The sequence below is a fragment of the Kogia breviceps genome, chromosome 6 (assembly GCF_026419965.1).
Source record: "Kogia breviceps isolate mKogBre1 chromosome 6, mKogBre1 haplotype 1, whole genome shotgun sequence".
Lineage (NCBI taxonomy): Eukaryota > Metazoa > Chordata > Mammalia > Artiodactyla > Physeteridae > Kogia > Kogia breviceps.
This window is the reverse complement of record NC_081315.1, coordinates 71,867,812-72,011,990: the sequence shown is the minus strand read 5'-3', so window position 1 is coordinate 72,011,990 and position 144,179 is coordinate 71,867,812. Positions and strand designations below refer to the sequence as shown.

The window sequence follows — 144,179 nt, the reverse complement described above, 5'->3', positions numbered from 1 at the left end:
TGGATTTTGTCTTTATGGTGGGAAGGTCCACATCTGGTCGTGTGTTTTGGGGTGTCTGTGGCCTTATTATGATTTTAGGTAGCCTCTGTGCTAATGCATGCAGCTGTGTTCCTGTCTTGCTAGTTGTTTGACATAGGGTGTCCTGCACTGTAGCTTGCTGGTTGTTGAGTGGAGCTGGGAGATCTCTTGTGGACCAGTGTCCTGAACTTGGCTCTCCCACCTCAGTGGCACAGCCCTGATGCCTGGCTGGAGGACCAAGAGCCTTTCCTCCACACGGCTCAGAATAAAAGGGAGAAAAAAGAAAGAAAGAAGATAAAATAAAATAAAATAAAGTCATTAAAGTAAAAATTAATTATTAAGAAAAAAAATTTTTAAGTAATAATTAAAAAAAAGAACCCTAGGACAAATGGTAAAAGCAAAGCTATACAGACAAAATCACAGAGACAGAAGCATACACATACACACTCACAAAAGGAGAAAAAGGTAAAAAAATATATATATATATATCATTGCTCCCAAAGTCCATCTCCTCAATTTGGGACAATTCATTGTCTATTCAGGTATTCCACAGACTCAGGGTACATTAAGTTCATTGTGGAGATTTAATCCACTGCTCCTGAGGCTGCTGGGTGAAATTTCCCTTTCTCTTCTTAGTTTGCACAGCTCTCGGGGTTCAGCTTTGGATTTGGACCCGCCTCTGCTTATAGGTCAACTGAGGGTGTCTGTTCTTTGATCAGACAGGTTGGGGTTAAAGAAGCAGCTGCTTCGGGGGCTCTGGCTCACTCAGGCCTGGGGGAGGGAAGGGTACAGATGCGGGGTGAGCCTGCCGCAGCAGAGGCCAGTGTGATGTTGCACCAGCCTGAGGCGTGCCGTGCGTTTTCCTGGGGAAGTTGTCCCTGGATCCCGGGACCCTGGCAGTGGCAGGCTGCACAGGCTCCCGGGAGGGGAGGTGTGGAGAGTGACCTGTGCTTATACGCAGGTTTCTTGGTGGCTGAAGTAGCAGCCTTAGCATCTCATGCCCGCCTCTGGGTCCGCGCTGATAGCTGCGGCTCGCGCCCGTCTCTGGAGCTCCTTTAAGTGGCGCCCTTAATCCCCTCTCCTCGTACACCAGGAAACAGAGGCAAGAAAAAGTCTCTTGCCTCTTCAGCAGCTGCAGACGTTTTCTCCGACTCCCTCCTGGCTAGCTGTGGCGCACTAGCCCCTTCAGGCTGTGTTCACGCTGCCAACCCCAGTCCTCTCCCTGCAATCCAACCGAAGCCCGAGCCTCAGCTCCCAGCCCCCGCCCACACCAGCGGGTGAGCAGACAAGCCTCTTGGGTTGGTGAGTGCTGATCGGCACCGATCCTCTATGTGGGAATCTCTCCACTTTGCCCTCCGCACCCCTGTTGCTGTGCTCTCCTCCGTGGCTCCAAAGCTTCCCCCCTCTGCCACCTGCAGTTTCCGCCCATGAAGGGGCTTCTAGTGTGTGGGAACCTTTCCTCCTTCACAGCTCCCTCCCAGTGGTGCAGGTCCTGTCCCCATTCTTTTCTCTCTGTTTTTCCCCAGGTACGTGGGGAGCTTCTTGTCTTTTGGGAGGTCTGAGGTCTTCTGCCAGCTTTCAGTAGGTGTTCTGTAGGTGTTGTTCCACATGTAGATGTATTTCTGATGTATCTGTGGGGAGGAAGGTGATCTCTGCATCTTACTCTTCTGCCACCTTGAAGCTCCTCTCAACTTTTTAAAAATACAAACTGTGATCCATAACTTAATGTATTTCAGTATGCATAAAAAATAATTTAGATTTTAAATATCATTTTAACCATTTTATTTTGTAGCTAATGTTTATTGTATCCTATATCTATTTATTTAAATACATTTGTAAAAAAATTCTGCCTTACATTCTTATAAAATTCTTTCAAAACTCTCCAAATGACAAACTGACCAAGTACCAATTATTATTTGGTGAGTAATTTTTGGCTAAAAATATATCTGCTTCATTTTCCAAATTTTAATTATTACTGGGAATATAACTCTGAGTTGAAAATAAATTTCATTCAGAAATTTATGGAAATTATTATGTTTCTAGTGTCCAATATTGAAAAGGAGAAATTTAATGCACATTTTATTATTCCTTTAAAGTTACTATTTTCTTTTCCTCTTGAAGCTTTTAAATTTTATTTTATCTTTGTTCTCATTTTAAGGAAAACACATTAGACAGACTTCTAAATATCTCCTTTAGACTGATCCTCTAGGTACTGGAAGATTTCTCTGATTTTCCCTTTCAGACAATGAATTTTACTTTTAACCAAATTCAAACTTACTTAGCTTATATTTTAAAATTACAAGTGTGTTTTGGTGTTTAATATTTTCTCCTCTTTCACACAGGCTTTTTTTCCAGAATTAATTTTTCCCAAAAACTGCTCTTAGCATTTCTAGTACTCAGAATTTTCTTTTTCTTTTTATTTTTTTAATTAATTTTTATTGAAGTATAGTTGCTTTACAATGTTGTGTTAATTTCTGCTGTACAGCAAAGTGAATCAGTTATACGTATACATATATCCCCTCTTTTTAAGATTTCCTTCCGATTTAGGTCACCACAGAGCACAGAGTAGAGTTCCCTGTGCTATACAGTAGGTTCTCAATTGTTATCTATTTTATACATAGTAGTGTATATATATGTCAATCCCAATCTCCCAGTTCATCCCATTCTCCCTTCCCGCCTTGGTATCCGTAAGTTTGTTCTCTACATCTGTGTCTCTATTTCTTCTTTGCAAATAAGTTCATCTGTACCAATCTTCTAGGTTCCACAAATTTTTGTTTTTCTCTTCCTGACTTACTTCACTCTGTATGACAGTCTCGGAATTTTCTTTGACTCATTCTGTTTCTTTTGGGTTCAGTTATTTTGGTCACTCACTTTGGTCCTTTTCCTTAAGTCTATTACTTATCCCCCCCCAATTATAGAAAATTCATTGTATTACCGAATGAAAATGCAGATTTATTTATATAGGTACCTACTTTAGCATTCCCCCACACATACTATTATAAACCTATTTAGACAGTTGTGCTATTGTAATAAATTTAACTTCAGGGGAAGGTGCATTATTAATTACATATTAACTCTGAGAATTGACTAAGGAGTCCCTCTTGATTATTTATTTCTTGACACTAATTTTGGAATATCATGGAATTACAATAACCTTTCAGTGACTTGCTCTTATATGTATTTTACATTGTGATGGTCTTTCTTCAATCTTCTTTCTTCATCATTGTAATTCTAGTCTATCTCCTAGAAGTTTTCAAAATACACGGCTTATTTATGGTGCAGTTTTGGTTTCCAGGGATATTAATGGTTTACCTTTAACAAAAATAGCATTTATGCCAAATCATGATGGATAGGTTTGGAGGAGAGAAATAGGTTTTCTTGATCCTCTGTCATGATCCAATTTTAAAAATAACCAATCTCAATCTGTAAAGTAATTCACAATCTTAGCACATGAAAGTAGTATTTGTGGTTTTTGGATTTAGTAGATTGGCCCACTTGAACTCCTCTAGCATGCTGAAACTGTTTCCCAGATTTCTTAGGAGCTAGGATCTTAGAGTTAATGAATTAGTATAAGATTTGAATTTGGAAATGAGTTAAGTAGAGTGAGAAGTGTTCAAATTATTATTATTTTCTCCTGCTGAGGGATTAGTGTTATGACCCTGAATCCAACATTCTGGAGGGGGAATTCCTAGTTCCTGATTATAACTGCAAGCCAATGTGCTCTTGTAGCTAAAAATTGCAGAAGCAGCTTTCTGATCCTTCAATTTCCTGATGTGACAGTTTCAGGGAGTCATTTCCAAGGGGCTTAGCCATGAGTCTGTTCCTAAATTCTTTTCTGTTTAACATCTTTAATATTAGAACAGAGACTGGCATAAGTTAAACACTCAAGAAATTTAGGGTATTATTATTAATGGAATTTTTGCTTTTTGCTTACTATATACATAGCCTGCATAAAAGCAAGGGCTTGTGTTTGGCTTGATCTTCTACACAAACGTTCTCTTGCAAAATACATAAGCATGAAAAGAATATATGAATCCTAGACAAAATAATTATTTTTATCTACAAGTGTAAATTATAAAACCTATGTTGGGTTTAAATTGTAGGTTTGAAGCATACAACAGAGATTTTATTCTATTTCCTTGGCCGTGAATAACTTTAGAAGAATTTTTATCTTGCATTTTCATAAAAGTTAGACAATATTTTAAAATATATTAATCAAGAAATACTATTAGTGTAAAGGGCACTGATGGAGACAAGTGAAATATGCATAATCACATCAAGGCAAGATTACAAAGTAATTATCAAATTACTTGATATTTACAAAGTAAACCACAACCTATATACCATTTTAAATTATGATAAACCTGTTATAGCAATTTAAAAATAAGTTTTCATTTATATTTCAAACATGTAATTAATAGAAAATATTTACTATATAATTTTGTACCCATTAAATTCATGAGTATGGCAATAATTTAGATTAAGGAAATTATTTTTACAAAGCAGCTGAGGAGCAAAATATGGAATTCAAAATGAATCACACTTGAGGAAGAATCCTTAATACTGAATCATCTTTCTTGTTTTATATACTTCATTAGCAATTACAGCTAGATTAGATATTAAAAGGAAGATATATTAAAAGGAGTCATACAGAATTGTAAGAACAGGCACAAATGATCATTTTAATTGTTTATATAGGAAAGCCTTGACTCAATCATAGCAAGGCAGGCATGGCAAGAGCAGGGTATGGTGATAGCATGTTATCTTAACTATAAAATACTATTTTATTATTTTTATATATTATATTTTTATATTTTCATTTTATTTATTTATATTTATATATTTCTATTTATTTATTTGTACTTCTATTTTATTATGTTATATATTTTATTTATATATTATGTATACTTATATATTTTATTATTTACACATACACACATTTTATATATATAGTGTTTTTTATACCTACTCATTGCTTGAAGATCACAAAGTAGAATGCTGGTTTTCAAACTCTACTCTTTCCAACTCTTACTGAGGAGACTGATTAAGGATTGCTGTTGTTGGATGGTATGGGATAAGAGCAAACAGCAGTGGAAGGAGCAAGCAGGCCTCTATAACCTGTGCCCCTGATTTCTCCACTTCAGGTCTTTTTTTGTATATTGGGATTTGTGGTAAGTTTTTCATCTGAGAACAGGACTTTAAATAAAATCAAAACCAAACCAAAACCAAACCAAATGTTTAAAAACAAGTCATCTAGTTCAAGGTTTGCATTGTTAGATGAAGGAACTCAATCCTTTAAACATCCTTTGATTAATGCCAAAGTCACCATTTAAGACCACTTCCTAATCCACCTTCCAGCCCTCTTTAGTCAATGACACATTGCTTCTCTTATCCTAGTCCTTATTCATTCTGCTTAATTCAGTTTATTTCAATAAACATATTATGCCCCTCCTGTATTCCATGAATATATTAGACACTGGAGACATGAAGATGGATAATTCATGATTTCCTTCCCTCCAAAATCTCAGTTTACTTAGGAGACCAACAGTACATACAGATTTCAGTACAGGAGTAAATGTTACTACGAGGTGTATTGTACCCAAATAAAATTAAGGCTTATTAATGCAGGATTGTTTGAGAAAGAGCTTTTATTCCTGATTTTGTTCATTCTGGGTACCAAAATCTTAATTCTAATATTCAGAAAATATTCACGTTTCATATATCAGTATGAAACAATATTAAAGTGTTTTCATTTAACTCAGAAATTTTTGAGGTTGACAAAAAGACTTATTGAGCATAAGTAAATCTACACTCATTTATGAAAACTATGTAGAATTTCCTAAACTATACTTATACACAATGAATTCCAAAGGAGAGTGGCTTTTATTATTAATTTCTAGTTTCTCTTCATTAAGTAACAGGTAATAATATTAAACCTTTTTATAAAAGAGAAGCTGTGATCCAATTTGTGTTTTTTTCCTGGCATTCACCATGTTGTTCTTTTCCACATCTTCTGGTCAATTCTGGGATGTTTATATTTCACTTCAGTGAAATATAAACTGAAGTATTTTTTCTCCGCGTTACTAAAGTTTTTTCTCCACCTCCCCTTCCCACCCCAACTGCAATGACCCACCTCCATCTCCAGTCTGAATAATGGTGTCTCTGGAGTCTCCATTGAATCCATGTGTTCCCAAAGTATCAATGGTCTTCTGCCTGGTAACTAGAGACAGGTTGTATTTTAAATTTCTTTGGCTACAAGACTTCCTCTGTTCAACTTAAAACAAAGCCTCCATTTTCACTGATGAAACATACAGTGAATCATCATCAAGAATAGCTCAGGACCTAACTATTTACTTATTTACTTGTCAATATCACATGGTCATTCATGAGATGAAGCTCAATTGTGAAGCTTAAATTATCAGACTTTGCTGCAGACTTCACTGTAAACAATGTCTTACCAGGAAATGATATCATAAGTTGACAGAACTCTTCTCTGCTTTGTGTTATACATAATGCTAACTTTAAATATATTTGGGATGCTAATAAACATCTATTTTATTACCAGAGAGTAACTTTAAACTTCAGAGATCATGGGTCCTATTGCTTATATGAATGATTTTTACTTTCTAGTATTTCTCTGTAGTCACCTTTACTGCTTGTACTTCTATATCTGATAAATTATGTTCACTTCTATAACATCATGATTATTTAATCTTGTCTTTGAATAAGCTTATGATCTCTTTAATGAGAGGCTATAACAAAGACACTTGAGCTGAGGCTTCTGAGACTGATTTCTTCATTAATAGATTTCTGATACCCTGAGTTTAATTTATAATCATAAATTACTGTCAGTAAACCCATGCATCTCCTAAATTAAGATGAAAAGAAAAACTCTGAGAAGATATCTTTAAATTTAGGTGGAAGAAGTCACTTTAGTTATTTTGGATATTCAAGTCCCAAGTTTCTTTTATGATTAAAGAAATCAATGCTTTTTTACCATTGGTATCCAATTTGCAATTTCCTTCTTTGATGTTTTGCTAGCACCATGTTAGCTAAATGAAGCAATTACACTCTTAGCTTTAAGTAGCTACTTAAATTCTTTTGAAGTATAGTGGAAAGCAGCAGGGTTTTGGAGTTAGGAAGATCTGGGATTTAAATACCAGCTCTGCCATTTAGTAGCTGTGTAACCCTGGGCAAGTTATTTAACTTCTCTGAGTTTTCATTACTCTATCTATAAAAAAAGTATAATAATATAAAGTGGAAGATTTCTTCCAGGGATTAAATGAAATACTAAATATATGCAAAAACACAGCACAGATCCTACTAAAAAGTAATTATTCATTTAATGACAGCTATTACCAATTTTATATGCTGATGTATTTCTCAATTTTAACAGCTTACTTTGCATATGCAAATATTTTAGGATAATATACTTAATTTGAACTGATTTTTATTTAGAATATTATAGAAGCTTTCACCTAATACCACCTGAAGTCATAAAGCACAGCTTGGCTGCCATGAGGAGAAAGAGAATAAATGCAGAGAAAGTCCTATTCCCAAGTCTGATAACACCAGGTTAGTCTCTGACTGAGGCTGGACTAGGGCAATAGCGAACCACTATCTCCACATCCCACTTAGTTCAAGCAGCAAGTAACAAGCAGCAATAGCCTGGCATTAGGAAGGGCGAGGTCATGTAGAAAGAGCCTATCTGTGGTTGTACGTGTGCAGAAATGACTAAAGTTGAAAGAGGAGGAGGGCCACTAAAAAAAGTCTGTTTCTCTACTCCCTACTTTCTATACAAGGAAACAACAGCCCATTACTAGAAGAATTTGAAGAATATGTATCAGTATGAGTCAGTTCCTTTAGAGAAATAAAACCAATAGGAAATATACATACAGACGTGTAGAAAAAGATTTATTATAAGGGATTGTCTCATGTTATTAGGGAGGCTGATAAGTCCCATTATCAGCCATCTCTAACTGGAGACCCAGGAAAGCTGGTGTAGTTCCTGTCCAAACCCAGATGACTGAGAACCAGGAGGCCAGAGATATGAGTTCCAGTCTGAGTCCAAAAACCCAGGAACCAGAAGGCCTGCCGTCCTAGCACAGGAGAAGATGGATATCACCGTTCAAGAAGAGCAAGTAGATTTGCCGTTCTTCTGACTCTTTCTTCTAATCAGGCCCTCAACAGATTGAATGATGCATTGGTGAGGGCAATCTTCATTACTAAATCTACCAATTCAAATGCTAATCTCTTCTGGAAATACCCTCACATACAAACAAGCTATTTTTACCAGCTATCTTGGTATCCCTTAGTCTAGTCAAGATGACACAGAAAATTAACCATCATAGTATCCCTGAAGATAATAATAGCAATAACAAAACCCAAAAAGAGGTCAACTACAAACTAAATTAGCTCATCCCCCTACACTAACAGCATAACAAAAGAGGCATGACCATTTATGAGCATAAACACTATTTACTTCAGTCTTTATTACTTTACATACAATTCCTGATACTCAAGAAAATTATGAGACATTGAAAAATGTAAGACAAAAAATTAAAATTATTGTCAAGTGATAAAGCAATCAACAAAATCAGACTCAGAGATGGCCCTGGTCTTAGATTATGAGATAGGGACATTTACATAACTAAAATTAATATGTTAGAGGATCTACTGGAAAAGGTGGACACATACATGTGTGAGGAAAGTTTAGTAAAAAGATAGATAACATAAGAAGGTAAAATAAGAATACTAGAATTCTAAAAATGCTACCAGATATAAAGAATTCCTTTAATGGATTTATTAGTAGATGGACATAAAAGAGAGAAAGAAGAAAAAAGAGAGAATCCAAGAGCAGAGAAAAAACATGGAACAGTCAAGTATATGTATAATTGGGGTCCCAGAAGGAGAAGAGAACATTTGGGTGCAGAAGAAATATTTTAAGAGATAATGATCAAAATGCCCATAGAATCTTAATCAGTATATACACAAAGAGAAACAAACAGATAAAAAAACTACCCACTTAGATACATCATAGTCAAAATGTGTGGAGGGAAGAAAGATTTTAAAATTTTTGAATGTAATCAGGGAAGAAAAGAAAACATTACACACCAAGAAAAAATTAAAATAATCTTATTGATCAGAAATTATGCAAGCCAGAATACAAGAGTTTTACATCTTCAAAGCACTGGGCAAAAAATAAAAACACTCAAAGTGGAATTGTACATCCAAGGAATATATCTTACAGAAAACTAAGAGGAAATAAAGAACATTTTTTACTGACAGCATGCCATGTTAAGAAATTTTTCAGACCATGTTAAGTAATATAATACCAGATAGAAACTTCAATCTTGGCAAAGAAAAAATAATGTGGGAAATAATACACACAAAAAAGATACAAATAGAAATTACATGCTTTCTTATTTTTAATACTTTAAAACATATTTGATTCTCTAAAGCAAAAATGTGAAAATATAATGTGGATCTTACAGCATATATAAAAGTAAAATTAAGAGAACAATAGTAGAGTGGATGGGAGTGCATAATTGGAATTATACTGTTAATTTTCTTAAACTCTTTGTGAATTGTTATAATGTTATTTGAATGTAAATTGTGATAAGTTACAGAAGAATATTGTAAGCCCTATGGCTACTACTAAGAAAAAGAAATATGAGTAACATACATGCAAATTGGATTAAAGCCTTGAACATAAGACCTAAAATCATAAAACTCCTACAATAAAATATAAGCAGTAAGCATCTTGATATAGGTCTTGGCAATGATTTTTATAATCTGACACCAAAAGCAAGAGCAACAAAAGCAAAAATAAACAAGTAGAACTACTTCAAACTAAAAACTTCTGTATAGCAAAGAGAACCATCAACAAAATGAAAAGGAAACCCAATGAATGGGAGAAAATATTGGCAAATCATGTGATAAGAAGCTAATATCCCAAATGATAAAGAACACATACAACTCAATAACAAAACCAACAATCAGATTAAAAAATGGGCAGAAGATCTGAATAGACATTTTTCCAAAGAAGACATACAGATGTCCAACAGTTACATGAAAAGATGCTCTACATCATTAATCTTCAAGTAAATACAAATCAAAACCTCAATGAGATACCACCCCACACTGTTAGAATGGTTGTTATAGAAAAACAACAACAAATAACAAGCGCTGGTGAGGATGTGAAAAAAGGGAACTCGAGTACATTGTTGATGGAAATGTGAATTGGTGCAGTCACTCTGGAAAACAGTATGGAAGTTCCTAAAAATGTTAAAAATGTTACTAGCATATGATCCAGCAAATTCACTTATACGAATAAACAAAAATACTAACTGAAAAAGACATATACAACTACATGTTCATTGCAGCATTGTTTACAATAGCCAAGATATGAAAATGATTCAAGTGTTCATCAATGGATGAATGGATAAAGAAATTGTGATATGAATTGTGAGTATATTACTCAGGCACAAAAAAGAATAAAATCCTACCATTTGTGACAACATGGATGGACCTAGACAGTATTATGCTAAGTGAAATAAGCCAGAGAAAGACAAATACTGTATGATCTCTCTTTTATGTGGAATCTAAAAAAAAGAAAAGAAAACAAAAAGCAAAACCAAGCTCATAGATACAAGGAATGTACTAGTGGTTGCTAGAGGTGAGGAATGGCATTGTGGGAGAAATGGGTGAAAAAAAAATGACCTGTGTCTCCTGGTATAATGCTTGGAGAAGGACACCAAATTTTTTCATTTGTGTTCTTGCCAAAATCATGTAACCTAAATCTAGTCAGAAGGAAATGTCAGAAAACTCAAGACAGAGAAACATTCTACAAAATAACTTGTCTACTCTCTTAAAAAATATCAAGGGTGAAATAGACAAAGATAGATTCACTATAAACAACATTATTGGAATAAATGTCAAAGTATGAATAATGTCTATAAATTATGTAGTAGTATTGTAAAAATCTTAAATTCCTAATTTGGATCATTGTTCCTAGGAAATACACAGAAAAGTATTTACAGTTGAGAGATATCATGTCTAAAACTTACCCTCAAATGGTTCAATAATAATGATAATGATTAGTAACAATATTATGAAGAAGAATATGTATATATGGAAAAAATAATCAAAGGTGTGGGAAAATTTTTACAGTTGGGACTATGACAGAAGGGTGTCCCTATATTTCTCTTAATTACTATTTTCTGTAAGTCTGAAATTATTTCAAACTAAATATTTACTAAATAAACTTCAAAAAGAGATATAAGTAGTAGTGAAAATAAATGGAATCATGAAAATAATTAATACAAAAAGACATGAAAAAGGATGAAAAAAGAACAAAGAATAGATGGAACAAACAGAAAATAAGGATTAATATAATAGATTAAGACTAATCATATCCCAGATCAAGTTAAACTGAAATGGTCTAAACACCCCAGATAAAATGAAGGGCTTATCAGATTGGATAAAAACAAGACTGAGCTATGTATGACCTATAAAGAAACTACTTTATTTATAAAGGTATATACATATGTTAAAAGTATAAACAGAAGAAAAGAAGAAATAAAAAAATAAAGAACAGAAATCATTTAAATTAAAAACAGAAAGATACTAAAAAACACCAATGAAGCAAAAAAGGTGGTTCTTTGAGCAGATCAATACAATTAATAATCCTCAGCCTGACTGATCACAAAATTGATTAAAAAAAAACAACACAAATTACCAAAATCAGGAATGAAAGAAGTAACATCTCTAGATCCTACAGATGTCATAGCAAGTATTGGTAATTTTTTTCTTTATATAATAAATACTTCAGAATTTCCATGCCACAATACAGCCTCTGTAGCATATTCTTGTTGTTTGACTCTTTTTGTGACAATTTAAAAATGTAAAAAACATTTTCACTTCGTGGAGTATATAAAAACAGGGCCAGATTTGGCTTTCAGGCTATAGTTTGACAAACCCCAGTTAAAAGGACATTAAGGCAAAATTATGAACAATTTTAAGTCACTAAATTAGTAATTTACATAAAATGTACGATTTCCTCAAAATATAGAAACTTCCAATGTTCACTCAGGAAGAAATAGATAACAGGGCTGATTACATGTCTATTAAAGGAATTGAATTTCTAGTTAAAAACCTCTAGTTAATTGAGTTTCTAGTTAAAAACCTACCAACAAAGAGAACTCCATGCCCAGATAACTTCACTGGCAAATACTAACAAACATTAAAGGAAGAAAGTACCAGTTATACACAAATTCTTCCAGGAAATAGAATAAAGTTGAAAATTTCCAACTCATTTTATGAGGGAGAAGAAAAATCCTACTAAATATCCCTCAAGAATATTGTATTAGTTTCTTCTAGTTGCTATAACAAATTACTACAAATCTGGTGGATTAAGACAAAAGAAATTTATTTTCTCATATTTCTGGAGGCCAAAAGCCTGAAATCAGTATAAGTGGGTGTAAATCATGAGTTGGCAAAGCTGCACTCTCTCCAGAGGCTTTTAGGCACACTTCATTCCTTGTCTTTTCCAAAAATAATTTGACATTTATGATAAAAACTGTCAGCAAAGGAGGAATAAAAGGGAACATTCTCAACCTTGTTAAGGGCATTTACCAAAAAAAAAGCAGCTAATATCATATATATATATATTCATATGTGTACAGTAATATTGACAAATGCATTCCTGCTAAGATGGAGAGTAAGGCAGTGATGTCCTCTCTAACCATTATTACTCAATATCATAATAAAAGTCTTAACCAGTAAAATAAGGCCAAAAAAACCCCCCAAAACACTAAAAGTATAGAGATGAGAAAGAAATAACTAAAATTTATTTTATTTATACTTTGATATAATTGTCTACATAGAAAAATCCCAAAGAATTTACAAATTTTCTCTAGTACCAATGAATGTATTTAGTAGGGTTGCAGGATACAAGGCCTACTAAAATCATTTTTTATATATACCAGTGATAAACAAATCTTTTAATTTAAATTTTAAGAGACTATTTAAAACAGTATGAAAAATGACATCTATAGGAATAATTTTAATAAAATATAGTCAATTTAAAAAACAAAAACTAAATAAATGGGGAAATAAAAATTATACTTGCAGTAAACAACTGAAAATCAAAATTTAAAAAATTTTATTTATAATAGGATCAAAAAATGTGAAGCACTTAGGGGAAAATCTAACAAAGTCTGTATAAGATGAATATGATGAAAACTAACACATCAATGAGAGAAATCAAAGAAAATTTAACTAAATGAAAAGTTTATTTGGAAGACTCAATATTATTAAAATATCAATTATTCCCAAATTGATTTGTGCATCCAAAGCAATTTCAGACACAATCCCAGCAGGTTTTATTGCTTTTTGTTTTGTTATAGATTAATAAGTTTATTTGAAAATATTTATGGTCATGTAAAGAACCTAAAGTGGTCAAAACAATTTTGAAAACAAAGAATAAATTATGAGAACTCCCAATTTCTGATTTCAAGACTTACAACAAATCTATACTAATCAAGATAGTATAATATTGGTGTAAGGATTATTGGACCAGAATAGAGTCCAAAAATAGGCTTATAAGGATTAATCTAGAAAATTTATAAGAAACTCATGCAGCTTAATAACAAAAAAACAACTCATTCCAAAAATGGGCAGAAGACCTAAATAGACATTTCTCCAAAGAAGATATACAGATTGCCAAAAAACACATGAAAGAATGCTCAACATCATTAATCATTAGAGAAATGCAAATCAAAACTACAATTAGATATCATCTCACACCAGTCAGCATGGCCATCATCAAAAAATCTAGAAACAATAAATGCTGGAGAGGGTGTGGAGAAAAGGGAACACTCTTACATGGCTGGTGGGAATGTAAATTGATACAGCCACTATGGAGAACAGTATGGAGGTTCCTTAAAAAACTACAAATAGAACTGTCATATGACCCTGCAATCCCACTACTAGGCATATACCCTGAGAAAACCATAATTCAAAAAGAGTCATTTACCAAAATGTTCATTGCAGCTCTATTTACAATAGCCAGGACATGGAAGCAACCTAAGTGTCTATCAACAAATGAATGGATAAAGAAGATATGGCACATATATACAATGGAATATTACTTAGCCATAAAAAGAAATGAAACTGAGTTATTTGTAGTGAGGTGGATGGCCCTGGAGTCTGTCATACAGAGTGAAGTAAGTCAGAAGGAGAAAAACAAATACCGTATGCTAACACATATATATGAAATCTAAGAAAAAAAAAAAAAAACATGTCATGAAGAGACTAGGGGTAGGATGGGAATAAAACACAGACCTACTAGAGCATGGACTTGAGGATATGGGGAGGGGGAAGGGTAAGCTGTGACAAAATGAGAGAGTGGCATGGACATATATACACTACCATATGTAAATTAGATAGCTGGTGGGAAGCAACAGCATAGCACAGGGAGATAAGCTCGGTGCTTTGTGATCACCTAGAGGGGTGGGATAGGGAGGGTGGGAGAGAGAGAGAGACGCAAGAGGGAAGAGATATGGGAACATATGTATATGTATAACTGATTCACTTTGTTGTAAAGCAGAAACTAACACAGCATTGTAAAGCAGTTATACTCCAATAAAGATGTTTAAAAAAATAGGCTTACATATATAACAGTAATTAATTTTCGACAAAAGTTGACAAGGTAATACAATGGAGAAAGAATAGTCTTAAATGGTGATGCACCATTTGGATATCTACATGAACAAAAGGAGACTTTGAAGCATACTTTGCACAATACATAAAAATCAACATTAATTGGATCATAGAATTAAACACAAAACATACAACTACAAAACTTTAGAAGAAGTCATAAGAGAAAATCTTTCCAAGCTTGGATTAGGAAAAATGCTTTTAGATCATCCCAAGCACAAACCATGAAAGAAACCAAATTGATACCTGTACTTCATCAAAATTAAAAACCTTTGGTCTTTAAAAGACACTGAAGAAAATAAAAAGACAAACTACAGACTTGGAGAAAGTATTTGCAACTAATATATCCATTAAAAACAATTCAATAATAATAATAGTAACAAAAATAAACCATTAAAAATGGGAAAGAAAAGTTTTGAACAAATTCTTCACCATGAAAGAGATATGGATGGCAAACAAGCACATCCAAGAGGTTCAATATCTTTATTTATTTGGGAAATGCAAATAAAGACCAAAATGAGATTTCATTACACACATATTAGCATGGCTAAAAATAGGCAATGCCTAGTGTTGACATGAATGCAGAGCAACTGTCATACACTGCCTCCAGGAAAGCAAGTGGTGCAGCCTCTTTGGAGAACAGTTTAGAAGTTCATATATAATATATAAGATGCATCTATGAATATAATATAATACATAATATAGTATATTTTAATATAATATGCAACCCAGTAATCCCCACCCCAGGCATCTAACCAAGAGAATGAAGACATATGTCCACAAAAGACTGTATACAAAGGTTTATAGCAGCAACTGGAAGCAAGAAAAAGATATGTCAACTGGTGAATGGATAAATAAATCTTGGTTCATCCATACAATTAAATATTGTTCCCCAATAAAAGGAACATAATATTGATAACATCTAATAGAGCAGAATTTAAATTTATTATGCTAAATGAAAAACACAAGAACACAAAATTGCATACTTTATGATTCTGTTTATATCATGTTCTGGAAAAGGCAAAGGATAGAGATAGATATCGAGACAGTGATTGCCAGGACTGAGTATGAGATGGATTCACTACAAAGAAGTATGCTGAAAATTTTCAGATAGTAGAAATATTCTATATCTTCATAGTGACAAGTGTCAAAACCTATGGAATAGTATTCCTAAGGTAAATTTTACCAATTGTAAATTATATCTCAATAATCATGAGATATAAGCAATGTTCTTTTTTTTTTTTTTTTTTTTTTTTTTTTTTTCAGTACGCTGGCCTCTCGCTGTTGTGGTCCCTCCCGTTCCGGACGCGCAGGCTCAGCGGCCATGGCTCACGGGCCCAGCCGCTCCGCGGCACGTGGGATCTTGGCGGACTGAGGCACTAACCTGTGTCCCCTGCATCGGCAGGCGTACTCTCAACCACTGCGCCACCAGGGAAGCCCAGCAACGTTCTTTACACTCATTTCTGTTAGGTTTTATCTGCGTCAAGATTTCCCAAAGCTGATTTCTATCATCCAGCATATAAGTAAGCTTTCTCTTCTAGCTTCCTATTTTTCAGTCTTGCAAAAAATGCCTTTTAATTCTCTTTCAATGTGACATTGATCAACTAAAGCTATTCTCTCCTTGTTTGGTTGACTAACCAACTTTAAATCCACACAGACTACAGTTACTAAACAGACTGAAACAACATAGACCCCAAGGACTTCAAAGATATGACCCTCCACCATGTCTGTTGGCAGCAAGTTCCTGCAATGTAGTCAACTGAGAGGGTTGATGAAGTTATCTCAAAGCAACAATATCTGTCTTGAATTCCAAGATGAAAAAATTAAACCCCTGAGGCTATTCCACATGTATATTAATGTGGAAAAATGATATTATTTGGCGCTTTTTTTCTGATCACACGTCTTCCTTTTTATTCTAAGGGTATATAGATTCTTGATAATTGCACTTTGCTTAAAATTTAAATGATGTTGGTTGTGAGCCTGGAGGAAAGATCAGCATGAATGCAAATCAACAGCAATATGAGTAATTTAGGGCAATAGTTCTTAACCTTTGGGGGAGAGAAGAAAGAATCCCTTATAGATAGTCAAATATTTGCTGAATCAATGAGAATGAGATGAAGCTTCTTAGAAAAAAACATGTATATTATTCATGTAAAATGGAGTCCAAAGACTATGAATCCCATTCACCTTTTCATTAAGAGGTCATCAAACCCTAAGAGAAGGATCACCATTATGTTGTCTTGTAAATATTTGTTAAGTTCTTGGAAGTATTTTAGCATTCCTTGGAATGTGATACATTTAGCAAAGCTGCAAAGCTGGTCACATATATTCAGTAAGCAAATATGTATTGACTGCATTTTGCCATTGTATATGGTATCAGTGGTTTCAATGGAAGTCTATATATCATTTGTTTAAGCATCTCCTGAATACAAATTTCAGGATTTTACCTACTGAAACTCTGAATCAGGTTGTACAGGGTGGTAGAATTTCTATTTTTAAAGGCCACTAGGCCTTTCTGTTCAATAGCCTGGTTTGGAAATATGGTTCAAAAATGACTGTCCTGGGCTACTTTTCAATGTTTATAGAGACATGAAATTATCTAACATGTCCTTTAAGTTAAACTTCTTCTCAATGAAAACAAATTGCTGATGATAAATTTATTCCTAAAGACCATAGCAGTTAATTCCATGCCTTCATAAGCATTTCAAACATTTGTTCTGGGCAGAATAATTTATGGATGTTTTTAGCAATAATGAAGGAACCATTATGAAGTGAACTACTGACTTTGAAGAAATAATAGTGTAATTCTAAAATAAAATCCAGTTTTCAGAGAATAGCACACTGATGTTCATAATTCTTCTGATGGGAAAATATGACAGAAATTAATATTGTAAAGACTTTTAAGAATCAGCTCTACTAATCAAATACTTAATATTGGGGAAATATAATTTTATGCATATGTGTTGTGTAAATTTGTAGATGCTTTCTCCTCTCCATCTATTCCACTTGTAAAATATTTTAATATGAATTTGACATTGTTTTTATATTCCTCATTTCTCTGCCTCATAATTTGTTTCAGAGATTGTCCATACTCCTGTTCTACCCTGGATATCCGGACAAATATATTCCTCTCTTTTACCCATGAGATATGACATAATTTACCTGATTAACTTTTTAAGTCTTGTTTTGATCATCAAAAATTAACTTGCACCAGATCCTTGCACCATCTCAATTTCTGCTGAGAAATCTTTCCCCATATGAACCCTGACATCCCGTCCTGTGTATCCAAATTTGTGACAAGCCTTCAATTCTTGATTATGTTTCCATGACTTAAATGCTGGTCTTATTTCTATAGCTAGTTATCTAAATAAATAGACAGACTGACTGACAGATAATTCACAAATTCACTCTTTTTCATCCAACAATTACAGTGCACCTACTATAGCTAGGTATTATTAGGGACACAAAGACAAAAGAGAGAGTCCCAGCTACAGAGAGTGTGCCATATGCTGTTATGACAAACACCATAATATAAAATACTTACTGCTATAAATGGAACACATATACAGTGTAGAAATACAGAAAAATAGATGTCAATATCTGATGATGATTGTGTATATGTAGAATCTGTCCACAAAGATTTAATGTAAAAATACATTTTACATTGTGAATCAACACATTAGGCAATATTTATTCCCCCAAATTTAGACACTAATATTCTTGGAGACTTTGTAATTTGGACTTCTCTCAGACCACCCTTTTGTTCAAAATTAGTCAGACTTCTATAGAGTTTCATGGGTGGTGGTTGGTGATAAATGGTTATAGGTCAGCAGGGGTAGCAGTTGTGGAAGAAAGCTGGCTGTGAAGGGATAGAGAGCAAGGAAAAACTAGAAACTGGGGTGTTTCTCACAACCTCCAATATTGACAACTCAGGTAATTTGCAGAAGAAAATGGCATCCATGGAAGGGTCCAATTCAATCCACCTGCTACCAGGTGGCTAATTAATGCCCTTGTGCAATGGTATCATATTCGGAGCTAAGTGTTAGTATCTGTTACTGACTGGTTGGAAATTTGCCAAGTCAGACCATACTTGGTGAATCTATATTACTGACTCTATGTATAACATTCATCACTTTGTGTAAAAGGACAGTCTATAAGGACATGGGTGGCTGGAGAAAGAGGGTTAACTGATAGTCACACAGCACATCATCTTGTTCACTTGAATACAAAGGTCTTGTTCTGGTGAGGCTATCTTTGGTGAGAATCATAGATGGAATGAAAAATATGTTGACATTCTGTGTTTCTTCAGCGAGGTCTATTCAAATATGTCTTCTCCATTCTCTGGCCACCAATTTTCCAAGTGTGTCTCTTCCAAGTCTCTGACTTTTAGACACGAACTATAAATCAATGAAGATTCTACTTCTGACAATCTCTCATTTTTTAAAAAAAGAATTCAACAAAACAGTTATACTACTCAAAGTTCTGCCTACTGGGAGTTTTCTTCACTTTATTCTGGAGGTCCTAGGGTAAGCTGAAGTTGTCTACTTTTGTCTACAGAATCATTTGTAAATAAGGCCTAATGGTTTTTTTTTTTCATCTTGTTAACTACTCATAGGAAATTCCTAATGAGACTCTAGGTGAAGATTGAGAGAGATGGGCAAAGGAGCTAGAGTAAGGGCCATAGGCATTTTAGCTATTTGCTGTGTGTCTCAGTCTATGCCTCACTCAAGCCTGATCACTTATGTGTTGCTATCATTTGACTATGGACTTCTGCCCATGCCAACAATACCAGTTCATTAAGGGTAACTCAGGTTGTATGGTAACTTGGTGGCTCACGTGAAGTGTTCAGTCTCTACTAGAGACCTGTAGCAAGCCAGAATCTATTTCTTAAAAGGAGAATAATAACCTGAAGAGGATGGCACAGCTTTGTTCTAAAATTTTAGAAGTCATCTTTGTGATTCATTAACAGGAGTCTGTTCATGAGTGCCATACAGCATCCCTATATGCTACAATCATTTCAAACATAATTGGATTAGTATTCTCTTTTGGCCCAAGTGGTAGAGGCTCTTATGCAGTAGTCTAAACCTGTTGTAGAGTTTTTTTTTCTTTTTCTGAGTCCTAATAAAAATAATAAAAGCCCTAATAAAAAACAGACTTTAATGTTACTCAGTAAATGGGTTGGAGTAATAAACCTAAATAAGGGATATGTTATTTCTACAATCCAAAGAGACATTATGTTTCTTCTTTAATGATAGGAAGGACCTGATGCATCAAATTTTCCTCCACCTTCACAGGAATATCTCCACATCCAGGTCACTGAACCCCTAGTAATTTCATCAACGTGTAAATAAGGCCCTGAATTTTTGTGGAATTCTTTTCCCACATTTTGGTATGTGTGTGTCTTACCAAGGTGTCTAGAGTAGTTTCTTCTTCCTGTCCACCATATCCAATCAGATTGGTGTCATCAACTTAATAGAAAAGCATGATGTCTTATAAAATAAAGACAGTCAAGGTCCATTTAGACTAGACTATGTCACTGGCTGGATGTTTGATTTAGCCCTGAGGTAAGTCAGCAACAGTGTATTTTGACCCTCTCCTCTGAAAGTAAACTTCTAATGAGTTTCACCACTGAAATATTTGCTACACATCAGGTATCAAGAGACTCTGGGAACTCCAGTAATAAAAACAAATCTGGGATAACAGCTGCAATTGGAATCATTACCTAATTAAATTTTTGATAATCTACTCTTATTCTCTTATACCCATCTGCATTGTGTATAAGCCAAATAGACAAACTAAATGTATCTTTAGTAAGAAGTACCACTCTTTCATCTTTTACATCCTTGATGTGGCAGAGATGCAGCATTACATTTTGTTTATTATATTGGTAGGTAAAGAGAGTCCTGGGGCTTTTCTTGGGTTTTTTACCACAGGTCAAAGAATTAATTTGGTATCTACAAGTTGCTGAGTATGTCCCTCACAACTATGCATTGTATACCTGGGACAAAAATCACATGATGGGTTCAGGTGCAGGTAGGCCTACCTTGGAATTACCCCAAACCATAAATCATCTCATCTCTATAGATATCTACTATGGCTACACTGGACCACAGTGGCATTTTGGATCTCCAGGAATTGCTTAAGTTAAAACCAGGGCCTTATAATCTCAAGGAATCTGGTTATTCACCTTCTACAGTCACTATGATAAATGGTGGCAGGACTTCTGGGAGGAAGGATAGGACAAATTTACAGAATAAATTTTTGTCTGTGTAGCTACTATCTTCCTTAAGCAAAACCCATCTCCCCTTCATTAAGAGGCTCTAGACTCAAGACTAGAAACTGGTTTGAGGGGCTTGAACTCTTTTGTGATAATTCAAATTACATCTTTCTTCACCAGACCTAATGCTTTTCTGACTATACACATCAGTAAGGTTCTATAGGCTGATCATTTACTTCAGTTCCAAGGACACCATTATCATTTAACAAACACCAAAGATCTCTGCAGCTCAGACTATGCTGATTACTGTGTTGCCTCTGGTGTACATTTCTGTACCCATGCCCATCTTTACTCTGGTGATTAAGTGCCTCCACTTGACCCCTGATATTCTAGGATTTTATCATGCCCATTGAATACAGAGAATCCCTGAGATACCATTATCTCCATTGGATTTGGGAATCCAGTTTGATGGCAGCATTTCCCACTATCATCTCTGGCCTACAGACAATAGCCACTCAAGAGCTCTTCAAGGCTGCTGGAGCTTCCCTGATGAATACATTAAGGGCGTGTGCTTGGACAAATTTAGGGGCATAGATTGGAGTTGGTGAGCAGGACAAATCCATGCTAACATCTATTTATTCTTAAAACTTTGGATACCTACTTTTCAGTATCATGGATGTTTTAACTTCATAACTTGCTACTTTTGGGTAAAGGATCAGTCAGCCATTAAAGCAACCTGCTAGAAATACTCTTGATTAAACATATTGAATCCAGAATCTTCGCTTAATGGAATGTACCCATTTCAACACATTTTGACCCATCCAGCATTATAATCCTTAAGGCTCCCTAGATTTCTGTCAATAAGAACAATTCTTTTGGTGTTCATGGCACCTCCTTGTGGTGTAAAAGGAGACTTGAGGACTATAAATACTTTTCTGATACATACATGTTGTCACTGCATACTTTGTTGGACCAAAAGCTACTGTAAGACAAATTAGGGAGGAAATATGCAAGTAGAAGGACGTTCTCTCTCTGTGGAGCTTAAATGGCCACGGGAAACTATATTATTCTTTAGCTGCTAGTGAAAACCATATAAATAGACATATTGCAGGCTATTAACTAGATAAATAGGGAGTTAGTTACTAGATGGGACCCATTCAAAGATGCCCTTGGGACTGGGGCATTTCAATGCCAGTCCTGCTAGTGAAACTTTTTAAAAATAAAATATATTAGGCCATATACAAGGTGAATGAGTAATTGATATAAAGCTCCATCAAGATCTTTAAGATTTTCATTAAATGTCAGGCTTTGATATACCTCCAAGCGCTGTACCTTTTCCTGTAAGTGTCTTATATTCTGAACAGGACTGTATTCCTTTGAATCATGGCTGCTAAAGGGTCATTCTTCAAAAACTCTTTCCCACCTTTGACATTTTTATGGGATGGCCCTTTAAAGTAAAATATGGAAGGTTTTCATGACAGTGATGCCCTGGTATGTAGTCACTAAAATAACAGTGTTGGTTAACCTGAAGTGGGAAAAGGTGTCCTGGGCAGAAATATAAATTATCTTCTTTAAAGCAGAGATAGATCATGACTCATCTGTCATCATAAAGACAATATCACATAGCGGCTCAAACATGGGCTCTGAACACTGACTCCCTAGATTCAAATCCCAGCTCTGCCACTTACTTGCTGTGTGACCTGGGAAAGTTATTAAATCTACTAGATCAATTTCCTCATCTATAAAATAAAGGAATTATAATAGTAACTGTCTCACAGAATTGTTTTAGGCTTTTAATAAGTTAAGATATCCAACAATTAAGATATCCAATGTTTAAAAAACTATGAGGACTATAAAATGGTTAGTTCTTGATATTTTGTGTGTCCTTGTCATACCTTGTTTAATTACTATGATTTTGTACTGATCATCAAAAAGTAATAACAGTGATATCAACAACTATTATTTCTATGTTGTTTAATAATTTACAAAGAGTTATAATAAGGTTATTGTGTTTGATTTTCATACCTATTTTGATAGGGGTTGTCATCTCCATTTTGTAACTGAGAAATCTGAGGTTCAGAGAGATGTGGTTTGCCAAAGGTCAGAAAAATAATTAGTGTAGACAGGATTTAAATTTATGTTAGCTGACTCTACATTCGTTACTTTTCCAAATATAATTTAATCATATACTTCATGATGTTTACAAGAGTTTACCCACCTGATTCTAAATCTTTTCCATACATTGAGGGCTATTATGTTCTAGGCATTTTTGTTTTATCTAATACTATTACATCAACTCTGAAAACTGTATATGCAATATATATATTGTATATATAGCTTGGGAAATAGACAAGATTACCCAATGTGAAAGTGTGGTGCAAAAAGAAAATAAGTTGAAATCATATTTGAGGAACTTAACAATGTTAGGGTCTGGTAGAACAAGCATGCAAAGAAGTCGAAAAAGAGTTAGCAAAAGGTTCATAAGAAAATCCAGAAAAGCATGGTATCATGATATTAAGTGTTTTGATAAAGAGGGTCAACTGGATCCAACACAGATCAAAGATCATACAAGGTGATTATGGGAAACATCTACTGGATTTAGCAAACTGGAGCCATCAGTGTCATGGCACAGAGGCCAGACTCCTAAGTTTGGTAAGTGAATGGATGGTGATGAAATAGAGAAGAATGGCTATTAGTGGGAGTAAGGAATAGGCATAAAAGACAGAGTGGGTAATAAGGTTAATGTAGTATATGTGTAAAGTTTAATGTTATACATGAACATATTTGTATGTTAGAGAGGAAACCAGCTAGAAAAGAAAGCATGAAAGATACAAGAAAGAACACCGATAACCAGTGGCAAAAGGTCAGATTCAGAAAGTACTATACAGAAACCAAAAAATGGGATGGACTTAGAAAGGGTGTGTGTCTTCAGTTTTGTGAAATCTCTTTGAGCTGGCTCTCTCTTCTGTTTGATTTAAATAATAATCTTATTGCATAAATTAAAGTGCTTGGGTTTGTTAATTTTTACCATGGCAATATGTAAATAGGAAAAATAGTTAATTCCCATGGTGTGATAAGAAGGGATAAGTCAAGCAACAAGGTCTAGATTTTATCTAATTAGAGATGGGCACTTGGGATCTATGCTGTTGAAAGAGATCCCTTAATGGCTCCAGAAGTATATAAAAGGAATAAAGCTATGCATTTGTTTGTTTATTTATTTAATTATACACTGAATACTTATTCATTCTACAGATATTTATCGAGTACCTATTACTTGCTAGCCATTGCTTTGGACAAAAGGGGTGAGTGGATGAAAACAAATGAAATCCTTGACTTCACAGAGCTAAATTATAGGGAGAGAAAGGTACTGACCAAATGTACACATAATATTAAATACAGATAAGCTATAGTAACATTAAATATATACATAACAATACCAGGTTTGATAAGTACTATACATTTTTAATATATAAAATTTTAAAACACAGAACTGATCATTTGGGTAGCAATACAGATACTTTTAAAAAATGTGTTATATTCTATGATATTCTATGATATGAAATGGTTGCTTTAAGTGGAGAGAGTATTACATGCACCTATAATATAGAACCATTAAGAATAATGCCTGGTGACACATAGTCAGAACTCAATAAATATTAACTATTATTTTAGGACAGACTGTACCACAGACTAGCATGCAGTGAACAAGCAATAAAGGCTGCTGGGGGAAAAAATGACACCTAAACTTAATCAGAAAGAATGAAGAGAGACGAGGCAGATGAAGAAGAGGGAAGGGCCTTCTAAACTGAAGGGATAGCATATGACAGGACAAAACAAACAACACACAAAAGTATGATATTGAGTGATAAGTTTAGGAACCTACAATTGTGATTTTTGACTGAAGTACAGAGTTTGTGGCCATCAGAAGAAAAGTGTACCAGGAGAACTATAAAATGACTCCAAATGTCCTCTTGCTCTGGAGAAGCCACGTTTCAGGACAATGTTGAGGGTGGGGTGAGAACATCAGTGTCTCCTTATCTCCATTCTCCCTGTTAGACTGTACATTCTAGAAATTACTACTCTGTGCCAGATTCTGTAACCAAGCACTGGAGTAAATGAATTAGATTTGAAACCTACTCTCAACAAGTGAACAACAATGACAAATAACATTTTTTGAGTAATCTCTATTATCCATGTACTGTTTAAAGCAATACCCATGTCTTCATCCATTTGATCCTTAAAACAACTCAGTAAACTAAAAATTCTTATAACCTTTCTATAGATGAAGAAAGCAAGGCAAAAAGTGGTAAGTCTTGTTCACCATTGTATTCTCAGTGCCTGGTACAGTGTCTGACATCATAATTTATTCATAAATATTTGAATGAATACATTAATAATGGACAAGTGAATCATATGGAAATCTAGCTTTGCTAGGCCAGGGTTGCACATTCATAATCAGGTCACTGTCTCACTTGTCATTTTTTGGGACAATTATAGGACAATGGTTTTCAAATGTTTTGATGCATGAGAATCTCCAGAGGTTCTTGCTAAAGATTCTAATTCATGTCTTTGCATTTTCAATAGATACTCCAAGCATTTTATTCTAAGGTGATACTTGGATACATTTTGAAAAAAAACTGCTGTGAAATATGAGTTGATAATCATTACAACTAGGTATGAAATTAATGAATAATGGTTATGGCTCAGCCTGTCAAAGGAAGGAGAAGGGGTATGGTGACTTCAATGACAATATGAAGAAATCATCAGCTGCAATGGAGTCATTCTACTGATGCTTTTCATCCGTATTGCAGAGCTTCTCATTTTGGGCACTATTGAGAGTTCAGACTCAATAATTCTTTGTTGTCGGATGGTTTTCTTTTGCATTTTAGAATGTGTAGCAGCAACTCTGGACTCTACTTACTAGATGCCAGTAGCTCATCCATTCTCCAAGTTGTGACAACTGAAAATATCTCCAGACATTGAAAAATGTCTCATGAGGTCAAATTGCCTAGAATTGGAAACCACTGTCATAGTGGAAGACAGAGAGCTGTCTCTAGACACTTTCCTACAGAAACTTCTGGCCTTCTAATCTAAACTTGTATACAGTATAAGACACCTGATATATTTCTCCATAAGTGTTCCTCTGTAAGACGCTGTAGTTTGTTTGATGAGCACAGTGTACCTTCTTGGCTTTTTTTCAGAGCTCACACTATGTGTCATCCCCCCTCCTACCATACACACACACACACACACACACACACACACACACACACACACACAACTGATTTAGTAAATCAAATGAGACAGACTGTCAGCATCAAGACATGACTGATATACAAAATCATCATTCCTTCTTCAGGTTCCAGAGGGCTCAGATCCCTTTATCATAGTTTACAGGGAATTATAGTTAACTATGACAGCAGAATAGGATCAGTCCCAGAAGACAAATATTATAAGAAGGAAAAATAAATCGAAAGCAGAGACATAGATATAAAAAGTCAGATAAAATTTCTTGAAAGAAAGAATTTAAATAAGTTTGAAAAATTTCAGCCCCAAATTTGCAAAGACATATATTTCAGAAAATACAGAAACTTTCCCAGTTTGGAAATTACTCCAGTCCTTTATTTTTACAAGAATAAACAGACAATGTGTAACTGCCTAAGGATATATCCTTCACCTTTTCTCTTCATCAATTTCTCTTAACAGTTCTCAGCATCTTTCAGTTATGTATAAGAACAATAAGAGTAAAACCTTGTTAAGAATTTTTGATGGGAAAACTATAAACTACTGTTGTATAAAAATATGCAATATCATATTGCCACTGATTATATGCAGAAAACTTACCTAATCTTAGCAAAATGCAAAGAGTACCTAGATGAGTATTTGTTATTCACTACATATGTCTAATGAATTCATTCCTAGTTCACTGGCTAATCAGAATGGTGATTTAGTGTGTGCACCCAATGAAACAGTTAAATAGCTATGCAAAGCATATTCTTAATTGGCCAGAAAAAAAACCTTACCCAGATTCATATTGAAATCAACTTTAAATTTATTCACTTCAAAATCTATTATAATGAAATTTTATTGTTATACAAATTATTTGGTATGGGCTACCTTGACTAACATACTTTGTGGAAGAGAATAATGCTTCCTAATTAACGGGTAGTACAAGAAAAACAAGGAAGTCAATACCTATTTTCAGAGAAGACTAAAAAGATGGAGAATCAAAGAGAGGGGAGAAAAGCCCAGAAGTGCACCATCTGTTATTCTGGGCAAGAAAATACCTATAACCTTGTTACCTCCATCCAGTTCATTTAAGTGATTTCAGACGACAGGGTAGCAACAACTACTCATACACAAACACTGTTACTTCTACCTTGAACTATTTGCTGGGAGACAAATACTCTAAGGTTATTCGGTGGTAAATTGCAGTTCACCCCTGAATCTGGTCAATTCCAGGTGGTTGTGAGGTAATTAATGACAGCCAAAGACCCCAACCCCAGGGCTTTGGTGGGAAGCAGCGATTTAGGAGGGCATAGAGGCGGAAGATGGCTGGGCAGAGCAAGCCTGTTTCCACCACCACCACCACTGTCTTAGCCTATACAGTTTGTTCAAGCTGCCAGAGGCTTTCTAGTTGCCATGGCAACTGTTGGGCTCTGCTGCAAACTCAAAGCAGAGCATCTGAAGTTAGGTACCAAACACTGGAGCTCAACTAACTCAAAGGGGAGAACAAGGATTACACATGTAATCGATCTCCAGCTCCTATGACTAAAATGACCTTTTTAAAATCGGATTTTTGTTTATGTTTTTGTAAAAGAAGATTATTCTTGTCTGGTATTGTTCATTAGTATCATCTCCTGGTACCCGGAGAGAGGAGACTGCAAATCCTCTCTTATAAGGCAGCGGAAGGGGGGTGGGTAGGAAACGTGATGGCCAGGAATGCACCCAGCCCGCTCATTCATCCATTCAGTTATATATTTCAGCATCTTCTGAGAACATATTTGTGCTGGGCATCGTGCCATGTGCTGGGTCTGCAAAGAGAAATGAGACGCTAGCTCCCCCCACCACACAAAAAAAAATTAACAACAATAATTAACAAAAATTAGCAGAACCTTCGCGAGCCTGGGGAAAACCAATTTGGCACGGCAAACTCCCCACAGATCCCTCTTGGAAGACAGATTCAGAATCCAAACACGGGCGAGGAAACAGATCCCCTAAATAGAGTCAGGCAGGACGGGAGGCTAGAGGGAAGCCGTCTTTCCCTAGGGAGGGAAATCTGTCAGGGCCACTCAACTGTTTCTCTGAGGCTGCCAGGGAGAAGAGGTTTGTTTTTCTTTCAGAAAGACGGAGCCCTTTTCCCTACTGGGCTCGATTTCTAGTAGGGGAAGCCCCGCCTTTTGGGGCAGTTGATTGGCCCAACTTCTTTTCAGATAATTTATGCCAGCATCCTCTCGGTCTGATTGGCTCCCTTGCTCAATTCCGCTGGGAGTCGCATCCTACCTGGTTGGGAGGTGTACTGCCTTCCCACACTCTCCCTTCTGTACTCACCAGGCTGCAGCTAAGGTGGGAGAAAAAGTCCTGGCTTGGAGAACTGAGCGGAAAAAGCTATCCCAATGGGTTCTTGGAAAACTCTTCTCTTCTCCCCTTTTCTTCTGTGGAGTCAAAGGAAAGGGTTGAGGTTGATGTTCCTGTTACTGACCCTGCATCTGGGAAACTGGTGAGTAAATTCAAGGACTCAAAACTATTCTTTGGTATCTACCCACTACCCCCTCATTTCTCTTTTTTAAAAAATATCATTCCAGGTTAAATAATTTGCATTTCCCTGGGCACATGTGCAACATTTTACCATCAGTTTATTTTTTGATTAGATCTACTTTTTCTGATAGAATGAAATTAGCCTATGTGTGAAGCACGGAGATTAGTTCAGTTGTTTTTGACTTGAAGCACAGTAGAAACTAGTAAAGATTCAGTTACTGGAAGTGGGAAGGGGAGTAGAAATGTTTTCTCTACTACATTTAGTGAATGAACGCCACTGATGAACTTTCTGGATGATTCTGCATTTTAAAGACAAAGTTATTTTAGAAGCTTTTACAGAGCATGGCATGTATGATGCTTTTTTATACACTAATATTGCCTTTTCCCTTACCTTTTTGCTATTCTAAAAAAAAAAAATCAAAGTTTTACATCAAGAAAGATCATAAATATGACTAAAAATCCATCAGGGTTGAAACTATGTTACATTTAAGTTAGAAATAACCATGTATATTTTACTGAGCCAGCTTTGAATCATTTTTTTTAACTTGGCTGTGTACAAGTAAATAACTATTGTAAAGTGATGTGAATGTCGTGTGTGTGTGTGTGTGTGTGTGTCTGACAGAGAGGGAGAGAGAGAGGGAGTGCTCAGAACTCAAGAGTAAAATGCAATCACTATAGAGATGGAAAAATGCCTTTTTAAGTACTTGCATCACTGCTAAAATTTATTATTATGACGATTATTTTTAGCATATAGCTAGAGTGGATTTTTCCATTACTAACAGATAGAACAACTGTATTTTCTCTCCAAAAATAGAGAATAAAGTATGCTAAGTAATATTAGACTTGCCAGAATATGTTTGACACTCAATGTTTTTTAAATATTACAGTTTTAGTTTATTTACCCTTTTCCCTTAGAAACATAAATGTTCTGCATGAGCACAAATATACTAGTTGATTAATTATTTCTTATATTTAAGTGCATCATAATGGTTTATTTCTTTTAACATATTATAAAATTATGGAAGATATTTTGGTAGGCCATGTATTAGTGCTCTCATGCATCTTCATATCGCAATGAATCTGTTTTCTCATAAGTAAAAACAGACTAACCCAGTGATTTTCTGAAATAACAACCTGTAAGCTGATTTATCACTGTAAGTGCAAGTTTCTCTTGCAACCTAATAGACAAGCTGCTTACTAAAGGGCATACTGTCTACTTAAAGAGATGTTTGGTTTTAAATAATACATTTTCTTCTTGAGGATATTTACATTATGAGAATCATTATGGGTTTCAGACTCTCTTCAAGCTGCTCAGAATTAACAAGTTGTGTGGTATAGTGGACAGAGATGGGCTCTGGACGTCTGGAGACATGATTCTATGTGTCAATGGTCCTTAACCGCTCTGAACACAGTTTCTTCATCTAGGAAACGAAGGGTAGTAGTAGATCATTTATGATTTCTTCACGTTTTCATATTCAGTATTTCTAAGATTTGAATGGAAACATAAAATAACTCAATAGCTGTGTCACTGGCTTTTTGTAGCAGTTTTCAAGAGGAAAACTCTAATTGGGAATGCTGTGTACTTTTTTTTTTTGGTCATATGTATGAGTGAGAGAGAGAGAGAGATGTGTTATGCAGCTAAAATAAATAAATCATTTTATCTTAGTACTATAGAGAATATGGATTATTCTGGCCAGCGAAAATATACATATTAAAAAATAAAGCTGTATGTTGCTGTTGTAATTAACTCTTAGGGCCTCAGTTATGGGAGTGTATGTCTTCATTTTTCAAAGTAGCTACAGTTGTGATAAGTTTTTCATCCTTTTAATATTTAGTTGAAGATAGTTGATGTCAACATGTATAAGTCATTTACATTCATAATTTCTTCTTCCTTTCTTCTTTTTTTGAGGGACCTTTCTAAAACTAATCACAGATGGTTCTATTTGTAAGAATTTTGATGTCTGATGCCAGTTTCTAAATTAAATTTTCAAAGTCACCTATTTTGGGATTTACCGAATTGGAAGCTATTATTTTTTTGTATCTAATCAAAGATAGTAGCTTGTTTACTCATTAGTTTTCTTCAAGAGCATAAAGGAGAGGCACTTTATTGATTTTTACATTGCTGAACTATGAAAAACAATCCTGTTGTTGTAACTAAAAGCTGTAGTCATGGTTCCTATGTTTCATTCTCTGTGAGGCTCTATGGCATCTTGGCAAGTTGGTTAAAATCTCTCAAGCTTGATTTGACTTATTTGTAATGTTGAAAAAAAATATAATTATAATCAGACTTTTGAAAAGAATTGAAAAAGTGCTTTGAGATTTTACATAGTCTAAAATGTAATTTACGGTAAGCTTTGACTAAGAAGTTATACTTTGAGAGAGCTAAAGGAAGATAACTCATTTTTATTTCTAAAAACAATCTCATGAGTCAATAATCATACATTTTAGCAGTCAGTTTCCCAAATGACAATATTCAAGTATAATTATATTATAAAATATATTATTTTAAAATAATTTCAGTAATATATTTTGTGGAGATGGTAATGCATGGTTTTTCTTTAGGCATTCAGGGCTTTGGCTTCATTTTCTAATAAAATATAGATGCAAATGAGTACAAAATGACTAATGATGCTCTATGATAATTAAATATTCAAAGAAGAACTGAGAGACAAAATGATTTTGAAGTTAAAATGCAAATGCTATAATTGATAAATCCCCTGTGTATAGGGTCTTTTTGGTATACTCGTCCTCCTTTTTATCCCATTATATACTATGAGTCACATTTTTGGCTTATCAACAGAAGGAAATGTTTTATTTTTTCATCTCAAAAATGAAAGAGACAAATCTAGTATTTTATATTTATATATTTATATAAAGGTGATTAAAATTTGTCTAAGAAAATAATAATGAAGGTGGGGTCCCAAAGAAGAGGAGACAGGTGGGGTGAAAAACTGAAAAAAAGGGTTCTTGAGATATTGTCAAAATATGATGAAATGACTGCCACAGGCCTCAGGAGAATAATTCACATATATGCATGCTACCAACTGAGAATCCTGGACTCGATCATTAGATGTAAATTCTAGTTTCAGCTCCAGCACTTTCCACGAGGCTGATTTCAGGCAAATCTTTGAGGCAGAGAGTCCTCGTTTGTGAAAAGTAGAACTGACATCTACCTTTCCAGCTTGTTTCAAGACCAAGAGAGAAAATTTTTGCAAAGTACATGGCAGTTAAAGTTTTAACTGAAAAGTCATAACAACAGATATTCTTGGAATCACATTAATTCTAGAATTTTTTATTCTAGTTAAATTTAAGTGCAGTAAACTCCTTGAATTGTTTGTGCATTATTAAATATATTTTGGATTATGGGAGAGATCATTCAACAAATATTTATTGAATGCCTGCTATGTGCTCTACACAGTGCAACTTGCTGGGTTTACAGTGGTGAATAAACTAGACATGAGAACTAACCATATGGATAGTACTTGTGTCTAGTGTTCTACATGAGTACTACCATTATACACACTGCCAAGGCTGAGGTTTATGGTATTAACCAAAGGAAAACATCTTGTAGTCAAAATAAGGAAATATACCTTCACAGCTCCAAAGATAAACAGGAGTCTAACTTTAAGGTTAGAGGGTACTGATAGAAAAGATCACAATCAGGGAAAGAGAATTAGAACACCATGAGATTACTCATCTACAATACTAGAAAACCATGGAGGAAATGTCTCCAACATTCTAAAGATAAATGTTCAACCTGGAAGGTTATACTTAGCCGAACTACCAATCAAAAATGAAGGGAAAATAAAGCCCACTGTTATTCTCTCCATTTCACAGATGGAAAAACCAGGGCACAGCAATTTTTATGAACTCACTAAAGATCATCTTGCTGATAATGCTGAATCCAAGACTCAGATCCCATGTGCTCTATGCCCAGAGCCTGCATTTTTAATCACCTTTCCTCTAAGATTACAAATGCCCTATAAATCAAAGCAATTAACATAACTGTGGATAAGGGGGTTGGAAAGTAAGGAAGAGAGGGATGAAAGGAAGAAAGGAAAGGAAAGGAAAAAAAGGAAAGGAAAGGAAAGGAAAGGGGAAGGAAGAGAGGAGAGAAGAGGAGAGACAGTAAAATTAACAGAAGCTCAGTAAGTTACAGTCCGCTGTGTATTTATCACATAATCTAGAATATTATGTGTAGTGCTGGATTAATTATTTTAGGGAAAACTTAAATGAATTGGAGTTCTAGATGTAGAAAAAACACCACTGAATAGAGAGGTAAAAGCAAGAATTTTGAATTCAGGTAAATATTGTTGAGGAATCATATTCTTAAGGATGCTAGAGAAAATCATTGTTTAATTTATTATGTATAGATGTTACAGACAAACCATAAACAAGTAGTGAAAGCTATGTGAAGCCAGATTTTCATCAGTACAAAAGCACTCTAACAAAATAATGGATGTCTTGTCATTAAACTTCAAGCAGAAGCTTGTTAGAGTTGTACTCTGTGAGAGCCAGATGAAATTTATGTTTTTTTCTACTTTTAAATATTTCAGAATCTAATTCTATCTGTACTAAAATGGTTTAACCAACTGAAGCCCCATGTTTCAGGAAATAGTCTTAGCTATTAATTCATTCAATAAACAGTTATTAAGCATTAGCATTCATTCAACAAATATTTACTCAGTGCCTACCATGTATTAAGCAGAGGTCTGGGAACTGGAGACACAGTGGAAAGCAAGACATAATCTTTGTGTTTGTATAGTGTATACAGGACATATATGTGATAGTATACGTGCTGGACAAAGAAGGCAGAGCCCTTGACCCCAGTGAACTTAAACTCTAGTAGTTAATGTTGAGACAGTCTATCGATACAAACAAGTAAAGACAATAAAATGCTATAACAGCTACTTGCAATTCTAGATGAGCTATAGTGGGGACACTAAGAAGACTGGCATCGATTGAAACTCTGGGAAAAGACTGAATGCTCTTAGCTGTCATAGGCATAAGTTCAGGTCAATGTTAGTGAAAAATATACATAGGAAGATAACACTACTATTCCGTGGCCAGAGGTATGGTCTCACGGTTTGGTGGGCCTTTTGAAAACTATATTCCTAGGATATCCTTTACTATGGTCATCTAACATATGACATTAAGATAGCAACGTTCTATTAAAACCTATATAACTTAGTTTAGTAGTAAATTTTTGAACTGTAGGCATTCTTTCCTTACAAATACAATTCATTTAGAGATTTAACATTTCTCCCTATTTTTAGACCAATATATTGAGTGACACATATTTTGAGTAACACAGTGGTAGAGACTGTGCAAAATATTAGGGATATAGAAAGGAAGTTAACATATACCCTGTACTCCAACCTGTAGGTAGATGAGCATATCAGAACATCTATGATTAGAATATAGTGGGTTTAATATGAAAATTTTAATATTGTGATCAGGGTGTGATTTGGTTCTCCACATAGCTGTAGGGTTGCTAGAATCAAGGGTTCTGGAAAACAAGTTAATCTTTGGGTAGATTGCTAGGACCATGACTTGTAGTTGCAGAATTTGTGATCTGTTTCAATATAGGCAGGTCATTTACCTCTCAGTCGGCCTAGATGTGTACCACTATTAGAATAATTTTCCAACACATGCAGTATAGTGTTTTGAGCAGGGATTAATTTTCTACTAAACAGCCACATTGACTAGAAAGACATAACCTTATTGGCTGGGTTAAATTTAAGTTTTAATCAGACATCTGTGTTCTATAATTTGTTACTCTGTGCAGGTGTCTTATGAGTGTATATTTGTTTCTGTCATTTCTTTAGTAACAATTCTTTCTGAAAAACCTGCAAATTATCATAACTGGAGTTGACTAGAAACTAGAGTGTTTTGTTGTTTCTGTTCTATTCATTTGTATTCTCTCCCTTTTGAGGTGAAAGTTCTGAGAGGATACTTATGTCAATGAAACTATTTTACCTCTCATTTTATGGTCCCAAGACTTAGGGAGAAGGTATATCTTTTTGCATTCAAAAGAACAGACTCCCATTTCTTTCTTCTATTTAATTTTAAGATCTTTTCATATCGTTTATAATTTAATAAACCTCAATATTATGCCTTAATTTTGCAAAAATTTTAGCAGCCTGATAGAATTTATCTGATGCATAAGTGCATCAAAGGCTTAGAGAATGTGAATGTCATGAAATGTTATATGTTTCTAAGTCTAATTTATGTTCTGTTATGTTCTATGAATATAAAGTAGAACAATGGAAAATTTGGTGTTCATTTTAATACACTTTCAATCCAGCGGTAATTTTTAATGGACTGTGAAGAAAATTATGGTTTCTTTCCCTTCCTCCAAAAAATATTCACATGGAACCAGTCTCAAAAGAACATTTATAATCTCTGTGTATTCATCATCCCCCTAAAGACTATTCTTTGGAAGCACGGTTCCCAATTTTCTAAATTCTGTTTTAACAAAATAGCGTTGGCCTGCCAAACAAATCAAATAAAAAAATCCAAAAACTGGCAAAATATATTGTTTTATTATTAGTACTAGTTGTTATCTTAAGGATCAATCACTAAACTATAAGCAAAGATGTTACAAAAATAATCTGCTATATTTTATATTTTTCTGTTTTTGTTTTCTTTCTAAAAATATGTCACTACACTAATTTTTAAAAATCGATTCTGATATCAATCTGTCCTTTTCTCATTAACTAATATAACCCTACACTCCTATATCTTATCTAACCAGATCAAACTATGTCCTACTAGGTTTAGGAATTGGCCATACCCCTTTTGAAACTAACAGTGAAGCTCTCTGTGCCCAAAGTAATCTCTATTGCCATTAATTTCCTAACATTAGTGTAATTTTAAAGATGCTATGTATTCTAACTTACCAAGGAAACTACATAAAAATCACAGTGGATGAAGATGTCACATTTTAATTTTTCCCTGAGACTAATATTCCACATCTCAAATTATAGAATCATTAAAATATAATCCAATTTCTGTTCTATTCTGTGGATGTAAAATATTTTAAATTTTAAGTTTTTTACTACAAATAGTTTAGACCTTATTTTTCTTTACTTGTTTTCTTAAATAAACAATTTAAGTAATCTCTAAGTGATATACATATATGTTGTTGAAATATATTGGAAAAACAAAACTTTTTTCCCTAATGTCATAATCGTTTTGATCATATAATGTAAATAATAATGGAATAATACTTAGTCCATTCTACTCTTCAAAATTACTTAGCAATTTGGAGCCTATACTTCCAGATTTTTCCATAAGTTTAAACAAATATGTGTATACACATTTGTGTGTACATTTTTTATACAAATGAAATCTAACATTTGTTTTTGTCAGAGCTAATATCAAAGATAATTTTCTAGATTTGTACACATACTTAGTTGTACCTCCTTTTTAATGATGATATGGTATTCTATGTTAAGGAAGTATTGGGGCTTCCCTGGTGGCGCAGTGGTTGAGACTCCGCCTGCCAATGCAGGGAACGTGGGTTCGTGCCCCAGTCCAGGAAGATCCCACATGCCGCGGAGTGGCTAGGCCTGTAAGCCATGGCCGCTGAGCCTGTGCGTCCAGTGCCTGTTGCTCCGCAGAGGGAGAGGTCACAACAGTGAGAGGCCTGTGTAACGCAAGAAAAAAAAAAAAAAAAGGAAGTATCATAATTTATTAAATTATTCCAATACAGATTCTCTGTCTTTTTTTTGTTTATTATGAATATTGTTACTGTGTATATATATATATACATTTGTACATGCTTTTAATTTCAATATTTCATCAATGTTGCCAAATTACTCAATTTATTCTATTAATGGTTATAAAAATGCCATTTATATATATTATCAATAGTACTGAATGTAATGAATCTTTTAATATTTTGCCATTGTGATGGCTAAAATTTGTCGCAGTTTATTCTCCCTTGCTACCAGTAAATGTTAGCAAGGTTTGTTATTTTTATTAGTCTTTTTTTCCCTCTGAAATTTCTGTATACCAGTTATGTTGTAAATATCTTTGTTTCAATCTATCCTTTGTCTCCAGCCTTTGTCTAAACTTTCTTATGTCCTCCATGAGTTATTTTTCCTTTTTTTTTGTCATTTTTTTTTTCCTTTCCTGGTTTGGTTACGTGTTGCATAGAAAGAACTCCTCATCTTAAAAGTTAAAAAATGTTTTCAATATTTTCTTTAATAGTTTTATACTTTATTATATTTTGATCTTTACTATATCTGCAATTTATTGTCTAGTAATCTAATTTATTTTTTCTAAATGGCTTGATAAACCTTTCAATCCAATTTACTGAATAATTCATCCTTTCATTTCTAAACTGACTAGTCACTTTTATTGTATACTGAATTTCTAGACACGGGATCTGAATTTGAAGGTTTGATTTTGTTTTCACTGATTTCTTTATGTGTTATCACAATATGGTTTTGATTACAGTAACTTTATTTTGTTTTCTTTTGATTCTGGCAGGGCAAATTTCATCTAACAATCTATTTTTCCATAATTTCTTATAATTCTTATACTGATTCTTCTACTTAATTACAGTATAATGATTTTAATCTGTTACATAGGAACTGTGGATTTTAATTAAAACTTTATTAAATTTATAAACTAATTTGAGAATTATGTATTAATAATATTGTTTTATAGCTAAAATGTGTATTTGCCTTTATTTTGTTCTATTCTTACATTCTTCAGTTGGTGTTTTAGTTTCTTCACATACGACAGATCTTCCCTGCTATATTTTTTGTAATTGTTTTATAGATTGTATTGTCATTGTGAAAGAAATCAGTTTTTTTTTAAGTTTATGATGGATGAGTACTAGGATCAGAAACCTACTGCTACTATGTTTTAAAATTTATATTAGGTTAACTACAATCAATTCTATGATTAAGGCCAATAATTACAGTTTTTAGTTGTTTATTTTCTTTATTCACTGTAATTTTACCTATAAACAGCAAGATGATTTCTAATATTCGTTCCATTTATTCATTTCCTTAGTGAATTTGTTTTTATACCTACTATATGTCAGGCTAAGTGCCAATGGTATCACATTGAAAACCTGAACCCTGGCTTTCAAGGAGCTTACAGAGGGTCATAAATAAATAAATAGCTAATTAAGATGCAGTGTGATCAATTTTATGGTAAAGTTAAGCACTGGACAGACTGGAACATACTTATTTAATATTCTAGGCATGCTTCCCTTCCCCCTCCTCAAATTTTCAAAGCATTCCTCTCTGTGCCTCGAGTGATGGGTCCTAAATTCTTTTGTGTTAAGAGGATAATCACAGAATTGAGTGAACTATCACTTTACCTCTCTAAAACTCTGAAAGTTCAAATCTGTAACTCTATTATCTATCATCTTTTACTTATTTCGCTACCTTACCAACTTTTATGAGCAATAAAAATGATTCAGCATTACTACCCTAAAAAGAGCTTTGTACAAAAGAATTAAGCAGGTAGAATATAAGGCAAAAAGAAAATAAGAATTAAAGTTTTTAAATTTTAACTTTTATTTGCTTTGACTTTCAGATCTAAATTCAGTGCCTATACATACTCTTTAAAAGTTAGCTCCTGTAGGCTTTGACATTAAAATATAGTCTACTCAGAAACATTAGAAGAGGTATGTTGTTTCTTCCCTGGAACTTGTCACTTGACCTATAGAAATGTATCTGATATTCATAAACAAACGCTAATTTGTCATGAGCAACAGATCACAGATGAGGCCTTGTTTAGAGCTTCATCTGCACTTCTTTTTAAATAACCCATTTTATTTATCCATTCCACTACTGATGTATATTTGGATGTTTTTTCTGAGTTGATGGTACATCCACTAATGCTTCTCTGAACATTGTGGAACAAGCGTTTTAGTGAACACACTATGCATCTGTGTTGAGTATGTACCTGGGAGTGTCATTATTGGGTCACAGAGTGTGTGCACATCCATCTTTAGGAGATAACACCAAGGAGTTTTCTAAGTAGTTTTAACAGTTTGCCCTCACAGCCCTGTACAAGAGTTCTAGTTGCTCCACAACCTCATCAACACTTGATGTTGTCAAGGTTTTTTATTTTAACCATTGTGGTTTATGCATAGTGGTATCTCGAGTTTTTAATTTACATTTTCCTCATGAGTGATGATGTGGAGTGTCTGTTCATGTACTCATTCCCATTTGGTTATCTTTGTGAAATGCCTAATCAAATCTCTGCCCATTTTTTTTTTTTTCTGATGGATCATCCATCTTTTTCTAAATAATTTATGGGAGTTTGTTACAATCTTAGAGATGAGTCTTTTTTTTAAGTTTTGCTATATGATTTAATATTATTTATTGCCTTGTCCTAAACAGCTTGAAATTCAATTTTGTAATCATAGCATCAGCAATATGTATCGTATTTTTTTACGTCTTTATTGGAGTATAATTGCTTTACAATGTTGTGTTAGTTTCTGCTGTATAACAAAGTGAATCAGCCATACATATACATATATCCCCATATCCCCTCCCTCTTGCTTCTCCCTTTCATGATCCCTATCCCACTCCTCTATGTGGTCACAAAGCACTGAGCTCATCTCCCTGTGCTATATAGCTGCTTCCACTAGCTATCAGTTTTACATTTGGTAGTGTATATATGTCTATGCCACTCTCTCACTTTGTCCCAGCTTACCCTTCCCCCTCCCAGTGTCCTCAAGTCCATTCTCTACATCTGCATCTTTATTCCTGTCCTGCCCCTAGGTTCTTCAGAACCTTTCTTTTTTTTTTTTAGATTCCATATACATATGTTAGCATATGGTATTTGTTTTTCTCTTTCTGACTTACTTCACTCTGTATGACAGACTCTAGGTCCATCCACCTCACTACAAATAACTCAATTTTGTTTCTTTTTATGGCTGAGTAATATTCCATTATATATATATATATATATATATGCCACATCTTCTTTACCCATTCATCTGTTGATGGACACCTAGGTTGCTTCCATGTCCTGGTTATTGTAAACAGTGCTGTAATGAACATTGTGGTACATGACTATTTGAATTATGGTTTTCTCAGGGTATATGCCCAATAGTGGGATTGCTGGTTCATATGGTTGTTCTATTTTTAGTTTTTTAAGGAATCTCCGTACTTTTTTCCATAGTAGCTGTATCAATTTACATTCCCACCAACAGTGCAAGAGGGTTCCCTTTTCTCCACACCCTCTCCAGCATTTATTGTTTCTAGATTTTTTGATGATGGCCATTCTTATTGATCAGTGTGAGGTGATACCTCATTGTAGTTTTGATTTGCAGTTCTCTAATGATTAGTGATGTTGAGCATCATTTCATGTGTTTGTTGGCAATCTGTATATCTTCTTTGGAGAAATGTCTATTTAGGTCTTCTGCCCATTTTTGTATTGGGTTGTTTGTTTTCTTGATATTGAGCTGCATGGGCTGCTTGTATATTTTGGAGATTAGTCCTTTGTCAGTTGGTTCATTTGCAAATATTTTCTCCCATTCTGAGGGTTGTATTTTCATCTTGTTTATGGTTTCCTTTGCTGTCATCTGCACTGTCTTAATAGATTAATGGAAGAGTCTTCCTTAGGTGTCAGAACAAGGGCATTTGCATTGCAGTAAACTTTATATGAACTATATCCAGGTGACTTTACAATTTATCATCCAAATTAGGCCATTTTGTGAGTGAAAGAGGTTACTATTAACATTGTAATTATTCTAGGACGACAGGTATAAATCAATATTGTCCTGGGAAAATCTTGATGAATATTTACCCTATGTATGAAAAATAGTTTATATTGATTGATTGACTTGTTATAGACATATATATATATATATTTTTTCTAGCTGTAAAGATGAATTCTCCTCATGATTATATGGCTTAGCATGCCTTGTCTTCACTTAACCTATCTCTTAGTTATCATTAGTTTAAAACTTTTGCTTGTTATATTCAGAAGAGTAATACAATCATTAAGGTACTCTTTTACATACAATAATTTACTATGTAATCAGATGGATTTGTCAAGGTATTAAAATAAGTTAGTAAAACCAAAAAAATAAAAAAAACAACACTGATACAGGTGACTCAGAAATTTTCTTTAGTAACAAATTGCAAGTGTCAATTAAAGAATATGAGAAGCAAAAGCCTCAGAGAAACAGATGCCAAGTTGGGATTGGACATGTAAGAGATTTTTGAGAGAAATGCCTGTGCAGGGTAAACGAGAGGAAGTGGAAGTAAACAGAGACAGCCTTCAGATAATAATGGAGGTCTGATCCCTGTGCAAGTATAAGGCAAAGAGGGTGTTTGGGTTAAAAAATCTCAGACTAAAGAACCCTACTAAACAGGCTTTGACCAGACCAGCAGGATTCATCCAACACAAGTTGCCCTTTAGAGGAGGCCCTAGTCTTGCAGGAATGGGTCTGTACTACCATTGCCACAATGTTCATTTATTGCCTGAAAGCAGCCTGTGGAAGTTTGGATCTGGTACAAATGCAGTGCTGGTCCAGAGGGCTGGTGCCTGGGCTGTCTGTCAACCACGTTCCTACCCCAGGAGAATCGACTGGCAACTTATTAAGGCTGCCAATTTCATTTTCTTGGCAGAGTGTAAAGCTCTACGTGTCTCTATAAAAACCTCTACTTAATTACTTATTTTTTATGATTAGAAATTTATTTCAGGACATTATGTGGTGTATAGGAAGAAGCAGTTCATTCTTAGGTAGGCATTAATGTCAAATTAACTCTTTTTCATGTAGTTATATTACAAAATTATGCAGAAAAATTGTAGTATACTATTAATATACAGAAAAAAATTAAATTTTCTATAGCTCCACTAGCATAGACTACTTAGTGTATTCATTATACTGCTTTCTGGTTAAATCTTTAGCCATTTTATACCTAGGTTTTGATCAAGGCAAATTATTACATGTTACTTTACATATAACATTAAATTATGAAAATAATTTAATATTTTTACAAACTTTTCATAATCACCAATTGAATGGATGCATCAATCACACCATAAGGATATATAATACTTTACTTAAACTTGCTCTTTTGTTTAAAGTTTGTGCTACTATAGATAACACTGTGATATGATGTATATGATGTATATGTATATATGTATATGTATATGATGTATATGTATATGATGGTTTTGTGTATCATTTGAATAGTTTTCTCCTTCATTAGAAAATAAGATCATATAGATCAGAATACAATTTTACTTATCTTTTTGTTTTCAGCAATTAGCATATTTGTAATACATGGTATTTCCTCTATAAATGAATTAAAGCATTGGACTGAAGATTGAGCACACACTTTAGAAAGTCTTTTTCATCAGAGGGAGTGTGTGTGTGATTCCTTGAAATTCTTATTCTAACTTCTCAGAACTCAAAGGCAGAGACTAAGCATTCTACCCATGCACAACCCAAATGCACTTGCTAACTACTTACCCTAAATGTTGTTGTGTTTTTATAAGTTGGATACCTCAAAATCTAACTACACTGGGTTGTTTAACAAAGATAAAGTAAGATACCATGGAAACTTCAAAGAGAAAAGGAGTCTTCAAGCTAAATCAATCTTGTTTCAAATCCTGGCTCTATTATTTAATAGTGTGGTTCCCGCAAATTCTATAAATCTATTGTTTTCTAATTTGTAAAACAGGAATAGTAATGTTTATTTCATGGGATTACTCTGGATTAAATGACATACATTAATATGGAAGAAACCTAGCACTCAGTTCATGAAACATGGTAGGAACTTACTCAACAGCTGATAAGAACAATAAAAACATCAATCATCAAAATAAACATTTACTAAGATTATATACTAAGGAGTATATTTATTTCCAATAATGATAAAATTATACTCATTCAAATTATTTAAAAGAAGTGCTTGCAAATGTCTACAAATTCCCATAATATTACCTAAGAAAATAATACTCGTTTCCTCCAAATGAATGTTCACTCAACATAGGTAAATGTTACAAAACTTCCAATCTATGAATGATAGTGAAACATCAGATATGCTATATGAACTATCTTTAAAATTATAAGTGTTTTTAATCACCAAAATAATACCAATATGAAATTAAGGTAGTTAATGAATATTCTGAAGGTAATTCAGAAAGTGTGGAGGAAAAATGAAGAAAATTAACTATAATGAAATTTCCTTTCTGTTATTGCCCAAAATGAGGAAAGTTAGTTTGTGATGTCATTGAGGTCAATTTTTATATTATCTCTGAGATAGCTGGGAAAAGGGGGATCTAAGTCAGTATAAGCATGTGCTTCCTGGATTACCAAGATGTTACCACCCTAAAACATAGGAAAAACATATTTTTTCTGGGAACTTACATTTGACTACAGTTGTATTTCAAAGGAAAATCAAGTTCTTATACATGCAGTGGTCTGCATCTATCCATCAGATGTTTTATTTTATAAAACTGGGATTTAAAGTTAGATGGATGCCCTAAATTTTGGTTGTTGACAATATCTTAGCAGTTCTAATTAGATAAAATTTTCCTGGAAAACACATGAGCAGGATTCTTAATATTTCAGTACTTTTAATGCTTTAGTTTATAAATGAATGTATGTATGTACATATGTATATATTTTATTGAGAGAAAATAAGAAATTATTTAAAGGAAATCATACAACTGTATTTCAGTAGTATATATTTTTGAAGTTAAATACAGCAAAACAATTAATATAAATAATCACTTCATTAAAAATCTGTTAAATAAATGTACTCCAGGAGTTCACATAGGGATAAAATTTGTATACTGTGGTAATAAATAACAAATCTCAGTGGCTTACAATACTAAATGTTTATTTCTCGCTCAGGCTACATGTCCATTGTAGGTCAACTGTGACTATATTCATGTTGCCTTTACCCTGAAAGTGAAGTCATGGAGTAGTAGCCTCTGTCAGAGTATGGCTTGTCTTCTGGCAGAAGGACAGAGAGATATGGTGAACCATGCACTGACAATAAATCTTCTGCTTGGTAGTGATGTATGTTACATGTATTCCATTAACCAAAGCAAATTGCAGGGCCAAACCTGAGTTTAATGGGACAGGGATGCATTGCAGAAAGGAGTATTTCAGGTCACATGACCAAGTTAGAAGTCAGTGGAGTGAAAAGAATAATTATCTGACAGGAAGAAGAGGAAAAATATTGAGAAGAATAGTGTAATTCATTATTTGTTAACTCTACGTTAATAACTATCAATACAATTATTGTAAAGATAAAATGAGGTACAAATACTTAAAGGTTAAGTTTTAATTTACAATGTTAATTTATACTCTTTAAAAGGATAAAGAGAGTGGATGTTAACTAAACTTATGGTGGCAATCATTTTACTATATATACATAGATCACATCATTATGTTGTACAGCTTAAACATGTACAATGTTATATGTCAATTATATCTCAATAAAACTGAAAAATAATTTAAAAGATAAAGGGGGTAAAGGCTGCATTAGCTAAGATGTTTAGGTTCACAGCAAAAGAGATTTGAATGAATAGTGTAGAAATATCAACTAAGGCTGTTAAGATAAACTTGAATATCTACTGCGGGAGGGAAGCTCATCTCTCAAATATATGTAAATAAATAATATATTATAGATTTACCTGATTTTACCAGTATAAAAGTTTATATATACTTTTTCAGTGGAAGACTAATATTTACTAAAGTTGGGTGTAAGTCTAGGTTGATCTCACTCAAATGAAGGTGGGGTTACTTACAGGTAATAAACAAAGTAGTTTATTACTTTTGGTGAATTACAGATGAATATCTATATTACTATATGTTTCTACCACAATTCATAAGTAAGCTGAAACTTTGTGCTTGTTAAACACACAGGCATAGCAGGAAGCATTAGCTATAGGACCAGGGTTTCAGTCTCAGTTTTGAAAATAAATGAGTTTGTGCTTTGGTTGATTCCCTACTGATTTGTTTCCTCATTTACAAAATAAAGGCAGTGGGTTATTTGATCCCTAAAGTCTAACTTCTAGTCCTAAAATGTGATAATCATGTTTTCCATATATGTACACACACACACATATATATATGTAAATTATGATTATATATATGTGTATATAGAGAGACATCTATATATATACATGTGTTTATATATAATATGTATATATATGTATACATGATTATATATATATATATGTATATATATGGAGAGTGAGTCAACCACTCATGATTTGGTAAGACAATCTTTGACAGAGTTCTTGGAATAGATGTCTGGGGTCTCGGTTCTTCTGACTTAAAAGGAAGAAGCATAGGTGTGTTCAATACTTTTTCCTCTTTTCTTTGAACCCTTCACTCATCTTTCCTTAAGTCTTCTTTTCTACACGTGCATTTTAAAATACATTTTACCAGACTAATGATTACAACTTTTCCTGTACTTATTTTCCTTTTAGTTTTTATTTTAGGGTGTGGTGGTATAGTCACTTACATATGGTTGTGCAGATTGTGTACCACACAAATCTAGGGCCACTCCTCACATTATCAGTGCATAATCTCTGTGGCCTTAAATGACAGTTGTGGGAGTGGCAAAACTTTATTACATTAATATTATATGATATTTCTTTGCACTGGATTCTTCATTTTTGAATATTATTAAAACAAGACAGTTCATATGATGTAGGCGTTAGTCTTACTGAATGTAAAATATTTCTAATGCTTTTTTTCCCCTCTTATTATTCTCTTACACAATTAGAATAATCTTAAACTATTTTTTAAAATACACTACTTGGTTGAACTTTCTATTATACAATTTTTGTTTTTGAATTCTTTAGTGTTGATAAAGCAGATGATGAAGATGATGAGGATTTAACAGTGAACAAAACTTGGGTCTTGGCACCAAAGATTCATGAAGGAGATATAACACAAATTCTCAACTCCTTGCTTCAAGGCTATGACAATAAACTTCGCCCAGATATAGGAGGTAAGTTCGAGTAATCATTCTGGGATTTTGGTGACTGTGAAAGCCACATTTGCTGATGTTATTTTATCATATTTCATATTCCTTGAGTGTCCGATGCGTGTTAGAGACTGCGGGTTTGGCAATTATTATTTGTGATGGTACTGCTTTGAAAGCTTCACAGTTTAACGTGGGAAGAAAGACATCTAAACATTTTTGATGTAATTATTTTACAATTGCTACAACAGAGCAATTTTTGATAAAACTGCTTGAAAAACTAAGAGATATTTCATAAAAGGGAATATGTGAAAGGTATGTAGGAGTTCCAATTTTTTGCAGTGCTGCACTGTTTTAGTTAATGTAGAATTATAAGCCTTGAGAGTATATTTAGTGTAGACAATCCAACATTGTTCTTCTTTGTCAAAATTGTTATTCTCAGTTCTGAGCATTTATGTATACATTTTATAACATAAATAACATCTAAGTTTCCCACTGCAACACTTTAAAACAAACAAACAAAATATAAGTCAGCCAGATTTTTATTGGTATTGCATTAAATCTATAATCAACATAGATAAATTGAAATGTTTACCATACTGAATTTTTACCGTACCAAATTCATGATCATCATATATTCTTCCACATATGTTCAATTTTTTATTAATGTCTTCTGTAAAGAAGTGTTGAATATATTTTAATAGATTTAATTTTCTATATTTGAAGTTTTAATGTAAGTATAGATTTTTGAAGAATTTTACTTTCTAAGTTATTAGCAGTGTATAGAAATGCAATAGATATTTTTCTAATCTACTCTGTCCTCAGCAGCCTTGCTAAATTTATCAACTTTATTTATTGTTATATTAATGTAGATTTTCTATAAACACAGAGAGTAATGACTATTACCAATAATGACTACTTTGCCAATAGTGTTTATTTTGCAAATAATGAACATTCTAATTAATTTTCAAAATTATACTTTTTCATGACATATTGCACTAAGACTAGAGATCAGTGTTGAATAGTCCTGGTTTGTTCCTGATATCAGGGAAAACAGTTTATATTTCACTATTAATTATGATGTTTGATGTAAGCTTCTTTTTTTTTAAGATGCTCTTTGTAGTTCCTTTATCTTCTTATTTTGCTAGGGTTCTTTTTGCCTCCCTACTGGTTCAAATGATTTCTGTGCACCTATTGAAACAATCATATTGATCATATTTTGCCCTTTATTCTATTTACTAACTTTTTTTTCTGTAGCTAACTGTGGCTGATTTTTAAAACTTAAACAAAATTTGCATGTCTGTAATAAATGTTACTTAGTTGTGACATAGTAATATTTTAAAAATATAACTAGGTTCAGTTTGATAATATTTAGTTTTGGAATTTTATATCTATATTCATAAAGGGCATTAGCCAGTTATTTTACCTTCTGTAATGTCTTTTTCAGTTTTGGAGTCAATATTATGCTAGCATCTACAAATGAGCTATATTTCCCTCTCTTTTCATCTCTGAAAGAGTTATCTAAAATGGATACTATTTCTCCCTTAAATATTTTGAAGAATTACTTGGTGAAGTCATGTTGGCCTAGAGTTTGTATTTTGGGAAAAAATTTTAGCAGTTCAATTACTTTATTAGTTTTGGTTAGTTTTCAAGGAATTTAAATTTTAAAATTTACTTCAGTTAGATTGTTTCATAACATCTTTTACGATATTTTTAATTTTTTTAGGATCTGAGGACTTTTCTCCTTTGCCATTCCTGATATTAGTAATCTATTCTTTCATTTATGAATAAATCTTGAAGGGCTTTAAAACTTTTATTAGTTTGTCATAAAATCAAATTTTAGCTTTGTCAAATTTCTTTGTTGAAAATTTTCTTAAATTTTATTATTTTACACTCTCTTGTTTATTGTTAATCTATTTTCCATGATTTAATTTTCTTTTCAAAATAAAATTTAAACTTAATAAAATATTATCTATCCATGAAATTCCCAGAAATCTTTCAGCCATAATGTTAATATTTACATAATCATAGAACCATTGCCTAAATCAATAAATTAATATTGATACAATACTATTAACTAATCTACAGACCTTATTCAAATTATGGCAGATACCTCACTGATGTCCTTTTTTTCTGTTCAGAATCCCAACCAAGATCACACATTGCATTTTGTTCTCATGCCTCCATACTCTCCTCCAACCTGGTATAGTTTTTCAGTTTTTCTGTTTGTTTCATGAACATGATAATTTTAAAGTATACTGGCCAGTGGAACGCCCCTAATTTGTCTGATATTTTCATTACTGGGCTGTGTTTATGAATTTTTGCCAAGAACACCGCAAAAGTGATATTTTGTGCTTTCAGTGTATTGTGTTAGGAGGTATGTGATGTTTATATATCTTATTATTGGTGATGTAAACCACACTTTCGTTAAGTGTGGTTTCTTCCACCTTTCTTCACTGTGAAGTTATTATCTTTCTTTTTGATTAATAAATATGTTGTGAGGAGATACTGCGCTGGGGAGAAATATGCAGATATTTCTCAGCACACTTTTGTCCATTCCTCTGGTCTTTATCAATGGAACCATTACCTGCAAGAGTATTACTGTGATGTTTTTCAAGTGGTAAGTCAATATTATCATCATTCCTTCTACACAATTTAATTGTAATTCTGCAGTAAGGAGGATCTGTGACTTGTCCAATTGTTTGTCTATTCACTTATTTTTTTACTCAGTGTAGACCTCTAGATATATGTCTTATCTTATAGTTTATTATCCTTTACCATCATTGTTTATTTTACAGCTCAAAATGAAAATTTGACAACTGGTATGCCCTATAATTTTATTTCTCTGTTCTTTTATGTTTCTATCATTTTCTAATGAAGTGTAAGCATATCCTTACTTTCTAGCACATAAAATTTTCCAGGCTCCTCTTGATCCAGCAATATAATTCATCATTTCTCCAAGAACCCTGGTTCCTCTTTTTGTAGAATGGTATTTAGAAACCAAGATGTGAGCACCAGGTGTATTTCTTAATATTGGGTGTCATTGCTTCTTGACCTTCTCATTGAGCAGAAGGAGAAAATATATGTTCTACACATACATTCACAGGCATCTATATTTCTATGTCTATCCCTGTGTATATGTAGTATAAACCAGAAGTCAATACTGACAGCCCTGATTCCAATCCAAAGACCATAGGGTTCATTCTAACCTTTCCCTTTTCCTTATCTATAATTTCTTTTTCCATCAGGGAGACACCTGGCTCTCATTTACCCATAGTATATTTTATTATTTGTTCAATTCCAGTAAATACATAAAGTAATTTTATAATTTTAACACATCTATAAAAAATAAACTAGAATAAAATAATCATATACAATTTTTTTGCCTTTATCTTTGCAGTATGTAATCAAAATACTGTTCCCCAAAGTAACTTAAGTTAGTTCTTTTCTTCCCTATCCACATTCAATGCCGTTATGTTAACCATTTTTTGACAGTTTCATTTCTATGTTACTGGTTATATTCCACTTTGAATGGAATTCATCTATGTTTACTTTTAGCATTTGTATGATTTTATTTCTTTTATTTAATTCCCTGATGCATTTGAATTTTATTCCTGTGTATGGTATAAAGTATGAATCTAATTTTTGTCTTTTTCAAATGGTTTTTCTGTTGGCTCTTGGTATACCTTGAGAGGCAAACATATAAATAGTGAGGGTAGGAGGGTAGGAATAGAGTAGAAATGCTTTATGTTGTTGTTCATAGGCATTTTATACTGTTCACTTCCTTGACCTGGGGAATCTAGAGGCTTCTCTATATCTTCCACCGGCTTTAGCTCCTTTCATCAACAATCTAGTCTGGAGATATGTGCTGCTGGTGGCCAAAAAACTGGTAAGATGCCTCTGGTCCAGTTATTTTCCTTTGATGTGAATTGTACCCACAAGAAAATAAAATATCCTAGACATTCTAAAGAGTGGGTGTGCAGATACTACATTGCTTCTCTTTCTTTAAATCTCCTCTCCAACTTTCTTTTTCCCTGATCAGGTGTAGGAGCAGGAGCAGGTTGCTAAGTCTGCTGTCTAAAGAGACATTAAACTACAGAATAAGAGATCAGTCTTTCATTCTCCTAAGAAGAAATTCCAAATAATTAAATTTACATATAATTAATATATATTATATATATATTAATAACAGTCATACATTTGTGAGTATTGAATACTTGAACTTGGTTATTGACTATTGAGTACTTGAAATGTAGCTAGTATGGCTAAATTTCAATTAAATTTAATTAATTTCTATTTAAATATAAGTAGTAATATGTACTGTGCAGAGTAGCATTTTATCTGTTCATCTCAGAGTATACATAATAAATGACTTAAGTCTCTTCAAAAAGTGATGCTGGGAAAGCTGGACAGCTACATGTAAATCAATGAAATTTGAACACTCCCTCATACCATGTACAAAAATAAACTAAAAATGGCTTAAAGACCTAAATATAAGATATGACAACATAAAACTCTTAGAAAAGAACATAGGCAAAACATTCTCTGACATAAATTGTAGCAATATTTTCTTAGATCAGTGTCCCGAGGAAAAATAAATAAAAGCCAAAATAAGCAAATGGAACCTAATTAAACTCAAAACTTTTGCACAGCAAAGGAAATCATCAACAAAACGAAAAGACAGCTTATGGGATGGGAGAAAATATTTGCAGACGATATGACCAGCAAGGAGTTAATATCCAAAATATACAAACAGCACATACAACTCAATATCAAAAAAACAAACAATCCAATCAAAAAATGGGCAGAAGACCTCTATAGACATTTTTCCAAAGAAGACATACAGATGGGCAAGAGGCAGATGAAAAGATGCTCATATCACTAATTATTAGAGAAATGCAAATCAAAACCACAATGAGGTATCACCTCACACTTGTCAGAATGGTTATCATCAAAAAGTCTACAAATAATAAATGCTGGAGAAGGTGTGGAGAAAAGGGATCTCTTGTACACTGTTGTACACTGTTGTTGGGAATGCAAATTGGTGCCTCCACCATGGAAAACAGTATGGAGGTTCCTTAAAAAAATAAAAATAGAGCTACCATATGATCCAGCAATCCCACCCCCTGGTACATGCCCAGAAAACACAAAAACCTAATTCAAAAAGATGCATGTGCCCCAATGTTCACAGAAGCACTATTTATAATAGCCAAGACATAGACAAAACCCAAGTGCCCATCAACAGATCAGTTAAAGAAGATAAGATATATATATGATATATATACATATATGTACATATATATATAAAGGAATATTACTCGGCCATAAAAGGGAAAAAATATTGCCATTTGCAGCAACATGGATGGAACTAGAGAATATTATACTTAGTGAAGTATGTAAGACAGAGAAAGACAGATACTATGTGATATCACTTATATGTGGAATCTAAAAAATAATACAAAGACTCTATATACAAAACAGAAAAGGACTCACAGGCATAGAAAACAAACTTATGGTTACCAAAGGGGAGAGAGAGGGGAGGAGGGACAAATTAGGAGTATGGGATTAACAGATGCAAAGTACTATACATAAAATGCATAAAATAGATAAGCAATAAGGATTTACTATATAGCACAGGGAATTGTAATCAATATCTTGTAATAATCTGTAATGGAATATAATCAGAAAAAATAACTGAATCACTATGCTGAACAACTAAAACTAACACAATAGTATAAATCAAGTATACTTCAATTAAAAAATTGAAAACAAATATGAATAATTATTAAAGTGATCTTTGTAGGCATTCTTTTCTGTCCAAAATTTATGTTAGTATCTTTTCTAGCTGTCTTGTGTTAGTACCTACTAGCTAAGGTATTAGACAGCACAGTATCAAGTATCTATTTATCCATATCTACCTTTTCTTCCATGTGTATCCAAGTGTCCATTTGTTCATATGTAACCTGGGAAAGGAAATGTCAAATGTTAGTTGACATTCCTTGTTAGTAAGGCCTGGGAAGAAGTATCTGGACCCAAATATGACATCTTTGTGTTGAGAACCCCTGCTGTCTGATCTAGGGCAATAAGACATATTAGTCATAGTTCTTTCAAAATTTGTATATCATGACTGCAATATCCAGATCAGTGGGACTATTTCTTTTTTAATACCATTTAGGGGCAATAAGAAAAGACCATTAATCTTATTTTACAGGATTAGAGTTTTTGACTGACTTAAATTAATTTTAATATCCAAAGTGACCAAAAAGCTACATATTATGATAAAGATATCTTAGACTATTGGAATACAGCATGTTTAAAAATAAGTATGAAGAAAATATTTTAAAAATTCATTTTAGTTTATATCTTCTGATTGATAACTGATTACCCACCCAGAGTGGGCTCTCTTCAGTTTTGCCTTAACTACCTGGAAACTCGATGTTGAGCTCACTGTGTTTTTCTCTTTCTCTTTTCCTTACTCTTTGTATTTTCTGGATTACTAAGTTGCCTGGAATGTCTATTTCTATATACTCACTTCCACTAGGAGTTTACTTATATTCTGGTGAGATACTTAAAGCAAAGTACTTAGAAGTCACAGCACAGAAAGAGGCCTTGCAAAAATAATTCAGTGTCATCTTTACCTGTCTTCCCTTTGTCTATCAAAAATGTAATTTTCTGTGGAAGTACATGCTTTTCTCAGTCATTGATGTACTATCACAAAAAACAGATCTTTGATCTCTGTGTGTATTGATGAATTAAACATAGTGTGCCCACTTTCTAAACATCATTTAATAAGCTTGGAATAGCAATTTTCTTTTAGTTTCATTTTTCTACTTTTGAATTGAAGCATGGTGTTTTCCTTTTTAAATATCACTAAAATCCTGCAATTGGACGAACCTTCTACTGAGAAAATCATAAAGCCAAGAAAGTACTTACTCAATTACTAAGAATCCTGTATTTTAAGTGGTTTCACCCAAAAGTATTGTTCATAGCATGAATCAATGAAAGCAGTAATAAGTCATTATTAAGGAACAATTACAGATTTCTGTTGTTTTCCTTTTCATATTTTGAAGCATATAAGCACTAGCTGTAGTTTCAAAATTAATCTGAAATATTTTAATTCACTTTCAGGTTTATCCTACTTCATGCTTTGGGATTAAAGGATTGGATCAAATGATAGCATATCAAAGTTATAAAATGATATACATGATAACTCAAAAAATGCTGATAGTTTGCAAATATATATTCATTGTGTAATTTCTTGAATATCTCCTGTGAATAGCAATGTTCTATGCTGGACTTACTGATGTAATATATCTTTTGTCCCATCTCAGAAGAACTTGATGTATGTGTATCATGAAATATCTCAGTGTGGCTCAAGCCCTAATGCCAGAGTTAATATTTTTGTAACATACATATATTTGCCTTATAGTTAGCTAAAGAAATGTTATCAAGAAACCAGGACAGATCACTCATATCTACATCTTTCTCTACTGTAAAATGTGAAAAGTATGTCCTATAAATAAAAATGTCCTCAAGAATATTGCTCAGCCATAAAAAGAAATGAAATTGAGTTATTTGTAGTGCGGTGGATGAAACTAGAGTCTGTCACACAGAGTGAAGTAAGTCAGAAAGAGAAAAACAAATACCGTATGCTAACACATATATATGGAATCTAAAACAAAAACAAAAACAAATGGTTCTGGAGAACCTAGGGACAGGACAGGAATAAAGACGCAGACATAGAGAATGGACTTGAGGACACGGGGAGGGGGAAAGGTAAGCTGGGATGAAATGAGAGAGTGGCATGTACTTATATATACTACCAAATGTAAAATAGATAGCTAGTGGGAAGCAGCCACATAACACAGGGAGATCAGCTCAGTGCTTTGTGGATAGGGACGGTGGGAGGGAGATGCAAGAGGGAGGAGATATGGGGATACATGTATATATATAGCTGATTCACTTTGTTATAAAGCAGAAACTAACACATCATTGTGAAGCAATTATACTCCAATAAAGATGTTAAAAAAATCATTTAGATCTTGGCATAAGCAGTGTTCAGCCCCAAGTATCATGCAATAGAGAGCAGGCACTAAGTTTTTGTTGATTTATCAGATGAACTGAAAAAATCTAATCAGATAAGACTGCTACATTGCACTTAATTGCTTATAACTGTTAATTAATATACTAAATGAAACTAATAAACCTATTGTTATTAATTGACTTTCATAAAAAACACTCTGTAAATCTAGTTATAATTAGCTTAATTATATGATATTTATTGGTTACAATTCATAGCTAGTCAAACATAAATGTCAAATGATTAAAGCAACTCATCTCAGAAGTCATCAGCTTAGGTTAAGCTATATAACCTTCTATAAGTCATAGAACCTACTTTAATTTAAGAAATCTAATTGTTGGCTACTAGATCGAATTACATTGTCATGTACCATGTAAATCTAGAAACCTATAGTTTTGCACACTAAAACTATTTCTAACAAATCCCATTTATTCTTCTAGCTAAGAAAATATGTATGTCATGTAATAAAATATTTGCTTGAGGAAAAACAAACAATAAATACTGTATGTGTTTCTAAGTGTAGAGCTTTTTATAATTTCAAAGATTAAAAATAAATATGGTTTTAAAACAATACAGGCACTGTTTTCCAAAATGCCTCAAGTTTTCCATGGAAGCTTACCAGCATGGAAGCTCTGACAGACTAAAAGGTACTAAGATAGGGAGACTTGAGACAGGATAGGGACTCAGACAGGCAGATTCAGCTATGTACTAGAGGAGGAGGTTCATCCTGAGAGGTTTAATATAGTGCCTGCATTGTAACAGTGGTAAATACTGGGCCAGAAAGGGAAATCACATAAACTTATCCAGAAAGGATAACTGAGTATACAGTACTGGAAACATGCTTACTTTAGCATAGAAACTTTCAGTGTACAAGGTGGTTTTTCTGCTTTATTTTATTTGCTTTATCTCTATGTAAATCTCCATGAGATCTATGACAGACTTTCTTCTCACAATGTCTTTTTCCCTTCTTGTCTTCTTTATGAAACCTTTATATGCATTCCTCAACAAGTATTTGCTGAATCAGTAAATGAACCCTTTATGCTTTATATGGCAGGGGGGTAGGGAGTAAAAAGAAACTATGTGAAAATGTTTTTCATAGTGAACAAAAAATTCTCATAAATATAAGTTATCATTATTATGGTAAATTTCATTATAGCAAGCCAAAAATATCTGACAAAAGTCCAAAGCCCAAATCACAATCAAATATGCACTACTGCAGATATTAATCATATCATTTGATTAACATTTAAAAGGCTGACCTGTGCTGCACATTTTGATAGAATATAAGAATACAGCATATACCATTTAAACACTAACTTGGAAAACACAAATGGTTATGTTCAAAACACAACAGATGAAGTCCACATGGATGGCTGTACAATATACTCTGAGAATTAGATGAAAGTACACCTTTCACTGGAACCTGCTATAAACAACCCAAAGGAATTTTGTTAACAAGATAGGAAGGAGGTGTGAACAAATTTAATGAAGCTCCTCACAAGAATCAGACCTGGATGTAGATGTTTCAGATCTATCACCTCCTTTAATCATCATGACTATGCTTCAAGCTCTAGTGTGTGCCAGAACTAACTTATACTAGCTGACAATAACCATTCATTATATATTGTCCCGACTCTGTATTCAGTGACTTCACACTGGTGTCTTTAAATCATTCATTGTGGGAGTATTTACAACATTGAAATCAGCAAAAGGTACAAATCGGGGCTTTTTTTCTCCTAGTCCAAGAGCAAGTTTGTTAACATTTGCTAGCACATCATGATATGCACTAAGTAGAATAACATAACAATGTTTAGGCTCTAAAATCCATCTAATCTTAAAATTCTATGAATATTGCAGAGCAAATTACCTAGCATTTTTAACTGAATAAACTTCCTTAGTTTTAATGGATGATTTAGACAGTTTTAGGCTGTACACTGGGAGGTTTTTAGTCAAAAATAGTAACTTTTAGTTACATAATTTATCTGTAAAGTGAAAAGGTTGTTGTATTTATATAATGGGCCATGCTTCCTCATTTAATAATGAGAATGTTTTATTATTGAAAGGGTAAAATAGTAATAGTTATTAAGATTTATTTAAATAAGATTTATTTAAGACAACCTCTGATTATATCTTTGACTATTCTTTTTCTTTTTTTTTAACATCTTTATTGGAGTATAATTGCTTTACAATGTGTGCTAGTTTCTGCTTTATAACAAAGTGAATCAGCCATACATATACATATATCCTCATATCTCCTCCCTCTTGCTTCTCCCTCCCACCCTCCCTATCCCACCCCTCTAAGTGGTCACAAAGCACCAAGCTGATCTCCCTTTGCTATGCTGCTGCTTCCCACTAGCTATCTATTTTACATTTGGTAGTGTATATATGTCCATGCCACTCTCTCACTTCACCCCAGCTTACCCTTCCCCCTCCCCATGTCCTCAACTCCATTATCTATGACTGTGTCTTTATTCCTCTCCTGCCCCTAGGTTCTCCAGAACCATTTGTTTTTGTTTTTTTAGATTCCACATATATGTGTTAGCATACAGTATTTGTTTTTCTCCTTCTGACTTACTTCACTCTGTATGACAGCCTCTAAGTCCATCCACCTCACTATAAATAACTCAATTTCATTTCTTTTTATGGCTGAGTAATATTCCATTGTATATATGTGCCACATCTTCTTTATCCATTCATCTGTTGATGGACACTTAGGTTGCTTCCATGTCCTGGCTACTGTAAATAGAGCTTCAGTGAACATTGTGGTACATGACTCTTTCTGATTTATGGTTTTCTCAGGGTATATGCCCAGTAGTGGGATTGCTGGGTCGTATGGTAGTTCTATTTTCAGTTGACCATTCTTTATATTGGTATTTTGCAGTGAGGCCCACAGTAATTGAAACTGATGTTTATGTAAACAGCATTGGACCAGTTGATCCCATAAATATGGTGAGTAATGAATATTAAAAATAGTTATCTGGCATAGAGTTGTGGAGTATATATATACCACAATAATAGAAAGAATACATGAATAATTTCTGATAACTAATTCTGAATGAGTTCAGGGCAACAGGTGCAATTAGTGATTCGTTGGTTGTGCATAGGCTGACTCCATGGTATAGAGATGACTTTGCAGTTGGTACAGTCATTTTTTGAGATAGAGAATATAGCCATATGTGCCCTCAAATACTGAAGGCACATGCAGGAGGAACTGTCCAGTAATGATTTGGACTTTAATTTCCAGGAAGAAGTTAGGACTGGAAATAGATGTAAATTGGGGAGGGAAGAGGAACAAGCAGCATAAAATAGCTTAAAGCCTCAAGAAATGATCCAAGGAAGATGCAGATTAAGAGGAACACAGATCGGGCTTCCCTGGTGCTGCAGTGGTTGAGAGCCCGCTTGCCGATGCAGGGGACGCGGGTTCGTGCCCCTGTCCGGAAGGATCCCTCATGCCGTGGAGCGGTTGGGCTCGTGAGCCATGGCCACTGAGCCTGCGCGTCCGGAGCCTGTGCTCCGCTGCGGGAGAGGCCAGGGCAGTGAGAGGCCCGCGTACCACAAAAAAACAATAAAAATAAAGAGGAACACAGATCTGAGAATCAGATGATATTTATAATGAGGTCAATGCATGTAAAATACAGGTGGAAGAAAGAAATATGCAGAAAAAGGACATACTCAGAAAAGTCAGAGGGTAGGAGAAGAACCAGGGAGAAGATGATATTGTATAACCTGAGGAAGCAAAGGGAATGGAAAAGAAGGAACTAATAATCACTTGTCAACACACATGAGAATCCAGTGATAAATGGAATAAATTGGGCCTACTGGTGTTGGTTATATGGTACTGGTTATCTCAGGTGAAATTCAGTGGAAAAGTGAAAGAAAGAAAGGAATAACAGCTGAATCGTACTTCTCTCCTCCATCCTCAAAATTGGTCTCCTATCCAACTTCTTGTCACAGAGCTAGAAATATGGGTTCTGCAGTGATAGACATGCAATCATGTGTGGATTTCAAGTTGATGGTGAGTAAGTGGGAATGCAGGTTAATTTTATGAACTACTATTTTGAGAAACTTGACTTAGAAGAGAATGAGATAAGAGTTTGGCGGTAGAGAAGGAAGAAAGAGAGTAAAAGAGAAATATGAGCAAGAGAGAATATGAGAAAATGTCAAGGAAAGGTCATTTAGGATGGAAAATGGAAAAGTTTGTAACTATGCTTTATGTCTTATACACAGAATAGTTTTCATTACCATTTGAAAGACATAATTAATAACTCCAATATAACCCACATACATTATTTAAAATAGGTTGAAAATGTGCTGTTCCAAACCCTAATGATCCCATTTCTGTGAGTCAAACTACTTGGTCCCATTCAATGAGCTCAATCATGTATTATGTTCATCTCCTCTCATTTGGTCACCTGTGCTACTCTCTCAGGCTGCCATAACAAAGTGCCAGAGACTGCTGGCTCAAACAACAGACATTTCAGACATTTATGTCTCCAGTTCTTAAGGACAGAAGTCCAAATCAAGGTGTCAGCAACTTTGCTTTCTTCTCAGGCCTTTCTCCTTGGTTTGCAGATGGCCACCTTCTCGCTGTGTCATCACATGGGCTTTTTTCAGTGCATGTGTTTCCCTGGTGCTCTTTGTGTATCCAAATTTTCCCTTCTATAAAGACAGCAGTCAAATTGGATTTGGGTCCACCCTAAAGACCTCATTTTAACTTAATCATCTATTTAAAGGCCCTATCTTCAAATACAGTCACATTCTGAGGTACTGGGAGTTTAGGCTTCAACATATGAATTTTGGGAGGACACCATTTAGCCCATAACACCATGCAAAGATAGTTCTCTAACACTTTGATTATTTTTCTCCCTAACTTCATTTATTCATTATTACAACAAATTGTCTCTTTATTACTGATCTTAACGACTTTATGCCTGAATAACCATTATTATATACTTGTCTGTGTCTGCTTATACTTATAGTATTACAGTCATGCTCAGTTTTTCTCTGACTCAATATGATGTTCACATGATTGTCATTAACTTTCACAGCTGCCTATACTGATTACCATACTGACAGCATTTTGGCCACACCATAATGGACATCTTTGTTGACTTAGTGCAAATGAATATGAACTGGCTTGGGATGAGTTGAATTTGAGAGTCTGAAAATAGGAGCCAACTGTCATGAGAAAGGGCTGGAGCAAATATTTATCAGGGATTAGCTAAACCTCTGAGGAATTGGAAAAGCAGTGTTAAGTAAAGAGTGAAGGAGAAAGAAACAAATATCAGACCTTGAGGAACATATATTGGTTTGGCCAAAATGTTCGTTCGTTTTTTCCTGTAGGATGGCTCTGGTAGCTCTTAGTTGTCTTTAACTTAATTTGAAACAATTTTATTAGATTGTATTGTGACAGCTGTCATATCAGCATGCATTAAAAAAACTTATCAAATTGATGAATTTTTGTGTAGCCATTTTAATACTGAAGGTGGAAGAAAAAAAGCAACATTTTTGGCATATTACGCTTTATTATTTCAAGAAAGGTAAAAATGCAGCTGAAACGCAAAAAAAGATTTGTGCAGTGTATGGAGAAGGTGCTGTGACTGATCAAACCTGTCAAAAGTGGTTTGTGAAGTTTCGTGCTGGAGATTTCTCTCTGGACAATGTCCCACAGTAGGGTAGACCAGGTGAAGTTGATAGGGATCAAGTCAAGACATTCATTGAGAACAATCAACATTATACCACATGAGAGATAGCCGAAATACTCAAAATATCCAAATCAAGCATTGAAAATCATTTGCACCAGCTTGGTTATGTTAATCACTTTGATGTTTGGGTTCCACATAAGTTAAGTGAAAAAAACCTTCTTGACCGTATTTCTGCGTGTGATTCTCTACAGAAACGTGATGAAAACATTCCGTTTTTAAAACAAATTGTTGCGGGCGATGAAAAGTGGATACTGTGCAATAATGTGGAATGGAAGAGATGGTGGGGCAAGTGAAATGAACCACCACCAACCACACCAAAGGCCGGTCTTCATCCAAAGAAGGTGATGTTATGTATATGGTGGGATTGGAAGGGAGTTCTCTGTTATGAGCTCCATCTGGAAAACCAAACAATTAATTCCAACAAGTACTGCTCCCAATTAGATCAACTGAAAGCAGCACTTGACGAAAAGCATCCAGAATTAGTCAACAGAAAATGTATAATCTTCCATCAGGATAACACAGGACCACATATTTCTTTGATGACCAGGCAAAAACTGTAACAGCTTGTCTGGGAAGTTCTGATTCTTCTGCCGTATTCACCAGAGACTGCACCTTCAGATTTCCATTTATTTCGGTCTTTACAAAATTCTGGAAAAAATTTCAATTCCCTGGAAGACTGTAAAAGGCACCTGGAACAGTTCTTTGCTCAAAAAGATGAAAAGTTTTGGGAAGATGGAATTATGAAGTTGCCTGAAAAATGGCAAAAGGTAGTTGAACAAAAGGGCGAATACGTTGTTCAATAAAGTTCTTGGTGAAAATGAAAAATATGCCTTTTATTTTTATTTAATAAACCAAAGGCACTTTTTGGCCAATCCAATATATTTAAGGACCTGAAAGATGAAATTGAGATAGTAAATTAAACAGCATAGTTGGCAAGAAAATGAAGATAAAGCAAGGGAAGAAAAAGTTTCAAAGAGTCTTTTAGCATTACTTCTACCCCAAACAAATTTGTATACAACCTCTTGGTTTTTGTAAAGGTAAAACAGTCTATATACCTGTGTGTATTGATTTAACATTATGCAAATATAAGATTTCATAAAGTAATGCCTTACTAAAATGTTAATTTTCGCTTCAAAAAAATCATAAAATATTCAGTCTCTAATTAACCAATACTTAGATAAGCCCATTTGGGCATGTGGAAGGCTAAATTTTCCTGCATTGTATATGTTTTATTTGGGGCTTTTGTTTTCAATTTGAATGAATTCATTAAAGAAAAATATGGGGTGGGGGGGGCGAGAAGATGGCGGAAGAAGACGCAGGGATCACCTTCCTCCTCACAGATACATCAGAAATACATCTACACGTGGAACTTCTCCTATAGAACACCCACCGAACGCTGGCAGAAGACCTCAGACCTCCCGAAAGGCAAGAAACTCCCCACGTACCTGGGTAGGGCAAAAGAAAAAAGAATAAACAGAGACAGAAGAATAGGGACGGGACCTGCACCAGTGGGAGGGAGCCTTGAAGGAGGAAAGGTTCCCACACACTAGAAGCCCCTTCGCGGGTGGAGACTGCGGGTGGCGGAGGGAGGAAGCTTCGGAGCCGCGGAGGAGAGCGCAGCAACAGGGTGCGGAGGGCAAAGCGGAGAGATTCCCGCACAGAGGATCAATTCCCGCACAGAGGATCGGTGCCAACAGGCACTCACCAGCCCGAGAGGCTTGTCTGCTCACCCGCTGGGGTGGGCGGGGCTGGGAGCTGAGCCTCGGGCTTCAGTCGGATCCCAGGGAAAGGTCTGGAGTTGGCAGAGTGAAAACAGCCTGAAGGGGTTAGTGCACCACGGGTAGGGAGGGAGTCCGGTTGAAGTCTGGAGCTGCCGAAGAGGCAAGAGACCTTTTCTTCCCTCTTTGCCTCCTGCTGCGCGAGGAGAGGGGATTAAGGGCACCGCGTACAGGAGCTCCAGAAACGGGAGCGAGCCGCGGCTGTCGGCACGGACAACAGAGACGGGTGTGGGATGCTAGAGTTGCTACTGCCGCCACCAAGAGGCCTGTGTGTGAGCACAGGTCACTCTCCACACCGCCCCTCTCGGGAGCCTGTGCAGCCCGCCACTGCCGGGGTCCCGGGATCCAGGGACAGCCTCCCCGGGAAAACGCACGGTGCACCTCGGGCCGGTGCAGCGTCACACCGGCCTCTGACGTCGCAGGCTCGCCCCGCATCCGTGCCCCTCCCTCCCCCCTGGTCTGTGCCAGAGCCCCTGAATCAGCTGCTCCTTTAACCCCGTCCTGTCTGAGCGAAGGGCAAACGCCTTCAGACGACCTAAACGCAGAGGCGGGGCCAAGTCCAAAGCTGAACCCCAGGAGCTGGGCGAACAAAGAGGAGAGGGGGAGGTCTCTCCCAGCAGTCTCAGAAGCAGCGGATTAAAGCTCCACAGTCAACTTGAAGTGCCCTGCATCTGTGGAAAACCTGAATAGACAGTGAAATATCCCAAGTTGAGGAGGTGGACTTTGGGAGCAAGATATACTATTATTTTCCCTTTTTCTTTTTGTGAGTGTGTATGTGTGTGCTGCTGTGTGAGATTTTGTCTGTATAGCTTTGTTTTCACCATTTGTCCTAGGGTTAGACTGACCCGTTTTTTTGGTTTGTTTTTTCTTTAATAGAAACTTTTCTTCTTAATAATTATTTTTTATATTAATAACTATATTTTATCCTACTTTATTTTGTCTTCTCCCTTTCTTTCTTCTTTTCTTCTCTCCTTTCTTTCCTACTTCCCTCCTTCCTTCCTTCCCCCTTCCTTCCTCCCTTCCTTCCTTTCTTCCTTCCTTCCTTTCTTCCTTCCTCCCTTCCTTTCCTCCTCTCCCCCTTCCTTTCTTCCTTCCTTCCTTCCCTCCCGTCCTCCTTCCTTCCTTCCTTGCTTTCTTGCCTTTCTATTTTTTTTCTCCCTTTTATTTTGAGCCATGTGGATTAAAGGCTCTTGGCACTCCAGCCAGGTGTCAAGGCTGTGTCTCTGAGGTGGGAGAACCAAACTCAGGACACTGGTCCACAAGAGACCTCCCAGCTCCACGTAATATCAAACAGCGAAAATCTCCCAGAGATCTCCATCTCAACACCAAGACCCAGCTTCACTCAAGGATGAGCAACAAACAGTGCTAGACACCCTATGCCCAACAAAGAGCAAGACAGGTCTACAGCCCCATCCATTAGCAGAGAGGCTGCCTAAAGTCATAATAAGACTACCAGCATCCCCATACACACCACCAGACGTGGACCTGCCCACCAGAAAGACAGGATCCAGCCTCATCCACCAGAACAGAGGCACTAGTCCCCCCAACCAGGAAACCTGTTCAACCCACTGAACCAACCTCAGCCACTGGGGACAGCCACCAAAAACAGAGGGAACTACGAACCTGCAGCCTGCAAAAAGGAGACCCCAAACACAGTAAGATAAGCAAAATGAGAAGACAGAAAAACACACAGCAGATGAAGGAGCAAGATGAAAACACACCAGACCTAACAAATGAAGAGGTAATAGCCAGTCTACCTGAAAGAGAATTCAGAATAATGATAGTAAAGATGATTCAAAATCTTGGAAATAGAATAGACAAATAGCAAGAAACAGTTAACAAGGACCTAGAAGAAATAAAGAGGAAGCCAGCAAAGATGAGCAACACAATAAATGAAATGAAAAATACTCTAGATGGGATCAATAGCAGAATAACTGAGGCAGAAGGACGGATAAGTGACCTGGAAGATAAAATAGTGGAAATAACTACTGCAGAGCAGAAGAAAGAAAAAAGAATGAAAAGAACTGAGGACAGTCTCAGAGACCTCTGGGACAACATTTAACGCACCAACATTCGAATCATAGGAGTCCCAGAAGAAGAAGAGAAAAAAGAAAGGGACTGAGAAAATATTTGAAGAGATTATAGTTGAAAACTTCCCTAATATAGGAAAGGAAATAGTCAATCAAGTCCAGGAAGCACAGAGAGTCCCATACAGGATAAACCCAAGTCTAAACATGCCAAGACACATAATAATCAAACTGTCAAAAATTAAATACAAAGAAAACATATTAAAAGCAGCAAGGGAAAAACAACAAATAACACACAAGGGAATTCCCATAAGGTTAACATGTGATCTTTCAGCAGAAACTCTATAAGCCAGAAGGGAGTGGCAGGACATATTTAAAGTGATGAAGGAAAAAAACCTACAACCAAGATTACTCTACCCAGCAAGTATCTCATTCAGATTTGATGGAGAAATTAAAACCTTTACAGACAAGCAAAAGCTGAGAGAGTGAGAGAGTTCAACGCCACCAAACCAGCTTTAAAACAAATGCAAAAGGAACTTCTCTAAGCAAGAAACACAAGAGAAGGAAAAGACCTACAAGAACAACCCAAAACAATTAAGTAAATGGTAATAGGAACACACATATCAATAATTACCTTAAATGTAAATGGATTAAATGCTCCCACCAAAAGACACAGACTGGCTGAATGGATACAAAAACAGGACCCATATATATGCTGTCTACAAGAGACCCACTTCAGACCTAGGGACACTTACAGACTGAAAGTGAGGGGATGGAAAAATATATTCCATGTAAATGGAAATCAGAAGAAAGCTGGAGTAGCAATTCTCATATCAGACAAAATAGATTTTAAAACAAAAACTATTATAAGAGACAAAGAAGGACACTACATAATGATCAAGGGATCGATCCATGAAGAAGATATAACAATTGTAAATATTTACGCACCCAACATAGGAGCACCTCAATACATAAGGCAAATACTAACAGCCATAAAAGGGGAAATAGACAGTAACACAATCATAGTAGGGGACTTTAACACCCCACTGTCACTGATGGACAGATCATCCAGAATGAAAATAAATAAGGAAACACAAGCTTTACATGATACATTACACAAGATGGATTTACTTGATATTTATAGGACATTCCATACAAAAACAACAGAATACACATTTTTCTCAAGTGCTCATGGAACATTCTCCAGGATAGATCATATATTGGGTCACAAATCTAGCCTTGGCAAATTTAAGAAAATTGAAATCGTATCAAGTATCTTTTCTGACCACAACGCTATGAGACTAGATATCAATTACAGGAAAAGAGCTGTAAGAAATACAAACACATGGAGGCTAAACAATACACTACTTAATAACAAAGTGATCACTGAAGAAATCAAAGAGGAAATCAAAAAGTACTTAGAAACAAATGACAATGGAGACACGACGACCCAAAACCTATGGGATACAGCAAAAGTAGTTCTAACAGGGAAGTCTATAACAATACAATCATACCTTAAGAAACAGGAAACATCTTGAATAAACAACCTAACTTTGCACCTAAAGCAATTAGAGAAGGAAGAACAAAAAAAACCCCAAATTTAGCAGAAGGAAAGAAATCATAAAGATCAGATCAGAAATTAATGAAAAAGAAATGAAGGAAACAATAGCAAAGATCAATAAAAGTAAAAGCTGGTTGTTTGAGAAGATAAATAAAATTGATAAACCATTAGCCAGACTCATCAAGAAAAAAAGGGAAAAGACTCAAATCAATTGAATTAGAAATGAAAAAGGAGATGTAACAACTGACACTGCAGAAATACAAAAGATTATTAGAGATTACTACAAGCAACTCTATGCCAATAAAATGGACAACCTGGAAGAAATGGACAAATTCTTAGAAATGCACAAGCTGCCGAGACTGAACCAAGAAGAAATAGAAAATATGAACAGACCAATCACAAGCACTGAAATTGAAACTGTGATTAAAAATCTTCCAACAAACAAAAGCGCAGGACCAGATGGCTTCATAGGAGAATTCTATCAAACATTTAGAGAAGAGCTAACACCTATCCTTCTCAAAGTCTTCCAAAAGATAGCAGTTGGAGGAACACTCCCAAACTCATTCTATGAGGCCACCATCACCCTGATACCAAAACCAGACAAAGACGTCACAAAGAAAGAAAACTATAGGCCAATATCACTGATGAACATAGATGCAAAAATCCTCAACAAAATACTAGCAAACAGAATCCAACAGCACATTAAAAGGCTCATACACCATGATCAAGTGGGGTTTATTCCAGGAATGCAAGGATTCTTCAATATACGCAAATCAATCAACGTGATACACCATATCAACAAACTGAAGGAGAAAAACCATATGATCATCTCAATAGATGCAGAGAAAGTTTTTGACAAAATTCAACACCCATTTATGATAAAAACCCTGCAGAAAGTAAGCATAGAGGGAACTTTCTTCGACATAATAAAGGCCATATATGACAAACCCACAGCCAGCATTGTTCTCAATGGTGAAAAACTGAAACCATTTCCACTAAGATCAGGAACAAAACAAGGTTGCCCACTCTCACCACTATTATTCAACATAGTTTTGGAAGTTCTAGCCACAGCAATCAGAGAAAAAAAAGAAATAAAAGGAATCTAAATGGGAAAAGAAGAAGTAAAGCTGTCACTGTTTGCAGATGACATGATACTATACATAGAGAATCCTAAGGATGCTACCAGAAAACTACTAGAGCTAATCAATGAATTTGGTAAAGTAGCAGGATACAAAATTAATGCACAGAAATCTCTGGCATTCTTATACACTAATGATAAAAAATCTGAGAGTGAAATAAAGAAAACACTCCCATTTACCATTGCAACAAAAAGAATAAAATATCTAGGAATAAACCTACCTGAGGAGACAAAAGACTTGTATGTAGAAAACTATAAGACACTGATGAAAGAAATTAAAGATGATACAAATAGGTGGAGAAATATACCATGTCATTGGATTGGAAGAATCAACATTGTGAAAATGACTCTACTACCCAAAGCAATCTACCGATTCAATGCAATCCCTATCAAATTACCACTCGCATTTTGTTTGTTTGTTTTTGTGTTATGCTGGTCTCTGACTGTTGTGGCCTCTTGCGTTGCAGAGCATACACTCCAGATGCACAAGCTCAGCGGCCATGGGTCACGGACCCTGCCTCTGCGCAGCATGTGGGATCTTCCCGGACCGGGGTACAAACCCATGTCCCCTGCATCAGCAGGTGGACTCTCAACCACTGCGCCACCAGGGAAGACCACCACTGGCATTTTTTACAGAACTAGAACAAAAATATTTCACAATTTGTATGGAAACACAAAAGACCCCGAATAGCCAAAGCAATCTTGAGAACGAAAAATGGGGCTGGAGGAATCAGACTCCCTGACTTCAGACTATACTACAAGGCTACAGTAATCAAGACAGTATGGTACTGGCACAAAAACAGAAATATAGGTCAATGGAACAGGATAGAAAGCCTAGAGGTAAACCCACACACATATGGTCACCTTATCTTTGATAAAGGAGGGAAGGATATACAGTGGAGAAAAGACAGCCTCTTCAATAAGTGGTGCTGGAAAAACTGGACAGCTACCTGTAAAATTATGAAATTAGAACACTCCCTAACACCATATACAAAAATAAACTCAAAATGGGTTAAATACCTAAATGTAAGGCCAGACACTATCAAACTCTTAAAGGAAAACATAGGCAGAACACTATACGACATAAATCACAGCAAGATCCTTTTTGACCCATCTCCTAGAGAAATGGAAATAAAAACACAAATAAACAAATGGGATCTAATGAAACTTAAAAGCTTTTGCACAGCAAAGGATACCATAAAAAAGACCAAAAGACAACTCTCAGAATGGAAGAAAATATTTGCAAATGAAGCAACTGACAAAGGATTAATATCCAAAATGTATAAGCAACTCAGGTAGCTCAATAACAAAAAAACAAACAACCCAATCCAAAAATGGGCAGAAGAACTAAATAGACATTTCTCCAAAGAAGATATACAGATTGCCAACAAACACTTGATAGAATGCTCAACATCATTAATCATTAGAGAAATGCAAATCAAAACTACAATGAAATATCATTTCACACTGGTCAGATTGGCCATCATCAAAAACTCTAGAAACAATAAATGCTGGAGAGGGTGTGGAGAAAAGGGAACCCTCTTGCACTGCTGGTGGGAATGTAAATTGATACAGCCACTATGGAGAACAGTATGGAGGTTCCTTAAAAAACTACAAATAGAACTACCATATGACCCTGCAATCCCACTACTAGGCATATACCCTGAGATAACCATAATTCAAAAAGAGTCATGTACCAAAATGTTCATTGCAGCTCTATTTATGATAGCCAGGACATGGAAGCAACCTAAGTGTCCATCAACAGATGAATGGATAAAGAAGATGTGGCACATATATACAATAGAATATTACTCAGCCATAAAAAGAAATGAAACAGTTATTTGTAATGAGGTGGATAGACCTGGAGTCTGTCATACAGAGTGAAGTAAGTCAGAAGGAGAAAAACAAATACCGTATGCTAACACATATATATGGAATCCTAGAAAAAAAATGTCATGAAGAGATTAGTGGTAGGACTGGAATAAAACACAGACCAACTAGAGCATAGACTTGAGGATATGGGGAGGGGAAAGGGTAAGTTGTGCCGATGTGAGAGGGTGGCAGGGGCATATACACACTACCAAATCTAAATTAGACAGCTAGTGGGAAGCTGCAGCGTAGCACAGGGAGTTCACCTCTGTGCTTTGTGACCACCTAGAGGGGTGGGATAGGGAGTTTGGGAGGGAGGGTGATGCAAGAGGGAAGAGATATGGGAACATATTTATATGTATAACTGATTCACTTTGTTTTAAAGGAGAAACTAACACACTATTGTAAAACAGTTATACTCAAATAAAGATGTTAAAAAAAATATGGTCATTAAAGAAGAAGTAGAATTCAAGACTGAATTAGTATTCCAGAAAAATTTTGACAAGAATGGCTATTAACAGGCTTCTATGATGATCTTCCTATATAAAAGTTTCATGGTATTAAATATTTAGTTTTCTCAGTTGGGCAAATTACACACTTGTAACCTTAGACAGTGATAGTTTTTTAAAAAAGCTAATTAAGTGAAATTACTATTAAAATTGGTGATACTAAAGCACATATAAGAAAAAAACTGTGGAATATTTGATAGTGTTTATTAAAAGAGAAGCATTGTCATACTAGGGATTAAGGAACAGTTTACATAGAAGACTATTTTAACTAAACAATGCAGGAAAATTGGAATTCAGTTATTATAAAATGATCAAAATTGTTTTGACTGTGAGTGTAATTAAGCAAGCAAGTCTTTTTTCCCTTTTTACACATACAACTTAAGTTACTGATAAGGAACAAAATTAATACATAGGTTTAATGTTTCTATTTTTTCAAATGAGGCAAAATTTTATTTGGTGCAAAATGGTTGTTTCATTTTAAGCTTGGCTACATAGAATAGTATCTGTAGATTACTGATAAGACTTAAAGCAATATCATTCTACAGTAGGATATATCTTTCTTTTCTTTTTAAATCCAGGGTTAGATTAATGGCTTCAATCCTGGTGTCACTGTCAAAAAATAGATATTTAATAATTGCATGTAGGGCTTCCCTGGTGGCGAAGTGGTTGAGAGTCCTTCTGCCGATGCAGGGGACAGAGGTTCATGTCCCGGTTCTGGAGGATCCCACATGCCGCGGAGCGGCTGGGCCCGTGGGCCATGGCCGCTGGGCCTGCGCGTCCGGAGCCTGTGCTCCACGGCGGGAGAGGCCACAGCAGTGAGAGGCCCACATACCGCAAATAATAATAATAATAATAATAATTGCATGTTGAAAGAATGAATAAATCAGTCAATAAATAGATCGTTCCTATAATTTCTATTTTGAGAATTTAAGTGCAAAGTGAATAACAGATGCAGTAATGAAGATTGAAAAACTAACTTGGAAAGAGGCTGTTCAACTATGCATCTCTAATTAAAACTATCTAATTGTAAACAGAATAGAAATATACAATCAAAACTGAAGGCAAAAAATGTTAATAGAGGTTATTAGACTGGAATTAAAGTATTTTAACCTCTTAATTTTTCAGGTTTTGAGGATATTATGTATTTTCACTCTTCCAGGTAAATGTCTCCGGATAATTAAACAATTGCACTTATCCTCTGGTAGCAAATACAACATTCAATGGTTATAGCGATTCTCTGAATCAAGTCAAAATCAATGAAAGCTCCAGAGAATCCAAGATGATATTTTAGGTATATAACACAAGGGGAGTAAGTAGAAAACAGTTATAATTGAAAATTCCAGGTATAATTTGGACATGGGTTTACTCATAGGAACTGATACACCGTTATATGGTTCAATATTTAAGAGATTATCAATATATGCATTTTGAAAGTGTCAGACCAAAGAGAAAAACAGCTATAAAAAACTGTTCAAGAACAAGATCCCATTTCATGTCTGTAAGACTTAAGTTTATATCATCCTAACTGCCAGGGTCAGAGGTCACATGGTCTTAGAATATGCTTCCGAAGTTGAATAGATTCTTCCAGCGTGAAACTGTGATTGGTTTTGGTAATGGAGACAGGGCTGAAGAATGAAAACACAAGTTATGAGGAAGGCAACTTAGAAAGGAACCAGGGCACAAGCTGGGCTAAACTCCAAAGTAACTACCTGCTGGAGATGACAATGCTGGGGAGAGCAGTACACAAATAGGATTAAATAATTTAGCAAAAGACAAGTTGTTTTCTTTCTGTCCAGTATAGAAATATTTAACAATAATGTCCCTTTTCAGACTCCTTTTACCAGAAAAGGAAAATCCAACTGCTCCCTATAAAAGAAAAAATATTCTTTAAAAGCATAGATGGAACTACGAAAGTTATAAACACTAATCATTATTGTATGGAAATACAGGATGGGATATAAGAGATTTTCCCAGAAACCAAATTTTGTTCCACCATTCAAATGGAACGGCCAAGCAACAAATGTGTGTTTAGCGGGTGAAGTATAGTTAAATAATCTATTTGAGAATGGTGAGAACTGAAGTTTAATCTTTTGTTATTTTCCCTTATTTTATCAGACTTTTTTTGATAATAAACTCCCTAGACATATAACTTGGGTTTAAACATTCTAGATATATTGAGAAAGCTGGTGCTCATAGAGAAATTTTTTCTCCATGAATTTCTTGCAAGGAGCACATTTCTTCAGCATGGTTCATACAATAGGTGCTAATGTTCATAGGTTCATCTTTCCATCTCTCTTTGTCTCTGTCTCTGCCTTTCTCTCTCTCTCTCTCTTCCCTCTCATTCCTCTCCTTCCTTTTCTCTCTTTTTTGTTCCTGCTGCTTCCAGATTTAAGGAAATAAAGCCTCAAGCATAGCTTCTACATATCAAATTAACCGTGTTTTTTCCTCTTACTACATTAACAGGAAACGGTCACTCCTTGCCAGCTATATTATTTCTAGGAATTATGAAACAGCAAACACATTAAGTTTATTTGTTTGGATTGTACAATATTTTAAAGTTTGTTGCCATAGTTTTAATTTCTTTTCTTTTGCATATTATGTTAAGATTTATTGTTTTCATTAAATACTCTAAAATCTATTTCTTTGCACAGGATTTATTTTAAAATAATATAGAATTTAGGTAAGTTTTGATTAAACACTAACAGAGATAAAATTACAAATTATAAAAATTATTTTCAACTCTGTACTTTGATCCAGAATGCTCCCTTCCCCCATGAATAGGAAGTTAAAGCTCTTAGAATAAAGAAATTAAAATAACCTCTGAACCTCCAAAAATTATTAAAATAATTTTACTATTTCTTGAGTTAAAAAAACACATTTAAATTTTTATTTTATGGTCTTATTTGTCTTTTATTTATGTAAGACTTGTATTGTGAAAGTTGGTACATGAACTACTAAGTTAGAATATATATGGCCTCTTTCCTTTGGAGAAGTATAAAACCTAGTGGGGAAGATGTCTAAAAAATAACAAATTAGATTGATACAGAAGAGGAAGGGCCAGGAAAATTCTGCGTATGAACCCATACATATTTTAAGTTGCAAATGGTGACCCTATGCTATTTTATTTCTAAAAATCTTTCATTAAAATAGGATTTTTTCCTTATTATAAAAGAAATACATGACCAATATTGGAAAATTAGAAATTCCATTTAGGCAAAAGAAAAAATTAATATTCTAGATTATGATTATCCAGTGTTAACCATTGTTAACTACCATTTTAATAACTTCATGTACATAGTTTTCCCAAATGTTATACTATTAATATTATACATATTTTATAACATTGTATCTTTCTACTTATTATATCATGACTGTTATTCCACTTAACTACTTTAAAAAATATCATTAAATGTTGCATGATATTAGGGGATGTATTTGTACCATAATCTATCTAATAATCCATTATCTAACATCTTGGTCAGATTTTGGAGGTGTCTATATTTAATTCTTTTTTAATGATCTGCCTCCCAGGTTAGTTACAATTTTGAGTCCTCCATGAATTAATAGATAGAGAATGTTGTAGAATGGACCTGTACTGCCTGATAGTTCTGGCCTCAGGCTAGGATTAGGGGGAAAGTTCTGCCAGAATAAGGACCTAATCCTACATGTGATTAAAAGGTAGGTAGCCTTGCTTCCTGCGTAGCTGATTCAAGGCACTATTTCAATTGTCAAATGTTATAGATGATATAACTATATCTTATGAGTAAACATTTTTCACCTCTTTGTTTAAAATCAAATTATATGAGTTTTATGGTACCTACCAAGGGCTTTCAATGATAAACTCAAAGTTATTAGGCAACCACTTTGATTGCTTCACTTCTTAATAGAAAATTTATTTACACGAGGAGAATGACAAACCTTAATATGTTGCTAATAATACTCTTAAAAAAAGAAAAACAATGAATATCTAAGAGAAAGCAGTTTAGCACATATGGTGATAATTAACATGGCCTAAGATAACTTCAGAGGGATAATATTTCACCATTTTTGAAGATTACATTTAAAATTCTGTTGAGGTACCTTTATTAGTTGAATGTTAAAGTTTTCTTAAATACACACACACATAAACACATGTTCTCATACAGTGTTTATATAAAGAAATTATATTTAAAGAGATGACAGGTTATACTGTACAGTTTGAGGAATTCTGTACAAATCTCATCTATGGATTTCTTTCTCTCTCTTTCTTTATTTCTTTTACTTTTACCTTTTTTGGGGGGGTCAGAAACCTAGTTATTGGATAGAAATGCCTTGAGGAAGTGATAGAATTTTAAGTCGAAATTTTCCAAACTTTTAGAAACCCAAACTGCATTTAAGAAAAATGAAATTTTTTCAGTATTGCTTTGTGAGATTCTGATTCAGTAATCTGGGATGGGGACCTAGAATCAGAATTTTGAAAATGCTCTTTGGGGACTTCTGGTCAACCAGTTTTGGCAGTCACTGGCTTGAGCTATTTTCAACTATAAATTTAGCAGGAATTAGGTGGGATTAAATTAAAATAACAAAGATGCCTATAGATCAGAAGTATTGTTATGAGAATGGGTCACTGGACAACAGCATGTCCATTGTAGCCTTTATTCTTGTTTATGTTTAGAACAAGATAACCAAACCTTAGAGATGGGAAAGATCAGAATGATAATTTCGCATAGTGCCCTGATTTTTCCAGTGAGAGAGAGTAAAGGACATGGTCAGCACCCTACTCTAAGAAGTCACATAACTGGGACTCAGACATAATTTCCTGACTCCACCCAACCAGTAATTCTTTAGATTACATCATAACATCTCACTACACTCACTAACTACAACACACTTTTGATGTATTAGTATTAGCCATTGTTTATCTTAAAAGTATTTACAATTATGTATACAATTAAAGACAATGCCCTACCTCCTACTCAGTTGTGTTATTTTTATATTTGTTTCAGCCCAAAGGCTTTAAATAATTTACCAAAGTTTTAGGTTTTAGATTGACAATGAATTTGAACTCACATCATTTACCTTGCAGTTTAATTAAAATCTGAAGTAGAGAAAAATTATTAAATGTCTCCACCTTTAACATCTTGCTATAATGGAAATCATGACAAATCTCTATAATGGAAATTGTGCAAATCCTGCCACAGACTTTGGCTTATCTGGGTAGAGCACTCAGCTTTGTGATATGCACAACTTGATCTAAATTACCGAAGTAAACGTCAGAAGCCAGCACTTCCAATAATAGTGTGAAAAATGCCATCCTAGTAGCATACTGATATGTCAGAAAATCCTCTGATTCTATTTTTGTGTTAGGATTTGAACTTGTAACAAAGAGTGGACCACAAAATTAACTTACATTTTAGAGATAAAAATCTCTCTTTAATGTTAGTATTCAGCTGTGCTTGAAAGTCAGTTCAGGTTAAATACAACTTCTGTCATGAAGTCTTTCTTAATTTCTCATAGCTGAAAATGATTTCTATTGTTTCTATTTCTGTTTAACTCTATCTCCCTTAAGCATTATTAATTTCCAATTTTATTATTTATATATTCATAACAGGAAATCTTCATGTTCATCTTTGTAAACCAAGAACAATACAGAAGTAAATCGGACACTGAAAAATATTTGTTAAAAAGTTAAGTGATGAATGCACATGGTGTTATGTACCTTTGGAAATCTAAATTTAGAGACATAAAAATAGAACCCAAAGGGTTGATAACTGAACTCAGGATTTATGTCTGCTTTTGTAATATCTCTCAATGTACTGCTGACTGATTTCAATGACTTAAGTACCTGACATAACCTCCTTCCTTATTTCTTTTTCATTTGAATAAATAGAATAACACCAAGTTATTTTACTTATCTTGTGATAGTTTCAAGAAGTGGTGCTTTTACAATAATTGAGCAAAGTGGGGCAGAATCCTATGAACTTTTATCACTAAAGTTATCTGTACTGGGGATTAACTACACTTGTACCTTTGCTTTACATGTTTATAGCCTTAGTATCTGGTTTACTGCTAACGATTGGACCATAATATTTTGGCTGTGTGAATAGATACTCCAGGGAGAGATTAATGTCAAGGTGCTAAGATCAGATCAGGATCAACCCAATTTCATGATGTAATTATGCACCTAAATTAATTATTTAGGTCTGTATTTTGAGTGATGCTAATTCCATTACTAAAAAAAAAAAGTATTGAATTAACCAGTGCTTTTAAACGTTAGACACAGCACATAATTGCAAATCTGACAGTGAAGTAGAAGAATGCACTACATGAACTTTCATCAGTTATGGTTTGACTGATTGAGTTAGAAATCAAGATGGCTCACTTCTTCACCTTTATTCACTAATGCTATTTTCTGGGCTAACTTGCAAGGAGGCAAAGTTTCATAATGTACGTTGGATCTCAAATGTTAAATGCACTGTTCCTCATCTCAAAATGTTTATCCTAGAAGCTATTCTTCAACAAGCTACTTGTTCTCAGTGAATGGAAATCCTTTTTCATGTTTCTTTTGCTTATTTATTATGCAGGTAATTATAACCTCTAAATCGGAACGTGAAGTACAAGAACACAGTTTGATTATTTTCTCGAAATTACACTAATACAAATGAGCAAACAAAACTGATTTTTCACTTATGTATAAAATGGCACAGACTTTAATAACTTTTCCTCTCAGTGAGGCATTTATTAAGGATTAGTAATTTAAAATATCTTGGAAGTATTAGCCTTTGCAAAAAGTTTAGGAAGGGTGGATAATCAAGACAGGCTCTGTATTTTTCTCTTCTTGAACATAGATTGAGGGACCTGTAAACACAAAAGAAACTTCACACTTTCCCAAAAACCTCTGCTTGGAAGAATTTGGCCCTTTGGAAGTTATAACTCTTCCAACAATGATTAGCACATTTATAAACAGGTGCGCTAAAGAGGATCCTACCAGCTGCTAAGCAGGATTCACAGATGCTTGCTATATCCCAGCCTTATATAAGTTACTTCTCAAGTGCAATCTTTAATGCCCTGTTAGTCAGGAATACTGAAGCCAAGTATACATACTAAGTAGCTTGAGGTTTCCTCTACCAACCAATGTTGGATCTTTGCCAAGCCATAAACCTGGTGGGTATGTTAGCTTCTTCCTTTATCTTAAGCAGTGTCTGCTGTTCAATCCCATACAAAAGCACAGTGTAATTCTGATATAGAATGTTGTTTAAATGGCAACCAAGACTATGTGAAGAGGGGGTCATGATGCAATGTTTTTGTGTACAGGGACCTCATGTCTTCACATCTATGCAAAACAATGAACGACACACTGTAGATGTTAAATATATGAATGATCACTAATTGCATTATTATATGAGACAAATTTTCCATAATAATTTATCTATGCATATTAGTCACTTTATAAAACATACATTTCATACTCAATTACATATTTTCTAGGCCTGTGTTGGATTTTAAATAATTACTAATATGTATGTGGTTTTCCCAAATTGCAATACTGTTCATACGTAATAGATAAAATAATGGTGTTTAAAGGTATAAATTTATAAGGAGTATTAACTAATCCATAGAAATCTAATGTACAGTATAATGAATATAGACAATAATATCGTACTATAATTAAATACTGTGATAAATATCGGTATAACGTTAAACATATAACAATATATAAATGTACTAAAGTAAACTTAAACTTACACAAAGTTACATGTCAAATTTATTCAATTAAAAAAACCCACCAAAATAGGGCTTTCCTGGTGGCACAGTGGTTAAGAATCCGCCTGCTGATGCAGGGACACGGGTTCGTGCCCTGGTCCAGGAAGATCCCACAAGCCACGGAGCGGCTGGGCCCGTGAGCCATGGCCACTGACCCTGCGCGTCCCGAGCCTATGCTCCGCAATGAGAGAGGCCACAACAGTGAGAGGCCCGCATACCACAAAACAAACAAACAAACAAAAAACCCACCAAAATAGATAAAAGGAGGTTTTCCACTCACTTTACTCTCTATATTCTAGTCAAGTAAATTGTAATTACAAATATCCTGCCTGGAAATTAGGATTTGATTCAACTTCTCTATTGACAAGTTGACTCCTAATCTGTTGACTTATTATTCTCTCTACCATTAATTTTTTTTTTCATTCATTAGTCAAGCTCTCTCAATTATAATTCCACTTATTATAAATATTTCTCTCCAGGTAAATTGGACAAGAGCTAGTATTACATCAAGATTGAGTAACAAATCTCTCCCATCTCAAGTGACTCATATAAAAGTTAATATCTTTCAGTTTACTCTCTTCCTCCTCTTTTAATATCAAAGTTACACACACATACACATAATCACTTTCTTTTCTCAGTAGCATCAAATAGGCATTCTTATTCATTAATTTTATCAAATAAATTTTAATGCTTATAATATGGTAGATATTCTGTCAGGATATAAAAGTAGATTATACCTAATCATCCACTCCTAAGAATTCTCTCATAACCATGCAATTTCCTACTTACAGTCACTTGTTGATTATGGGCTGAGCCTTTGCTCTAATTATGGCACTCATCAGACCTCACTGTGACCACCATTATATATAATGGTGGTGGTTGTTAGTTATGTGGATTTGGGATTCAACCGGCAGTGTCTCAGTTTTCATATCATCTGCTCTTTGGTGTGGGGAGAATTTTTTTATGTCTCTATTAATAAATGTTCCTTAAAAATAAAGATTATAGTAGTAATTATCCACAGGGATGTAGTAAGGATTTAATGACATGATACTTGCAAAACTGAACAGAATACTTGGCATATTATAAGTGCTTAATAGGGTGTGTGTGTGTGTGTGTGTCTGTGTATGTGTGTGTGTCAGTATGATTGCTTTAAAATATTTGAAAACAGTGGATCTAAATAATTGAAATTAATTTTTTGGACAAAGGACAAGATAAGGGCTTTTAGATAATTTGGCAAGTGTTTGCATTTTGATTTTGTAGCTTGTGACTTTTTGTGTGACTTAAGCATTCATAAATATCACAAAAATTTAATATAATTGTTAACATGAAAATGATTGGCCTTTATGTTTAATAACTATATCCTACCTATTATAAAATCTTGAATACAATTTACAAAAAAATATGTAAAGCCACACTAGACTGCAGTAATTATGAGAAATCTTGGATTTTGGTTTACATGACTCATGTAAACAATGAAAAAAAGGTTAAGATAATGGCATACTTTTTTTTTCTACAAAAAAGACTGAGTTTAAGTGATATTTACTTACAGAAACTTTATAAAAATTCAACCTGAAGAAAATGTCTAAAATATTGGCTTTACTATTATGTCATTACTCTTCTTTTTATCTTTTAGGAATACACAATAGATATAATTTTTGCCCAAACCTGGTTTGATAGTCGTCTAAAATTCAATAGTACCATGAAAGTGCTTATGCTTAACAGTAATATGGTTGGAAAAATTTGGATTCCTGACACTTTCTTCAGAAACTCAAGAAAATCTGATGCTCATTGGATAACAACTCCTAATCGTCTTCTTCGAATTTGGAATGATGGACGAGTTCTATATACTCTAAGGTATTACTGTTTAAGAAAACTTGTAGTTGCTCTAATTCATTTTACATACTGATATTTGATCAACTCATAAATTTCCATTTTTCAAACTTGCAAAGTAAGAAATATCAAACTTCTTTTATACACTAAAATCTAAAATGGTGAACTATTGTGGAAACACTTGTTTAAGCTCAGAGTTACTAGTATGTGAAAAGGACTGAAAGCAAAGAGGAAAAACTCTTCGATTTCCCCTCTTTGAAGCAGAAGAGATTGTGATACAAACTTTATGGGTTTTTTAATCTATAGGGCAAGTGATTGACAGAGATTTTTCTCTAGGAGTTCACCCTGCTATAACATTTTAAAATACTCTGATTTTCAGTGGTGTAGTAAAACATCCCTAACATAGGACTAAATGAGGGTCGATGTGTAAGATTCAAGTTTATTTAATTCATTGTCTTGAAAATATCGACTCATTAAGAATCATCCCTTTAACGGAAAGATGTTTATGGTCAAAAGAAAAAAATTCACCATACTTAACCAGGTACACTCTGTTAATCTGCATGTGTGTGCATGTATATGTGTTTGTTGAGATCCTGAAGTATGAATTTTTAACTGTAAACACAGAGATCATACTTGAGCTAATTATGAGGTATCTTAGTTGGCTGGAGAGAAAAATGTCAGAATTTTCTTATTCTTTTATGAATGTTATTATATTACTACTTAAGACTTTGAGACTTCAGAATTATTATTATTTTCTAGTGTATCACAGTCCATTATTGTAGGCCAAAATCACGTTTAAAAAATTAGACAAAAGATTTTTAATGCCTGAAATTATTGCTCATTATTTAATATTTATTTTTCCATCTAAATAGATTGACAATTAATGCAGAATGTTACCTTCAGCTTCATAACTTTCCTATGGATGAACATTCATGTCCATTGGAATTTTCAAGTTGTAAGTGATAAAATACTTGATTTTTCATAGAATTTTATAGCCTCTGATCTTGTTTATTTAAAAATGTAAAATAAAATGAGATAAACTACAATTTATACAATTTTCAGAAGTGTGGACTATGTTTAACTGTCTTAGATAAAATTACAAATAACATATTTGTTTCTGGCTTTAAATTAAAAAGTGGCAATAAATCCATAGTAAATATATAAATTTTATCATTCTTTACAAATCTTAGTTATATCCATGTCCTTTTCTTATTTTGATTAAATAAGGACTACTGAAGATAGATTTGTATTCAGATGTTTTTACACTGCCATGAATAAAAAGTTGATTCAAATTTTATTCATCTTCCTAGAGGCCAGATTTAACTTTATTACATTGTACTTTAAAATATATTTAATTGGACTGGTGAAAAACATTTACTATATGAGTAGCAAATATTTGAGAACACTTTAATGGGTTGGAAAAACCAAAGTATAAATAAATTTATTTTATTCAAAAGAATGAATGAAAGAGAAATGATTAGTGAGAAATAATTTAGATACAAACACTTAGTATTTTGTTGCAAAGAACTAGTTATAATCTTTCTATACCAATATCAGTTTTGTTTTATATTCACTAACATATTTATCCTCACATATACCTTTATAAAAATGTTTTTCTACATAATTTATAATTGAGCAAGTCTTGAAAACCCATAAAATGACTTTAAAAATATTGCTTATGTCTATGAATTGTATAATGCTTTGTCCTTTTTTAAAATTCAATTTTCTTCAGATATCACATTCTAGAATTTATTCACAGTAAATTACAAGTATTTATAAATATTATCCTGCTTCTTCACTTTAAAAATTCCCATATATCTCTTGCTGTCATTTATTAAGGATTTTCTTGACTCTCTTAATAATTTTAATCTCACTAAAATATCCTTTTTAATTCATAGTCGCATCTCTCGCTGTTCCGATTTTCTAACATTGACTTCTCAATGAACAAAACAGCCAAATAACAGCAAAGACTTGATTAAAAGGAACATTCAAGGACTAGATGATATGCAAATATTTAAAGAGGTAGCAATTACTGTATTCTTCTCTAGATATCATGACTGAATTCTTGGTGTGATATCTCTTTAGCTTTGATTGCCATTATTGGGAATATCCTATCCCTGTTAGTGCAATTGGGTGTTACTGACATAAATATAATCATCATAGTTATCTTTTTTCAGGCACTCTATAGGGGTCCAGTAGAGGATACAGCCTTCTCCATCTAATATTTCACAACAAATATATTTGGAAGATTTCATTATGACTCCCATTTTACAAGTCAACATCATGAGATTAAGAGTGGTTAAGTAACTAGCTCCCTGTTTCCATTTGTGCCCACGTTCCTATATATTATGATTATACTCTATTACTTCTACAATTCCAATGAAAAAGAATGGGAAATATGGAAAAACAAGATGCTAAACCTATACAACAAGAGAGAGAAGATGGAGAAAAGAAAGAGGAAACACATCCTTATAGAGGCCAACAAAGATGAGAGCAATTTCATTGCATGGCTGATTAGGGGTTCCTGGTGGGAAATGATACTCTGTTTCGAAACTTTTTAAAGTTGATAGTGAATTTCATTCCAGTAATATGGTAGATTAACCTTTGTGTCTAAAACAATTTAAAACATTTTATTATTAAAATCGTCTCAAAAACCTTTAAGTGATCACTAGGAAAGAAGTTTCAACCACAAAAATTCACATTAAAAGTTGAAACCAGAAAGGTAAGAAGGTTTGTAGCCTGAGAACATTTGCCAAAAAAAGATAAAATTGAGCTTCAATTTTGACATCCTTGTGGATTGGAAATGTAGTAAAACATGATTGCTACATACATCTGGGTTACAAAAGGCTGGACACTTAGAGTAACAAGAAGGAGCGCCCCTTCCCCTGAACACACACACATACACATACAAACACTACGGTCTAAAAGGAAAGTTGTCTCTTCAATCAGCATACCGGAGTGAATTAACTCCTTGAGAGGATTTAACCACAAGCCCAGCCCCACATGGATTTTCCCAAATTTCCTTCGCTTGGTCCAAAAAACTGTTGTGGATTTTCAGGAAGTGTAGCAGAAACAAAATCATTTCTTTTTTAAAAGAATTCACTTCCATTCTAGACAGATACAGAGAAGGCAAAGGCATTTTCAACACAAATAACAAAGTTCTAGTATCCAGAATATAAATAAGAATTCAGATAAAAGAAAGATAAAAAGGGAAACCTAATAAAATAATGGGCAATTGACAAGCAGTTACCAAATAAGAAACTGAATAATAAACACATGAAAATTTTTCTAGGTTTTATTCATAATCAGGAAAAAAGTGAAATAAAGTACACTCTACAGTGAAAATAAAGAAGACTGTCCACATAAACTTTAATGAGAATATGGATCCACATGTATTTTCATACTCTGGTTGGTGAGAGATGAGTATAGTGTATTCTCTATGGAAAAAAGATTGACGCTGTTTCATAAAATGGGAAGTATATGTAATCCACGACCCAGCTACTCCATACCTAGGTATATATACCAGAGAAACTTTTGCATATACATGTTTTGTGACATGTACAATAATATAACTAACAGCAGTGTTAGTAATAGCCAACAGAAAAGATTACATGTGTGGACACAATAAAATGGATAAATAAATTTTAGCACATCTTTACAATAGAACAAATTTACTACTACTACATAAAACAGCATGGATGACTTTTACAAATATGATATTAAAAGAAGTAGGATATAAAATAATGCACCCAGTATGTTAACAATCAAGCAGAGTTCAAAAACAAACTAGACTAAGCTATATATTTCAGAATTGCCTATCAAAAAATCTATAACCAAAAAAACAAGGAGAGGATTATCACAAAAATCAGATTAGTGGTTACCTGTGGTCGGGAGGGGAAATACTATATTGGAGTGGACACATGGTTTTTCCCAAGGCTAGCAAGATTTTATTTCTTGATTTAAAGGGAGTCAACATGGATTATCATTATTTAATCATTATGATTATTCCTTAAATTATACTCATAAATATTATGCAGTATTTTTTCTATATTTGACATATAATAAAAATGAGAAAGAATTTCAAAATAATTTGTCTTTGGATGTTGGTATTACAACAGTAACAGATTTGGATCTGCTAATGTATATATTTTTAATTTTAATTTTTACCCAGATGGATACCCTAAAAATGAAATTGAGTATAAGTGGAAAAAGCCTTCTGTAGAAGTGGCTGATCCTAAATACTGGAGATTATATCAATTTGCATTTGTAGGGTTACGGAACACAACTGAAATCTCTCACACAATCTCTGGTAAGAAGGAAATACAAATCAGTGATTAATGCTAGCATCAGTGGCATTTGTATTTAAATCTATGGTTTGGAATCCTATATTTATATGTATTTTATAGCCAAAATAAAACATTTTTTTTTCTTCCAGGGGACTATATTATCATGACAATTTTTTTTGACCTGAGCAGACGAATGGGATATTTTACTATTCAGACCTACATTCCATGTATTCTGACAGTTGTTCTTTCTTGGGTGTCTTTTTGGATCAATAAAGATGCAGTACCTGCAAGAACATCACTGGGTATGACATGTAATATATGCTATAGTGTCATATGACTTTTAGCAACATTTTAATGTGATAAAAGTTTACAGTTTAATATGTTAGAAATATTCCTCTAACTGCAGTCGGACAAAAATGGACAGATACTCTAGTTCAGTATCATGTTGAAATGAATATATGAAACAGTAAGGAATAGAATTGTAAAGAGCTTGAAATCTCAGAAATGTTTTTAATATAGATCAAGGGAAGAATAAAAACTAAGTAAGAATTAATGCATGAAAATCATACATAATCCCTGAATCTTAAATGTGATCAATATTTTCAATCACTTTTTATCAAGATTTTATTTTTTAGCCAAATCACTAATAGCCAGTATTTATTGACTGGTGTGTGTTTAGAAAGCTTTGAAATCCCCTTCTCTTACAATGGTGCTAATGAACAGTCAGTGGTTCCAAAGAGCAGGTGCTGAAAGGAACAAGAAGTTTCCAGGGTTCTGTGAGCTATAAAATGTATAATTAGTCTGTTAATATTTTTGAGAGTTGCCTGTACAATAACACTGATTAAAAGGGTAATTTGTAATTCATACTTGATAAAATAGACTTTTCATTTTTTCCTTAGCAATGTGTTGCAATAAAGTCGTAAGAAAATGTGTCTAATTATTATACATTTGTTTAAAAGAAAATGATAACCTAAATTTATGTATTGATATACAAAGATGAATTATTGATTAATTGATGAATTCCCAACATCAGTATAAGATATGAATCTCACTACTGATAATTGTGTCCTAAAAACATAAAGAAAGTTGGGACAGTTTCTAGTTTCAACAATATAGAGGTTTTCATGTGGTTTCTATGGTATCTGGTGACTAACTCCATTTAGTAAATATAGTAAAATGCAAATTACATAAAAGCAGCAAGATAAAACCTGAAGTACCTAGTTCTATACTTGGAAATTCAACTCCTGGGGAATCTAAATAGAGGTCTACACCTCTATTTATATAGCTAGGGGATAAAATGAACTCATATCTGAGTTTTGTTTCCTACAATTATTTCAAATTATTTTATGTTCCAAGATAATCAAATTACTTTAGTTTCTTTGTATGCTTTTCTGAGTATAACAAATATTATATTTTGTTCTTAAATATTATTCTTATATTTTTTCCCAAAGAAAATTTGGATAGATTATTTCTACAGTTAGGGTTATATGAAGCCAAAAGCCTATGCCATAGTGTCATGAAAGAGAATAGCCAATAGTGGAATTGTGTTTTTACATGAATTCATATTTTTAATATTACCATAACAACTATAAAGATAAGCCATAGCCAGATCTAACTTAAAGACTATCTCTTACAACTGTGGACCCTATGTAGTTGGAGGATCAAGGATTTTTTTTAAGTGTACATACATACATCCATACATACATCATTGAAGGACAATTTTCTGAGCTCATTTATTCAAAATTGTATTTTAACAAACATTTATCAAATGCTTCATGTGAAATAGGCAGCATTCTAGGTGCTGCAGTGTTAACAGTGAACAAATTGTGATGTGCTCATGTTCATGTTAAAACATAAAACATTTATGTTTTAGTGGGGTGTTTATGTTTTAATAGGAAATCCACCATATTATTTTTAAGCTAAACTCTGTGATAATAATTACTAAATTAAAGAAATAAATGTGTAAAAGCTAAGTTCGGCTATAGTTTTCCTTAATTTATGCAATAGAAATGTAATAGTATTTTAGTAAAGTGAAATTTAATTCCGTCATTGATAATGAAATCAAGGAACATATTGGCCTTAAGATTTTTTTTCTGCTTGGGATAGGACATTTTTATGGAAGCCAGGAGTAACATGGGAAAGCTACCTTCGTCTGACTATGGGAATGTTATGATTTAATAAGTTATTTTTTTAAAGTGCACAAATCAAGGAAGAGAGAAGACTGGTAGTCACTGAAATTATTTCACACTTACCATATGAAAAGCCTTTAAATATAATTCTGGCTTAAAAAAAATTGAAGCAAAAACTGTCAGGAATAATGGGAGAAATATACAAATCTGCAATAATAATTGAACATTTTAATACTTCTCTTTCACTGATAGAATAACTACATGGAAAAATCAATTAAGATATAGAAAATTTGAATGAAATTGTCAAACTTAACCTGATTGATATTTATAAAACACTGCACCTAACTACAGAATACACAATATGTTCAAAGAACATTAACCAAGATCTCAATAACATTCAAAAGACTAAAACTTTCCAGAGTATATTTTCTAACCAAAATGAAAGTAAATTAAAAATGAATAAAATGAATAAAAATAACACAAATGACCTCATTTATTTGGAAAAATTTTAAATGACCTTTAGATAACTCTTGGGTTAAAGAAAAACCGAAAAGGAAATTAGAAAATATTTCAAACTTAATTTTAATAAGAATTTAACATATAAATATTTGTAAGATGCAGCTAAAGTATGCTTAGAGGGTAAATTTTAAATGCTAGTATTAGAAAGAAAGAAAGATTTTACATCTACTTTAAAAAATAAGTAAATATCTTTTATATAAATATATTATACAAAATTTATTACATTACTGTGCCCATTTTTTAGATGAGAGGCACAGAAGAGTTAAGAAACTTCCCTGAGGTCACAGAGTGAAGAGTGGGAACATCAGAATTTGAACCTAATTTGCCTCCATGACTTCCAATTCATTATACGTGTATCATCTTTTATTTTTTCAATCCTAAGTGATAAAAATAAAAAGATGGGCCTGTGAAAGGAATTATTATTAAGGCATGTTTCAGTATAGACATGAGGGAAAGAGGGGGATGTTGCCTTTACCATACCAAAGAGGCGGTTTCTATTTTTTTCAACCCAGATGTTGCCACTTTATAAATAATTGACCAAATTAAGATTCATTTGGCATTATATTTAGTACTTTTTGGAGAGAAAACAATCCAACTAATGGTGCCTTCTTTCATGAGGCAAAGAATGAGAATTAAGGCAGTTTATATCAGAAGAGACATAACATGTGCAGCTGTGAGTTAGGGGGCTTAAAATTAGCAGTGGTAAGAACCACAAGAAGGCCATGGATAAAGAGAAACAGATACCCCCAAAGATCCATACACAGGGCTGGGGCCCAGGCGGATATTCTAATTTTATATGTTGACTTCTTCAAAACATGAAGATTTACTCTGGCCTTTTAAAGTATTCCCTTGATATTATTTTGCCTGTATTCTTTACTGAGATGAAAAAAATAGGTCTAATTCAAGTTATATATAAAAAAAAAATTCTATAGTAGTTTGGATTACTTTTAACGGTGTGTGGCAGGAAACTTCAAATCACTGTAGATTAAATTGGGTAGAGGTCTAAAATGGCTTCTGGTGCTCTGGCAATTGTATTCCAGAAAATGCAATTAGGAAGAGGGAAAGAAGGGCATTTCCTATCTTTCTAATGACATCTTTTAGTAGTTGTTTACACCCTTGACTTAATTCTCCTTGGCTAGATTTCAGCCTGTGGCCACACATAGCTAAAAGAAGCTGGCAAATAAATTTGTACATTCAGGCAGGCGCAGACTAGCTAAAAATTGGATAGTCTATTATTATGGAGGAAGGGAAGAATAGGTATGGGGAGTCAACTACCTGTGGTCTGGAGAATTTAGATGATTAGAATTCACAGAGACACAAAGAACACATTGAACACAATGTAGCTATGGTTACCAGATTTTTTTTTTCTGTAAATCACAAGTAATTATATGCTTTTGTTTCCATTGTTTATTTCTGCTCACAATATTGCCAAATCGGTTGGAAGAATAAAAATGGTCTAAGTAATTTTTCATCATTTATTTTTCTTCCCTCCCTCCACAGGTATCACTACAGTTCTGACTATGACAACTCTGAGTACAATTGCCAGGAAGTCCTTACCTAAGGTTTCTTATGTGACTGCGATGGATCTCTTTGTTTCTGTTTGTTTCATTTTTGTTTTTGCAGCTTTGATGGAGTATGGTACCTTGCATTATTTTACCAGCAACAAAAAAGTTAAGACTACTAGAGAAAGAAAGCTAAAAAATAAGGCCTCGGTATGTTAAAAAAAAATCTCTATTTTATAAGCAACAATTTACTGTTAGAGATGCTCTTTTGAGTTCTCATGTTATACTTTCTTAGACTGATAATGGTTGCTAGTGGTACCTTGACAAAAGATTAAAAACATATATTAAGATGAAACCAGAGTACCTAACATTGCCCACCAGCTAAAGTATTCTTATATTTTTCCTAGAAAAGACTTTTGGATCACCTTTGTAAGGAGTGGCTATTATGCTGTGAAATTTTCCACAAGTAGTAAATTCTTTGTACCTAAAAATTATTTAAACTCTCTCTTTAATCTATTTTTGTGATAGGATTTGGACTTCTTACACTGGTACCCCGCAAAATTAACTTAATTTTTAGAGATAAAGATCTCTCTTTAATGTTAGTATTCAGCTGTGTTTGAAAGACATAGCTTTTTATGTCTTAGAAAAGATATCTGTTTGGCTTTTGTATATTTGTACTCACTCCCCCTTCCTAAGCATATATCTACCTTAACTTACATCACATCAAGTAGATAAATTAGAATTAACTCTACTGATTCTAAAATACTGAAGTATTGGATGATTAACTGTAATTTCTTTTTATAATGGCAATTATAACAACCTTAAAGTAATATCTAACACTGAGTATTCCAGGAACTCCTTTATATGCATAATTTCATTTATGCTCATAGGCACCTTACATATACAAGTTCAGTAATTTGCACAAGGACAAACTTAGGAAGTGAAGGATCCAAGACTCAAACCCAGGTCTTTTATGGTGACAGAGGTCAAACTTGTAATCCTTCCTTTATGTTGCCTGTTTTCATAGGACTCAGAAAAGTAAACATCTTTTTCTCCAATATTAACAAAAAAGACACTTCATTGCTAATTCCAATAACTGCTTTTAAAGCAGACTTTTTCCAAACTACCAACATACTTGAGAACTCTATAAAACAGTTATGCATGAGTGGTAAGCTTGTAAACCTACCATAGCATGTACATAATGAGGCATGGGATTTTTCATGCTATGTCCTAAATTTTTAAGTTCTAGGATTCAATGCTTTTTCTCCCTTCCCCCATTTTTCATTAGTTCCTTATAAAACTTTACCATACTTTTATTTATTTATTTATTATTATTATTTTTTGTGGTATGCGGGCCTCTCACTGTCGTGGCCTCTCCCGTTGCGGAGCACAGGCTTCGGACGCGCAGGCCCAGCGGCCATGGCTCACGGGCTTAGTTGCTCCGCGGCATGTGGGATCTTCCCGGACCGGGGCACGAACCCGTGTCTCCTGCATCAGCAGGCGGACTCTCAACCACTGCGCCACCAGGGAAGCCCTACCATACTTTTAAATTATATTTTACTTTTTATGTTATACTTCAAGGACCAAAGCCTTGTGTATTTGGTTCCAGATTCCCCACAATATCCCAAGGAAGGAGAGGACATTGTTGGTGATACACATTTCAGAACTCACATGGTAGAATTAACATATGACTCTCTCAACTTGACATGATTTTAGCTTATCCATAGGATTTATTATGGCCTCTGAGTGGACAAAGCATCAGGGAGCAATGATTTCAACTTTAAAATCCATTTGCTAATTTTTTAGGTAAAGAAAAACACAGGTTTTCTACTATCTTCCTTTAATCCAAGCCAAACATCCTCTCTGGATTTTCCATTTCATCATTTACTCATCCACAGTTATGCTTGATTACTACCTTGACAATTTTATTTTTGGAAATTGTGAATGAAAATGTTTAGAATAAAAATAATTAACATTATAAGCCAGACAATGTACAATCTCACATGAATTCTAGAATTTCATTCTAAGAATATGTAATATAGGTACTAATACTATCTAAGGCTACTCAACCAATAAGTGGCTACTGTAGGACTACAGATAATCAGTTTGACTCCAGATCATGTGCTCTCAACCACATTACCAGATGTCTCATTTACTCAGGAAGCTGAAACTTTGGAGTACGAGCTTTAAAATTATGTCGTTCGGGCTTCCCTGGTGGCGCAGTGGCTGAGAGTCCGCCTGCCGATGCAGGGGACATGGGTTTGTTCCCTGGTCTGGGAAGATCCCACATGCCGCGGAGTGGCTAGGCCCTTGAGCCATGGTCGCTGAGCCTGCGTGTCCGGAGCCGGTGCTCCGCCACGGGAGAGACCACAGCAGTGAGAGGCCCGCGTACTGCAAAAAAAAAAGAAAAAAGAATAATAATAAAATTATGACGTTCATTTAATCATTCATTCATCAAATATTAATTAAGGACACCCATGCTCTAGGCACTCTTCTAGAATAGTTATTTAGGAAAAAAAAATTCTATTTGTTGAGTATTTAAAACTTAGCACCAAACCCAAGAAGCAAAATATTAAAGATGAAAAATTAAGGAATAAAAAATAAATGAGAGCTTTGAAGCATTAAATTGCAAATATCAAAAGTTAAATTGACATGTAATTGACTTCCTAGGTAAGAAAAATATTTTTAGAGCCGTCCAAAATAAAATTCTATAGTAGTTTCTTTCTGTTCAGTTATGTGCTTCGTGAGCTTTTTCAATACAAAATGACACTTTAAGTGAAAAATTGGATCAGTAATCAAATCTGACTCCCTGCCTAGTTCAGTGTTTAGCCATATGGTCTTGCCAATCAGGTAAATCAGAGCACACTTTTATGAAGAATAGGTAGCTCTGCTTGCTGTTGTCTCAAAATATTCTATTTAAGGGCTTTGTGGAATCTGTGTTTTTCTTCTGTTCCAGCCAGGAGGATCAAATGCAAGCCTAGACCCAGAAATCTTGCAGCATCTTGCCCTTACACCTGTTTTAATTATTTGTGAGTTTATCTTCGTTCTCTCTCTCTCTCTCTCTCTCTCTCTCTCTCTCTCTCTCTCTCTCTTTCTCTATCTCTCTGTCCTTCCATCTGCCCACTTTATTTTATAGGATCAAAATTCTGAGTTGTTTAAAATCCAGCATTTCCCTTTCCTTCACCAAATTATTTATGGCAATAGGCCAGGACCAAAGATCTTGCCTAGAGTCACTGAAAAGTCAACATGTCTGTAATTAAAAGAAACTAAAATTCCCTTCTTGATATCTCTCTGACTGCTTAGCTGAGAATACCAGAAAACTCCAATTTATTTTACTCAGGAAGAGATGATATTTGAACACAATAGATTTTTAGCTTCAATGACCCCTCTAAGAAAAATATAAATTAATAAAGATGCTTTCTACCTTACTCTCCACATGATATATTGGACCTTTTCTCTTTCTTGCTCTCTCTCTCCACCTCCCTTCCTCCCTCCCTTCTTCTCCTCTTCCCTCCTTCCTTCCTTCCTTCCTTCTTTCCATTATCCCTTTCTTCCTTCTGTCCTTTACTTATGTCCATATTTCTTTATTTCTTTCTCCTTTATTTTTTATTGTGAATGTCAGTGACATTTTGACTTGGTCCATATTACCATCCAATATATTTTATTGGGGTTTTATTTCTACTCATTAAGAAGATGATTTAGGTGTATTTATATCAATATCTATTTTCAAGAGAATCTAGTAAGTTAACTATGTTGAAGTACAGAATCAAGATCCTTATGAAACATGTAAAGATCTCAGAAAAGCAATAGTAGTAAACCAGCTAACTAAAGAGTAGTTCTTGTTGAAACTCAAATAGCCCATTGATGATTAAAAAAATCTCAGAAAACCATGTTATACCTACATCAGGAGCCTGATCTACCCATTTGAAGTAGAACTTATTTGTAATCTCTCAACTGGTTAAAACGAAGGAAGTTTATTTCACCAGCCATGAACAAGGCACTATGAAGAGAATAATGACAGAATCTGTTCTCTGCTTTCAGGGATCTTTGAATCTAGTTGTGGAAAAATACATTAGAAGTGTAAGTGTAAGATAATAAAGTACAGTACAAATAACAGTCCAATATAAAAATCAAAAGTAGACAAAGACACTATAAGGAAGTAGCAGTTAGGTGTCTGGTTTCAAATACCTTTTCGGCAGCAAAATATTTTCTATGATAGATATAAGTTAAGAATATTTAAAGATGTTCTTATTGAATTAGAGATAGGTACCACAAAGTCTGAACTAAGTGGCCTGTTCTATGCACAGAGGAAATCTTGAAACATCATGTAATATGGTCTGTGAGGCACTAACAAGCACATAGTGTTGAGAAGAGGCTATGTCATTGTGAGCCAACAGTGCAGTGGGTGGCCTTTTTCATTTCATTGTAAATAATTTATTCAAAATGTATGTAAACTAACTCATCCAAAGGGAATTTGATAGAGAAAATTACAAAGAAAGCATGGCATCATTGAAGTAGTTCTTTAAAGAATAAGTTGCAGTTTTCAGGAAAACAAATTATCAAGAATATTTAAGAGAGAAGGAACCATGTAAGCCAAGTTGAGGCATACATATAAGAATAAAAAGTAGATTTGTATATTTCTCAGGCTTTTCGTCTAATACAATAGCCACTAGCCATATGGCTAGGTTGATTTAAATTAATTAAAATCAACCAAAATTTAAAATTTAGTATCTTAGTAGCATTAGTCACATTTCAAGTGCTTAATAGCTACTTGTAACTAGTGGCTACCATATTGAACAATACTGATACAGAACACTTCAAGCATTGCAAAAACTTCTCTTGGACAGTGCTATAGAAAAGAGGAATCTTACAGAAGAAAATACCCAAGTTGAGGATAGAAAAGTGGTTTATTGCCGAGACGTGGAAAGTCTCCAGTACCATGTTAAGAAATTTCGATTTTGCACTGTCAGCACTGATAAGGCATGCATGTTTTTAAGCAAGATGGCATATTTGCTTCTATGTTTTTGAAAGATAATTATAAGTAGCATTCAGTATATACTTGAGTGGCAAAAGAAGCAAGGAGATAAAGACTATTGCAGTAGTTCAATAAGTCATATATTACTGAGAGTGAAACTAGGATATTGGAGTGGAAATAATGTGTGGAAGGTTTTGGTTTTTATTTCTTGTTTGTTTGTTTGTTTTTGCCCACAATACCCAACCATAACCTTTTCTTCACGCACAAAAAAATATCGTATTTTCAGCCAGTGCATATCTATATGAATAAATATTCTTCTACATTTCAGAGCACAAAAATAATGAAAAGATGAATCAATACACAGTTTCACAAATTACAAACCTTCTTTCCTGTAATGGTAATTGGCAAAGCTCCTAGGAAAGATTATTTGATATTGGTGATATGTGAAATACAGTGAGAAGTTTACTTGTGCATGGTTGAAACAAATGAACAAATCAAACAGTATATAAATGTACAAGTGAGAATACAATTCTCTGCTTCACAGCCTTGGTCCCAACCCTCAGAATTTTCTTTGTTTTTAACTTTCTATTTTTCACTTTCCTCTGATAATTATTTCCATTAACTTCTAATTCTTGGAGTACCAAAATTGACAACTCAGAATCACCAAAATCCACCTCATGTCTATTTTTAAACATTGATGTAGATATTGTAATTTTTGATATTCTGACTGATAAATGACTGGGATTTTGTGAAAGTTAATTGCAGAAAATCTGTGCTTAGTTTGGCATTCTCATGTGCCACTTTTTGAATGAGAAATTAATAGTGATATTAGTAAATATTTCATAGTATCAATAACATGACCTAATAATGTTTGCTAATCATATTGCTAATACTTAATATTCTTAATTATATTAGTATATGATCTAAATAGTTATTATTATTATTGGTCTTGGTGCTTAAAATATATTTTGTATATTTAACTATATGATTAACCTATAAGTAAGAGTATCTAATATATAACCAGACACGTATGTATCTTTAATAGTGAGAATGGGATGGATTTCTCAAAATGTTAAGTTCAGCTATTCTTAGTGACTTTTTTAAATAACAAAAAAATGACATATTCTCAAAACTACATCATTTGAAGTAAAAGGAAATTCAATTCAATTGTGTTATTTCTTTTTATGTCATTTAAATGGATCTATTTTATTTTTTCAATGTTTGCTATTTGGAGGTCAGCAGGATTTTTATTTGAGAAATTGTAAGGTGGGCTTTGCTGTTGTACTTCAGATAAATAAGGCATATAATGTTTATATTCTTCCAATTATTTTTTCAGTGGTTTCCAAGGTCACAAATGTGTCAAAAGTATTTTATTTTACTTATACTGTGTCAGCTCTTTGGCTATTTTTCTCAATACATATAAAATTCATTCCTAGTCACATTCAACATTCAATAAAGCATAGTTTCTTTCAATTTATGAATTAGTGGCATTTTGGGGGAGGCAGCAGGAAACTAGAAAATTGTCAATCTAAATTGTCACTGCAATAAGAAGCTCTCCATGATTTTGACCACCAGGGATTGGTCCATGTTTTAAATGAACCATTTGCAGTTTTTCTCCATTTTTGTGCACTTTAATGTTTAATCATACCTCTCATGCACAAGTGACATCTTCTAACAAACACACCATCTTCCCTTTTATGGCAGTTCTGAATGATATATGGAATGTGTTTATGCCATATAACGTTGAAATTGCGGACTAACAAACTTGCATTTTAACCACTTTTCACTCTGGTTAACATTGGAACATATGTTATTTAAGTATTAAGTAACAAGAAAATGAAAAACAATTTGCCTCATTTTTATACATTAGTTTAGTGCTCCACTAAAATTTAGGAGTCTGTTCGAGTATCTCCAAGTGTCAATCTCAAAAAATGTCATTAACATGTAATAATATCCTGCCCCTGTTTTTCATGATATATCTAGGCAAGTCATGCATTTGTGTTTAGGGCATTGCTTCTTATCTTCAGGCTGCACATTTTGTTCCTAATATGGATGTTATGACTTGTGTGATGGTTTTACCTTTTTAAAAATATCACTAAATGTGATTATTTGCTTCTCTTTGCATCTACTGAATGTTTAATATGTAGTGGGTCAGATTCTATGTTTCTTTTTAGAAATGCAATGGGTTTGAATATAGGTCCAAATTTTTAAAAATTATCATTTTTGTCTTTAATTTTTAAAATCTTTCTCATACAATGTTTAATTTTGATGACTTTTAGATTTATTTCAAAATTTAGGATGAACAAATTTTATAAACATTTTCATTAAAATTTAAAATCAGGATAAAACAATTGTTATAATCTCAACATTGTATTCAGTGTTTACATAATGACACCACTGATTATAATAAATCGTGAGATTCACATTTTAAAATAATCCCTGAAATATGTGGAAGTCCTGAGAGATGAAGAGTTACTAAAATGGCAATCTTCACTCATATTTTACTTGCCATTTTATTCAAGCATTCATTAATGTATTTCTTTCCAGGAACATTTTTGATGAGGTCCAAGTTTTTGTTGTTGTTATTATTGTTATTATTGCTTGTTTTAGCACATATTTTATAGTCCATTATGATATATCCTCTCCAGGAATCAACAGTAGCAATGACAATTACAACACCATTATCAATTGGCAAGGGAATACTTGCAATGTTTCAAATATTTTGTTTGGTGTTTTATGTATATCATCTCATTTAATCATCAAACAGATCTATGTACTGTTATTGTGGCTTTGGTATGGCAAAAGAGCAGTGACATTTCATGTTCCAAGTTACAGGACTCTACTGGGCAGAGCTGGAATTTCAGCCTAAGTGATTGCTTTAATATTCCACAATATCCTTGCTCCAAAGTGACTGTTCCAAAGTGTTGGCTTTAATATTCCACAGTATCCTGGCCATGCTCAATATTTTATATTTTTAAAAATTCTTCTTATTTAAGTATTATTCAGAACATGGTATCATCAAGAGTTAGTCTGATATGTGTCCCAAAAAATCTTGGTAAAAATAATAGCTATTACTACTGGGCAAGATGAAGCATGGATCATTTTACATTATGAAGTTTATTCATCACAACCATCACAAAAATTAGGTGGTAATATAATTCCATCTGAATAGCTAGAATGAGCAGAATTTTGGTAGAATTAGCAGAATTTTGAATACCAGTTGTTCCCCAACCTGAAGTTTTACCTCCTGCACATTCTATCTCCCAAATATGATGCTTTGTGCCTATCCACAACTCCAGACCTCATATCTTTTTTATTCATTCATAGCTCCTCATAGTTTTCTGCTCTATCAGAATGTCATCTTTACTATATGTTCTCATTATTACTAAAATAAAGTACAGAATATAACCATAGCAAACCAACACATGTTTATAGCATTGTAAATGTTTTACTGTAAAATATCATAGAAAAATATAGTTTATTCTCATTTTAGAATTAGATTCATGGTTAACAATAATTCAGTAGAACAACTTTCTAAAGGTATAAAATATATTTAATTTTGAGTGTTTTTTTCCCTGCAAAATCTTTGGAATGTAAAATAATATTTTTATGTGCTACAAGTAAATTATAATCTAAAAACATGTTAGAATTGGGTATTCATTTGATTTTTGGAAAATAAGATTTTTACTGCGTGTCAGTCTCTCAGAGACTGGAGATTGCCTTGAGGGGACAAATTGATCTTTTTTATGATTTTTTTTCTCAAAACTCATTTATTATTTTATTCAGATGTCCTCTGGACTCCATCCAGGATCTACTCTCATTCCAATGAATAGCATTTCTCTGCCGCTAGAAGATGATTATGGATACCAGTGTTTGGAAGGCAAAGATTGTGCCAGCTTCTTCTGTTGCTTTGAAGACTGCAGAACAGGATCATGGAGGGAAGGGAGGATACATATACGCATTGCCAAAATTGATTCCTATTCTCGAATATTTTTCCCAACAGCTTTTGCCCTGTTCAATCTGGTTTACTGGGTTGGCTATCTTTACTTATAAATTCTACTTACTAGGCAAAACTCATAAGAAGTATGACTAAATCCAATATAATCGACTGTCCTTCAATAACACGAAGTTTAAATTTAAAATGCAGAGAAACCAATGGTTAAAATGTGAATAGTTATTTTAACTATTTTACAGCTTTCTTAGGTAAAGTAGCAGCTTTCAGATTAATATATGTAAATTTATGTAAAACAGATTAGTTTCAAAATTCAGTATATTAAAATAGTATTATATATTTGTACTTTAATTTTCTTTATTTTTACATATATCCTATTATGATTTTGAATTTATAAGTTCTGTGATTCATATTTCAAAGATGGAATAATTTTAATATATATTTTATTTAAACATAACCTATCATTTGTAATGGTAGCTTAATCTAATGCCTAATATTTATGTAATATGTTTTTGCCTAGAAAATATTGTTAATTTGATTTTTTTTCCTTTTTATTTTTATGCTCTGTTTGGAATAGAGCTAGATGAAAACATATGAAACATATGAAAACAACGATTTCATTGGATTGACTTCCAAGAAACTTTATTCCCAAAAAGAAATTAATTTATTTTTAATTTTTTATTATTTAAAAAGAAAAGGCCATTTTACCTTATCTTTGATCCAGTTCATTTCCTGATGAAACATTAAATAAAACTCCAGTTATATCTAGGTTTGGTGATTTACAAACTAAGATGGAAACCATCAAAGTAATTTAAATACAAGGTGAAAAAAAATGAAGAATATTACATTTAACCATTTTATTCTCTGCCGCATAGCGTTTATGAAGAATGAAGAGATTAACACTGAAGTGTTTAGATCTACCGACCCTGAAATTAAATACAGAAAGAACTGACTTTTTGTTAACCCTCTACAAAAATATTACATTCCTTAAATTAACCAAAAACATTGAGGAACAGGGCTTGTATTTGCTCATTGTAGCTAAAGAATTATTATCTAGCAAATTGATTTGAAATGCATATTGAGGATATGGTCTTAATTATGTACTATTAACATTTTTCAGGCCAGAAATGTTCTGGAAGCACAGTCTTAGACTTGTGTTCTATATGGTCTTTCCCAGTTCCTAAATTTGGACTTGGTCAGCTTTACGACTTTGTTATCAATTTTAATGATATTCTCTGTTGTTAGAAGATGTGAGCAGGTACAAAAATCATGTTAAAGGTGGAGTTCTGTTAGAGGCACCTCTAAAGAAGATGAGTGTATGGAGCTCTTTCAATTCTGAGAGGAACAAAAATAGTCTTACTATAGTTTAAAGCCTGTTGCTTAATAGTTTCCAAAATGTCTGTTTTGTTAAGAGGCGAGATAAATTTAGGCTTTAATTAATCTATTCCTGTAACTAGTTGGGCATATCAGCTATTTATAAGAACTCCCTATTCATTCACCATTACCTAAATATCTGTAAAATCACCAGAGTGATCTTGAAGATAGCCTTTAAAAATTGTTTCCATTGTTAAGAGCAACTATCAGGATGAATAATTTTGTGATCAAGTCCTATCTTATGGTATGTGGAGGAAGCTATCACCTGTGCGCCTGACACCAAGTGGATAGTGAATACATGTGTATGGTTTGGCATGGTTATACTTATGTTTTTAGAATATATAGTGGTTTTTTTAATCTAAATATGTTTCGTTGTGTATCCACCACCTACATCTGAACTTTTTCACTTTGCTTATAAATCTTGGAAAAACGTAAGCATGAATTAAATGATATTGCCCAAATATCCACCGACACTGTTTTTTTCTGAATGGAGAGCCAAATTCAACTTTGGCCATGTATATATTCACTTACAATGTGCTCATGCATTCATTGTTATAACATTGAGTATTGATGGATATTCTTAACGTAAGCATTCATTTAAAGATAAATGAAAAATGAAGTACCAATGAAGAATAAATTATTTCACTAAAATGTATCATGGTTATTTCCATGTTTTAAGCTATAGCCTGCTCATTATCATGGAGGCAATTTTAATTCTGGGATTCTTTCAAGTCTATCAGCATGACCCTATTTTAAAATTCTTAAAAATGCTTAATATTAATAGCTTTGATTTTCTCACTGGTGTTCCATTAACTTGGCTTTAAATGTTGACAGTATTTACAAGTGGAAATAAAATATGATATGATGATAAAAATATGACAGATGCTTTTCTATATACATTCATTGTATATATCATCAAAACTAGTGCTTTGTTTTCAAAGCCAGTGGCATTTTGAGCAGTTCTGTTTAAACAAACAGATCAGAAAGAGAAGTGTGTAAAAATCTTATTATTTCTCAAAATGAGAATGAAAAGGTGAAAATGCAGTTATATTATTTTTACAAGAAATCAAGTAGAGCTTACTTTCAAAGGGTATGCAGTCTAATCCCTGTTTCTCTCTTCTTTCAAGTATTAGTTTTATCATCTTGAGAAATAATTTTTTTAAATCCTCCACTTTCTCCAGGTGAGTTATATCTTAATTTTATTGGATTCACTGGTACTTGTGTTTCCTGACTGATTTAAATGTTTTTAACACTAATAAAGACCAAAAAAGTGGATATAGATGAGGGGAGAGATAATTAGTACAGAGGGACTTAGAATAACTTGGAAAAGTGTTAATCCACATCGAGCCATCCTCTAAATATCTGACCAGGATCTAGAAGTATCAAGAAGGAATTGTGACTAGCATGATTTTATTCTCTTGGGTTTACAATTACATGATAATATTTTATCTATTCTTGAATTGCATAGATAGACTCAATTGAAATCAATTCCTAAAAGGCCAAGTAGTTTCTGGGGAAAATAAAAAAAAAAACAGAACTTAGATTTCCTGAGAATTCAGTAGGAGAAAGGCAAAATTAAAAAATAAATCTAACTAAATATAAAGTGTTAATGTAAGCAGAAATGATAATTCATTGGCTACATTTTATTTCAAAGATATAGATTTCATTAAGGAGTTTTAAAAATATTAACTTTAGGTTAAAGTACAATAAATGTGGGTAAATATACAGATAATCACCAGGGTTTTTTTTTCCCCTTTAGTGTGTTCCCATATTCTGACATCAAATTTAATCATAAAATATCTTATATTTCAGTTTAAGAACAAGATCAATATTGAGAGCTGCATTCTTTCCAATGATTCAGCGTCAAAAAGAATGATTGACAGTACTCTCACATCAAGGGCCCATAATTGTAAGATGTGAAATTGTATTCCAAGTCAAGGTGTTGTGAAGAAATGCATCTCGTACTTTTATTACACAAGAGGTTTAGATAGGATGATTTGTTTGAGTTTAAAATTTAAATTGATAACCAAAAATTGATTGGATATATAATACATGAATAAATACATGTACAAAATTATCAGTTTTATACCAGTGTCTATTTTCACTCTTGCAAAATTCAGCAAGATACCATTCACAATTATTTCATGGATCGTAGCACTGGAGTTTAAGTGATCGCTTAGACATTCAATAATTTAGCATATGTCCCACCAAAAACATTTTGAAAATAATTTCTGACCAAGCTATTTTTCTTTATATCATCAAATTTATTTAACTCCTCAATGTCACCCCAAATGAAGTCTAGACATACTTGGTATTATGTTTCTGTTGGTCCTTGATTTTTACTGCTAGTGAGCCCTTGACAGAGCACTGTAAAGTCACAGAAACCATTACCAACCCTCTATCAAAACATTCCAAATCGGGCTTCCCTGGTGGCGCAGTGGTTGAGAATCCGCCTGCCGATGCAGGGGACACGGGTTCGTGCCCCGGTCCGGGAAGATCCCACATACCGCGGAGCAGCTGGGCCCGTGAGCCATGGCTGCTGAGCCTGTGCATCCGGAGCCTGTGCTCCACAATGGGAGAGGCCACAACAGTGAGAGGCCCGCGTACCACAAAAAAAAAAAACCAACATTCCAAATGGAGTTTCCAGACACTGTTGACCACATTGCTGTAGTCAGTGTAAGGTCAGTTCTGTCTTTTTTTGCTTGTGCATTTTGGAAATGGCATAACCTAATTAAAATATTTATGCAGCACTTCTTATATATAAAGTACTGACTTAGATACAATAGGGAATAGAAAAATGAACTCTGGAGGAGATTATAATATGATCAGAAGACTAGTTATACAATTTAAGGGATGGAGGATAATTCTGGGAAAGTTTCTTGGAGAATATAGGCTTAGAGATGGGAGCTTGAGAATTCAATATGTCAGTAGATGAGGTTAACAGAGAATACATTTTCCAGTTGAGTAAACAGCTTGAATAAAGAAACAGAAGCATGGGCACAAATAAAAGTTCCATTTCAATTGAAGGTTAAGATTCATATAGGGAAGCAAAGATGAGGCTAGAAAGATAAGTCTAGCCCTATGGTAGAGAGGCAAGAATATGAACTTCAGAGGGCTGAGTGATATAAATCCTTGAAGAGTTCACAAAAATACATGAGTACAGAAGCACCATTATTAATATCATAAGAGTTTCATTTATTGGTGTGTGATGTTTGGAGTAAGGAAAGCCAGTTAGGAAGCTACTATAATACATGAGGTGAGAAAGAATGAAGGTCAGTACACTGGTGATTGAAGTTCAATGGAGAAGGCGGAAAGAAACATACTGAATAAAAAAGGAAAAATGGCAAACATGAAGCTGTGATTAACAGGCAACGGAGTGACATGTTGTGTGTAAGAAGAGGGGGCTCCTGTATTGCATAGTAGGTATTTGGGTGTAAATGAACACTAAAACACTGCAAGGAAATCCTGAATGTATTACAATCTTGTTTGCTGTTACTTTTAACATTTTAATCAAATGCTTATTTTTCCTACTGATCTATGTTTCCCACATTAGGGATGAAAAAAAGAATAATCTCCTGAAGTATAATCTGTCCAGATTATTATTATTTTGTGAGAGTCTGTTCCTCACGAAAAGGGCTTTCTCTTCAAATAACTTTCTCTTCTTTCTTTCTAACTAAGAAAAAAAAATAATGTATTTGGACAAAGAGAGGAAAGGAGGAGAACTGTGAATAGAAATAGGCTGCTGTGTGACCAGACAAATCCAGGAAGTTGATTCTGATTCTCAAACAATTTCTGAAATATTTGTCTCAAAATAAATTAATTTATTGTTGGGCCATGAAATATGTACCTGGAAGCTTTGAGTCTGGGAATAGTTAAGATGAGCCTGTAATGCAGTTAAGCTGGAAAGAGCTAATTAAAGGACTTTTAAGATATAGTTGACCTAAATAGAAATAGTTTGGAATCTTGATAAACCACTGTAATAAGAGTTATTTGTGTCCATAAAGTGTATGTAGTCACATCATATAATAAAGTTTTATGGCTTGTGATTGCAGTGGCTTCTGCTTCATCATTTTGGGGAGCATTTTGTGCATGGCAAAGTTATCTCAATTTATCAAAGTATTATGTCCTTTAATGATTCTAAGTGCAAAATAAATTCAGTAACGTTATGAAATAGTTACATTCTCTTAAAATGTGTCTTTTTTACAGTTTTCATACAGATATGTCCTTTTTTAGTTTTAGAGTATGTAATCATGATTTTAGCATTGAAGTTAATTTATGATCAATGTTATTCACATTTTTTCTAATTAAGAAAATAAATTTGAGTTCTCTTTGACAGAGTTCTGAAAATGAATTAAACGAAATGAATTAAAAGGTTAAGCAAAGATAGTTAATATTTATGCATGATTTTCACTACCAAGACAATGAATCTGGATTATTCTAACAACTTGTGATTTCATCCTAATTGGAACTGCCAGATAGTATTCCCCAGGTGAATCAATGAGAAAAATATATATTAGTGAGGATTAATACTCAGGCCATTCCAAATACCTTGTGTTATGAAAATGTATTATTTCATTTGAGGAAACAGTGAAGGAAAATTCTCTGCCACTAAAATACAGTACTTTAAAAAAAGGAAAGTTTGTGATTCTTCCTTCAGGTCCAATGCTGTTTTTATTTAAAAAAAAAAAAAAAAAAAAACCTGAATAAGATGAAGGAGATTTTAGTGTTTCTTGAGCACTTGCCATGTGTCTGGAACTTTAAGTGCATTATATATTAATAACTTATACTTCAAACGAATGAGCTCTATGTAACAGATGGAAAAACCGAGGCTCAGTATATTAGATACATACTCCAAGCTCGTATACCTGTAACCTGAAATTAAATACAGGTACCTCTAGTTATGCATACACTTCTCTTTCAGTTACAAGTAACTATTCTGATGACAATGTGATTGTTCATATTCCAAAACTAGAACAAGTTTCCTTCACAGAAGAGGTGTTTAGACTTAAAAAGCAGAATTAAAAAGCAGAATTTTCAATTCTGTTTGAAGCACAGAAACCCTATATTATTCAGTAAGAACGTAATCTTTGTTATCTCCTTACTTGTTATTTCCAGTGTGGATTCAATGTCAGCTGATATATTTTAAACAGGTACTATAAGAGTTCTGAAAAATTACTCCTGATATCCAATCAAATATAATACAGAGTACCAGGCATGCCTCAGAGATATTGTGGGTTCAGTTCTACACCACTGCAATAAAGTGAATATTGCTATAAAGCAAACCACACAAATTTTTTGGTTTCCCAATACTGAAGTTATTATAGTGTTTACACTATACTGTAGTCTATTAAGTGTACAATAGTTTTATTTCTAAAAAACGTACATACCTTAATTCTAAAATGTTGCTGAAAAATGCTAACCATCATCTGAGCCTTCAGCAAGTCATAATCTTTTTAGTGGTGGAGAGTCTTGCCTAGATATTGAGGGCTGCTGACTGATCTGGGGGGTGTTTGCTAAAGGTTGGGTGTCTGTGGCAATTTCTTAAGTAAGACATAAAACAGAGTTCTCCTCATTGATTGACTCTTCTTTTCAAGAATAATATCTCTGTAATAGGGAATGCTATTTGATAGCATTTTACCCACAGTAGAACTTCTTTCAAAATTGGAATTAATCCTCTCAAACCCTGTCTCTGCTCTATCAACAAAGTTTATGTAATATCCTCAATTCTTTGTTGTCATTTCACCAGTCAAGTTTGCTGTCTTATATGGACATGGTTTGTGGCGCACCCAAAAATTTATAGCAATAACATGAAAGATCACTGATCACAGATTACCATAACAAATATAAAAATAATGAAAAGTTTCAAAATATTGAGAGAATTAACAAAATGTGACGCAGAAACAGAAATTGAGCAAATGTTGTTGGAAAAAATGGCGCCAACAGACTTGTTCGATCCAGGACTGCCACAAACTTTTAATTTGTAAAAAATGCAATATCTGCAAAGTACAATAAAGCAAAGCACAGTACAATGAGCTATGCCTGTATTTACTTTTTAGAAAAGGGAATGGCACACTATGGCCACAGCAATAGTAACTGGCTCACAGCCATACCCCTTCGTTTACGAATTGTCTGCGGCTGTTTTTGCACTGTATCGGCACACTTGAGTAAGTACAACAAAACTCAAGTGGTCCTTAAAGCCTAAATATTTACCCTCTGGCACTTTACAGAAAAAGTTTGCCAACCTCTGTTTTGGAATAACTTTATTGTGCTATTTAAAAAGGCACCACATTTTTAAAATGCATTTTCTTAAAAAAATTCATTTTCTTAATTTTTAAAAAATAATACAGTTAATTGCTCTCCACTGTAGTTTATAGTCTGAAGTCCTCTCAAAGAAACATTAATCAAAGCTATGTTCTGTTTTTTAAAATCTGCTAAAAAAACTGTTGTGAATCTGTTTTATTAATGAAAATGCATGCTTCATAATTATTTCAATGTTTTTTGAAGTAGATAAAGTAGACGAATCTAGAGAGATGATTGCTGTTACCACTAAAATTGACACAAGATGCTTTAAGTAAAAGAAAAGTGATAAATGCAACTGCTAAAGTAATTTTAATATTTTCCCCCTTGAGACAGCATAAAGTATGTTTTCTCACTAAAATTGTTTGTGTCAGTATACTATCTTGCTTTTTAACATTTTTCACAGTATTAAAATCCAAACAGCTTTTTCTGAATAATTTTATTGGAATAAATGTTTAGTTCACTTTACACAGTACTCATGAGCTTTCTCTCTGCACTTCAGGGTGTGCACTTCAATAATTAAAATTTACAATTCAAATAGTCACAAAAAATTAGTTTTTTATTCTCATTAAAATAGGAAAACATCTTTAAGATAATACTATATAATAGGTAACTTTAGTAATGATACATTCAACATTTACCATAAATCAAATTTCTGACTATTAATTAAAGTACACTACTAAAAATTGTTACGTTCATACTGATTTAGATTTTTACTTTTTTCACTTTAAACCTTTTAAATTATTGTGCTAAAATTTCAATTCTTCATTATGGCTTGTCTTTTTATTTATTTTTTACGGTACGCGAGCCTCTCACTGTTGCGGCCTCTCCTGTTGCGGAGCACAGGCTCCGGACGCGCAGGCTCAGCGGCCATGGCTCACGGGCCCAGCCGCTCCGCGGCATGTGGGATCTTCCCGGACCGGGGCACGAACCCGCGTCCCCTGCATCGGCAGGCGGACTCTCAACCACTGCCCCACCAGGGAAGCCCATGGCTTGTCTTTTTAAAAGGTTACTCTTATAATAAAATTTCAAGATTGTGAAAACCTCACTTTGCATTGATATTAATAATTAATATTAGCATATTGTTTTGCCACACATTTTAAAATTAATGATCTCAGCTGATGAGTAGCAAAGCTTGTGCCATATGAGGGACCAATAGTAAACATTCCGTTTGGCAAACTAGAAACCGTGAGCTTGGGTGACCCAGACAACATGACACACATCAAGTTCAGTCATTTGCTTATAAATTCTGTGTTTATAAAGTAAACTCTGGATTTTAATACATATTATAAAAGAACTAGAGCCATTTGTACTGCGTGCATAATCTCTCGCATCTTTCCTGACTTTGTCGTCTCAAGGATGAGTAAGAAAGGTGAGAACATGTACTCTTAACTCAGAGTGTTTTGATGTGTTTTTCAATCATGGTCCCAGAAGGAGAATGATGGGTTAGTTGAATTGTGTAACTTGAGGAGGGTTTAACAAAAGGACACTTTACAAAAGTATGGGAAAGGGTTAGGAAAGACTCCAAGCATCTTGCAGAATCCTGAAACTAATTCCAGAAGGAAGAGCTGGTGCCAAAGGATCAGAGGGGAGGGAGTAGTTGCAGGGAGCAAGAAAGAAATAACTGTGGGCAAAAGGACATTTGACAGGTACTGGCAACTTGTGGCAACCTTGTTGGAGGATCCTGTGGAGTAAATACCTCAGTGACATCATTTCCCTTCTTCCCTGCAATCTTCTGCTAGTGCCCCTCAGTGGCAAAACTTAGCTGGGAGCCGAGAGCAAGGGGCATTTGCTTTGATCCATACAGGTCAGTTTTCTGGGACACAGAGCAGAGGGCAGAAGATGGGAGACATTTGGAGGGGAAGATGGAAAACACCCAAGACAATGTTTGAGGGCACTACTGATTGCAGTTAATGAGCTTTATGGTCACATAATTACTTTCTCTCTGCCTGGAAAATCAGAGCTAGAGGCATCCCCTGGCAACTCGGACCTCTGTGCCTGTCACTGCATAGTCACCAGCCATGGCTGGATCAGGATGCCTTAGCAAAGTTGACCTATGCATCAGAAAAGCTTCTCTGTCTCTCCAGCTCTATTTTCTCTCAAACAGGCAGGTTTTATTTGGTGCACATTAGTGCAGTAAATTTTTACGTGTATGTTCTAAGAGCAAAGGGCTAATGTACAGATTTTTTTAAACTGACATTTGTTACCAAAATTCCAGTTAGTGTGCTTTTCTTTTCCTTTGTCTCTATTATACACCTCTTTTCCTTGATAATTTGAATGGAAGAAGAGAAGCAGGACCAGGAAAGACAAGATCCAGGTCTTTCTGGATCTTTCTTTTTTGCTAGGATTACAACAATGAATGTGACATAGTTTCTGACTTCAATAATTATTATAAACTAAAGTGTAATAGTACATGCTGAGCTTTCATTATGTACCTAGAACTATTTACAAAAATTCAATTGCACATGAGGGTGAAACTTTAAAATGTATTGGTGGTATTGACTGGTCTACAACTGAACATCTGTGATACACAAGCACACCATAGTTCAATTCTAATTTAACCACCTTTGACAAATAACTGTAATACAGGAAATTGCAATTGACACACTAAACTAAGTATAGTGAGAATGAGCCATGTTTTTCTATGAGGAATTGTGAGAGGGTATGGCTTCTGAGAATTAAAAAAAAAGAGTGGGAGGTAAAATATAATATAAAAATAAGAAAAAGTAACTTTAGCCAGTACATAATATATACTTGGCATTATCCTAAGAACTTTATTCATAATAGCTAGCTTAATTCTTACAACATCTCTAAGAAATAGTTACTATTTTATTTGTAATTTACACAGTGAAGCTGAGGCACAGAGTGTCTGATATACTTGCTCAAGGACACAGAGAAAGTGAGTAGCATACCTGGGATTAAACTCCAGCAAGCCAGCCTGAGACCTGTTCTCTACATCACTCTACAAATTGCCTCTCTATGCATACAAGATCCACATACTGATGAACTGGAGAAACAAGATTATTTATATTAATATATAAGTGAGAAGTCAAAGGCCAAATGTTAATTGTCCTAGCATAAGACTGCAGGGATAAAAGGTGAAGGAAAAAAAGGGCAATCTCCAAATGGAATATACAGATTTCATATTTTAAATCCTTTTATTAATTAAAATTACTTCTACAATGATTCAGCAATCCTATATATATCCCAAAGAATTGAAATCAGGATCTTAAAGGGATAGTTGCACATGCATGTTCATTGCAGCATTATTGCAATAACCAAAAGGTAGAAGTAACCCAATAGCTATCAACAAATGAAGGATAAAGAAAATGTGGTATATACATACAATGGACTATTATTCAGCTTTTAAAAAGAAGAAAATTTTGCCACATGGCAACATGGCAACATGGATAAAACTTGGGACAATACACTAAGTGAAATAAGTGCATTCTTATGAAACCTTTTCTAAGCCTAAAGCATGTAAAGCAAAGAAGCAATTACCTTAGGACGCATCTTGCTAACAGATGATCACAATAAATAGAAATAAAGTACATATGCTCACAAAGTTGAAAGCTATGGCAGATTGATGCTGAGATGTTGTGTAGTTCCTGGAGAAGGAGCTTGGTTGTGCCATTCTTGCTGCTTAGGCTGTGCACCGCCTCTATAAAAGCTTATTGAAAAACAAATGCTGAACGCTATTGTCACTTTTTTTTTTTTTTTTTTTTTGTAAAAGCAGAAATCCTCAGGATTTATTTCAGTTAGCAAAATCAGGTACCAAAGTAGGTCTTTCCATAAAACTGGAGTGGCGTAAAGTGAACTTTTGAAAAGTGGGGTGTACCTGTACTGCAGATTCCCCTTTATGAGGTATCTAAAGCAGTGAAATTCATAGAAACAGAAAGTAGAATGGTACTTGTGAAGGGCTTGGGGAAGGGAGAAATTGGGAGCTGTTCAATGGATATAGAGTTTCAGTTTTGGAGGTTTTTTTTCAGATTTTTTCTTTTGATGTGGACCATTTTTTGAAAGTCTTTATTGAATTTGTTACAATATTGCTTCTGTGTTATGTTTCTTGGTATTTTGGCCACGAGGCATGTGGGATCTTAGCTCCCTGACCAGGGAGCAAACCTGCACCCCTGCATTGGAAGGCAAAGTCTTAACCACTGGACCACTAGGGAAGTCCCGAGTTTCAATTTTGCTAGATGAAAAACTTCTAGAGAGCTGCTGCACAACAATGTATATATAGTTAACCCAACTGAACTGTACAGATTAAGATAATAGTTTTTTAACCACAATTAAATATATGTCTATATATCTATCTATAGGAGATAGATAGATATACAGAAGTTAAATTACTTCCCCAATCTTCTTTGCAGACTAGATGCAGATGAGTGGTATCAGCAATAGTCATTTATATTTAGGAAAATTAAAACCTTATTGTGTAGTAAAAAAGAGAAACAGCTTTGAAATTAAGCAGAATTGGAATCAAATCCTAGTCTTCCCTTACTTCTGTGTGGCCATGGACAAATTACTTATATTTATAAGCTTTGGTGTGTTTTTGTTTGTTTGTTTGTTTGTTTGTTTGTTTTTGAGGTACGCGGGCCTCTCACTGTTATGGCCTCTCCCGTTGCAGAACACAGGCTCCGGACGCGCAGGCTCAGCGGCCATGGCTCACGGGCCCAGCCGCTCTGCGGCATGTGGGATCTTCCCGGACCGGGGCAGGAACCCGTGTGCCCTGCATCGGCAGGCGGACTCTCAACCACTGAGCCACCAGGGAAGCCCATGGTGTTTTTTTTTTTAAATCTAAAAATTGGAGGTAACATATAATTCAAAGGATTTCATAAAGATAACATTTATGGAAACACTTGGTGTCTTTCACATGCTCGTTAATATCTGCCCTTGATGTTTACGTGAGGGGAAAGGCTTATGAAAGGGAGATTTCTTGAAATAATGACTTTTTGATCTAGGACTGTCATAGGAAGCAACTTTATATAGCAGTTGAAAATGTGCCTCTGAATTCAGATGCACAGTTTGTAGCCTAGATCCATTAGTTACTGACCACACGCACTAGGAAAACTGCTTAACACCTTCAAGGTTGAGCCACACTCATCTCAACCATAAAACATGGATGATAATAAATGTACTGACTCTATAGAATGTGCAGCAGATATTATAAAGTGAGTGCCAAAAAACTATATTCCAGAGAAAGACAAATATCACAGGACATTACTTATATGTGGGATATAAAAAATGATACAAATGAACTCATTTATAAAACAGAAGTAGACTCACAGATGTAGAAAACAAATTTATGGTTACCAAAGGGGAAGGGGGAAGGGATAAATAGATAGATATACAAAAGTTATGATGCTGAGCATATCCAGAAGAAGAATGCTTTGGTATCAATTTGCATGTAAGTCATAGTTTGGGATTAACATATACACACTAGTATATATGAAATAGATAAACAACAAGGACCTATTGTATAGGCCATGGAACTATATTCAATATCTTACAATAATCTACATTGGAAAAGGATCTGAAAAATAATATATATATTCAATACTTTGCAATAATCTACATTGGAAAAGGATCTGAAAAAGAATATATATATGTATATATATAATTGAATCTCTTTCCTGTACACCTGTAACTAACACAGCACTGTAAATCAACTATACTTCAATAAAAAAATATTCCAAAACCCTATCTTTCCCTTAGGCTTTCTCTACTATAGAGGAAAAAATAAAGAAAATAAATATATGTTTTCCTATACTTTCCTATAATTTAAGGGTGACCATGTGATCCAATTCTCATTAATTATATCTAAGAAGGTGCCTGGGTGTTCCTTCTAGCAAGATTTTCTTTTTCTTCTTAAGAAATAGACTAGTGTCTGCAATCAGCCCTTAGGCCTGTCAGCGTTTGGTCTTCCCTTTTTTCCTCTTGGAATTCAGACAGAAGACCTGGAAGTGCAAAAGTTGATGTATAGAAAAAAATAGAGATCGTTATACCACTGATGAGTTGCCACATAAGCCTTAGACTGCTTATCCCAGAATTTCTTGTCATTATGTATTAAAAAAAACAAAAACCCTCTATTATTTTAGACACCGTACAAGCTTATCACAAGCATTAAAGGAAGCAAAGGGAGGAAAACACTTGCCTGCAGCAAATTATTATTGACAGGCATGTATGCCTAGTTGAATGTGGATCTCACAGCCCCTCTATTTCATATTCTATGATGCTGAGCATATGCTACAAGAAGAATGCATTGGTATCAATCTACATGTAAGTCATATTTGAATGTTTTTATCACTTTCCTAACCTTTGCTTATAAATACATAATTATGAAAAGCCAATTGTCTTACAGGTTTCCTCAATTTTTACAGTTACTTTCCATTATATTCTGATTGGTTGAACAGTGAGGAAAGTAGACATTCAAGAATGCATGAGAATATATTGTAAAATCTTCCAAAGAGTGTGTAAAAATTCGTTTCTGGGATAGATTTTACTGTTGCATTAAAAAAAATTGGATCTGCATCTGGTTTGGACTATTTTGATGAGCTCAAAATATCTTGAGGGGAGTAGAGTGTGTATACCATATGCTCAAGCCTTAGTTCATTGATTAGTTTATTGAGCTGAGCTGACTTCCTAGTGTAAAGCTGATTCATTTTGTGATTCATCATAGAGAAAGCTAATAAGCTGAAATGCTCTTTCTACTATTATGGAAAATGTATGTTTCTTAATGGGCTTTATAATGGTGTAGTTTTCAACAATGACTTGCTTTCCTTAAACTATCAAGATGAAAATTAAAGTAGCATTTAATCTAAAATGATACATTCAGTGAAGTAAAGATGTGACTGGCTCTTTGAAAGCATATGAATCAAATCATATTTCCAGAGTTCCATTATTTACTGAACCAATTCCATAGTAGATTGTGTTTTCAAGAAAAGGTTGCAACAACACTTCCCAGCATACATGATTTGTTTGTTTGTTTTATGATATGATATTTGACTTTCCTCCAATTAAAAGGTAGGACTTAATTCAGTTACTTATTTTCTAGAAATTTCTATGGTATCTGGCCTTGCCAACATCTACAAGTTTATCTAGTGCCATTTCAAAGACCCTGGGTGTTCACAACAAAGAACCTTGGCATAATTTTTTTTATTTTTGCTTAGATTATTCTTTTCCCTACAGTTTGATTTGTTGGCCCATTCTTGTATTGTAGATCTAAGCTTAAGTGTAATCTAAAAGAGGAATCCTCTGACTACTCTGTAAAGGTGAGACCCCCTTCGTTATTCTCTATTCTCTATATATGATTGATCTGAGTCCCATTATTCACTTTGTAGCACTTATTATAAGCAGTAACTTTCATAAGTATATACACACATATTTGTTAATTGATTAATAGATTGTCCTCTAAGTTGTAGCTTCAGATAGAGGCCAAAATAGCTACCAGATAAGTCAAAATTAATAACTATTATTTGAAAGAATCATTGAAATAATGATTCAAAAGAGAAGAGTCATAATTATACCTTGATTACAATACAACAAATGTATAAAAGTTCTTTAAAAAAGTATGGAATACTATATATATATATAATCAGGTAAATGGGCAGTATTTAATGTTACCATCAGTCAGAAAAAAAAGGAAATGGATTGAATAAAAATTCAATTAAACAATACAACAAATGCAGGAAAACTGGAAAATAAATACTAGTAAAGAAAAATTAAAGACTGATAAACATGACATGAATTGATAAACACAAGCAAGCAATTAAAAAATAAAAGAGAAAAATCACTTATAAAACAAGAGAGAATAAAAAAGATAACTCATGTAACCAAAGTTGTAAATGTAAGGAAGATAAAACATCAACTAGAGAAATAATTGAGACATTTTAGAATACTTTGTGCAATTACACAATAGTAACAAGGCAACATGAAATAGGCATGATTGACATAAAAGTATTAGGTATGCCAACAACAATGTGAATCAAGGGGAAAAGGCACTGGAGTCAGAGACATATAACAAGGGATTATTTTACATTTCAAGGAAAAAACTAGAAATAAGTTTTAAAAACCTATCAATTTGACTTTTCCAGAAAATATATTTTCAAATCTGAAAAGAAAAAGAAAAATAAAACTATAGGCCTATTGCATAAAATGTTACGTATATTTTAAATAAAATTCTAGCAAATAAAATTCAGCATTAATTGTTCCATACCTGACAGAGAATATTACTTGCTACATATGGCCAAGATCTTCTGAAATGATAAGTAACTCAAGAAGGCTGTGAGATGTAGCTTCCCAGAGGGTTTTCCCGAAGCTAAATTTCCATTTCCACAGGCTATTTGATATGATATCTCATACATATGACAATTTAAAATATTTTAGCTCAATAACTTATAGCAATAAATGTGTACATGCACAAATATACTTTTAATATTTCAAGGAAAATAACAGTTGGAAAAAAATGATTTATACATTATATATTTCAGGCAATTTTACCATTATTGAAGTTATTTCAAACTAAGTTAAGTAATGAAGGAACATACACGTACTAAGGGGTTTTCAAAAATAGTATTTTTGAATTCATAAAGATTCATTCCAAGTTGAATATTCTACACTTATTCAATCTTCAATTCTTCTCTACCACAAGAAAATTTTATGGAGTACATTTTATTCACAGTCATCTTGAAAAACTTCTTTAATGATTTTATGGATGCCTTAATTCTACTATCTGAAAAACTCCTGGCTATGAAGGTAGGAAATGGATCCATGTCAGGGAAGGAAATTCATTGTCATCATGTGCTTAAATAGTGGCAATGCTTGATGAATTATTTCATTTAATTCCTGCAGTCTCCCTATGAGGTAGTTATTTTATTTTAAATTAGATACTGAAGGTTTTGGTACTAGAGTTATCTGTGCAGGTCATGCTGTTGGTAAATAGCAGAGTGAGTGAGTGAGACTTGAACTTAGAGTAACCTGACTAAATATAGTGTGTGTGTGTGTGTGTGTGTGTGTGTGTGTGTGTGTGTGTGTGTGAATGTGTGTTTGTGTGTATGTGGTGTGTTTCCATCTTTCATGATTTGATATGAAGAAGGATAAAAGAAATGTGGTTAACTCTAATAAAAGCAAAATAAATAACCACAAGTCACAGAAACATTAAGTATGGTAGCTCTCCAGGAAAGAAAACCATAAAAAAGATAAAAAGACAACCCTCAGAATGGGAGAAAATATCTGCAAATGAAGCAACTGACAAAGGATTAATCTCCAAAATTTACAAGCAGCTCATGCAGCTCAATATCAAAAAAAAAAAAAAAAAAAAACGCAATCAAAAAATGTGCAGAAGACCTAAAAAGACATTTCTCCAAAGAAGATATACAGGTTACCAACAAACACATGAAAGGATGCTCAACATCACCAATCATTAGAGAAATTCAAATCAAAACTACAATGAGGTATCACGTCTCACAGGTCAGAATGGTCATCCTCAAAACTCTAGAAACAATAAATGCTGGAGAGGGTGTGGTGAAAAGGGCACACTCTTGCACTGTTGGTGAGAATGTAAATTGATACAGCCACTATGGAGAACAGTATGGAGGTTCCTTAAAAAACTACAAATAGAACTACCATATGACCCAGCAATCCCACTACTGGGCATATACCCTGAGAAAACCATAATTCAACGAAAGTCATGTACCACAATGTTCATTGCAACACTATTTACAATAGCCAGAACATGGAAACAACCTAAGTGTCCATTGATAGATGAATGGATAAAGAAAATGTGGCACATATATACAATTGAATATTACTCAGGCATAAAAAGAAACAAAATTGAGTTATTTGTAGAGATGTGAATGGACCTGGAGTCTGTCCTACAGAGTGAAGTAAGTCAGAAAGAGAAAAACAGATACCATATGCTAACACATATATATGGAACCTAAAAAAAAAAAAAGTTGTTCTGATGAACCTAGGGGCAGGACAGGAATAAAGACACAGACGTAGAGAATGGACTTGAGGACACAGGGAGGGGGAAGGGTAAACTGGGATGAAGTGAGAGAGTAGCATGGACATATATACACTACCAATTGTAAAATAGATAGCTAGTGGGAAGCAGCTGCATACCACAGGGAGATCAGCTTGATGCTTTGTGACCACCTAGAGGGGTGGGAGGGAGATGCAAGGGGAGGGGTTATGGGTATACATTTAAACATATAGCTGATTCACTTTTTTATACAGCAGAAAGTAACACAACATCATAAAACAATTACACTCCAATAAAGATGTTAAAAAAAAAGAATGGGGACTTCCCTGGTGGCTCAGTGGTTGAGAGTCCTTCTGCCGATGCAGGGGACAGAGTTTCGTGCCCCGGTCCGGGAAGATCCCACATGCCGCGGAGTGGCTGGGTCCGTGAGCCATGGCCGCTGGGCCTGCGCGTCCTGAGCCTGTGCTCCGCAACGGGAGAGGCCGCAGCAGTGAAAGGCCCGCATACCACACACACACAAAAAAAGAATGGTGGTTCTCAATGTGAAATATTATTATAAACATCATGAATTATTTTTCTAAATGATATTGTTTTAGAACAATATTTTATTTCCAAGTTGCTGAAATACCACCATAAACATGCTAGCATTTTGAAAATACATTAACAAAGTAATAAACCAAAGCCAAATTGCCCTCAGGATAGATGAGAGCAGCTATTAATGAAATAGGACTTTCAAAAAATAATAAAAATAACAAGTAACAACACACTTAAACATTTTCTAGTAAATTGTGAAAAATGGAAATAATCAATCTATTTGTGATAATCACAATCACAAAATGCTTGAAGAATCTTACTATTGTTTTAATTCCTATTCAAATAGATTGGAGTATAAATATCATTTCTTTGGTAACAGCTTTTAACAGTCACAATCCACCCAAGACAAACAAACAAACAAAAACCTTGGACTCAGCTTTTCTCTTTATTGCCATCATCACCTTTTCTACTGAATATTTCTAACTTTCTTCTAAATATAAAAAAATCTTCACTAAGTTTTCACCACTCGAGATTTGATGAATATTTACCCAAGGATATATTAACAACTTTCATGTTTTAAAATGTTTTCTGTTCTGTTCATTTGTTTCATGAAACTCTGACTATATTAATGATAATCATTTGACATATGTTACACGTGGTCTTTTTATAGAAGCAAACAAAAGAAAAGTGGTTTACAGTCAAACAGCCCACTATCTGTCTACTATATCCAATTGCATTAAATAATCACCTGAGTTTTCCATTTATCAGTTCCAGAACAACTGAATATGGTCCAAGTATTCTGAATCTCATCTTGAATATCTATGTCAAAAGTCCTTCCAGTATATGAAAAACCATCTGTTACTCATTTGTACTTCAAGGACTTCTTCTAGACACAGCATAATATTATATATTAGTCTTAATAACTACTGTAGAAACATTTGAAGTGATAAGACTCAATTTTTGGAATTAAGCATCATCAAGAAATTTCAAATATAGTTGATGTTACAGAGAATAATAAGATGATCTCATCTCACCAGAGTCAGTATTTTTCATTTCTATTACTGGTTTCCAAACTATAGGAATATTTTATAATTCTTTCAATGTGACCTTTTTGAAGTAAATACTAGAGCTCATTCTCTAAAGTAATTCCTTCCTTGGTACATGTGCAGTGGTGGGTGACATATGTAAATGTGCAATGGGATACCTGGGTTCTCCAAGCAGAAAGTCAACACAGGATTAAATATGCAAGAGCTTTATTGGGGGTAATTCCAGATGAATTACCATTACCAGCTTTACCTTGCATGATTTTCTGAAATAGAATCTGGAGATAACGTAGGTAAATCATATATTTCTACACTTAGATGATCAGTTTTTCAGGAAGTAATAATAATACCTCCTTGACTAAATACATTTTCCCCAGTCTGTCTTCTATACTGATGCTTCCAGTTAAGCAATAGAGGAGAGGTACTGTCTCTGGAAGACCTTTGTTAAACACTCAAACACCTTTTCATAATGATGGGAGGTTCCAGGGAGTCTTCACTGCCTTCCTTCTGCTAGAATGGATGAACTGTAATATCCACTTAGTTTTGTATGTTTTACCATTTATAAGGTATTAGGGGACCTTATTTCATTTGATCTTCACAATGTCAAGAAGTAGCTAAAGAGTACCACTAGTCCCATTGCACAGTTAAGAAAACAAGAACTAGTTATTTTCTGAAAGTTAAAGAAGTACTCAATTAAGGCCAAAGATATGAGCCTTTTCAAAGCTAATTCCAGAGCTCTTTCTAACACAAGGCCATTCCTTTCTGACTGGTGTTCCTTCACTTTGACTAGCCCAGACAATCTAGCCCTGTGGGATGTGAGGAAGGAGAGAGGGTTCTTGCTGAGAGAAGGGATTGATCCTACAAGAACAAATGCCCTTTGAATAAAGGAATATCTGAGGTCATTTGGCCTGGTGGGCAGTAAGGAAACAAAGGGGCAAAGAGAAGGCTCCAGACTTCCTAGATGTGGTCTACCTGTTGCCACATGGAGGATCCAATACATTTCACCAAGATATTCCACAAATTTAACATCATAGTAAAGTACTGCAGGATTGAGTAGTATACAGCACAATATATGTCATTTTTAACTCTACCAACTAATTTGATTACTGTAATAATGTTCTGACTAAATTAATTTTAGAGATTGAGGAAATTGGGACTCAGTGAGGTTTAGTGATTTTGATAGAAGTCATCAGCTAGCAAGACAGAGCTGAAAATAGAACCAGCTTTTGACATGTATTTCTATTTCATTTCCTCTACATAAATCTCACTGAACTGTATTTGTTGTACCTAAGACATTCTGGTCCTTTGAATCCTATTGACAACATTAAAAATAAAAATAATAATAATATTTGAATATCAAAATTCTTATGAAACATAAGGTACTAGGTAAAAGCTAAGCAATCTTCTTAATAGATATATTTCACTTTTCATGATGGTTCATAGTTAACTTTTTTCCCGTAAATCTGTGATCAAAATGGCATTGTCTTTGAATTTCAGTATTTTATCTTCTCAAGAAAAACTTAGAATGTCATATATTAAATAATGACAGATTTTAATGTAGGTTAAACTTTATCAATTTTTATAACAAACAATAAAAATAAGGTTTGAAAAATTGACTAATTATAGTTATGTTAAAGTAATTTGTAGTTACAACACCAAGATTGCAGCGTACCATTAATTCATTGGAGGTATAATTATTTAACAATGTTGATAGAAGAATTAGCAGGAGAAAGAGGCTAGTGGATGAAATATGATTTGTTTATTCATTTTTCAAGACATTAGTGAGAATACGAAAGCATTAATATAAGGCCACAGCAGTATTTGTCTATCAAAAAAAAGTGCCTATAGAATTTTTGGAATAACTACCTGAATATCAGGAAATGTTAAAATCATAATACATGTCAAGTATAGGACAATACCTCAATATAAATTTAAACTACACAATGTTGGTAAAATATATTGAATTTGTTTTGATAAAAATATATACAAGGATAATTTACATTGTCAAGAGCTGAACTGTGAGAGCTGAGCCATCAAGTGTCCGAGTAGTGCATTAAACAACAAACCCAAAATGAAAGTGTTAAACCTTTAACTACTTACTGCTATGATATAAGCTAGAGTCTGAAATAGGATAGAGCTCCAACTCCCCCTTTCACTTCTCCAAAATGTCACATCAGTCTGGTGTCAGGTGGATTAACACAGAAGCAAGGGTTGGGTCACTCAGGGTTTGAGGAAACCCTTAACAAAAGGCCCTGGCAGTTTCACGGATCTTGGATTGGGAGGAGAGCAAAGGTAAAGGACTAGGAGTGAAAAAGGGCTGGGTCAGACTGGGTAAAATTGCCTTCAATTTTCTGCCTCTTACTTCCTAAGGAGGTCACAGCAGAGGTACCTCTACCCAAGGCCACAGATGAAGACCTGGGAAAGAAGATGCTTGGGCTAGGAATGAAAATATGAGGAGACCATACCAGGTAAGGGGCTCTGAACCCTTGGCTGCAACTCCCCTCAGAGGCTGCAGTGCACTGGCTGTGCCCCAATTCTGATGTGGGGAAGGCAGCTTTCCCAGTGAGGACTGCCAGGTAAAGCCTTTGTAATTGCCTATGGTTGGGCCTGAAAAATCATGCATAAGTTTGTAAACAGAAGCCAGACTCCTCATACATAGTACTCTCGCTATGGAGCCAAAATATATTCCATTTCTTTTTATTCTAAAAAGTAAAGTGAAAGATACTTCATAATGTATACAAACAACCAACTATTCCTTTATTTTCAAGATACATCTTTATTTTTAGTAATTTCAAGTATGGGACTTGATAGGTTTGATAAAGGAACTTAAAAGTCTTCTATTATACTTTTAAGGCATAGGAATTTTTCTTTACTAATTCACTTACTTCCAAGGTGATTTCATCTAGTAAACACTATCTAAATGCTAATGACTCCTTAGTCCCCATCTCTTCCATGAATTCTACCCTCAGCCACCAACTTAAAACATCTTGACTTGGTTCTCCAGAGGACATCATAATCTTGCCCCAAGCTCTTGATTTCTATCTTCTCAAACATACTCCTCCTTTAGTCTTCTCCATTTGAATAAAATGTAACATCATTCTTCAGGTTTGCCGCTCAGGCTAAACACCTTGGGTGTATCCCTGACCAAACATTTAATTCAAGTGCAAATCTTGTTGGCTTTTCCTAAAATTCTACTAAGTTTATGGGTACTTCCTAACACTTCCAAAGCTCTGTTCACAGTAACAATTCACCATCATATCCTGCCTGTACTGAATAGACTCTTCATTTTCCTCTTCTCTTCTCTGAGCCAGAGTGATCCTTTTGAAATATATGCAAATCAGATCATCCAAATCTTCTGCTCAAAACATTTTAATGACTTCCCTTCTCTTTCAAGCAAAAATCCCAAATCCCTAAAATGGCCTACAAGGCTACATGAACTGACCTGGTACTACCCTCCAGACTTTATCTACTTCCACTCCGTCTCCATTATTCTCACCTTGGCCATTCTCATTTCCTTGCAATTTGCTCAAGTACGCCACTCACACTCAGGCCACACTTTGTAGTTGCTCTTCCTTCTCCCTGAAAAAGCCTCCTTCTGATATCTTCATGATTAGCCTCTTCTCTTTCTTCAGGTCCCTATTCTAATATCACCCTATCAAGGAGGCCTTCCCTTAACCTACTGAAGTAGCAACATCTTTTTTCCCTTTCACTGCAATTGATAACCCCTTACTTTACTTAAGTTTTCTCCATGGGTTTTGGTGACAATATTAATCAAATAATTAATCCCAGATTCTTTTTCTAAATTTTCTATTAAAATGTTACTATAGTTAAGTATTTTTTACATAGGATTTCTAATGAATAAAATAGTTGTGTTAAAAACCAGAACAAGTGCTCAACAAATTCCTTTGAGTTCATGTTCTTCCAGTATACATTTTAACTAAGATGAAGCCATTTCTAATTTTCTTAGTGGTCAATATATGGAACTAAAGTTTACCTTTAAGTAAAATATAATTATTATAGGGAAAAAACTAATTTATGAAATATTTTGTTCAGTTGAAACAAACTCCTCAAGCGTTTCACTCATTCAGCCATTCATTCAACCATTTATATGCAGAATATTTTCATTATGTTCATTTTATTTTATTTTATTTTATTTTATTTTTTTTCTTTTTTTTTTTTTTTTTTTTTGGTGGAATGGCGATTGTGAAGTTTACTTTTTTTGACTTTCGCTCCAACCCACACACTCACACACCCATATAAAATTCAGACACAGATTAAGGTTTGGAGACACATCTTTGTAACACAATGCTAGGCTTTTCTGCCAGCTCAAGGTTGTCTTATGGGATTCCTTTCCCATAAAACTCTGTAAGCCTTCATGGAATAGACTTTTCTGGAAGGCGTGTTTATCAGGCGGTTCAGACAGTTCTCTCCCAGCATGAAACATGCTGACTCTACCTGCCCTGTTGCCCTATCCACCTCAGCTTCCTGAATAGCTAAAGACATACCTTGTTTTCCCTTCATTTCCATTGAACTTTTTTTTTTTTTTTTTTTTTTCCTTTTTAAGGCCTCTAAGACCTTTTTTTTTTTTTTTTTTTTTTTTTATTTTATTTTATTTTATTTTTTTTTTAACATCTTTAATGGAGTATAATTGTTTTACAATAGTGTGTTAGTTTTCCCTCTACAACAAACTAAATCAGTTATACATACACACATGCTCCCACATCTCCTCCCTCTTGCATCACCCTCTCTCCCACCCTCCCTATCTCACCCCCCCAGGCGGTCACAAAGCACAGAGGTGATCTCCCTGTGCTATGCAGCAGCTTCCCACCAGCTATCTAATTTACATTTGATAGTGTATATATGTCCCTGCCACTCCCCCACTTCGTCACAGCCCACCCCTCCCCCTCCCCATATCCTCAAGTCCATGCTCGAGTAAGTCTGTGTTTTATTCCCGTCCTACCACTAACCTCTTCATGACATTTTTTTCCCTTAGAGTCCATATATATGTGTTAGCATACGGTATTTGTTTTTCTCCTTCTGACTTACTTCACTCTGTATGACAGACTCCAGGTCCATCCACCTCATTATAAATAACTCAGTTTCATTTCTTTTTATGGCTGAGTAATATTCCATTGTATATATGTGCCACATCTTCTTTATCCATTCATCTGTTGATGGACACTTAGGTTGCTTCCATGTCCTGGCTATCGTAAATAGAGCTGCAATGAACATTTTGGTACATGAGTCTTTCTGAATTATAGTTTTCTCAGGGTATATTCCCAGTAGTGGGATTGCTGGGTCGTATGGTAGTTCTATTTGTAGTTTTTTAAGGAACCTCCATACTGTTCTCCATAGCGGCTGTATCAATTTACATTCCCACCAGCAGTGCAAGAGGGTTCCCTTTTCTCCACACCCTCTCCAGCATTTATTGTTTCTAGAGTTTTTGATGATGGCCAATCTGACCGGTGTGAGATGATATCTCATTGTAGTTTTGATTTGCATTTCTCTAATGATTAATGAGGTTGAGCATTCTTTCATGTGTTTGTTAGCAATCTGTATATCTTCTTTGGAGAAATGTCTATTTAGTTCTTCTGCCCATTTTTGGATTGGGTTGTTTGTTTTTTTGTTATTGAGCTGCATGAGTTGCTTATAAATTTTGGAAATTAATCCTTTGTCAGTTGCTTCATTTGCAAATATTTTCTCCCATTCTGAGGGTTGTCTTTTGGTCTTGTTTATGGTATCCTTTGCTGTGCAAAAGCTTTTAAGTTTCATTAGGTCCCATTTGTTTATTTGTGTTTTTATTTCCATTTCTCTAGGAGATGGGTCAAAAAGGATCTTGCTGTGATTTATGTCGTATAGTGTTCTGCCTATGTTTTCCTCTAAGAGTTTGATAGTGTCTGGCCTTACATTTAGGTCTTTAACCCATTTTGAGTTTATTTTTGTGTGTGGTGTTAGGGATTGTTCTAATTTCATACTTTTACATGTAGCTGTCCAGTTTTCCCAGCACCACTTATTGAAGAGGCTGTCTTTTCTCCACTGTATATCCTTCCCTCCTTTATCAAAGATAAGGTGACCATATGTGTGTGGGTTTATCTCTGGGCTCTCTATCCTGTTCCATTGATCTATATTTCTGTTTTTGTGCCAGTACCATATTGTCTTGATTACTGTAGCCTTGTAGTAGAGTCTGAAGTCAGGGAGCCTAATTCCTCCAGCTCCATTTCTCGTTCTCAAGATTGCTTTGGCTATTCGGGGTCTTTTGTGTTTCCATATAAATTGTGAAATGTTTTGTTCTAGTTCTGTAAAAAATGCCAGTGGTAATTTGATAGGGATTGCATTGAATCGGTAGATTGCTTTGGGTAGTATAGTCATTTTCACAATGTTGATTCTTCCAATCCAAGAACATGGTATATTTCTCCACCTATTTGTATCATCTTTAATTTCTTTCATCAGTGTCTTATAGTTTTCTGCATACAAGTCTTTTGTCTCCTTAGGTAGGTTTATTCCGAGATATTTTATTCTTTTTGTTGCAATGGTAAATGGGAGCGTTTTCTTAATTTCACTCTCAGATTTTTCATCATTAGTGTATAAGAATGCCAGAGATTTCTGTGCATTAATTTTGTATCCTGCAACTTTACCAAATTCATTGATTAGCTCTAGTAGTTTTCTGGTAGCATCCTTAGGATTCTCTATGTATAGTATCATGTCATCTGCAAACAGTGACAGCTTTACTTCTTCTTTTCCTATTTGGATTCCTTTTATTTCTTTTTCTTCTCTGATTGCTGTGGCTAGAACTTCCAAAACTATGTTGAATAAGAGTGGTGAGAGTGGGCAACCTTGTCTTGTTCCTGATCTTAGTGGAAATGGTTTCAGTTTTTCACCATTGAGAACGATGCTAGCTGTGGGTTTGTCATATATGGCCTTTATTATATTGAGGAAAGTTCCCTCTATGCCCACTTTCTGCAAGGTTTTTATCATAAATGAGTGTTGAATTTTGTCAAAAGCTTTCTCTGCATCTATTGAGATGATCATATGGTTTTTCTCCTTCAGTTTGTTGATATGGTGTATCACATTGATTGATTTGCGTATATTGAAGAATCCTTGCATTCCTGGGATAAACCCCACTTGATCATGGTGTATGATCCTTTTAATGTGCTGTTGGATTCTGTTTGCTAATATTTTGTTGAGGATTTTTGCATCTATGTTCATCAGTGATATTGGCCTGTAGTTTTCTTTCTTTGTGACGTCTTTGTCTGGTTTTGGTATCAGGGTGATGTTGGCCTCATAGAATGAGTTTGGGAGTGTTCCTCCCTCTGCTATCTGTTGGAAGAGTTTGAGAAGGATAGGTGTTAGCTCTTCTCTAAAAGTTTGATAGAATTCGCCTGTGAAGCCATCTGGTCCTGGACTTTTGTTTGCTGGAAGATTTTTAATCACAGTTTCAATTTCAGTGCTTGTGATTGGTCTGTTCATATTTTCTATTTCTTCCTGGTTCAGTCTCGGCAGGTTGTGCATTTCTAAGAATTTGTCCATTTCTTCCAGGTTGTCCATTTTATTGGCATACAGTTGCTTGTAGTAATCTCTAATAATCTTTTGTATTTCTGCAGTGTCAGTTGTTATATCTCCTTTTTCATTTCTAATTCTATTGATTTGAGTCTTCTCCCTTTTATTCTTGATGAGTCTGGCTAATGGTTTATCAATTTTATTTATCTTCTCAAAGAACCAGCTTTTAGTTTTATTGATCTTTGCTATTGTTTCCTTCACTTCTTTTTCATTTATTTCTGATCTGATCTTTATGATTTCTTTCCTTCTGCTAAATTTGGGGGTTTTTTGTTCTTCTTTCTCTAATTGCTTTAAGTGCCAAGTTAGGTTGTTTATTCGAGATGTTTCCTGTTTCTTAAGGTATGATTGTATTGCTATAAACTTGCCTCTTAGAACTGCTTTTGCTGTATCCCATAGGTTTTGGGTCGTTGTGTCTCCATTGTCATTTGTTTCTAAGTATTTTTTGATTTCCTCTTTGATTTCTTCAGTGATCACTTCGTTATTAAGTAGTGTATTGTTTAGCCTCCATGTGTTTCTATTTTTTACAGATCTTTTCCTATAATTGATATTTAGTCTCATAGCGTTGTGGTCGGAAAAGATACTTGATACGATTTCAATTTTCTTAAATTTGCCAAGGCTAGATTTGTGACCCAATATATGATCAATCCTGGAGAATGTTCCATGAGCACTTGAGAAAAATGTGTATTCTGTTGTTTTTGGATGGAATGTCCTATAAATATCAATTAAGTCCATCTTGTGTAATGTATCATTTAAAGCTTGTGTTTCCTTATTTATTTTCATTTTGGATGATCTGTCCATTGGTGAAAGTGGGGTGTTAAAGTCCCCCATTATAATTGTGTTGCTGTCGATTTCCCCTTTTAAGGCTGTTAGTATTTGCCTTATGTATTGAGGTGCTCCTATGTTGGGTGCATAAATATTTACAATTGTTATATCTTCTTCATGGATCGATCCCTTGATCATTATGTAGTGTCCTTCTTTGTCTCTTGTAATAGTCTTTATTTTAAAGTCTATTTTGTCTGATATGAGAATTGCTACTCCAGCTTTCTTCTGATTTCCATTTGCATGGAATATCTTTTTCCATCCCCTTACTTTCAGTCTGTATGTGTCCCTAGGTCTGAAGTGGGTCTCTTGTAGACAGCATATATATGGGTCTTGTTTTTGTATCCATTCAGCCAGTCTGTGTCTTTTGGTGGGAGCATTTAATCCATTTACATTTAAGGTAATTATCGATATGTATGTTCCTATTACCATTTACTTGTTTCGGGTTGTTCTTGTAGGTCTTTTCCTTCTCTTGTGTTTCTTGCCTAGAGAAGTTCCTTTAGGATTTGTTGTAGAGCTGGTTTGGTGGTGCTGAACTCTCTCAGTTTTTGCTTGTCTGTAAAGGTTTTAATTTCTCCATCAAATCTGAATGAGATCCTTGCTGGGTAGAGTAATCTTGGTTGTAGGTTTTTTTCCTTCATCACTTTAAATATGTCCTGCCACTCCCTTCTGGCTTGTAGAGTTTCTGCTGAAAGATCAGATGTTAATCTTATGGGGATTCCCTTGTGTGTTATTTGTTGTTTTTCCCTTGCTGCTTTTAATATGTTTTCTTTGTATTTAATTTTTGACAGTTTGATTATTATGTGTCGTGGCGTGTTTCTCTTTGGGTTTATCCTGTATGGAACTCTCTGTGCTTCCTGGACTTGATTGACTATTTCCTTTCCTATATTAGGGAAGTTTTCAACTATAATCTCTTCAAATATTTTCTCAGTCCCTTTCTTTTTCTCTTCTTCTTCTGGGACCCCTATAATTCGAATGTTGGTGCGTTTAATGTTGTCCCAGAGGTCTCTGAGACTGTCCTCAGTTCTTTTCATTCTTTTTTCTTTCTTCTGCTCTGCAGTAGTTATTTCCACTATTTTATCTTCCAGGTCACTTATCCGTCCTTCTGCCTCAGTTATTCTGCTATTGATCCCATCTAGAGTATTTTTAATTTCATTTATTGTGTTGCTCATCGTTGCTTGCTTCCTCTTTATTTCTTCTAGGTCCCTGTTAACTGTTTCTTGCAAATTGTCTATTCTATTTCCAAGATTTTGCATCATCTTCACCATCATTATTCTAAATTCTCTTTCAGGTAGATTGGCTATTACCTCTTCATCTGTTAGGTCTGGTGTGTTTTTATCTTGCTCCTTCATCTGTTGTGTGTTTTTCTGTCTTCTCATTTCGCTTATCTTACTGTGTTTGAGGTCTCCTTTTTGCACGCTGCAGGTTCGTAGTTCCTGTTGTTTTTGGTGGCTGTCCCCAGTGGCTAAGGTTGGTTCAGTGGGTTGAGTAGATTCCCTGGTTGGGGGGACTAGTGCCTCTGTTCTGGTGGATGAGGCTGGATCTTGTCCTTCTGGTGGGCAGTTCCTCGTCTGGTGGTGTGTTTGGGGATGTTGGTAACCCCCCCTTATTATGATTTTAGGCAGTCTCTCTGCTAATGGATGGGGCTGTAGACCTGTCTTGCTCTTTGTTGGGGATAGGGTGTCCAGCACTGTTCTTTGCTGGTCCTTGAGTGAAGCTGGGTCTTGGTGTTGAGATGGAGGTCTCTGGGAGATTTTCGCCGTCTGATATTACGTGGAGCTCGGAGGTCTCTTGTGGACTAGTGTCTTGAGGTTGGTTCTCCCACCTCAGGGACACCGCCCTGGTGCCTGGCTGGGGCGCCAAGAACCTTTAATCCACACGGCTCAAAATAAAAGGTAGAATAAATAGAGAGGAAAGAAAAGGAAGGAAGGAGGGAGGGAGGGAAGGAAGGAAGAAAGGAAGGAAGAAATGAAGGAAGGAAGCAAGAAAGCAAGGACGGAAGGTGCAGAGGAAGAAAGGGAGGAAGGAAGAGAGGAAGGGAGGAAAGAAGGGGGAAGCAAGGAAGAAAGGAGGGAAGGAGGGAAGAAAGGAAGAAAGAAAGGGAGAAGACAGAGTAGTATAAAGTATAGTTATTAAAATAAAAAATAATTATTAAGAAGAAAAATTTCCTTTTAAAAAACAAAAAAAACAAAAACAAAAACAAACAAACAAACAAACAAACAAGCAAACAAAAAACAGAAAAATGGGTCGGTCTAACCCTAGGACAAATGGTGCAAGCAAAGTTATACAGACAAAATCTCACACAGCAGCACACACATACACACCCACAAAAAGAAAAAAAAGGGGAAAATAATAGTATATCTTGCTCCCAAAGTCCACCTCCTCAACTTGGGATGATTCGTTGTCTATTCAGGTTTTCAACAGATGCAGGGCACTTCAAGTTGATTGTGGAGCTTTAATCCGCCGCTTCTGAGGCTGTTGGGAGAGATCTCCCCCTCTCCTCTCTGTTCGCACAGCTCCTGGGGTTCAGCTTTGGACTTGGTCCCGCCTCTGCGTGTAGGTTGTCCGAGGGCGACTGCCCTTCGCTCAGACAGGACGATGTTAAAGGAGCAGTTGATTCGGGGGCTCCAGCTCACTCAGGCTGGGGGGAGGGAGTGGCACGGGGGCGGGGCGAGTCCGCGACGTCAGAGGCCGACGTGACGCTGCACAGGCCCAAGGCGCGCCGTGCGTTCTCCCGGGGAAGCTGTCCCTGGATCCCGGGACCCCGGCAGCGGCGGACTGCACGGGCTCCCGGGAGGGCCGGTGTGGAGAGTGACCTGTGCTCACACACAGGCCTCTTGGTGGTGGCAGCAGCAACCTTAGCGTCCGACACCCGTCTCTACTGTCCGTGCCGACAGCCGCGGCTCGCGCCCGTTTCTGGAGCTCCTCTACGCGGTGCTCTTAATCCCCTCACCTCACACCCGAGGAAGCAAAGAGGCAAGAAAAAGTCTCTTGTCTCTTCGGCAGCTCCGCGCCCGGTTCTAGGGCTCCTTTAAGCGGCGCACTTAATCCCCTCTCCTCACGCCCAGGCAGCAAAGAGGGAGGAAAAGGTCTCTTGCCTCTTCGGCAGCTCCAGACTTCTCCCGACCTCCCTCCCGGCCAGCCGTGGAGCACTAGCCCCCTTCAAGCTGTCTTCACTCTGCCAACTCCAGACCTTTCCCTGGGATCCGACTGAAGCCCGAGCCTCAGCTCCCGGCCCCGCCCGCCCCGGCGGGCGAGCAGACAAGCCTCTCCGGCTGGTGAGCGCCGGTCGGCACCGATCCTCTGCAGGAATCTCTCCGCTTTGCCCTCCGCACCCCTGTGGCTGAGCTGTCCTCCGCGGCTCCGGAGCTTCCCCCTCCGGCGCCCGCAGTCTCCACCCGCGAAGGGGCCTCTAGTGTGTGGGAGTCTTTCCTCCTTCTCGGCTCCCTCCCACTGGCGTAGGTCCCGTCCCTATTCTTTTGTCCCTGTTTATTCTTTTTTCTTTTGCCCTACCCAGATATGTGGGGAGTTTCTTGCCTTTTTGGAGGTCCGAGGTCCTCTGCCAGCGTTCGGTGGGTGCTCTACAGGAGAAGCTCCACGTGTAGATGTATTTCTGATGTCTCTCTGTTCATTTTATATATAAGGTTCTAAGTTAGCCATCCCATAGGCAAAGTTAAATAAAGCATAGCCCTTGTCCTTTCCTTTACCAGAACTTGATGTCTAAATCTAATCATAATTGTGATCTAATCAATAAAGCAAGCCCAGATAAACTATTCTTATTAGCAGCAGTATTTAAAATGACCTTATATGTTATGTTGTTTGCAGGAGATGAGTGTCTTTAAGTGATTCTCTAATGATTCTGATTTTTCAGCAATTCAGGTGATGTTTCCTAATTCTGCATCAGTGAAGTTGGATATTATCCTTCATGTTTTTTCCCTTGCAAGAAACTGCTTTGAGGCCATTTAGAAGAAGACTAATTTGTTCTTGCAATATCTTGCCAAGCTAATTGACATAATTTTCTTCTACCTATATCTTTGCAAGATGGATACATTCATATTTCAAGAACCTAAACTTATACAATATCTGCTGTAATTATTAAATCATGAAGAAGAGAACTACTTGCACTACTTTTCTTAAGGAGGACTAAATTCATAACCAGTTGACTTTGCATATATATGGACTAATAACAGAAAATGTGTGCATTTTACTCACTGATTAGATTTTCTAATTCTTCTTCCATGGAGAATTTCTTTAAAGCAGTGATAAGTCTTAACAACTAGATCATTGTATTAGGTATTTTAATATACAAGAACATAAAGTTATGTTAGATAGATTAGATATTTTATATAACATATGTTCTAGTTATAGAGAATATATTTTCAAGTGCCTTGACAGCTGATTTTCCTATTTTAGAGAAGACAGGAAATTTGGCAAATCAAGGAATGATCAAGCAATTTTAATAACCATCCGTACTAAAATAAATTTGTTTGATTTATTTTTTTAACTTGTCAGTTTATATCTGTATCATCGAAAGATATCTCAAATTAGATTTTAAGTAGTGATGGAACAGATATTCATTATGACAAGATAACTTGACTACACTATGGTTTGAGTCACATCAAAATTGAATATATTGATATATATAGATATAAATTTCAAAAAATTGCCAAATGACTTTCTATTTCTATAACTAACTTTTGGTTTTTAATCTCAAGTCAAAATTATCTCCTAGACTCATAATGCCTACTTGTACTTTCCCAGAAACTAAGAATGAAGACATATAAAAAAGAATGAAACAAGTCCCATTAATTGTAGAAACTTACAATTTTGTTAGTTATTTTGACAGAGTTACCTAAAATATCACTAATTACTTTAGAATGTGAAAATTATGATTTTTAAGTCAGTATTATAAAAATGTGTTTAACTTAGAAAAAATAATTGATACATTTAGAAAGCTGCTAAGAATTTTTCTTATAAGATGATTATTATTTTTTATGTTTCCTTATTGTTTCCTTAATTTTCACCAACATATCCAATATAACCAACTGTTTTTAAAATTTTAAAGTAGATGTAAAGTACTGCACATCAGGTGGTTAGCAACAAAATATCTAATCAAAACAACTATATAAAAGACAAAAAAAGGAGTGTATAGGTAAAATAGTCAATTTTATACTTTGATGTTAGCTTCGGTTAGACGAAATGATACAAAAAGGAAAATTGGAAAAGAATATATGGTACATCAGAACTCATTAAGAAAAAAGTTAATGACTCTGAAGATTAGAGACAGAAGTCTAAGCTACCCAATTTAGATAACTGGTCAAAATGTTGCTAAGAATTCTAAATCACATCATTAAATTCAGGATAGTTTTGTGAAAAAAGAAAACCATCAGCACTGCATGCAGACTTTTAATAGAGCTTTTCTATAAACCTTATTCTTTTGTATTTATGTAGTCTACACATTATAATATTGCTCATAATTTCACTTACAAAGAGTTAAGCCACAAGTAATGTAGAAAAGACACTCTATAAAAGATCATTCTTGCCTGAATTTATTCTTACTATATAAGTTGAAGAATGGTGATTTTTCTGACTCTATCATTCTTTGACAGTGATCAGCTGGCATTCTACTGTAAGTCTTCCCTTCTCCATGAATTTATTTGTTTGTTTGGTTTTTACTGTTACTGTGTAAATCATGAATTCTTTTATGTTTGTTGTGATTTTTTTTCATTGACCAGATCTCTTTTCATTTATTTTCACAACATCCTTGGGTAGCAACAAAATCATTTAGAAAACTGTAATGAAGTGAATCACTTACTCTTTTAAAATATTTAGTATACTGTATATAAGTAACAAATATAATTCTTCTCAATTATTTTTAATTTTACAAGAAAGTATTCCCAGTGTTAACTTGATAGTAAAATCTGCTATATATCTGTATTGCCCTGCTGCACATCTCTGGTCTCCACAATAATTTTTTCTAAATACCCATTGTGTTTTAGTCCATAACTGTCATTATTTATTCTGGAGATTTACCTTCCCAAATTTGGCCAACAGTGGGAAATTTTTCAAAACTGGTTCTTGTGTCATTTGTACAGGACCCCTCATTTTTGAGTGTTTACATACTTTCTGACACAATAAGATATTCCAGAATCATCTTCTACTTTCCCTGGAATTGGCTATTTCTTTAAGTACTCCTATTTTACTTTTAATAGGAAACACTATTTAGAAAACAAGATACAGTGGTAAGGTGTGATCACTGTGGCTGTAGTTCCATTGTTTCTATCCTTTCAGAGTACAGAAGTAGGAATTACGTATTGTAGGGCTGAGCAAATTTGTAAACACAGTGATTTCTGGGAGCCAGAGTTCTCACTATGGGAGAAAAGACAAATAAATATAGAATGGGGAAAGAAAATTCTTATTGTATTTAGTTGGTATTAGATATATCAGAATAAAATGATAAATTTTTGTCATTTGAATTTATTTTTATGTAAAGAAACCTTTAACTTTTGAACTCATCCCAGTTTTCTCTATTAATAAACTTTCCACTTCTGTTCCCATTAACGTGAATGAAAATTTTACAATTGTTTTTAACAGAACACTATTCTCACAAGATGCTTTAGGGTTGAATAAAGATTTTGTAGTCATTAAGTATGTAAAATATTGTATTCTTTATTTCATTTCTGGTGATAGATGATACACAGTAGCATTTTAAAGCTCCTAAGAAGTCTAGCATTAAAAGAGTCTATCTAACCACTTTCCTTAAACCATTTAATCACAAAATCCTTTTCCCATTTAGAAAAAGGGAAATCTAATCAAACTGGTATTACACAGAATACATTTTAAGAAATGTTCTTCTATATCACTTCTACAGAAGTATGTTCTTGAGTTTGTCAATGTGGCCTCCTTAAAAGGGAACAAGACTAGAGGGAACACATTATTTTCACATGTGCAAATTGTACACGAGGATTATTTGCTGCCTTAAAAAAGGAGAAATCCAAGGATAAATTTTTCTGGCAAGATCCAAAGGAAATTTCAGCTAGAGTTTGCTGATGGGAATCTTCACTGCCTCCAGTTTACAGCTTGTAGGTGATGATTCAATAAGGGAACCCTCCTGCACTGTTGGTGGAAATGTAAATTGATACAGCTACTATGGAGAACAGTATGGAGTTTCCTTAAAAAACTAAAATTAGGGGGCTTCCCTGGTGGTGCAGTGGTTAAGAATCTGCCTGCCAATTCAGGGGACATGGGTTCGAGCCCTGGTCTGGGAAGATCCCACATGCTGCGGAGCAACTAAGCCCGTGAGCCACAACTACTGAGCCTGCGCGTCTGGAGCCTGTGCTCCGCAACAAGAGAGGCCGCGATAGTGAGAGGCCCACGCACCGCGATGAAGAGTGACCCCCACTTGCCACAACTGGAGAAAGCCCTCACACAGAAACGAAGAGCCAACACAGCCATAAATAAATAAATAAATAATTTTTTTAAAAAAAACTAAAAATAGAACTACCATATGGCCCAGCAATCCCACTACTGGGCATATACACTGAGAAAACCATAATTCAAAAAGACACATGCACCCCAATGTTCATTGCAGCACTATTTAAAATAGCCAGGACATGGAAGCAACCTAAGTGTCCATCAACATATGAATGGATAAAGAAGATGTGGCACATATATACCATGGAATATTACTCAGCCATAAAAAGGAATGAAATTTGGTCACTTGCAGAGACATGGATGGATCTAGAGTCTGTCATACCAAGTGAAGTAAGTCAGAAAGAGAAAAATAGATATCATATATTAATGCATATATGTGGAATGTAGAAAAATGGTACAGATGCACCTATTTGCAGGGCAGGAATAGAGACACAGATGTAAAGAACAAATATGTGTATGGGGGGAGGGGGAGTAGGATGAATTGGGAGATTGGGATTGACATATATACACTACCATGTGTGAAAAAGATAGCTAGTTGGAACCTGCTGTATAGTGCAGGGTCCTCAGCTCAGTGCTCTGTGGTGACCTAGATGGATGGGGTGGGGGTAGGGGTGGGAGGGAGGCCCAAGAGGGAGGGGGGGATATATATATACATATAGCTGGTACACTTCATTGTACAGCAGAAACTAATACAACATTGTAAAGCAACCATACCCCAATTTTAAAAATAATATGTGTTTACAGTACTAGTCAGTAGTTTAATAATCCAAAAGCCTTATCCAAAGCCTCTTTTTAATACCAAATCCAGGAGACAAATAAATTGCTGTTTCCTCAGTCTTAAAAACAATTGTCTTTCCTTATTTAACAGCAATGATTTCAGTGTAGGAATACCTGGAATTACAATATGACAAATATTACTATATGTCTAAGAGCCGTGTTCACTACATATCTGTTGTTGAGAAATTGGTTTCATCCTTGGATGGATAAAGAGTAGTTGGAAATGTAGAAATTGAAATAGATATATGTAATATAATTATTGCTAAAGACTATGCTCATTATTGTCTTTTTAAAAAATATTTATTTATTTATTTGGCTGCTCCAGGTCTTACTTGTGGCACGTGGGACCTTCGTTGCCGTGGGTGTAATCTTCATTGGGTCATGCAGAATCTTTTAGTTGTGGCATGCTGGATCTTCAGTTGCAGCATGCGGGATATGGTTCCCTGACCAGGGATCGAACCCGGGCCCCCTGCATTGAGAGTGCACAGTCTTAGCCACTGGACCACCAGGGAAGTCCCTCATTATTGTCTTACACAAATTAAAACTCACAGAAATTCTTTCATATCCTAGATAGACATACAATTTCTTTTGTTAGATGGATAAACCAGTTCAAGCCAGTATTTCTTAAAACTGCATAATACCTCTAATAAATGAGAGAGTACACAATTTAAGTGATCCTGCTTCTTTTACTATTTTGTTTCTCTCCTAATTTTATATAAAGAAATTAGGAACATATTAAAAGTTGTCTAAGTCATTTCTTCAAATTTCTCTCAGTTCTCAATATGCACAAAAGCTCTAAAATTAAGATACCTTGAAGAAATTCATTGATATATGTACTTTTTCATGATTTTTATACTGCCTTATTTAATATAGGTGGCACTGTATCTTCAGCTTAAAAAAAAATTGTTTGCTCTGCAACTATTCACTCAGCCCTTTCTATTTGCTAGATATAATCTTAAAGATTTAGAATGCAAAAAATGAAGAATACATAGGCCCTGCTTATAGTATAGATGCCTGTAGTATAAAAGAAGGTGGGCATGATATGAGATATATGAGTGGAGATTGTCAGAGGAACCATAAAAATATAATAAATGAAGCATTATAGAGCACAGCGAATGAAGAGATTGATAATATCTATAATGTTTGTAAAAACTGATGCTTTTCTGAATTAATTTTCAACAATTTCACCTTAACCACCAGCTAAAATCCTGTGAAGACATGGTACACTGTATTCTAAAATTCAGGAAAAACACTAATACGTGAATTATAAAATTTCATGAACAGCAATACCACTGTATTTCCTTATGTTAAATTCAGAATAGTGGCAAAGGTAAAGCCTCCATGGTAATAGAAGGACCAATGCACTGGAAGGAGCTATATTCAATGAGAGGCTTGGCATGTAGCATCCTTTTCCTATTTATTCAGTCCTGGTTCAGGACAGGGTTGAGAAGGCACAGAATGCCATAGACTTAAAACTCAGTTGCTTTAGAAGTAAGATAAAGATGTTGGGTTATATGATTTTTAAAGGGCCCTTGAAGCTTACGACTTTATATATCTAATCCTAATTCCATTAAGTATGAATAGGGCAGAACGCAGAAGAGGCAAGAAGGAGCAGGAGCTGGACCCACTAGATCGCAGGACAGAATAAATTCTGACAACCAAGTGGAAACTAAGGTGTATTGGCCCCTGTAGGCAAAGGACAGAAATTATGGGGGGCAGACAGAGCTGGGGAGAGGTGTATAAGAAAGAAAAGGCCAAGTGTGGACTCCTATCCAGTCCTTTTTCCATTATCACTAAAAAATGGCATGAACCTGGATATTACATCAGATACTAAAAAATCCTATCCTTACTCTGAATTGCCATGCAATAGCACAGGAAAGCCAAACACCTACACTTATACCCCCACTACTTGTTGACCTGCAAGAACACAGAGCAAGGGGCTGAACAGTCAACTTGGAGAAAGCACCCTCTCTAGACCAGATTACAGGTTTCCCTTTTTGCTTTGATGAAATGTTCCTGGGGTCAGGGGAAAACATTCCACAAATCTGAATGAAATCTCTTTGGTCTGAAATTTGTGCATAAACCTGGAAGGAGGTAGTTTTCATGTGGTCTGGGGTTTTCTGATGAAAATTTCAGTGTTCTGGTTTGTTTGTTTCCCCTAGGAATCTTCACAGATGAGCCTGTGTGAAAGTTCCCAGCAGATATTTCATTTTATTCATTTTCCTTCTTTCTCTTGTGGCTGATTTTTATATTTCCCTTTCAAACTCACACAGCCTAGTCCCTCAGAGCTATGTGTTAGGTCAAAATGTTATTGCATTGCTCTGTGAATGTCCATGTGAGGATGAGATGCTCCTTTCATTGTAGTACATGAGCTAAAAACTCTGGGGCACATTTTTCCATCAGAAAGCTAACTTGAGTCTATCGAGCCCAACATCTTTATTTGCTAGCAGATAAACCTGAGGCTTGGAGAGGTTAAGTAAAATTGACTTCCTTACTCTTATGACCCTAGTGACTCAAGGCTGCTGCTATCTCTTCCTTTGTTTGCTACACACCTACCTAACTGTATCATTGTCTTTAGATTTGCCTTTTGCAATCCATTCTCCACATTAACAAATGAGAACTCATTAAAAAATGCACTCTTCATGCCATAAAATCTCTAAGGCTTCCCACTGCCTTAAGTAGCCCCTCAATTTCCATTACAAGTCTGACTGATCTGGTCACTTCTGACTTCCAGCTTGAACTCTTCTCACCTATCCTTCTCAAGTGCTGTGCTCTACGTTATTGACCTCAGTATGTTCTTGCGTGCCCCTGGGTTTTGTATTGATATATGCTGATTTCTTGCTCTATAGAAACTTCCACCTTATCCTTAAATCTAACTCCTACAGGTTATAGATTTGAACTCAAATATCACTAATACCTCCTGCACACTGCCTTAGTTCCTTGCACACCTCCCTCCCTCCCAAATACCACTTAGCAACTATAATATGTGTTGTAAATATTTTTGACTGTATGTTTATTCACTAGACTATGAGCTCCATCATAGCAGGGTTTTTATTTGTTCTTGTTGATTGCTGTAAGTTATACAATTAGCACAGTGCCCAGCATACGAAGGACTCAAGATATCTGCAGTGCCCAGCATACAAAGGACTCAAGATATCTGCTTATAAAACAAAGTCGAAACTGGAAACAAATTTTCCTGCTTTTTAGTCTACTATTCTTTCCTCTACTCTATATATTTTAATCTCACTTAAATCACCTATATATCTACAATGACAGTCTGTGTTTATTCATGTCCCCAGCCTTATTTACTACCCTTCACCACGCTGTGGTTCCAGTTCATAGAATTACCTGCTGCTCCTCTAAAGTGCCACCTCATTTGTATCTTTCTTCCTCTACTTCCTCCTCAGTCTGGTGAAATCCTGTTCATAGATCACCACCTCTAGGAAGCCTTCCAAGATTCCCCAGGTTGAAACTCTTGTGTATCCACTGTACTTTCATTACACTTGGCACACATTTTCAAAAGGACTTTTCTTACACATATTTGGCACATACTTCCAGGATGACATTTTTTATATTTGTTTATATGCTTGTCACCCTAATAACTTCAAGATTCATGGATTTAGAGATTATGATTTACCCATTTTTCAATGTCAGTATTTATCACATAATCTGATGCATGTTAAGCTCAGTAAATGCCTCTTGAATAAATAACAAAACTGGTATGATATTTTTCCCCGTTCTTTTTCCCTTTAATTCCTGAAAATAAGAGACAAGTGGCACCTCACATATGATAAAGCAAGACACATTCATTTTATGTCAGAATACCCCTGGGTTCCAGTTTTACCAATGATGAGCGGAGTTACCTGAGGTCACTCCTTTTACCATTCTGAACTTCAACTTCCTGATCAATAAAATGAGTTGAAAATAAATAATTGAATAAATAAATAAAGTTTAAAATTAAGACATTTACATGAAATCCATTGTTACTATTATGAAAATGAATGCAGTGCTTTTTAATCAGTGACATAATATTATGATGTTATTTTTTATTACTAGAAATATACAGATTAAAAAATGAGATCTGAGCTTTTGCTACAGCATTGAATTAATTTTATATCAAAAATTCTTTTTGGTAATTTAAATAATCATGAATGATTAATTAAAAGTAATTTAAATGTTTATGAAATATTATTTTTCTTCCTAAAGTTTCCTTTTTTATTTTATAACTTGTACATGCTCAGTATATAAAATATAAAACATTTACAAAGATATAGTTAACAAATCATTTTTTATTTTTATCTATAAATAGGTTTTAATTATATTTTCTTGCATTTCTCTCAGCCTTGTATATATGTGTACTTTTATTTCCTTGTTTCACATAACTGTGATCCTTATCACATAGTCTACATTGTATTCTTCTTTTTTAAATTACCCAATCATCATAAAAGCAGACTTCATGTTATCTTTCACTAAGTACATTTTAATAATTGAAGTTAAACTAATATACTAACAATTACTTTTGTACTTTTATATTGTTTCAAAAATTTACAGTTACAAATTATGTTGTACTAACTATCATTTTACCTTAAGTTTTTTAACCTAAAGCAAAATTACAAAATCTTATTTTTAGGTCAAATAATAAAAGACTACCTTTCATTAAATATTGTTAGATTGATTTCCAAAATGATTATACAAATTTACACTCCCACTAGCATTATTCAATAACGTTAAATGTAAAAGTGTAAACTTCTTGCATAGTACATTCTTGTATTTTCCCATATCTATGCTACTTTAAAAAATAAAAATTACTTTTTATTTTTTCATATGTATTTCTTTACCAATGAAGTTTACTTTTCCCCTAAACAATATATGTCCCCCTTTTTGAATTATCTCTTTATGTCTTTTATTCATTGATCTATTTTAAGTATTTCTAATAGACTTATTGGGAAAAATATTGTCATATTATTGCAAATATTTATCCTACTTTGCTCTTCATATTGGCTTTTGACTTATATTGAGTGCTTATTGCATATTATCACTCTTCCATGTGGTTTACATGTATTAACACACTTAATCCTCACAGCAGCCCATCCATTGACTACTGTTATTATTCTTACTTTAGGCATAAGGAATTTAATATATAGAAAGTTAAATAATCTGCAGTAGCAAGATAGAATTATGACTCGATGTTGTGGCACTAGCACCTATGCTATTTGGCAGCATATCATGCTGTCTCAAGAACTAAATAAATCATAAAATGTGATTATTTGAAAAAAAAGGATTTATTTGTTTTACAATTTCTTACCATTCTTGATGTGATTCAGGACACCATTAACTCTTTTTTAAAGAAATAAACTATGTGGTTCCACCAATTTAGATTGTTATACATTACTACATGAGGTAAAATGTATTTAGGTTCCCAATTCTGAGCTCTTTCATTAGTCCCAGATGCTGTATGCAATTTCTAAGAATTCAGTTGTCTGCAATAGTTTAAATTACTATAGAAAAGCAAGAATCTTTCAGCAGATATAGGGAATACGAACAAAAGAACCTCGTCTAAATTCACTATGCACTCCAAGTTTATGTATAGATCTGGCTTCGGTAAAATGAAACTATACCTGTTCAACATGACCTGCTGAAATCTCATTTGACTTTTACTCTCTCAGAAATGGAATTTTAAAATATCAACTATATATTTTTTTGAAATGTCATTATTGATAAACATTGGGTGTACTATTTCACAGAGATTCTCTGATTTCCCATGAATTACCTGTTTGCAGTCTTGAGTAGCAAGAACCATGTGAACAACAAGCAATTTATTTATTTATATTATTTATATTAATTTTACTATTTATTTTATTGAACATTTATTTTATTGAACATTTATTTTATTGAACATTTATTTTATTGAACATTTATTTTATTGAACAATTTATTTAACATCAAGCAATTTAAATCAAATGATTTATTAGATAATATAGTGACAGAATAATTTACAATGCACATTAAATAAAGAAGCCAATGCACCCAATATAGGAGCACCTCAATACATAAGGCAAATACTACGAGTCATAAAAGGGGAAATCAACAGTAACACAATCATAGTGGAGGATTTTAATACCACACTTTCACCAATGGACAGATCATCCAAAATGAAAATAAATAAGGAAACAAAAGCTTTAAATGATACATTAAACAAGATGGACTTAACTGATATTTATAGGACATTCCATCCAAAAACAACAGAATACACATTCGTCTCAAGTGCCCATGGAACATTCTCCAGGATAGATCATATCTTGGGTCACAAATCTAGCCTTGGTAAATTTAAGAAAATTGAAATTGTATCAAGTATCTTTTCCAACCACAATGCTATGAGACTAGATATCAATTACAGGAAAAAATCTGTAAGAAATACAAACACATGGAGTCTAAACAACACACTACTTAATAACCAAGAGATCACTGAAGAAATCAAAGAGGAAATCAAAAAATACCTAGAAACAAATGACAATGAAAACACAGTGACCCTAAACCTATGGGATGCAGCAAAAGTGGTTCTAACAGGGAAGTTTATAGCTATACAAGCCTACCTTAAGAAACAAGAAACATCTCAAATACACAATCTAACCTTACACCTAAAGCAATTAGAGAAAGAAGAACAAAAAACCCCCAAAGTTAGCAGAAGGAAAGAAATCATAACGATCAGATCAGAAATAAATGAAAAGGAAATGAAGGAAATGATAGCAAAGATCAATAAAACTAAAAGCTGGTTCTTTGAGAAAATAAACAAAATTGATAAACCATTAGCCAGACTTATCAAGAAAAAAAGGGAGAAGACACAAAACAATAGAATTAGAAATAAAAAAGGAGAAGTAATAACTGACACTGCAGAAATAAAAAGAATCATGAGAGATGATGACAAGCAAGTATATGCCAATAAAATGGACAACCTGGAAGAAATGGACAAATTCTTAGAAATGCACAATCTTCCAAGATTGAACCAGGAAGAAATAGAAAATATGAACAGACCAATCACAAGCACTGATATTGAAACTGTGATTAAAAATCCTCCAATACAATAAACAAAAGCCCAGGACCAGATGGCTTCACAGGAGAATTCTATCAAACATTTAGAGAAAGGCTAACACCTATCTTTCTCAAACTCTTCCAAAATAGAGCAGAGGGAGGAACACTCCCAAACTCATTCTATGAGGCCACCATCACCCTGATACCAAAACCAGACAAAGATGTCACAAAGAAAGAAAACTACAGGCCAATATCACTGATGAACATAGATGCAAAAATCCTCAACAAAATACTAGCAAACAGAATCCAACAGCACATTAAAAGGATCATACACTATGATCAAGTGGGGTTTATTCCAGAAATGCAAGGATTCTTCAATATACACAAATCAATCAACCTGATACACCATATTAACAAACTGAAAGAGAAAAACCATATGATCATCTCAATAGATGCAGAGAAAGCTTTTGACAAAATTCAACACCCATTTATGATAAAAACCCTGCAGAAAGTAGGCATAGAGGGAACTTTCCTCAACATAATAAAGGCTATATATGACAAACCCACAGCCAACATCATCCTCAATGGTGAAAAACTGAAACCATTTCCACTAAGATCAGGAACAAGACAAGGTTGCCCACTCTCACCACTATTATTCAACCTAGTTTTGGAAGTTCTAGCCACAGCAATCAGAGAAGAAAAAGAAATAAAAGGAATCCAAATGGGAAAAGAAGAAGTAAAGCTGTCATTGTTTGCAGATGACATGATACTATACATAGAGAATCCTAAAGATGCTACCAGAAAACTACTAGAGCTAATCAATGAATTTGATAAAGTAGCAGGATACAAAATTAATGCACAGAAATTCTTTCATTCCTATAAACTAATGATGAAAAATCTGAAAGTGAAATTAAGAAAACACTCCCTTTTACCATTGCAACAAAAAGAATAAAATATCTAGGAATAAACCTACATAAGGATACAAAAGACCTGTATGCAGAAAATTATAAGACACTGATGAAAGAAATTAAAGATGATACAAATAGATGGAGAGATATACCATGTCGTTGGATTGGAAGAATCAATATTGTGAAAATGACTCTACTACCCAAATCAATCTGCAGATTCAATGCAATCCATATCAAATTATCAATTGCATTTTTCACAGAACTAGAACAAAAAATTTCACAATTTGTATGGAAACACAAAAGACCCCGAATAGCCAAAGCAATCTTGAGAAAGAAAAACGGAGCTGGAGAAATGAGGCTCCCTGACTTCTGACTATACCACAAAGCTACAGTAATCAAGACAGTATGGTACTGGAACAGAAACAGAAATATAGATCAATGGAACAAGATAGAAAGCACAGAGATAAACCCATGCACATATGGTCACCTTATCTTTGATAAAGGAGACAAGAATATACAGTGGAAAAAAGACAGCCTCTTCAATAAGTGGTGCTGGGAAAACTGGACAGCTATATGTAAAATAGTGAAATTAGAACACTCCCTAACACCACACACAAAAATAAACTCAAAATGGGTTAAAGACCTAAATGTAAGGCCAGACACCATCAAACTCTTAGAGGAAAACATAGGCAGAACACTCTATGACATAAATCACAGCAAGATCCTTTTTGACCCGCTTCCTAGAGCAATGGAAATAAAAACAAAAATAAACAAATGGGACCTAATGAAACTTAAAAGCTATTGCACAGCAAAGGAAACCATAAACAAGACCAAAAGACAACCCTCAGAATGGGAGAAAATATCTGCAAAGGAAGCAACTGACAAAGGATTAATCGTCAAAATTTGCAAGCAGCTCATGCAGCTCAATACTAAAAAAAAAAAAAAAACAAAAAAACCCAGTCCAAAAATGGGAGAAGACCTAACATGACATTTCTCCAAAGAAGATATACAAGTTGCCAACAAACACATGAAAGGATGCTCAATATCACTAATCATTAGAGAAATTCAAATCAAAACTACAATGAGGTATCACATCTCACAGGTCAGAATGGTCATCCTCAAAACTCTAGAAACAATAAATGCTGGAGAGGGTGTGGTGAAAAGGGCACACTCTTGCACTGTTGGTGAGAATGTAAATTGATACAGCCACTATGGAGAACAGTATGGAGGTTCCTTAAAAAACTAAAAATAGAACTACCATATGACCCAGCAATCCCACTATTGGGCATATACCCTGAGAAAACCATAATTCAAAAAGAGTCATGTGCCAAAATGTTCATTGCAGCTCTATTTACCAGGACATGGAAGCAACCTAAGTGTCCAACAACAGATGAATGGATAAAGAAGATGTGGCACATATATACAATGGAATATTACTCAGCCATAAAAAGGAATGAAACTGAGTTATTTGTAGTGAGATGGGTGCACCTAGAGAGTGTCATACAGAGTGAAGTAATTCAGAAAGAGAAAAACAAATACCATATGCTAACGCATATGTGTTATGGAATCTAAAAAAAAAAAGAAAGAAAATGGTCATTAAGAACCTAGGGGCAAGATGGGAATAAAGATTCTGACCTACTAGAGAATGGACTTGAGGATACAGGGAGTGGGAAGGGTAAACTGGGACAAAGTGAGAGAGTGGCATGAACATATATACACTACCATATGTAAAATAGATAGCTAGTTGGAAGGAACCGCATAGCACAGGGAGATCAGCTCGGTGCTTTGTGACCACCTAGAAGGGTGGGATAGGGAGGGTGGAGGGAGGAAGATGCAAGAGAGAAGAGATATGGGGATATATGTATATGTATAGCTAATTCACTTTGTTATAAAGCAGAAACTAACACACCACTGTAAAGCAATTATACTCCAATAAAGATGTTAAAAAAAATAATAAAAAAATAAACAAGCCAGTGCATAAAATAAACCTTCCAGCTTGAATTCTTGCAGAGGAGAGAAAGTCTGTGTAACAAATATCAATATAAAAGATACAATTTATACCTCTTAACAGAAAAGAAGGAAAAAAAACCACCAAAGCAAAATCCATCCTGATTACTGTAAATGCTGTCCTCAGTTTTAAAAGAAGGGGTAAACTTCATTAAACACTCCAACACGGGAAGCAATGTGTCATGTTATTCTCTTCCATAGCATGATGTGATGGGTATTGTGTCTTATGACCACTGGTAATGTCCACCAAAGAGATGTCAGAAGGAAATCTTGTTGTGAAATGTCAGCTCTAAAGCCCTGAATAGTGTGTTCACAGATAGAGTGCTTATATCAGCCAGCTTCAATGAAAACCCACAGGAAGGTGAAAATATTCTCCCCTACTATTATCAAATACATAATTCCTGAATGAATACAGTTAAAATCACATTACACGTTTTTGCTTTCATATTTTAATATGAAGTTGTGCTGAATATTTTCTCTTACACATTGTACAGCACTGTAGTATGTATTGATAATCATATATAACATGCATTAAGCACTTAATCCATGGCAAATTAAACTCTCACAGCAATCCTTGGTGATAGGTGGTGTCACTATCTACTGAGAGAGAAATTAAGATATGCTTTTAACACGTTCTGTTGATCCTAAGATATGATATTTCAACATCAAAAGCCATTACTATTACAGTACTTTTATCATTTCTATCATTCTGTGATTAGTAACTGATATTCATATTGAAAACATATGTGGTAAATTTAATTACTGAGTCAGATTTATGCAGTAAAGAAATTTCAAAACCATTTTTAACAGTTTTAATAAATGCACAGGAAGAGTAAGATGAGATAAAAAGATTGTTAATGTTGACATTTTATATAGTACAAAACATTTTATCATTATGTATTATTGAAGTGACTTTTAATGGGAAGACTCTCTGAAGTTTTATCTCCTTCAAATACTGCGGACAATGATTATTCTCACTAGGGAAAAAATGCAACTTATTATAGTTACATATCAAGACAAACGTATTCATTAGCATAGGTTCTGTTTTAATTAGCAGTCAGAGTTCTGCTGGGGTTGCTTATCTCTGATAATTGAAAAGAAAACTTTAGCAGACACATTTACAGAGACAATTTATCATGTTACATGAGGACCCAAATACAAGTCAGTATGGGAATCAGGCAGGCAGGAAGAGGGGGGTGACTTGGGAGTTGACATGACCAAAATTTGAACTGACAGTTCCAGGACCAGGACTTTGCACCCACAGATGTGGAATAAAAAAGCTTTGTTCTGATTCACACTCACTAAATATCTAAGGTCACTGGTCTGGGAGCTAGTACCCACCATAGCAGACTCTAAGTACAAATGGGGTTGTGGGGGAGATTAAATCCCATTGAGGTCATAGTGAGTAGAGTGTTGTCAACCACGGAGAAGATACTTATGAGAATATAATTAGTTGTTATAGTTCGCAACAATCACTCTGACTTGGCAGAGAGGAGGAAATGGGGAGCAGTTAAGTTCAGGCCTGAGGCCTCACTTTATCCATTTTAGATAATGGATTTAAAACAGAAAACAAAGTGCTGACTCTATCCATTGCGTCCAAAGGCTTCTAATATGCTACCAGGGTCATTGTCATTGGCCTGGGGACAGAAGGGAACTGTATCTGCAACTGTCAGGCTTCATTAACTGGGCAACTCAGCACAGGCATGGAGACAGAGATCATAAAGCATTATGATTCAGTTTCTTATTTGTGAAGTAATGACAATTGGATCCCTAGGAGAGAATGAGCTCTTAAATATGCAAGCAAAATCCACCAGTTAGAGAGGGGTAAATATCTCTGCTTATAATATCTGTTCATTAATTCAGCAGATAATAATTGAGAGTCTACTAAGTGTCAGGCATGTGTATAGTTGCTAAGGTTAAAGATATTAAAAAGTAGTAGATGCTTATACTCTAAAGGGCAAACTCAATTTTCCTTTCCCTTTCTACAAACTGGAAAATAATTTATTTTACCATCAGAAGTTCCTATGTATATACTGTTGTGGTAAGATTGAGGAACTTTGAATTTTGATACAGTGTCTTTATATTATTTCCTGTAAGGTTTTAGGATATCACTTCCTAGATACATAATTAAATGTGAATTTTGTTAAGGATTTTTGCAAAACTTTTATTCCAACTAACTGTGATAAGTTGTTCTGGAAAAGCCTGAATACAGTTGAAGTTAAAATAGCAGATTTGTTTGGTTTAGATTTCAATCGAGGATAATTTAGTTCATCATGCTCTTCCATTCATGGGACTCTATGATCATCAATCTTTACAAGTACTCTCTCATATTTTATATTTGATTTTATTTATTTCCTACATTTTATTTTATTTTACACCCATCCTGCCCTTAACTACATTCTCACTTTCATATATTATCAGGGAAATACAGAGATCGATCTTTTCAAAAATATATAGTACTGGTGGGTGTATGTATATGTTTTAAATACATCTTAAAATAAATAATAAACAGTTTTAAGAATTGTTCAGGTCTTAATATGTGTGAAGCACTCTTCAAAGTGTTTTTCATATATTGACTCATTTAATTCTTAAAATAACTTTATGGTGTAGGTACTATTATTTTCTCCATTTACAGATGAGAAACAGAGGCACTGAGAAGTTACGTGATTTGCCCTAGGTTACACACCTAACAAGAAGTCATACCCAGATTATCTGGCTCCAGAAGCTGGAATTTTTAACCCATCTCTATGCATTTTGCCTCTATGTATGTCACATTGTGTCATAGATCTATTTTCCATATCTTAATTTTCCACTTGATACTACAATTTTCAGTCCACATTAACATATAACTATCATTCATTGCTTTGAACTGCTACTGCTGCAGCCAGTTCTATAGTACAAGGAAACTATATTTTATTTAACTGTTCTCTTTGTTGGAAACACCCAGATTATTTCCAGAAGCAGATTATTTCTGCTTCTACAAAAAAAGACCACAGTAAACATTCTGAGAATTTCCCTATTGAGCCTATTTTTGTTTGGATGTGGGGTGGAATTGCTGGGTCATGCTATACATTTACATTACATTTTAACATTTTAACATTATATTACATTTGGAGAGTGTTAAAGTGCTCTCCAACATAGCTGTACCAATTTTCATT

General features: G+C 34.4%; 1 protein-coding gene across 1 annotated transcript; it reads left to right on the top strand.

Moving 5' to 3' along the window:
* The first annotated feature begins 28,460 nt into the window (after nt 1–28,460).
* Nucleotides 28,461–95,460, top strand: GABRG1 (gamma-aminobutyric acid type A receptor subunit gamma1). Its single transcript, XM_059066308.2, has 9 exons — nt 28,461–28,676; nt 45,536–45,684; nt 56,619–56,686; nt 77,701–77,921; nt 78,770–78,852; nt 82,069–82,206; nt 82,333–82,485; nt 86,332–86,543; nt 95,095–95,460. Exons 1-9 carry the CDS (start codon nt 28,573–28,575, stop codon nt 95,359–95,361), a joined length of 1,395 nt encoding a protein of 464 aa, XP_058922291.1. The 5' UTR covers nt 28,461–28,572; the 3' UTR covers nt 95,362–95,460.
* The last annotated feature ends 48,719 nt before the right edge of the window (nt 95,461–144,179 follow it).

What these genes read in the sequence shown, in the direction of transcription:
- GABRG1 (XM_059066308.2), top strand. Translation starts at nt 28,573, where the DNA reads ATGGGTTCTTGGAAAACTCTTCTCTTCTCCCCTTTTCTTCTGTGGAGT. An exon ending in CGAGTTCTATATACTCTAAG is followed by an intron (nt 77,922 to 78,769) that starts GTATTACTGTTT and finishes CCATCTAAATAG; the next exon opens with ATTGACAATTAATGCAGAAT. An exon ending in TCCATTGGAATTTTCAAGTT is followed by an intron (nt 78,853 to 82,068) that starts GTAAGTGATAAA and finishes ATTTTTACCCAG; the next exon opens with ATGGATACCCTAAAAATGAA.